The sequence below is a fragment of the Sturnira hondurensis genome, unplaced genomic scaffold (genome assembly GCF_014824575.4).
Source record: "Sturnira hondurensis isolate 20B ecotype Veracruz unplaced genomic scaffold, ASM1482457v3 Scaffold0001221, whole genome shotgun sequence".
Lineage (NCBI taxonomy): Eukaryota > Metazoa > Chordata > Mammalia > Chiroptera > Phyllostomidae > Sturnira > Sturnira hondurensis.
This window is the reverse complement of record NW_028073852.1, coordinates 3,336,955-3,447,758: the sequence shown is the minus strand read 5'-3', so window position 1 is coordinate 3,447,758 and position 110,804 is coordinate 3,336,955. Positions and strand designations below refer to the sequence as shown.

At 54.1% G+C, this 110,804-nt stretch overlaps 6 protein-coding genes across 19 annotated transcripts; 2 read left to right on the top strand and 4 right to left on the bottom strand.

Moving 5' to 3' along the window:
- Positions 1-10,674: 10,674 nt before the first annotated feature.
- Positions 10,675-25,763, bottom strand: ST6GALNAC1 (ST6 N-acetylgalactosaminide alpha-2,6-sialyltransferase 1). 2 transcript variants are annotated; one of them, XM_037064669.1, is made up of 10 exons: positions 25,328-25,763; positions 23,267-24,241; positions 13,525-14,155; positions 12,625-12,793; positions 12,298-12,469; positions 11,963-12,101; positions 11,693-11,796; positions 11,482-11,571; positions 11,302-11,401; positions 10,675-11,023 (listed from the first exon to the last, which is right to left on the bottom strand). In XM_037064669.1, the coding sequence occupies exons 2-10, from the start codon at positions 23,395-23,397 to the stop codon at positions 10,781-10,783; spliced, it is 1,779 nt and encodes a 592-aa protein (XP_036920564.1). In that variant the 5' UTR covers positions 23,398-24,241; positions 25,328-25,763; the 3' UTR covers positions 10,675-10,780. The 2 variants fall into 2 exon arrangements, with proteins under 2 accessions (XP_036920564.1, XP_036920569.1); XM_037064674.1 differs by having other exon boundaries at positions 10,675-10,996.
- A 6,756-nt stretch (positions 25,764-32,519) lies between these two features.
- On the bottom strand, positions 32,520-54,107 carry MXRA7 (matrix remodeling associated 7). 6 transcript variants are annotated; one of them, XM_037064810.1, is made up of 7 exons: positions 53,799-54,107; positions 52,786-52,791; positions 52,524-52,529; positions 45,445-45,493; positions 41,759-41,855; positions 40,635-40,715; positions 35,297-35,383 (listed from the first exon to the last, which is right to left on the bottom strand). In XM_037064810.1, the coding sequence occupies exons 1-6, from the start codon at positions 54,063-54,065 to the stop codon at positions 40,682-40,684; spliced, it is 459 nt and encodes a 152-aa protein (XP_036920705.1). In that variant the 5' UTR covers positions 54,066-54,107; the 3' UTR covers positions 35,297-35,383; positions 40,635-40,681. The 6 variants fall into 6 exon arrangements, with proteins under 6 accessions (XP_036920662.1, XP_036920673.1, XP_036920682.1 ...); XM_037064799.1 differs by lacking the exon at positions 35,297-35,383 and adding an exon at positions 36,578-37,705 and having other exon boundaries at positions 53,799-54,106; XM_037064767.1 differs by lacking the exon at positions 40,635-40,715 and having other exon boundaries at positions 32,520-35,383; positions 53,799-54,102.
- A 5,611-nt stretch (positions 54,108-59,718) lies between these two features.
- Positions 59,719-65,186, bottom strand: JMJD6 (jumonji domain containing 6, arginine demethylase and lysine hydroxylase). 5 transcript variants are annotated; one of them, XM_037064700.1, is made up of 7 exons: positions 64,553-65,186; positions 63,657-64,045; positions 63,096-63,382; positions 62,251-62,348; positions 61,658-61,746; positions 60,823-60,961; positions 59,719-60,119 (listed from the first exon to the last, which is right to left on the bottom strand). In XM_037064700.1, exons 1-7 carry the CDS (start codon positions 64,679-64,681, stop codon positions 59,988-59,990), a joined length of 1,263 nt encoding a protein of 420 aa, XP_036920595.1. In that variant the 5' UTR covers positions 64,682-65,186; the 3' UTR covers positions 59,719-59,987. The 5 variants fall into 5 exon arrangements, with proteins under 5 accessions (XP_036920595.1, XP_036920603.1, XP_036920613.1 ...); XM_037064708.1 differs by lacking the exon at positions 61,658-61,746 and having other exon boundaries at positions 62,213-62,348; XM_037064718.1 differs by lacking the exon at positions 59,719-60,119 and having other exon boundaries at positions 60,829-60,961; positions 61,658-61,751; positions 62,213-62,348.
- Positions 65,187-65,240: 54 nt separating this feature from the next.
- METTL23 (methyltransferase 23, arginine) lies at positions 65,241-70,198 on the top strand. 2 transcript variants are annotated; one of them, XM_037064823.1, is made up of 5 exons: positions 65,241-65,417; positions 67,310-67,414; positions 68,847-69,084; positions 69,166-69,250; positions 69,396-70,198. In XM_037064823.1, exons 2-5 carry the CDS (start codon positions 67,331-67,333, stop codon positions 69,559-69,561), a joined length of 573 nt encoding a protein of 190 aa, XP_036920718.1. In that variant the 5' UTR covers positions 65,241-65,417; positions 67,310-67,330; the 3' UTR covers positions 69,562-70,198. The 2 variants fall into 2 exon arrangements, with proteins under 2 accessions (XP_036920718.1, XP_036920720.1); XM_037064825.1 differs by lacking the exon at positions 65,241-65,417 and having other exon boundaries at positions 67,326-67,397.
- On the bottom strand, positions 70,008-73,533 carry SRSF2 (serine and arginine rich splicing factor 2). 3 transcript variants are annotated; one of them, XR_005069212.1, is made up of 3 exons: positions 72,655-73,530; positions 71,703-72,393; positions 70,008-71,059 (listed from the first exon to the last, which is right to left on the bottom strand). XR_005069212.1 is itself a non-coding variant. In XM_037064753.1 (3 exons), the coding sequence occupies exons 1-2, from the start codon at positions 73,014-73,016 to the stop codon at positions 72,090-72,092; spliced, it is 666 nt and encodes a 221-aa protein (XP_036920648.1). In that variant the 5' UTR covers positions 73,017-73,533; the 3' UTR covers positions 70,013-71,806; positions 72,083-72,089. The 3 variants fall into 3 exon arrangements, 2 of the variants coding, with proteins under 2 accessions (XP_036920648.1, XP_036920637.1); XM_037064753.1 differs by having other exon boundaries at positions 70,013-71,806; positions 72,083-72,393; positions 72,655-73,533; XM_037064742.1 differs by having other exon boundaries at positions 70,058-71,059; positions 72,083-72,393; positions 72,655-73,517.
- Positions 73,534-73,820: 287 nt separating this feature from the next.
- On the top strand, positions 73,821-91,868 carry MFSD11 (major facilitator superfamily domain containing 11). The gene is made up of 13 exons (XM_037064688.1): positions 73,821-74,313; positions 74,832-74,887; positions 76,419-76,526; positions 77,108-77,187; positions 77,309-77,405; positions 78,443-78,501; positions 79,023-79,167; positions 81,137-81,177; positions 84,235-84,300; positions 85,720-85,845; positions 89,068-89,242; positions 90,169-90,304; positions 90,799-91,868. Exons 1-13 carry the CDS (start codon positions 74,218-74,220, stop codon positions 90,961-90,963), a joined length of 1,350 nt encoding a protein of 449 aa, XP_036920583.1. The 5' UTR covers positions 73,821-74,217; the 3' UTR covers positions 90,964-91,868.
- The last annotated feature ends 18,936 nt before the right edge of the window (positions 91,869-110,804 follow it).

The window sequence follows — 110,804 nt, the reverse complement described above, 5'->3', positions numbered from 1 at the left end:
TGAGACTAGAAACGAAGAAAAAGAAGACACAGAGTCAATAAAGGAGACCCTCCATGGAAAAGGGTTGCCAGGACGATAGTGGAAACAAAGACCCTGTGAGGAGGACACCTGGGCCAGAACGAAGGGGGTCGGGAGCTCGGGGACAGATGTCCCCCGCAAAATAATGACACCGATAGAATCCCTGGAGGAAACCAGCAGCTTGAGTGGATAGTTAGGCAACTGGCAGAAGATCTGAGATAAACTTTGTGATAACCATGTAACATATATGACAAGGCAAACCCCCAAATATAACAAGGTCAATGCCAGGGCAAGGTGGGGGGATGCCGTGCAGGAAAAATAATTACAGCATACGACGCGGCCTAGCTGTGGCTGGCATCTACTACCTAAGGATGTGAACACTGAATTCTAAACCAAAGTAATAATTCGATCACGTCGGGAGGCCGGGAGCGTGCTCGCGTGCGGAGGAGCAGGAGATGGGCGGGCAGGCAGCCACATCCTGGGGTGAGCCAGAAATCTGCTGCAGTTGCCTCACTTCCACGCATGTGGGATGCCAGCAGGTAAGGCCTGAAATCAGAACCGTGAAGCGTTGCTGTGCCAGCGTGTCCCTTAGAAGTACGGAGGGAAATGGCGAAGGCTCGGCCGGAAGATTTGGAACAGTGGGCTCAGTACAGAAGGACAGTGGCTGGGGACCACTGACTTTGAAAGGCCGAAGACCCCCGGGGAATGTACAGGGGGCCTTGTGTCTTCAGGCCCAGGGCCTACAGGACAAGCCCAAGCTCTGGCGCTTCTCATTCCAGGCCATCCGCAGGCTAGGCCTTGCCTGCTGCCCTAGCGACCCTCATGCCGCCTGTTTCCTGTGCCAGCGCCACCTCCCTTCTTGGAGGTCTCACTGCACACACTGTTCTCCCGCTGGGGCCCTTGCCTCTGTGCTCATCTGTCTGGCTCATTGTTTCTTCTCCAGTCCCCCACCCCCAGCTGTCGCCTTTTTTTCTGCCTTCCTGTGCGTTATGTTAGTCTCAGCACTTCCTTTAGATTTATCTATAGTGTTTTGGAGTCCATGTCTTTGTATAGCTTTAAAAAAAGATTTTATTTATTTATTTTTAGAGAGAGGGGAAGAGAGGGAGAAGGAGAGGGAGAGCAACCTCAATCTGTGGTTGCCTCTCACATGCCCCCTACCCGGAGCCTGGCCCACAACCCAGGCATGTGCCCTGACTGGGAATTGAACCGGTGACCCTTTGGTTTGCAGGCTGGCGCTCAGTCCACTGAGCCACACCAGCCAGGGCTTTGTACAGCTTTTTAAGTGCCTGCTCCGGGCATTATGTTACAGATGGGTAACTCCTAACTCAATGTAGCCTATGCTTCCCACACTTCACTGATGGTACAAATGTACAAAGCTTACTTCTGTTTAGGTCCCTTTATTCTCCACCGTTTAATACGATTGTCTTAAATATTTCTCTCTTTTGGGGGGGAACTTTCATAAGAGTTTTTCTGAGCCCCGCGGGTGCCGTGTGGCTGGGAGCCAGATCCCAGACGCTTCCGGCTGTCTCACACATTTACTCTGTTCCCACTTAGAACCACAGCGGACAAGGTTACAACTTTTGTTCTGACCACCAAATGTAAAAAAAGGGGGGGACAACTGTAAGAGCATAATTAATAAAACATACTTAAAATAAAAGTAAAAGGCTCGCGAGAAGACGGGCGCCTCTTCTATTCGCCCGTATCTGGACTCTCTGCACGGGGTGACACGTGACCTCCCCCCCCCTTTCCTTCAGGGGGGAGAATCTCCTCCAGCCTCCTCCTCCAGGGTGGTTCTGCTGGCCGCGCATCCTGGTTTCTTCATCTCGTCTGGACTCCGTGGCTTTGGCCTGTGTCTTCCGGGCCAGTTCCACGTCGCCTTCATTAGCGCCGCTGTGCCAACGCCCGAGCATCTGGTCGGGCCGCCTTCCCTGCTGTTGTGTTTCTTCAGTATTGCCCTGGCTGCCCTCGGCCTTTTACACTTCCACATGCATTTAATTTAAGTTTTGTTTTGGTGTGTTTGTTTTGCTTCATTTTATTTTTTACTTTTGTTATTGAACTTATTGGGGTGATTGTGGGCATGGGCAGTCCATTCCCTTTTACTGCGAAGGGTTAATTTTATTAATCAATTACCCCTTATGGATTAATAAAATTATATAGGTTTCAGGGGTACAAGTCTATAATACATCAGCTATATAGTGTAGTGTGTGTTCACCAGCCAAATCTCCTTCCATCCCCGTTTACGCGCCGCCCCCGTATCCCCTTCTCCCTCCCCCTTTCCCCCTGGCAATCACCACACTGTTGTCTGCCACTTGCATTTTTAGGATCAGCTTGTTGATTTCTACAAAACCCTATTGGGGTGTGACTGGGGCCACGTTAAATCTGTAGGTTCATTTGGGTGTGATGGACGTGATGTCCTAACGATACAGAATCTTCCGATCTATTAACATTGTCTGAGGTTCCATTTACTCAGGTTCTTTAGTTTCTCGATGATGTTTCATAGTTTTCAGTGGGGAGATGCGGGCACATTTCTCCTTGGATTTGTTTCTGCTTGGTGCCCTTTGATGTTATCTGACAAACTTGTTTTGGAAAATAATGTTGTTTGAGAGTTTTCATTTCTTACTGGTGTGTTGCTGATGTCTAGAAGCACAATGGTCTGTTTACTTGACTTTGTGTCTGGGGATCTTGCTGAATTCCCTTATTAATTATAGCAGTCTAGAGATCACTTTGGATTCGTATGTGTATGATCTTGTCACTAGACAATAATGACTGTCCAATTGTCATGCATTTTGTGCCTGTTAACTGCCCTATTGAAGTGGCCTGGACACCCAGGTCCCTGTGGAGTAGGCCGGGGACAGCTTGCCCTCTACCTGCTCTCCAGTCCCGGCGGGTTTTCAGCAGCTTCTCCCACCTCCACCCACCCCGGGGGGAAAGTTTTTAATACTTTGCCGTTCAGACTGATACTTGTTGCTGACTTAATTTTTTTGGTATCTGTTCCTTATCAGATTAAAGAAGCTCCCCTCTCTTCCTGGTCGACTAGAACGGGAATGGACATTGAATTTTGTCAAATGCATTTCCTGTTTCAGTGGAGATAATCCTATTAATTTTGTTCTCGCGCATTACAGTGCCTGCTTTTTACCGTCCCTGGTTTTCAGGACCTGCATCTCAGTCTGTAGTTTAATGCGGTCTGGTGATCGCCTGTACCCACATGCACCCCATGCCCCAGCCAGACACAGACACGTCCATGGCTCCGAAGTGCTCCCTGACCGCCCTTCCGGCCAGTGAGCCATTCTGGAGAAAACCACTGCTCCGATTTCTTACACAAATTCAGTTCTGATTGTTCTCACACTTCACAAAGGTGTAATCATACACCTGTGATCGTGGGCGTTGGCAGCTCCTTCCCTTTCACGGCGAGTATTTATCATTCCACTGTGGGACCACAGGGCACGTTTTTCATCCATTCTCCTAGTGGTGGACATCTGGGTCGTTCCCAGTTTCTAGCGGTTACGAACGGATCTGTTATAAACATTTTGTACAGATCTTTTTGTAAATCCCCGGTGGCAGCAACACCAAGGTGTTTTCCCCAGTGGACAACCCCACTGGTAAGATCTTGGACACAGTCGGAGCTGCCTGATCACATGACCTCCTGGTTAACTCCCTACCTTGTAAGAGCACTGTGTGAGAGGTGGGTTCAGAAAAACAGACCGAAAAGAAAATGTGTGTGTGTGTGTGTGTGTGTGCGCGTGTGTACCCAGGGGGTGTGGTGAGGGCAATGCTAACAGAGTCTCCTGGAACTGGACGGACCTGCCCCGCCGTCCTGTCCACTCTGGCCAAGTCCCTGGGGCCCCTTGGGAGCCCCTGTGGGCTGCACTTTCCCCCTCCGTGCAGGATCAGGCACGCTCTCCTGTTTGCCGCTGGCCCCTGGTGGCCCCCCGGCCCCCACAGCCTCCACACCAAAACACATCGAGTCCTGACTTGCTTCCTTCCCCGGGGAACCTTGGAGCCAGATGTCCTTGCTGAGCCCGCCTGCTGGCTGCCCTTGCTGGCTCGTTACTTCAGAGAGGTGACTGGGGGCAGAGAGAGAGAGAGGCAACGGGCATGTGCTCCAGCTCCGGCCCTCCTCACCCCCAATCCCTGAGCATGGCCCCCTTGGATTAGACAAAGAAGGAGGGAGGAATGGCAAGGAGGAGGGTCCGAGGATCCTTCCGGATGTCTCTGAGGCTGACCTGCAAAAGGGGCGGAGCAGATGCTCAGGATGGCCGATTGCAGAGCCTGCACTCAGCTGCTCCCTGGCCCCCTGACAGTGGGCTGGGACGAGCTCCTCACTCTCTCTCTGTCTCAGTTTCCTCCATTGTTACATAGGAACAGCAATACTGCCCGCGTCATAACGATGGCCATGCTCATTCATTCAATGTGCCTGTAACCGTTCTGGGAATGTGGGAAGCCTGGTACCCGTGCTGCCTGCTGTGACCTATACGGACCAAAGAGTGATGGACCAGCTTTGAACGGCTTGAACGCACACACTTTCCGCAGGAGGTCAGCTCTGTTTCCCCACCTTTGACCCTGGACGGGCCTTGTGACTGTCTTTGGCCAATAGAACACGGTCAGAACGACTTGGGGGCCTCTGACGACTGGCCTCCAGTGGCTTTGTAGCTCCTGCTCTTGGAACCCTGTGCCACTGCACCCAGGAGCTCTGTCCAGCCCCCGTGGGGTGGTGGGAACCGAGGCACCTGGCTGAGAGCCCCATGCACTGCCAGACCGAGGAGTGAGGCCACCTCCAGCTCCAAGGCAGCCCCCGGGTGCCTGCCGCTGTGTGGGGGGCCCCGGCCTAGAGCAGGAGGGAGCGGATCCCAATGGCTGATCCATGAAATGGTGAGCAAGCACGTGGGCATTTTTGGAGGCCTCCGGATTTGGGGAGACCTGGAAGTCAGTTTCACGGGCACAGAGAGCTCCTGGTGGGCTCTCTGACCACCCCTCGCTCACCGTCGTGGAAGCCACCGTTTCTGCCACTATTTCTGCTCAGAGGCTGGATGCCGGCCTGGTCGCTGAGGAAATACCGGTTGGCCAAAAAGTTCATTTGGTTTTTTTTTTTTCATATGATGGCTCTAGTAGCGCTTAGTTGTCTTTAACTTTACTGGAAACAATTTTGTTAGATTGCAGTCTGACAGTTGTCCTATCAGCGTGCATTTAAAAAAGAAACTTGTCAAAATTGGTGAATTTTCATGAAGTTATTTTAGTATTGAAGATGGAAGAAAATAAGCAACATTTTTGGCATATTATGCTTTATTATTTTAAGAAAGGTTAAAGTGCAGCTGAAACACAAAAAAGCTTTGTGCAGTGTGTGGAGAAAGTGCTGTGATGAACTGAACGTGTCAAAAGTGGTTTGTGAAGTTTCTCGCTGGAGATTTCTCGTGGAGGACGCTCCATGGTCGGGTGGACTAGCTGAAGCTGATAGTGATCAAATCGAGACATTAATCGGGAACAATCAATGTTACACATGGGGGAGACAGCCGACCTACTCGAAATATCCAAATCAATAAGGTTATTGGTGAAAATGAAAAATGTGTCTTTTATTTTACAGAAGAAGCTAAAGGGACTTTTTGGCCAACCCAATACAAAGCTCTAAGCAGGCCAACAAGAGCTGCTACTTTAGGAGTATTGCAGGACAGAGGGAGGAAGGTCAAGTTCAACACCCAACTGTCATTCACTGACAGGGAAAGAGGGAAGGACCAGATGGGAACATTAACCAAGCAGTAGTTAGAGTCCTTTTAAGAAGATTCTATTAGAACATAAAAATAAAAAAGTTCTGGGACCAAAAAAACCCCAAAACCCCAAACTACCATGATTTTTAAGTTAAAAAATGTATTAGATAACTTGAAAAAAGAGGATAGTCTTTGTTGAAATCCAAGTAATTCATACACAGGGCAAAAAAGAAAAGTTAAAAAGATGTAAATTGCAAAGCCAAGGAGACTGGAGGACAGACCGCAGGGAGAAGGTGGGGAAAACACACAGTGATAGGCAAGCGATAAAGATGGCTCTGATTGGACGAAAGAGGCCGCAGAGCAGAGGGACTCCCAGACTCCCAGACGGGGTTGTCTCTGAGAGGACGGGCATCTAGACCCTTCCCCGCGAACCTCTGGAGTCCAAGGACAAAGAAGCCTTCAATGTCAGGTAACTTTAAAAGGAGCGAGAGTTAGCCCTGGCTGGTGTGGCTCAGTGGATTGAGCACAGGCTGTGAATCAAAGGGTCGAGGTTCAATTCCCAGTCAGGGCATATGCCTGGGTTGCGGGCTGGTTTCCTAGTAGGGGGCGTGTGAGAGGCAACCACACATTGATATTTCTCTCTCTTTCTCCTTCCCTCCCCCTTTCTCTAAAAATTAAAAAAAAAGAAATAAAATATTTTAAAAATAAAAATATTTATAAATTCACCAACTCCCCCAGCGAGAGGGGACGGGTCTCTGCACCCAGCCAACTCCCGTTGTCTAAATGGTGCCCATCGAAGTCAGACCTGCCTGTCCCCTCACCCCAAACCTCTCTCACCAAGCCAAGCCTCTCAGACTCACACCCTATCACCTGGATGTGTTTTTGGAACTTTTCTTTGGCCCCTACGCTGAGATTCTGACAGTTGTTGCAGTTTTGTGACACCCCCAAACGACAAGCAGCGGTGGGATCCACACGATGATGTACCTGGTGGGGAGGAAGTCTCCGTTTGTGGCAGGGCTTGCCTGGGCAGAGAGTCAGCCTGTCCTTTGGTGGAGGGTGGCGCCTGCGGGCAAACGAGAGCAGAGCGGACGCGGGGCCCCTTATTTCCCTGCACTCCAGCCTTGCACAGCTCACGGTGGAGACTCTGCGGCGTGCTGCGCCCGGTGTGCTATTTGCTTTCGGATCTTGCAGGGCTGGCGTGTGCACACGGGTCAGGGCAAGGCCTCTGCCGCCTGGTTCCCTGCTGCTGTGCGTGCGCGCCTGCGCAGAACGTGATGCTCGGTGCGGTCCGCGTTTTAGTATAATCCAGTTTGCAAACAATTTTGAGGATAAAGGATATACATCCTCAGGCCTGGTACGACTTATGCCTCTTCTAGCATCACTGGTGCTCGACTTTCACCTTTCCTTTACCTACCGAGGTGCAGGACGATAAGGACTTGGAGGGCAGCCCCCTCGGACCACCAATCTCCAGAGTCACCTCCAGGCCTCCGGCCCCTGGCACAGACTGGCTTGGGTCCTGCTTCTTAACGCTCCTCATTCCTGCACCGCACTGTCGACCCAGGGACTACTGTTCACTGTTACCTACTCTTGCTTTCATGAACTTCAAAAACCCCAGCATGCTTCCCCACTACAAAAAGAGCAAAACCAGAAACCACTGACCTGGAAGTACCGGCAGAACGGAGGCGGACCAGCGGGAAACTGCGGGCAGTGTCGGAGTTGAACTTTCCGAGAGAGTTGGTGCTGTCCATGTTTTGTGCCTGTTTTCGATTTGGGTTTTGGTCTCCTTTCCTTTCGCGTTGAGTTGTTTATATATTAAATATCTTAATTCTTAATCTGTGATATAGGTGGCAAATATTTTTTCCAGTTTTTAAAAACTTGTCTTTGGTCCTACGATGTTTTTTTTTTAATCAAACAAAATGTTATCATTTATAGGGAGGCAAATGTATCAATTTTTATTGCCTTTGAGTCCTATTTCAAAACCTTTTTCTCGCCCCCAGTCTAAGAAGTATTCACTCATGAGGTCCTAGTATGCTTGTCATTTCACTTTTTTCACTAAACCTCGGAGCCATCTGGAGTTCATTCTTGTGCCTGGTGCAGGTGCACCCCCAGTCTGATCTCTTCCCAGATGACCATCTGGTGGCCCAAGCACCATCCATCACAAAGTCTATCTGACCCAGTAATTTCCGCGTGTACCTGGGGTCTCTGGACTTTCTATCCCATTCTTCTGGTCATCTGTCTACTGAAGACACAAGTCTACCAAAATTTATTCTCGGTAGAGAACCCCAAACCTGCCTCCTCAAATTTAAACTCGGGCAACACTTATCTGGGGCCAAAGTGGAATAAAATGCTGAGTTAACTCACTCTAAAGGTATCAGTCAAAAGAATTAGATAAGCAGTCAGTTAGAGGCATAAGAATGAGAAATCTGCCCTGGCTGGTGTAGCTCAGTGGATTGAGCGTGGGCCTGTGAACCACACAATAGCGGTTCAATTCCCAGTCAGGGCACATGCCTGGGTTGCAGGCCAGTTCCCAGCAGGGGACACACCAGAGGCAACTATACATTGATATTTCTCTCCTTCTCTCCTTCCCTTCCCCTCTAAAGATAAATAAATAAAATCTTTTAAAATTTTTTTAAAAAATAAAAAAAGAATGAGAAATCTGCACGCAGCTGATATGACAGGATGCAACAGAATCCACTATGTGTTATTAATATAGCAAGGAAGGGGATGTAAAATCCATTCATAGAAAGCTGTAGCTTTCATAGACAATCTAGAGAAAGCCCATTGACAACAGCACCACAGAAGATAAATACTTAGCAAGAAATGTACCAAACTGTTCCAAGTCTATGCAAAGGAAAATCAAAACAGTCCCCAAGGCACAGAAGCAGGTTTGGACAAATGCGGAGTTCTTAGGAAAGATGACTCAATGTAATTAATTTGTCAGTTCGCCCCAAGTTCATCTATACATTTAATGCAATTTGAATAGAAATACCAAAAAAACCCCATTCTTCCAGGTCGTAAATGAATGCTAAAATTCACATGGCAGAATAAATATGTAAAAGGAGCTCTGGAAACAGAAAAAGAAATGCTGGGCCCTGAGGAGACTAGGGTGCCAAGATGCCGCCACCTGCCGCCCTGAGCTGGTACTGCAGCCCCTGAGCCCAGCAAATCCGGTCCTGGTGGTGGTGGTTACCTTTTGGACCCCGAGCGTCTTTTAAAAGGAAGGTTGCGGCTGCAGCTGCTTCTGCCTTTTTGTTTGCCTTTCACGCCCTCACCAAGGGCCCATATTCTGTGTAGCGTCTTTAGAGCTCTGGGCTACAGGATCCAAATCCTGGGGACAGAGCTCAAAGAAGTAAGATGGACGGAAATATCTGTGGTTTAGCCCTGATCCTTATCATGGGGTTTGATTGATGGGAAACTAGAAGAATGAAAGAAGGAAGAAAAACTAGTTCCTTGTTGCATCAGCCGCTTTACACACAGGATTTTTTTTAAATCCTCGTGAAATGGATACCCTAAAAGTCGTGTTACAGACTGGAAAACAGTAGTCTAAGCAAATGTACAGAGATGTTTTTAAAAGGGTAAAATTGTGACGCTCGTACAACTATAAAATGAGTACGTGTCAAAGATTTCATTTCGCTCACTAGTGAATGAAGGAACGAGTAAGATGTAAAAACGAGTAAGATGTAAAAATGAGTAAGAGAACCCGGAGTTACAGACACACGCGGGAGGGACGGTCAGGGACGCTAACAGGCGATCACTCCGCGATGCAGACGGGTCTCAGCCACAGGGGAACCAGGACTGCCTCTCCACTGTGCAAGATTCGTTTGCGTCTCTGTGCACCAGACGTTTTCGTTACTATCAGTTTTCTACCACGCTGACAGCTGTCAGACAGCTCAAAGATGAGGAACGCTGCAGGCCCTCTAGAACCCGGTAACCCGCCCCCCCCCCCCAGGGTCCTCTAGGCCAGAGATTTTCTTCAACCTTTCTCATGTCCCAGCACACAGAAATCAGTTACTAAAATTCTGTGTCACACCAGAAGATATGTTACATTTTTTGTCAGTATGACAAAAAAAAAGGTATAATTTTGATTCATTCACACCAGACAGCTGTTGTATTGGCTCTTGTCATTAAAAAAAAACAACGTTATTTATTTATTTTTAGAGAGAGGGGGAGGGAGGGAGAAAGACAGGAGGAAAACATCTTCCTCTCTTTTCTGCAAGAGAAACATTGATAGATCGCCTCTCACACATGCCCCAACCCAGGACCTGGCCTACAAACACAGACAGGTGCCCCGAATGGGTATTGATCCAGCGACTTAAGCTTTGCAGGATGGTACTGAACCAACTGAGGCATACCCGTCAGGGCCACTCTTGTCATTTTTTAAATTTGACAATCCAAGGGAAAATAGGTCAGTGACCCTGACTAAACAGTCAGGCACTGAGCATTTTAAAAATCCTTGCAGCAGACCCGTGTGCCTGCCGCGGCACATTGGCCGAAAATTGCTGCTCAGACGATGTAGAGTGATAAAAAATTAAGTAACCATCTTCCAGGTTTCATAGCTGCTAAGTATAAGATCCAAATCCCTATTTCCCTCAACTCGGGCTCTTTCCTCCACACCAAGTAGCTTTTGAATAGTGACGGGCGATGTTCAGCAGAGATCTGTACTGGACACTCATCGCCCCATTTAGTTAAAAATTTTTTTTTTTAAATCTTTTTTTTTTTTTTTAAAGATTTTATTTATTTATTTATCTTTAGAGGGTAAGGAGAGAGGGAGAGAAACATCAATGTATGGTTGCCTTTTGTGCGTCCCCTGCTGGGAGTTGGCCTGCAGGGAACTGGACTACAACCCAGGCATGTGCCCTGACTGGGAATCGAACCGTGATCCTCTGGTTCGCAGGCCTGTGCTCAATCCACTGAGCTACACCAGCCAGGTAGTTAAAAATTTTTGATCTCCGGAAAGAAGCCTTCCTTCCCCGTCTTGGGAACAGGACCTTCAGCCACTCTCCAAGGTCTCCAGAGCCTCAGCCACCTGGCACTCGAGGGCACCCCTCTGTACAAATGTTCCCTCAGTGGCCTGGAGAGACTGGGAGCCTGGTCCCCGCCTTGGAACGGTCCCGGTCAGGTCTTTGGTTGGAAGTTACAGGACGCTGGTACAGTCTGATTATGCCTTCATCATGTAGCCGCTTCCAGAGCGTTCTCTCTAAGTTGAAGTCATGGTTGATATAGAAGACTGTCTTTTTCCACATTGTATCATAGTAGTGATCCGAGAAGCGCTCGTGGCCCTTGGTGATGAAGCCATAGGCACTCACCTGCGGAAGGGTAGGAGGAGAAATAGGGCTCGCTGTGGCCCCTCCCATCCCCGTCCCGGCTGCCTCTCAGAGGCTAATTGTGTGTGTTGGGCACTGGTGCTCTTTCTGGGTTTCATCCCTCGGGGTCTGGGTGCAGGCTCCTGGGTGCACCCTCAGCCACTCCCACTCCACCCATGGGGACGTGCAGCCAGCCCAGCTGCTGTCCCACGCTGAACAGGCTGGGAACACGCAGAGCCGTTTCCCCAGGTCCCCCTGCTCCTGGGGCATAGCCTCCTCACCTGGTCACAGAGCTGGAGGGCAGTGAGTAGCAGGAGGGCCCCCGTAGTGGGGCGGTATATTCTCCAGTGGACAGTGTCCAGGGTCTTAGACCTCAAAAACCTGTAAAACGCACCCCCCCCAAACCGTCAGCAGGCTGCCAGGATGAGAGGGCCCCAGCCCCTCTGTGCCTCTGTCCCCACCTGTTCTTCATGTATCGCATGGCGTCTGGGTGCAGCAGCAGGTACCTGTCCAACTGCACTGTGTCCTGAAAAGCTTCCTGGGGCCTTCTCCTGTGGGCGGGCCACTGGTTCAGGCTCAGACCCCAACCTCATCTGGTAGGGGAACTGTCCCGCCCTTCCCAGCTGCTGGCTACACAGACCAGCCTGGGGGGAGGGGAGGCCCAGTCGGTACCTGAACCAGAAAAGGCTCCTTTTCACAAGGGTCTGGTTCAGGAGCAGAGCTTCCAGCCACTCGAAGTCCCGGGTGCCTTCCAGGAAGTGCAGGTAGCGTATGTCCTGGGGACCAAGGACAGCGAGTGGCCCAGGAGCCCTGCCTGCGGTCTGCCCTGCTGTTACCCCCCGCCTCGCCCTTCCCCAGAGCGCACAGCTGGTGTGGGCTTGTACCAGCTGTGTGCTCCCTTCCCCAGAATCTGTGTGGCCAGGCCTATTCCTCCTCGCTCACCTTCCCCACAGGCACGTGCTGGAAACCCCGACGGCCCAGTATGTAAAGTGACTGAGTCAGGGAGAAGGCAGTGAAGCCGTAGAAAGATGTCCGAGTACCCACATCTTGTTCATAGCCCTTGGTAACAGCTCCGCTCAAGCTGTGCAGAAAAACACTGATCAGACCGGATGCATGAGTACTGGAGGGGGTGACATGGAGGCCACCATCAGAAACGGAGGTTCTCGGGGAGCCCAGGAATTCCACCTTCCAGATACAGGCATGCGAGGCCCTGTCAGCTCCCAGAAGAGCCTGTCTCTGCAGGAAAGGCTGGGAGTGGGGGCCAAGGGACAGCTCACCGGAACACGTAGTCATGGCTGTCTATCTCTTGGCCCACGTGGGAGTTGTTCAGGATGCCCCCGTTACCCACCACGGCACAGCTGACGCACTGGGGGCTCCCAGCAGGCAGGGGGGCCAGGAGCAGCTGCTGCTGGGCCACCGGAGGGAAGTGTGTCACCACCTCCTGCACCACTGGAACAAGGGCGACCCTCCATTCAGAGCCCGGGGGTGGCCAGGGATCCCGGTGCATCATTCCTCCCAGGGCTGGTGGCCCCCTGGGAAGAGGTAGACTCAAGGCCCAGAGCCACGGCCGAGTGTACAGCTGGGTTCCTGGGGGTGGGACTCACAGGAGTAATTGAGCTCCATGAAGCCAAAGGGGGGTGGGAAATGCTCCAGGCGGTCCCACTCGCTCTGGCTGAAGTGTCTGGAGTCCAGGAAGAGGGTGAGGTTGGGCAGAAAGAGCTTCTGGAACCAGCGCGACTTGGAAGCTCTCACTTTCACAGAGTCGGGGCAGGTCTAAACACAGGAGGGCAGGTCAGGCAAGGTGGGGTTGGGAGGACCATGGCAGGGGTGGGGGTGTGGATGGGGGAGCGGGGCGGGGGAGGCTGGGCTGAGTGGTGTGGGGGCCCAAAGCTGGCCTGGGAGTCCGGAAGGCACCGCCTCTGCTGCCTTGGCCATGCCTTTGGCAGGCCGGCCATGGTCTGGAGGCTGCCCTTGGCCCTCAAGGCGAGCACACCCTTGTCAGTGTGAGAGAAATGCAACAGCCTGGATGCATTTTCCAGGCTGTTGGAAAGTGCATTTTTCAATGTCGTCTGCCTTTGGGTGTTTTTCTCAGGGATGGAAGAGGGGAGCTGGTGGGATTCTCTATGCAGAGGGCGAGGTGTTCCCGGGCGGTGCTGGCGCTGGGCACCGGGTTGGGTATTCTCGCCTGCTAGTTTCTGCCCCCTTGTCCATTTCCCTCCCAGAAGATGGGGATCAGGGGTCAAACCCCAGAACGGGCTGTACTCTGTCACCCGGATGGATGACCCTCCGGGCCTCCCAGGAGCTCTTTCTCACTCACACCTTCCCATGCTGCCTGGGCTTGGATTGGGGTTCGGGGGTCTGCCTTCTCCTCCCTCATTTCGGCCACTCTGGGAAGGAAGGATGAGGTGGAGCCTGGAAGGTGAGGGAGGGGGTGGGGGCAGGCTGAATGCCAGGAGGGGCGTCAGAGCAGGGAGGCTTAGGGCAGGGGCCGCGGGAGAACTCACCGTCTGTAGGCCCCCCACGTCGAAGCTGTAGTTTTCCTCGAACTCCCACTTGGGCTCAGACTTGAAGCTGGCGGCCTGCAGCCTGGGGCGCCTCCGTGTGGTGAGGCCGGGGGAGGGCGCAGAGCTCGGGGCAGACTGGGCTGGCTGCTTGGGTGGGGCCGTTGCTGTGGCCCCTCCTTTCGTTTTCCGCGGGGGCAGCCCTGCCGCCCTGGTGGTGAGCACCTCAGCCCGACGTTCTGGAACGGGTGGCCGAGGTTCCTCCGGCACTGTCCTCGCGGCTATCGGCCTTTCACTCTTGCCCCTCCTTCCTTCGGGTGTCCTCCTGTCTTGCCTCCTTGGTGAAAGTGCCTCTGTCCCATTGGAGGCCCTCCCCCTGTCCTGACTTCTCCAGGACAGCATGTCCACCGCGTTGTCCTTTCTCTCTGGACTCTCGACGGACGCCGTCCTTGCCGTGCCAGGCGCTCTGGCTTCCGTGTGGCCCGTGGCCCGCGGACGCTGCTGCGGCTGCATGCCGCTCCCCTGCGTGGACCCTCCACGGGCAGGGGTTTCCCTCTCCACGGTGGATGCTGGGGGCGTGGCCTTCTGTAGCAACTCTGCAGCCCGTTCTTTAACGTTCTCTGTATCCGGAGGCCTGCAGACAGAGACACTTCTGGTGAAGGGTGGGAATTACAGAAGCTGGTGGGAACGTGACTATTAGTCGTCCTCGGGTCTCAGGCAGACGGCACACCAGGCCTCTGTGCTGGCTCCTCCCGGGCTCCCCCAGGGCACTGGGTCCCGGACTGGGAATTCTAGACGGAGTGTGTGTCACCCGGGTCCTGTCGCCTCACAGCTGCCTGACTCAGTCGACCTTTTATCTTTTAAATGAAGCGCCGGGAACAGAGGGAACCTTGTCCAAAGAAAACGGGAAAGATGCATCTAGGTTGAGACTAGAGCTGCTGACCCTGACTTTGAAATTGAGATCTCTGAGAACGGTCTGCCGCGCAGATTGACTTCCCACGCTGCGTGAAGACCGACGGTTTCTCGCTGGCATCGCCCGGAAGCACTTTCGCACTCAGGAAGAGCCCCCTGCGCCTGCCACGCCCCGTGTTAGATGCTGGAGATGGTGAAAGGCGTGTTTCCCAGCCACAAGCAGGAGGAACTGCAGCGCGGGGCCTGTCGTGTCCTTAGGATGCGAAATACGTGTTGGACCCTGGCCGGTGTGGCTCAGCGGGTTGGGCGTCAACCCACAAAGCGAGAGCTCTCAGGTTCAGTTCCCTGTCAGGGCATAAACTGGGGCTTCGGGCTTGGTCCCCGGTCGGGGAGGCCTGCAAGAGGCCACCTGTTGGTGTTTCTCTCTCGCATCGATGTTTCCCTCCCTCTCTTTCTCCCTCCCTTTCCCTCTCTCTAAAATAACTAACTAAATAAATAAATAAAATCTTTAAAAAAAAAAAAAACAAAACAAAACCTGTCGCCTTGGAGTGGGGGATGCACATGTCAGCTCAGTGGGTGTGAAGGAAGGGATTCTGTCTGGGTACTGGGGACTGACGGGAGGCAGGCTTCCCGGAGGCGCTCCCCTCTAACGAAGGTGCGGGGTGCGGGGGAGGAAGTTTCGGTCCCAGAGCAAGAAAACACCCGGTGTGTCGGAGCTGCTGAGTATTGATGAGGCTCAGTGGGGCTGGGGCAGGGCTTGGTCCCCAGCCAGCAGGCAGGGCCAGGTCATTATTAACGTCCTGTGTCGGAGGGAGGACTTTACCCTCGAGCGTCTGTTCGTCCATCCAGGGGGAGCGATGGAAGGATTTCCCGAGGAAGGTTGGGGCCGGGGGAGGGGCTGAAGGACTGGCGCAGGGCACACGGAGATGCCCCCACCCAGACGCTTTCTCTAGCCCCCGTGGAAGAAGGATCTCGGTGGCTGGTCTGACTCCCAGCACTCAAGGTCCGGGGCTCCAGGGGCTGGATCCACTTTACTTTGTGCTTTATTGTGAGGCTGTCAAAGGTACCAGTGTGTGCAAGTTGGTGTCAGGTGTTCTGCAGAGGAAAGCATGGGGCCTCTGCTCTGCACAGTCCTTCAGCTGGACTTCCTGTGCGGGGTCCCTGTGCCACACAGGTTGTGGGGGACTCCCAGAGCCTTGGATAAAAGAATCTTCCTCTCTCGTGACCTAACCATGATGCAGATGAATTTCCAGGTGTCCTTAACTCTTACCTGGTGTCCGGGGCTCCCTCACTTGGCTTGGCCTCTCTTGTCCTGCGCTCCACTCATTCGCCTGTTTCCACCACTCTAGCTCTAAGCCACATAGAACAGCCTTACTGAGGATGTGCGAAGAGAGAGAGAGAGCATGCAGTGTGCTGCCAGGCAGACCGAGGGAGCACCCCTGCACCTCCATTTATGAGCTGCTGTGACCGGGAGAAACCTTCCTGACCTGCCCCGCCCTCGGGGTTCTTATTCTGTGTACAATGCGCTGCTGCCTTTGCTTCCGAGAGGAGTCTGCTGTGAGCATTAACGGGAAGCCGGTGCTACGCCCCTGGCACAAAATACGATCTCAACCAAGTAACTTCCCTCCCTCCTCTCCCCATCCCCCAGAGGTGCCTCGTTTCCTGTCGCCCCTGACTCTTCCTGGGCGAGCCGCAGATCTGTTTGGCCTGGTCTCCACCTCCTCTACTCCTGCCTGACTCAACAGGGAAGAACTCATTCTTTGGGACAGCCCATATTCACGGGGCACCTTCTGTGTACACTGGACTGGTCAGGGCAGGCACACCCCTCCCTGCGTGGAACTCCAAACACAAAGGGGCTGACAAGCCATCACATAAGGAAATGTCAAGCTGTCACTAGGAGCCGAGCAGGAAATGGGTGCGCAGGACAGGGCCATGAGAGGGAGCTCACCTCAAGCTCCAGCCCCCAGGCTGGTGTGGACCCCGAGACTCCACAAGCCATCAAATCTGTTCTGTTTTGGGGGGCTACCTGCTCAGCGGCAATGCCATCTCTTTCTTCAATCACAAACCCTGAGGAGGCAGCCCTATCCCAGTGCCATGTTATATCAGTGATTTATCTGTTTACTTATTTTAAGATTTTATGTGCCCTGAACAGGAAACCAGCAACCTTCCGCTTTGTGGGATGATGCCCAAGCCACTGAGCCACACTGACCAGGCCCTGGGATGTGGCGGGACCTGGAAGGTTAACAGCCTTCAAGCCTTCATTCTTTTTTTGTTTTTTACGTTTGACTAAGTTAAAAAAATAAAAGGCAATTTATTAGAAGGCTGGAAAGTATCTTGAGGAACCCAAGAACAAGAGGTTGTCGGTCAGGCCTCTTGGAGGGCCCAGAACCAGGGGTCTCTGGGACTTGCATTCTGCTTCCGGCCTCTGCTTCCTTCCTTCCTGCTCTCAGCCTGCAAGGTGGTGGAGGAGGGCCAGCCCATAATGCCTGTTCTGGGGACCGTTGACTCTCTATGCTCCCAATCTTTGATTTCACGGGGAGAGTTTCGAACCCACTGGGGTCCTCTCTCCACCCCTGGCCAGGGGTCTGGGTCGCGTGGTACGTGGTACATGCCTGGGGTCCGCTCTGAGTGTAGCAGGAGTACAGTCTCAAGAGGAACTGGGGGTTGTTGGCTCGAGAACTGTAAGATGCCCCCGAAGTACTTATTCTGAAAGAATGCCACCGGGTGCACCCTGAACGGCCAGAGTTAGTGCAGAACATTTGTGATTGGCTTGTGCTGCCTCTGAAGAGCTGAGCGCCATGAGCTGGGGGTGGGACTCGCTGTGAACGACCCTCTAAGCTGATAATCGAGCTTAGCTCCAAGGGCAACGCAAAAGCCTGGGTGTGACCTCCACTTAGCACACGCTCCTTACAGGGCTGGGACTCTCGGCAGGTCCGGCTCCACCTCCACCTCCCACCCCCAAAGCTCGGGGGTCCCCACGAGTTTTCCTTTCCATCTACAAGCCCCTGACGTGGCTGCGAGTGGGGAGACAATGAGGTGGGGTGGTCTGTTACATTCCACATGTCGCACAGGCAGCGTGGACGGCTGGCCCCCTGCCCCGCAGTCACCTGGGCCCTGGAGAGCTACAGCACATCTCTCTGCAGCCCCGTGTCAGGCAAGAGGACAGCGACTCCTGGCAGGTGGGTTCAGGCCGCAAACGCTTCAAGTTCTTGGGGGCTGCTTTACGATTTACAAAAAGTGCTAGCAATGACTCAGGTAGAGACAAAATTGTGCGTTACCTTTCACATCAGTTTCCTTTGATTGAATGCACCTGTGATTGCTAGGGATGCGGGCTTTGACATAGGCATTACCGATTCCCAGGTGTGCCAGTTACTNCCCTGCCCCGCAGTCACCTGGGCCCTGGAGAGCTACAGCACATCTCTCTGCAGCCCCGTGTCGGGCAAGAGGACAGCGACTCCTGGCAGGTGGGTTCAGGACGCAAACGCTTCAAGTTCTTGGGGGCTGCTTTACGATTTACAAAAAGTGCTAGCAATGACTCAGGTAGAGACAAAATTGTGCGTTACCTTTCACATCAGTTTCCTTTGATTGAACGCACCTGTGATTGCTAGGGATGCGGGCTTTGACATAGGCATTACCGATTCCCAGGTGTGCCAGTTACTGAATATTCTAATTGCCTCCACCCGCAGGTTGAGTGCCCTGCGTCTGTCTTGGCTGGAACTTATACCCCATGGGCTGGGTGAGGGTGGGGTGGGGTGGGGGGCATCTTTTTTCTATTAAGAGTCCCTGGTTCAGAGGGATGGACAAATCAATCGCAGATCACATCCAAGCCAAAAGCAATTTAATTTCACCATCTATTTGAGAAGTAAAAAATACAAGATGCTACACTTTGAAAAATAAATATGCCAGCCCTGGCTGGTGTGACTCAGCGGATTGAGTGCTGGCCTGTGAACTGATGGGTCACTGGTTCGATTCCCGGTTGGGGTACATGCCTGGGTAGTAGGCCAGGTTCCCAGTTGGGGGTGTGTGAGAGGCAACCAATTGATGTATCTCTCACATGTTTCTCTCCCTTTCTTTCTCCCTCCCTTCCCCTCTCTTTAAAAGTTAATAAATAAAATCTTTAAAAAATAAATAAATTGTAGAGGTGAGGCCAGGCAGGGGTGTCCAAAACTTTTGGCGTCTCTGGGCCACACTTGGAGAAGAGTTGTCTCGGGTCACACATTAAGTATATGAGCACTAACAAAAAGATCTCATAATGTTTGAAGTAAATTTACAATTTTCTGTCGGGCTGCATTGGTAGCCATCCTGGGCTGCAGGTGGCCTTCGGGCCGTGGGGCGGACACTCTTGGGTAGCTTCCTGCTATTTTCCAGTTTAGGACGTTTGGGCGAGGGCAGCAGGGCTGGTTAACGTTGAGTCTCAATGTTCTCTGCTGAAAACTAGACTAAATTGCCCATGTTCACTGTCTGACTTTGCCCAGCGGAGGACGTGCTTGTCACCACGGGAGACTTTGTTTTGTCCATTCCTACGGCCCCAGCACAGGCCTGGCACAGAGTGGGGACTCCATACATGTTTGTGAATAAATTAATATGAATATATATGTATATGTGTATATGAAAACCATCAGTCTATACAAAATTACAAGAATGGTTCCCCCCACCCCCAAATTCACTCTAATTCAGTTTAAACCTCCAGATGTCACGTCTGGTTCAAAGCTCTTGTCCTATCCCCCCACCCCTACCTCCACTCCACCCCCCTCACACACATATCTACCCCCAGCCAGGCCAGAACTCAGATCCTGGCTCCGGTGGGCGAGAGGCGGGGGAAGCTGGAAGGAGGGCCGGCAGGAATTGCGATCAGACCGTGAGAACACTGTTGCTTCCTTTTGAAAGCCTAGCTCTACCGGTGTGATCGCTTAACTGACCACCTGCCGGAGGGTGGGGGCAGCCGTCTCAGCTCCCGCTGAAGTTCATGGGCATCTGTCTGATCCTGATGTGGTGGACTCTGCAGGGTCAGTGAATGTGGTTTTCCTTGGGGCCGGTGCTCCTTCGTACTGAGGATTTCCTCACGAAGGTCCCTGCAGGACCATGCGTCCCTCCTCCCCGACAGCATCCAGTGTCCCCAAACACTTTTCTGGAGTGGACGTCCTATCCCTTGGTCCCAGGAGGCAACTGGGTGGTTCTGGGGCTCTGATTGCTCCATGGTACCACAGGACATGCTGAGTGGCCCTCCACGGCACCCTGGGCTTCAAGGACCCCAGGTGGGGCAGGATGACACAGGCCTTCTTCCCAGCTACACTGCACCATGGATGACTCCAGCCGCCTTCCAGCTCCAGAAATCTCTACACTGGAAACGGGCACCAGGCTACTTGCATCTACCTCCCTGTCACTCTGGGGCCTGAGGCATCGGCTGGGGAAGGAGACCAAGGTGTCCTGGTCGGATGAGTTGGTGTCCTGCAGCCCAGACCCCCCAAAGGGTCTCGCCAGAAATACTGGAATCCTCTGAGCTTCCCTCCCTCCCTCATCTTCTCATTTAAACTAGATTGAATTGGGTTTCTATCACTTGCAATCAGGAGATTTCCGAGATCTCAGAAAGATGGCGGCGTAGGCAGACACGGCTCGCCTCTTTGCACAACCACATCAGAATTACAACTGAAATACAGAACAACCATCACTCAGAAACATCAAAAATTGAGTTGAGTGGAACTCTGACAACTATAGAATTAAAGAAATCACATCCATCAAGGATGATAGAAGGGGTGCACATTCGAAATGTGGCGGTCTCTCACCCGCTCATGGTGGTTAAAAATTTGGGAGGGATATCTCAGGAGCGAGGAGCCCCAGCCCCACACCAGGCCCCCCAGCCCAGGGTTCCAGTGCCAGGAAGATAAGTCCCCACAACTTCTGGCTGTAAAAACCAATGAGTTGGTGGATTGAGTTGGTGGAAGAAACTGCCAGAGCCCTGATCAGTTCCTCTTAAAAAACCCACAGTCAGGCTCACCTACTCAGACTCACTCTCTCTGAGCTCCAACACCGGGGTGGCATTCAGGGAGAGGCTGAAGTGTCTGGCATCGAGGTGGGCAGAAGCCATTGTCCCTTTCTGAGCCCTCCCCTCTGCAAAGCCACAGAGCTGGCAGACCAGTGCCGTGTCTCAGACTCCATCAACCTGGCTAACACTGCTTGACTCACCTTGAAGATCCCCAGAGACTCTGCCCCACCCAGATTACACCCACCCACCCCCCACTGCCGGGCCCCAAGCTGCTTTTCCATTTGAATGGGTGGTCTCGGCTCTTGCTTGACAATTTCCTAAATCCTATCAAACAATCAGCAGCTGGCCTCCGTGAGCCCCAGGCCTGGCACCAGCAGCAGCCAGCCTAGAGTCACAGCTTGGCTTCCCCTGGGAATCTCCGGGCCCGGCTCAGTGGCAGCCATCTCAGATTGTTTTATAGCTCAGGAAGGGCGGCCCTGGGCAAAACACAGGTGCAGGCTGACCTTGGCCTGCTCCATCCAGGAAACCCCAGGGCCAGCGCACCCAGTGCACAACTACATTCCACTTTGGAACACCGCCACCCTGCCCCTGCAGAGCTGATCCTCCACGGAGGGTGGAAGCTGGTGGTCAGTGGTCACAGCCAGTCCTTGCCGCTGACTGGCCTGGGTAAATCCCTCCCACTGCCCCCCCAACAGCAACCGAGGCTCAACCACAAGAGGAGGGGGCAGTCAGCCCACAGGAAGGGCGCACTGTGAGTACCCAGAGCAGTACCCCTGGGTGATAGGGGAGGCTGTGCCACTGGACCCTACAGGACACCTCCCACATTAGGCCACACGACCAAGGCATAGCTGCTCTCTCTAATACACAGAAACAAGCACAGGGAGGCTGCCACACGAGGAGACAAAGAAACATGGCCAGAGTGAAAGAACAGACCAAAACTCCAGAAAAAGAGGTAAATGAAATGAAGACAAGCAACCTATCAGATGCAGAATTCAAAACCCTGGTTATAAGGATGCTCAAGAAACTTAGTGAGGACCTCAGCAGCATAAAAAAGACCCAGTCAAAATAAAGCATGCACTAATTGAAATACAGAACAATTTACAGGAAAAAATAGAGTGGATGAAGCCGAGAATCAAATCAATGACTAAGGAAGCAAAAACAACCACCAACCTACTAGTAAAGATATTAGGAGACAATAATAAAGCAAAAGATATGAACAGGTCGTTCATCACAAAATACAAATGATTAATAGACTTAAGAGGATCCTCAAATTCCCCAGAGGCCTGAGAAATGCAAATAAAAAGGGGAAACAGCCTTTCGCGTGTCAGAGGGTTGAATGTCAACATCGGTGATGCCCAGCGTCGCCACAGAGGACAGAGAGTTAATTCTCACGGGCTGAACCGAGGGTGTCACTGAGATGCAATGTGAACTTAGCCATGGTCTTGGCAATTCCACTTCTAGAAGCCTACCCAGAGAAATGCTTAGGTAAGTGCACAAAGGTACGTGAAAAATGAGTGGCCACCCCAGTGTCAATTGAGAGGAACTAGTTAAATAGATTGTATCCACTCTACAGAATACTACACATCCACGAAAAAGAAGGGAGGAGAGCTGCATGTACCAGGGGGACAGATATCCACGACACAGTGTCGATTTAAAAAGCTGACCCGTGGAACAGGGTGCATCCGTCGATCATCCACCTCTCTCCCTGTCAACCTACCCATTCACCCATGAAGTGCAGCATAAAGTAAAGAGCACAGGCTATGGAACCAAAATGCTGGGTTTGAATCCTGGTCCTGCAACTTACTAGCAGGGTGAACGGGGTGTGGGTGATTCACAGAGGTTCCGCGTTTCAGGATAGACATAATTGTCAGAATTAGTGAGTGAATGCACAGGAAGCATCTATGATCGTGCCTGGCATCTGGCGAATATTATCATCACATAATAACGATGCATCCACCCAGATGTGAAGAGTGGTCACCCCAGGGGAGTGGGTGGAGAGCTGGTGTATGTAACGGAGAGACCCCCACTTCTTGCTTCATCTTTCTGTATTTTTTTTAAACTTCACAAGAGCATGTATTACTTTCAAATTGTAAGAACTGTGAAACAAAATGTTTAAAAATTGAGTCTAGGGCCCTGGCTGGTGTGGCTCAGTGGATTGAGCGCCGGACTGTGAACCAGAGGGTCGCTGCTTTGATTCCCAGTTCAGGGCCCCTTCCTGGGTGAAGGCCAGGTCCCCAGTAGGGGATGCACAAGAGGCAACCACACAATGAGGTTTCTCTCCCTTTCCCTTCCCCTCTCTCTAAAAATAAATAAATAAAATCTTTAAGAAAATTGAGTCTGGAAAGAACAGGGTCCCTTGATGCTGAAGATGTTTATTCTATAAGAAAACTGGTCTAGAAGATCCTTTCGAAGGATTAACTTGGTGCCCAGAATGTAAGCAGCAGCCGGAAGTGACAGACTTCTGAAGGAAGGTGTGATCTGAAATGAATGGTGCGCACAGGATAACTTTCGTCCCAGGACACGGAGACTGGCGGGTAGGAATTAACCCCAAAGTCACTCAGCTAACTCACGGTCCCAGACGGGGAAGAACACTTGCTTGGAATCTCTGCCTTTTGGAGACAGCTTAGGAGTTTCAAACTCCTGCCTGCGTTTCCTCTGCACACAAGCCCCGTGGCCTCGGGGGCCACCTCCTCGTCCCCCAGGCTTTCCCTTGGATTGTCCTCGGCACTGGTTCTTGCTCCCGGACGCCCATGTGGACACAGCGATATCACGGAGTTCCCCAGGTCTCCCCACAGAGTTTCAATTTCCTCTCATAAGTGAGGGTGAGCCAGGGAAGGGTCAGGATCTTACCTGGTGTTAGGCTTTGTGTTAGGTTCCTTGATGAAGGAGGGCAGGATGAACAGGAAGAAAATCAACACGACTGCAGTCAAGAGCCAGAGAGCTTGGCGCAGGCACCTGAGTCTCTGCAGGTAGGACCTCATGGTGGTGGGCCGGGCCCTCAGGAAACTGCTGCCGGTCCTGCGGCTCTGACATGCAACAGCAGGGAGATCGGCCGCTGGGCTATCCTGGGTGAGCAGTACACACACCCTTTGTCCTCATAGGAGCCACTCTGATAAACACTGAGCCTCTACGCCTTTGCCAGAGGGAGGAGGAGCCGCTGTGGCTGCTTTCATGGAGGCTTACGGGCTGGCATGACCAGGGCAAACCCCTTTTGTTCCAACAGGTCCCCGTTCCTTTTCTGAGTCTCGGAAGCCAGTTTCTGAATGTGAAGCTTTGTGAGAAACAGACACACATGAGATGGAACCTCACATTCATTCCGTCCCCAATCCCGGGGCACCCCGGACAAGGGCACGGGCTGACAGAGCCTTGCACAGCCTCTGCACCCAACGTGAGTCTCAGGGGAAAGATAGGGGACCCTTTAGGGCTGAGACCCCCTCGTGATCACTGCCCTGAGAGACCATCCTTAGCATGTAGAGGAACAGCTGTCAATCTCGGGGTCACAGCAGAGTCGCCTGGAGGGCGTGGAGACGTCCTGACGCTCAGGCTGCACCCTAACCAATGAAACTGGAACCTTGGGGTTGCTGTCTTCCAGGTGTGGGTGCTTCTCAGTTCCCGGGCGACCTAGTTGTGTGACCTGGTTGAGAACCACTGATTCATTGGTCTTGGAGAACTGTCAGATGGGTCATCATAAATGAGCAAAGTTTGCTTTGCAGTTCGCTTATCAGGACCTGGTGCCAAGAAAGCGTGCCTGTGAACTTCCCAGTTGGGTGACCTGCCTCCTTCTTCCTGTAACCTTGGACGAGCTCCTTAAATTTCTGGCCTCACCTACAAATGGGGGAAGCGAGGCATCTACCTTGTGAGATTATGATGAAGGTGCTATCGAAGGGCAGCGCCCGCCCTTTGGTTCGGCCTTGTCACCTGCAGTCAGGAGCATGGCCATGACCCGTATGCCTGCGGCAGGTGCACCCAGACCAGGCACCGTGGCACCCATGCAGACCCCCAGCCTCTCCAGAGGCTGGGAACTGTCAGCAACCCCACTTCACAGTCAAGGGAATTGCCTCTGGGGACAAGCAGCTGGGCCCAGGTCGAGGAGTGAGCCTCCGGCCTGGGGACCAGATCCCGCTGACCTGGAGGCTCGTCCTACCCTGAAGCACAGCCCGCCTCTGAGAAACCATGTACTCCGCCTTGATATGAAAAGCAAAATACTTAACACTAGGGGCAAAGGGACAGCTCGGAGAAATGACGTCGAGATCAGCTGTAGAAAAGAGCACATTCAGGGAAGCAGCAGGTTATTCGGTTTGAAAATGTTGCTCACAGCGCGACCCACAGGTACTGGAAAGCAGGTGTTTTCAAGGAGGGATGGTGGCAGGTGTGGCCTGTGGGAGTGGGGCTCTGAAGGTTTGGGGAGCCAGCCTGCCGCTCACACAGGGGCTTTTTTGTTCCCCTGAACGCAGCTCTTGATGCTGGACCCAAAGTCCTTGGCCTTGCCGGGGGGGGGGTGGAGGGGTGGGGGTACACCAAGCAATGCTTACACAACCTTCCCCAAGGGGGACGAAAAGGTCAGAACGTGCTTCCAAGTGGCTGAGAGGAACCCAGAACACTGACAGGCGTCCTGTTCTCCACCCCGTTTGTTTGCTGTCCCCACGGCACCGCTGGGGGGCAGGGGGGCGGGGCGGGGCGGGGAGCCTCTGCCCAGGTGGACTCAGGTGCAGCGGCTCACCTGGCCTGTCAGCGCTCGCTCGCATGTTCCCTAAACACCTTCTCAGCAGACCTGAATCCAAGTCATTGCTCTGCCGTAATGGACCCTCCTCACCGGCTTGGCCTGCACGTTTGGCCAGGGCGACGACCCTCCGCCCTGGTGCCAGTGAGCACCACTACAACCAGGTGCACGGTGGGAAGGCGTTTTCTTACCTACAGCGTTGGTTCCGACTCAACCCAGCATCTCTCTCTCCTCACCGGTGTCTGGAAAGGACGCCGGCTCTCAGCATTCTGACCCCCAGAGAGCGTGGCGGTCTGTTGACCTCCGGGGTGCAAGCTGAGCAACTGAGCACAGCCTGTGCTTCTACACCCTGAGGGGAGTGTTGAACTTGGGTGTTCAGGAAGCCAGCTGGGGAAGGTGGAGTCATCTTGAGTTCTAGCTTCCCGGTTCTCAGGGTCCAGCCCGAAGCTTCATCTTGCGTAACTGAGCAGAAGGGGAGAGGCGAAGAAATACAGATTTTAGTGGAAACTGACTTTCCGATCGTTTTTTGAACATCACCCCAATTTGCATGTTTGATGAGGTCTGCTTTCCTTTTTAAGCTAAAGCTTCTGACTTCAGTCTTTTTCTGTTTTCTTTTTTTAATGCCAACAGGCTGTGTGAGAGCTTATATGCAGAGGCACGCCCTCAGAGGGTATTTGGAGAGAGGTCAGACAGCGACCCTTTGTCAGACGTGAAACGTGAAAATGTGCTAGTTTCTTCTACTCATGACAGAACCAGGCAGATGGAATAGCGGATGTAAAAGGGAGGTGCAGTGGCACCCATGAACAGAGAGGAAAGATTATTAAATCGAATCACCAGCTGGGGCAAAACTGGATTTTCTGCAGAGAAGAGGGAATTCGCAGGGCCCTCGGTAAAACAGCCTTGGAGGAAGGGAGGTTAAAATTGGCTCACCTGGAGGGCTGCTCTCCCACCGCGGACTCAGAGCAGGCTTGGGTGTAGCCTGGCGGCACCTGCGGGCAGGTGCCTTCCGGAGCCACAGGGATCAGTTGGACCCTGGGACGGGACTCTCTCTGATGGTCTCTTTGCTTGGTCTCTCTGGGACACTTACGGCTGGCTGGTCTGCTGTTTTGCTTATTTCTACTGGCATCATACTCAAAATGCGCTGGTCCCTGAAGAGCCCCCAACATCCACAGCAGCCAGACACTGTCGCTTCTGCCTTTGAAGTCACAGGGCACACGGTGAAGAACCCTTTCTCTGAGGCCCGAACAGTGTCATCCACGAAGGCCCGCGTGGACAGTTGAGGGTCACGCTGCCTCTGCCCTGAGCACGAGGTCCACACAATGCAGGCGCACTCCGCTCTTCAATACGTTTGTGTTTGTGTGTTTGTGATATGGGGACTTCTAAAGCACAAGGCCCAGCCCTGGCTGCTGTGGCTCAGCGGATTGAGCACTAGCCTGTGAACAAATAGGTCTCCGGTTCAATTCCCAGTCAGGGCACATGCCTGGGTTGTGGGCCAGGTCCCCAGTAGGGGGCGTGTGAGAGGTAACCACACATTGATCTTCCCCTCTCTTTCTCCCTCCCTACCCCTCTCTATGAAAAATAAATAAGTAATAAAATATTTTTAAAAATAAAAATAAAGCCCAAGGTGCAGAGAAGGGGCCCTTCTTGCCCGCATGTAAAGGGAATACCACCCTACACTCCCCTTTGGCCAGACCTTCTTCATTTTCCTAGCTAGAACGCCCTGGTTCCTGAAGACACAGTGGGTGACTTTGTAACAGGCTCCCTTGGCACAGCCATTTCATAGAAGTTTCTCAGAGTAATTCAAAGGTGAAGATAATGCTGTTTGGTGAAGAGGGAAACATAGGGCTGTGACTCATGGCCTTTGGGGCTGGAGGAGGCAGCAGAGGATGAAAGGCGCCCGGGGCAAGGACACCACGGTGACGGAGCTCTCTGGTCTCTCTAGGGTACAGGGTGCTCCGCCCCCTGGACCGTCCTGGCTGGCAGCGGTGCTCCTCCTGGAACCTTGAACCTGGGTTAGAGGCCTGCTGAGAGCCCCCAGGCTGCTGTGCACCCCTCTCCCAGGCACCGGGAAGGCCAGGCGGACCCTAACGAACTTGTCTGACACCATTGCTTCAGTCTCTGCAAGACACCAGTCTTGACAAAAGAGCCCTCGTTCATTTTCCGAGATCTTCTCTTTCCCTTCTCCGGCACGTGTCAGTCATCCAACCTCTCACATCCTCTCCTTTGGGGGGATCGGTCTGATGAGAGGAGGTGGACACCACAGCCCGGTGTTATGTAACAAGAGCTACCCAAAGGAACTATGACACGAAATCTAAGGTTTTGCTGGTGAATGCATTTATTTTTCATTTATTAACAGATTACTCTATACTGGACTCCTGGGGTAGGAGCGGTAAACTGGTGTGTGACTATGTGACGGAGGACATACTGGCTACTGAGACTTCCAGGAGGGGGACCTAACCAGTGTGGGTGCCAAAAGGTTCCCCGTGCTGCGTTCCCAGCATGGCCAGTAAAGCCCCCTGGGGAACATGGGACTGGCACACGGCCAGGCAGCCTTGGGAAGCCGGGGCTGAGATTCGAGCAGGAAAATCACCCTGGCCACTGGAGCCCTGCGGGGAAGGGCTGAGAATCCGTGGGCAAACTGCACTGTGTCCACCCTCAATGCTAACAATCGTGGGGAAGGTGCCTTTTGGAGAGGTTTCCCGGCTTGGCAGGAGACTTATTTTTAATGCTATTTCCCCGACCCCAGGCAGTGTCTGGGCTGCGGGCATAGTGTCAGGCAACACAGAGCAAGTCCTGACCCCCGGGGTCACCCTCCTAGAGCCGAGACAGAAGGAACCCCTTAATTCCGTAGTGATTGGCGCTCTGAGGGAAACGAAGGGGCCGAGCTGTGCCGGTGGCGTCCTCTCTGCGGTGTGACCGGGGAAAAGGAGGAAGCAAACTACGGGGAGTACTGGCAGGACCTGGGCCAAGCCACAGAAACCGGAAGTGCGCAGTCCCCAGGGAGGCGCCCCTTAGTGCCTGTTAAGTCCAGTACGAAGTGGAGCAAACCAAGGGGAGGAGGGCGGAGGGGTAGCTAGTGTCCAGTGGAATCAAAACCAATGACCCAGACAATCTCTCCACTGCGAGAGAGGCTGAAAGAGAAAGAAACAATTTTATTGTTAAGCATTTGACCAGGGTCCCAGGCGCGCTCCACAAGATGATCACGGGATGAAGACATCTCGACCTTTCACACTGGTGATCTGACATGGCCCTTCCCACACACACACCCCTGCCAACTGAACCACCCCTGGTCCTCAAGGGAAGAGACAGGACTACAAGGTTGGTCACAGGCAGAGTCCGTCCTAACTCCGCTGGGCAGTCGGGGTGCTAGCGTCTTTGGTCACGTTTCAAAGTGCTCTCGGTCCTTAAGGAAGGTGTCCCAGGGTCGGGCAAGAGGATATTCTAGCTTTAAAAAGATTCATATGCACTTCAAAGACACGGAAATAGCTTACAATTTTTCTGAAGCAAATGCTCTAATAAAAGTCTTCTGTGTCGGGATATATTCATTGCTTAATTTTAATCAGAGTTCAGGTTTTTTGTCACCTGTTTACACAGGTGTTCTGACACTCCCCCGACAACCTCCCAATGCTCTGTGTTTGCATTTCCTGTACGTGTTAATAACGTCAGATAAGAAAAAACAAATACAAATCTCCTAAGCCATTAAAAAAAACAAAATCTGTCCCCCCAAAATGAGTAAGAAAACTCATTTTAGGATAAACTGTTCTCAAAGTCACTCCAGTGGACAAAAGCCAAATATCCCCCAGATTTTCCTCATTGCAAAAACTAGTCCGCAAAGCCAGCTTGCTAGTCCCTCACACAGGGGGTGGGGTCACGGTCGGAGAGCAGGCCACCCTCCAGCCAGGGCCCAGCCACAGCTCTCACAGGCGCCCCCCCACCCCCAGCAGCAGCATCATTACAGTTCAGTTCTTGCCCCGGCTGGCGTGGCTCAGTGGATTGAGTGCTGATCTGCGGACCCAGAACAAAAGCAAAAACCATATATATTCAGCTTATTGAAGTGTAACTCCCATGCCATGCAATTCAACTCTTTAAAGCACACAATTTAACGGCTTCTAGTACAGAGCTGTGTGAACGTCACCACAACCAATTCCACAACATTTTCATCACTCCCCTGACACCCCCGTCCCCGTTAGCGGTCACCCCTCTTTCCCCCACCCTGCTCCCCGCCTTCTGCAGTCACTGGTCTGCCACTGGTCTGTTAGTGCGCCGACCTAGGGCAGGGCGTGTGAATGGAATGATGCAATGTGTGACCTTCTTTCACTCAGCGGGACGTGTTCAGGGTCCATCCATGCTGCTGCAGGTAGCCACTTCATTCCCTTTTACTGTTGAATAATAGTCCATTATAGGGACACACCACTTTTATTTATTTGTTCATCAGTTGACAGATGTTTGGGTGGGTTCCCCCTTTTGGCTATTATAAGCAATGCTGCTACAAACACTCATGCGTAACTTTGTTTTGGTGGACATACACAGTTTTTTAAAAAAACAGCTTTACTGAGATAAAATTGACATAATATTGTGTAATTGAAGGTGTACAGTGTGATGACTTAATACAGATCTATACCGTGACATGATTTCCGCTATGTTAGCTCACGCTTCCGTCTTGTCGAACAACTTTCTTTTTTTGTGATGAGTGTGGACACGTGTTTTCATTTCACGTGGGTATCTACCTGGGAGTGGAATTGTTGGATCGTGTGGCAATTCTTTGTTTAATCTTTGGTGGAACTGCCTCCATTTTCCAGAGCAGTGGCACCATTTCACACTCTCATCAGAGTGTGTGACGGTTCCAACTTTCCCATAGCCTCACCGATAATGTGTTTTTATCTTCTCCGTGTTTATTTATTATTACGGCCATCCTAGTGACTGCGGTGTCTCCCTGTGGTTTTTGACTTGCATTCCATTGGCATGGTGAACACCTTTTTCATGTGCTTATTGGCCATTTGTATATCTTCTTGGCAGAAATGATATTCAGATCTCTGCTCTGTTTTAAGTTGGGTTATCTTCAGTAACATATGAGTCTCCCCTTTTCTTCTGTGAAAGGAGAGCGTTACTTCCTTAATGAGATTGCAGTGATCAGGAGAGCAGCGACTGGCAAGGCTCCCAGCACTCTGTGTGCGCAAAGCCTGGGCTCTGAAAAGTTGGCGACCCTTCAGCTCACCTTGCCGGGAAAGCAGAAGCCAAGCTGAGCTCCTTTCGCATTTCACCATCTAGCACAGTGCTTTGCACAGAGACAGGCTCCATAAATGTCTGAGAAGTATAATGAGCCCATTCACACCCCTCAATATTCAAGTTTCAATCCCAGGGGCTCTGTGCCTTGCTCCCATTTCTTTCCTGGGACCTTTTCTTCCGGGAACAATTTCCTTAATTTTACTCCCCTTGCCAGCTGCCTCCTCTCCTGAAATCCGACTTGCGGTATCATTGAAGCTGATTGCGGGAGAACCAAAGGCACCCCCTAACATAGCTCTGAGATGAATGAGTAACCTTTGAAGGAGCTAAATGGCTGTCAAATGAACCTGTCCCCTTTCGGAGAGCCCGAAAAAAAGTCATTCAAGTTCTGAGCGCAGTGAGAGAAATGAGGTTTTGAAAAAGCCTGATTGCATATTGACAGGGCTCTTTAGCACAGTTCAGTAACCCCCATGACCTAGCTCCGAGACACGGCCCCCTTTCTCATTTGCAGAGGACCCGACCACTGTCAGGCCCCTAAATCGAGATGGGTGGCACCCCTCCCCAGGGGTGCAGAGCCCGCAGTGGGCTGGATTTGGGTGGCGGAACGGCAGCAATTTGCTCATTCAGCCGGGTGGAGAGTCCAACTTGTCTTGAGACTTACTCAGAGGTGCTCTGCCAACCCCAGCTTCAGTGCCCGGGGCATAACGAGAAAGGACATCGTAGGTGAACCTTAAGCAGCCCAGTACCAAAGACACTCCATGGGAAAATGGGTGTGTGCAGTCTGCCCAGTGGAAAGGATTTGCTGTATTTGGCCTTAAGCGCAGGGATAATGAGACTGTGAAAAACAAGGGGTGGAGGGACAGGAGACTCTGGATTCGGCTCCAGGACGGTGACCCCAGGTTACTCTCTTGAGCCTGCTCTAGAACAGGCCAGGGGAGTGTTGGTGGAAGGTGGAGATGGTGGGGTCCTGGGGTACACGGGCCGGCTTGGATTTATCTTCACACTGGGGATCCAGCATGGTGCTCTGGGGCTGACCTGGCCTCGGATGGGAACTCAGCCCTAGGCGGGGCAGACCGCCAAGTCTCGCATCCAGACGCGGTAGGGGACTCGGTGTAGGGTAGGGACATATCTCCAGACTTGCAAGAGATAGGGCGCCGCAGGCCCCAGCTCGAGCTCGGGGGCAAACCCGACACCGGCCACCTCCGGCCACGACGACAACAGCCCTCCGCAGGTTCGGCGGCAGCGGCGCGAGGAACCAGCCTCGCAGGGACCGTTTAAGCCACCCCGCGCTCCTCATTGGACAAAGGCCTTTGTCCATCACTGAGGGAGGGCTATTGGACGAGGCCGGACATCCGGGACGACGCGTCTCGGTACTAAGTGGGGAGGGGCGAAGATGCAGTACCCAATGGCAGTCAAGAGCTTTGCTTCCGCAGAAGATTGGCAGGTGCTCGAACCACTGAGGCTCCGCGGAGGGATATTGCCCGTGGAAAAGGATCCGGTCATTCTGCGGTACGGTCAGCGGTTTATTTCTGCGTGTTTTCTCTTGGTATATAAAGTGGGAAATTAATTAACTCGTAAATGAGGCTGTGCCGTGGGCTAGGGTGTTTCTTTCAACTGGTCTGTTGGTTTTCAGCTAAGTCTCCTGAGTTTGGTAGACTTTTCCTGGTATTACCTAGTGCTTCGGTACACCTTAGTAGACTCCCCCTTAGTAGACGCCCCCTTCCCTATGCGGGATCGGAGCTGGACTAACCTGCGCCGGAAATGGTGGCCTAAATAAAGGGCAGTGTGTGCTGTTAGGTAAATTAAAGCCAAGATTGAATGGATGGTCGCCAATAGGAAACGGACAGTTTACAGGGGAGGAAAAAATGTAAGGAGCACTTAAATATGTGAATGGATGCTCAACCTTTTTCATAGTAAGAAAAACGCAAATTAAAACCACCGAACTAACATTTCTGACCTGTCCGGTTGGTAAAAATCCAAAATTTAACAAGGTACTTAGTTAAAAATCAGCGTAGAAACTGGCTCCGGCTCATGTTGCTGGTGGAGTGCAAATTGGCATGGGGTGGGGCATGGGTACGTAATATCCCGAAATAACGTGAATTTAGCTTTGAATCAGCAGTCCGTTATCAGGAATCGACCCTGAGAACACGCTTCCACAGGTAGTCGCCCAAAGTTTTATTCATACGATATTTGAAGTAGCACAAGATTGGAACGACACAAATGTCCCTTAGTAGGGAAATGGCTGAACAAACCACAGGGCATCGGCCCAGCGCAGTGTTGTTATTGTACCGCAGACTTTGCAGCGTGGGAAAAGGTGAGGGAGCCGGTGGTATCTTCTACGGAGTGATTTCCAGAGACATTGTGAAACGGGCATTTTTACCTTTGACAATAAGCAGGGCAAAAAGGCCTGAACCAAACTAATAAAAATGGTTTACTTAGGAGTAGAGGCAGTGGTGCTGGAGAATCTGGTGGAAGCCTTTGCGGTGGTGTGGGGGAGAGGGGGAGGGCACTGGAATAAAATGATAGTAACAATAACTGTAAGAGAAAACCAAAGACCACAAAAATCTGTGACAATGGAAATTTGCTCAGCTTGGCCATTGCTCTCCAGGGACCCAGTACTAGACCCTGGAAGGACAGGGGTGCTTGGCTGAATGGGCCTCAGGTTACTTAAGATGGGACCTTGGTCCATGGGGCCAAGGGTATCTGGAGAAGAGGCAGAAAGGAAATGACTTTCACCAGCTTCAGGTTACTCTCCTCCCACAGTGCAGAGCAGGGCCTGGCTGGGGATCTCAGAGGGTGAGGTTGGGGAGGCCTATGGATGACTGTGGGTCTCAGCCACATCGGTGGCACCTGCAGCCCTGCAGTTGCGGCTTGGTGGAGGTAGAGCCTCTCACTGCTGTTCTTCAGTGCCAGATCCCGCATACGCCAAGCTGGGCCTTCAGAACAAGAGGCCCTGTCTTACGCTTGATGTCTTCCAGGCCCAGACAGCTGCCCAGAAGATAAATGGTCAAACTGTGAGTACAGGGAGGTCCTTTCAACAAGTGTATGTTCTAATCAAATTGGGAAGAACAAAACAACCTCAAAGTGATCTGTTCTTAGGAAAACTCTTTACATTTCCAGATTTAAAAAAAATTGAAAACAAGTAAAAATCAGCCAAAGCGTGGGTTGGAAAGCTGGGTGCGTGGAGCTCACAGAAGGCTTGCCCTTGGCTTTAGCCTGCTCTCAAGGCTGCTCGGGTTCCGTGTTATCCTCAGTATGAGCACCGGAGACGGCAGCCCCTTGGAGGACAGGAAGTGAGGGGACACTAATTTTGGTCTGGGTAAAGCAGTTACAGACACTTGGAGGGAAGAAGGAGGTCCTGAAAGATCTCTAGCAAGGAGAGTTTGGTAAACAGAAATGGACGGTCTGTGGCCATGGTTTGTGACCCACTGTAGGTGTGTGATGGGTGACAAGTCACTGCCATCTGTGTGGGCGCCTCTGGAGTAGGGCTCTCGGGTAGGCCGGTGACTGGCCTGTGGTGGGGGGGCGGGAGCAGGAACTAGGGGCCCGGAGATGGTTCTCAGTGCTGGTGGAGACTGAGCCCTGAAGTCTCTGAACCTACGGGCCTGGTGAGTTCATTCTGATTGACCTCTGTCAGCCCCTGTGGCTCTGGCCCTGCGTGGTAGGGCCACAGTGGTCCTGGCCTGCCGTGGCCTGCCTAGTGGAAGTCTTACCTCTCCTTCCTGTCCCCCTCCCACCTGCTCATTCTTTCTCCTGGACAGTTTGGATTTGGAGGCCCTAATGAGAGCAAAGTGTCTTCCTCTCACAGCTGTGAACAAATAGGCCTTGGTTTCGGATTGCAGCCTTGGAACAGCCTTGGGTTTGGCACTGGCAGCCTTTTGCTTTTCTGGACGATGCTCAGCCCACTGAGCCATGCCAGTCAGGGCTGGTTAGTTTTAGTCCAGCAGATAAAAAATATATAAGAACTTCATGGGTTCTCCCTAACTCATTGGCTATGAAATTTCCTGTCAGTGGGGTGACCGGAACCCAGGCCCGAGCAGCACGGAGCAGCCCCTGACAGCCGTCACCTCGTGCTCACCGACTCACAGAAACACGCTGCTCCCGTCCGTGTCCCAGACACTGTCCTGGGAGGTCATTTCCGCGTTCTCTGGACTGCCACCTAGCACGGTCCTCCTCCCCCGCACAAGCGCCCGCCTGCCCTAAAGGACTCGATCTCCGGAAAGGCAGGCACCGGGTCCCGTCGTCTAGTTCCTCCATCTGCAGCGTCAAGCATAGTTCCAGGTGCGTTACAGGCGCTCAAATAAGCTTTCATTACCTGCAGAGGAGTCTGTGCTTAAATGAGAGAAACTCTCAGGGGGCTTAACTCAGATACGGTTGTTTTGTTGCGGGATGGAAGGTGAGATTGAATTAGCCTTTCGGCTCACAGAGCGCTCCCCGGCTGCTTGCTTCCGCACAGTTACAGAGCCTTCGGGAAACCCTTCCAAGGCAGAACGAGAGTGTAGTGTTACCAGACGGACTTGCAGGCCCTGATGTTCACCTTCCCCGCTGCACTGAGTGTCCTTTCCGTGGCCCGTGCTGGGGCTGAGGCTACAAGCCGCCCTTCCCAGGCGGCCGCCCGCCCTGGGTCTGGGTGGGAGCTTTCACCAGGGTCAGGAGAGTCTCGGAGGGCAGCCCGTGGAACAGCTGGACCCTCCCCGCAGGCAGAAGCCAGAGGAGTCGGGGACTTTGTCCTCTGAAGACCGAAGTCCTAACACCTGGAACGTCATGTAGAAACTGCAAGAACCAAGCAAACCTGTGTGACGTACAGCTCTGTGTCTGTGAATGTAAGATCACAGGAAAGTAACAGGCTGGGGTCGTGGGTCAGGGCAGGGTCACAGCGCAGGTCACAGACGTCCCACTGGGCGGCGGCCTACATGTCGTACAGCCTGAGCTGCTCTTGCACGTCCCCGTCTGACATCTCGCCAAACGTCTCCTTGTTGTCCTCCATGAGCTTGAAGATGGCCGCCAGCTGCTCTTTCTGCACTCTGTGAAGAAGAAAGGGTACAGAGGAAAAAGCTGCTCCTGACCCAGGCCGCGAGAGACAGAGACAGAGACAGAGCCGCAGCGAGCCCCCAGGGCGGTCTCACAGCCTTAGCTTTCCAGAACAGGGAGAGAACCGAACTCAGACAAAACCCACTCGGAACACAGGAGCTGCTTCTAAACACTGGGGTTCTAAGTGTTGAGTTTACCCTGGAGATTTGGGGACCCCCAGTAATTGCTCAGGTTCTCAGTGTTCAGTTTCCCAATACCCCCTTTTACTGTTGACCGCACGTCTCACAGAGGTGAGGGGGAAGAAGGTGGACCCCACTGAGTGGCCAGGGATTCTGTGCGGAAACGTGTTAGGAACAGTCTTAGTTTAGAGAAATGAGCCAAAAGTAGAGGAAGAGAAAACATTGTGGGCTGGTAAATAGGGGTGCTTATAGATGTGCTTGGCCAAGGGGCAATGGTTGGGTGTGGGGTTCCACTGCCACATGAAGGGGCGCCTTTTCCTAATTTGCATAAAGACACCATGTGGCTGACGGGGCCCCTGCCTCTCTTCCAGGCGCCAGGCATGGCTGGAGACAAGCTGTATCCTTCTGAGGCTGTCACGGTGTCCAGCACAGGACAATGCCCCCAGTGCAGACACGAAGGGGTGGGGAGACTGCCGCGGACCCAGGGGACGGTTTGGTCCTGGCTTGTTCTGCCCAGTTTGCCAGGCTGCCACGTGGCTGGGCACTGCATGCTGGCCCCAGCTCACTGTTCTGGCTTCAGGCTTCTGCACCGGCCACTGTCAGGGGATGTCAGCCCGATAGCAGGGTGAGACCCCCCACACCCTTCCCTGCAGCCAGGCCAGCTGTGGTCACGGCACGCCTAGCAGAGTGCACAGCTTGGGCACAGCCTCCGGCCACATGGCCCTGACGCTGCCTGGGCAGGGGTGTCCACAATTGGGCATTGAAAGGGTGTCACTTAGCCCCTTAGACGGACTCACAGTCCAGAAGTACGTGTGGGCAGCCCCCGTGAGTGCAGATTCTCTCCTGTGTTTCTGGGCTGGGACACCTGCATATTTGTAACAGGGTGGACACAGGACTTGCCACTCTGCTGGAGAGTACCAGGCATCAAAATGAAAGGAAGCTCAAACTTCAAGGGGTTCACAGATTTTTTTAAAAAAACAAAGCAAAACTAAAAAAAGCACACAGTAATTAGGATCATCTACTCAGAGTTTATTGGACTGAACAAAGGCTGAAAACACAGACCCAAGCCATCAGCATACAGGAGGCTTGGCGCCTACGTTCAGGAAGTTTCCAGACAAGGACGCTGCTATTGCTGCGGGACATGTGTGCCCCCTGAGCACACCTCCGCACGTGGCTCTGCGTGGCCGCTGCCTCATCACCCGTTCTGCCCAAGGCCCCTGAACCTGAGGTATTAGGCCCAGAGGAGAAGGCCACATGCCCTATAGGTTAGCACTGGACATCTCCCAGCCTTCTATTAAATGGAAAATTTTTTTCTATAAACTTATTGCTTTAAAAATGTTTTAACAAACATATGTAAAAGTTGTGGACTAGTTTGGCATAGTATAAATATTGTCAAATATAAAATTCCAGGAAATGAATCTGGGGCTGATCTAATTATCTGCTGAAGGTCTAACTCATCTCTGAAAGTTTCTAGGAAAACACGTCATTGAGTCATTATTTTAAGCGAACACTGTTATTACTGCTCCGGGCAGTTTGGCTGAACAGGTCAGGACATCAGTGAAAAGGCCCGTGAGCAACCGGAGGGCTGCTTTACGCCTCCTCTGGAGGGAGAAAAGGGCATGTATTGGTAGCCGGCTCTGGATCTTTGCTGCTCGGTCATCAATAGCTGAGCCAGTTATGGCTGATCCAGAGAGAGCAAGAGGGATGTGGCCCTGCTCGGTCCCCTCTGTCCCCCACATCCCAGAGCCTTTCAGGGTTGGGCTTCAGCGAAGGAAAAAGCAAAGGGCTGAGCTAAAACTATCCCGATTTAAAAACGATGAAGTAGCGCACCCCATGGTGCTCGCAGGTGTGGAGGGCGTGTGGGGACAGGGAGCGAGACCAAAGGCCCAAAGCCCTTCAGCCTAACAGAGTAAGCCACCCCGAGACAAGGAGGAGCACCCCGACAGCAGGAGAGCAGGGGTGTCCCCTGGGCCCTGTCAGCCGAGGGGGACGTCCCGGCATTGCGTGGGCACAAGGTGCCTGGGAGCCTGCAAGGCTGCTTGCGGGGGGCGGGGGGGGGGGTCTCGTCTTATCTCAAGCCTTCAAGTGGAAAAGCCTTTAGGAGGGCGCTAAGGGCAACTTCGTTACTCTTCAGTTCTGTAGAGAGAAACAGGGAGAAAAGGTCATTGATCTGACTCGTTGCACCGTATGAGAGCCATGGAGAGGGGGCAACGGATGAGGAAGGAGAGAGGTTGGAATTGCAGAAGCCGGCTGGACACTGGCCTCCCAGACACTCGAGGGGCGCTTCACTTCTCATCACCTTCAGCAAGACGGTCTGTTCCACTAAGCGGTGGGCCCCCAGGGGACCCTGTGTGGAAGCTCAACAGCCTGAGACCCCCATCCCAAGTCTGCGTGGCGTTTGGGTAATGGACAGAGCCTGCATTTAGGTCACATGCTGGGCACTTCGGCCTTGTGGCTGTGCTGGGACGGTTTTTCCACCCTAGATTACTCCCTATTCCTACTGGCTGGGTTTTGCCCCCTTTGGGGACACTGGCAGCTTAGGACTCCGCTCCTCCAGTGGAGGGCAACAGTGACCCCGCTTGTTCTAAAGATAAACACACAAACCCAGAGAGAACGCAGGGATTCAATTTTGTCCCTCTGGCGCCCTCTTCTGGAAGTCAGAGTCAGCATCTTTTTAGAAATGGCCACTGGCGGATCCGTCCGGCAGCAGAAGTTAGGAGGCGATCCCACAGCCAAGGTTTCTCTGCCTCCTTTCACCCTTGCCCATTATGCCATATAAAACACTGTCCACTGGAATTGTGTCCGTCAGTCCTGCGGACCTTCAGAATGGAGCGGGTGCTGGGGTCCTGGATCCTCATCTATCTGAGCCAGCTTGGGGTACAGCCAAGGTTGCGTTTTTCCTCTGAACCAGAGTGGAGGAGAGCGGGTGGCGGACAGTGAGAGGAGTGGGTGGTGGTGCTTCATCTCTTTCCTGCCAAACTAGGAGCCAGCCAAACCTACCAGCTTCACTGGCTCTGGAGTGTGGGGGACATCTTGCTGGGGGCCAGGGCACAGTCACCAGCCTGCAAGCCCACTGTCCTAGCCATGCTCAGGCTGGGTGGGCCACCTCCCAGAAGAGCTGCGGTAGGAACCCAGGGATTCCCCCAGCCAGGCAGGGGCAATGCCAGGGATGCCTGTGAGCCCCACGCCCCAGAGAGCTAGGAGGAGGAGGGTGGACAGTGACACAGCAGGTCTTTCTTAAGCAGCCGCCGCCTCTGGATTTACAGACCTGCCCACTCTGCCCCTTGGGCAGAGGAGTTGGATCTGTGAGCAGTCCCTAGGGTGGGGATGCTGAATTAAACACACGGAGGAACAAATCTGAGGTCTCCTGCTTTCAGTCCTGCTTCTTAGGGCCGTTCCCCGAAAACTTGTCAACTGAGGCTTTGGGGGACTACTGGGTCACGCGGCCTCACACCAGTCAGGCTCCAGACACCGTGTTGGTGGGGTTAACGAGTTAAAGTTGAGGGCTCACCGTGTCTGTCTGGTTACTAGCTTGCAACTTGACTGGGGCCCTGAATGCCAGGAAAGGAACTGGAAACAGGCAGAGCCTGGCTGTGAGAATTTGTCCAGTGGAGGAGTGCACACTCTTCAATGGCTTGTGGTTTTAGTGCTTTGACAGTAATACGCATGTAGTTTTTCATGCTGACACTTTCAGGGCAGTTTTCTGGGCTGAGCTGGGAGCGCTGTCTTGTGCCTGCCAACAGTCCCAGGCCCCATCAGAGCTACTGTGCTGTAGATGCAAAGTCAAAGCCAGACTTGCCAGCCTCTGCAACCCAAGCATCGCCATGCCTGGAACAGGAGTGGTTGCGAGAGCGGGGGTGCAAGGGGGCCCCTCAGGGCCATGCGAGCTGACCACATGCAGGGGCAGGAGGAGCAAGCAGACATCACAGGCAGGCGTGTTGGACGCCACAGGGAGCATGCGTGGCTGGGCAGTGATGAAAATGAATGTGAACCCCAGCCCCACCCTGCAAGGAACTGTGTTCCAGGGCTGTAGAGTCCACCTGTCCCTCCTCCCCAGCTCAGGATGTACCAGTGACCACCGCAGCCTGTGGGCGTGGGGGTGAGAACCCCTTCACTCCAGCAGCAGTGCCTGGGCACAGTCCCCACCCACAGAGAGCGAAGTGGGACCGGTGACCTAGAGACTCTCAGAGACCCGGTGGCACAGACCCTCTTGGGCAACACAGGGTCTGCTATCTGAAAATTACAGAGAAGGGACTTGCCCTCCGCATGCCCGAGGTCCCAGCTCTGAACCCAGTTGACAGTGTAGCCTGATAGCCTGACCCCCCACCCCTGCCCGAGGCCTGGCGTCCAGTCCCCTGCCTCGCCTCTCCTGTTCTGACGGTCCCACCAGTGCACACAGTGCACACAGCCTCAGGGCTGCAGCCTCTATCCCCCCAGGGACCTTCGAGGGACCACAGGTGTGCCATCCCCTCTCTACCCTTTACCCAGGGGCTGCACACCTCCCCCGTAAAGAGCTGACTCTCTGAGGCTTTGTGGGCCATGGGGCCTCTGTTGCAGCTTATCAGCTCGGGCCACCACAGTGCGAAAGCCTCCGCAGTCTGTAGGGAAGGGAGCCTGGCCGTGTTCCACTGTCCCCAGACCCACAAGAACAGCGCTGAGGCCAGCCAGCCCTCGCTCTGGTCGTAAAAAACTTGCCTGTCCGGCACCCTAGGAGCACAGGGTTCTTTCTGCCTTGTACTGTTCTACAGCTGTGTCACCTTCTTAGGGTAGAACCAAAACTGGCGTGACACCTGCATGTCCTGCAGCCCTATGTGGTCCCCACAAGAGGGCGCTAGCCCCCCACCAGCTGGCCCACTAGGTCCATTTGCTTCCAAGAACCTGGTGGCACCAGGAAGGGGGCCTGTTCACCAGGCGATCCCTGCGCCCCAGAAGAATGTGGGGCTTGGTGCACAGCAGTGTGTGTGTTCACTGGTTGTGAAGGTGATGGAGGAGGGGAGGTCTGACCACGGCGGCCGTGTTGGGGACACACTCACAGACAGGATGAGGGAAGCACTAGTCTTCTTACCAAAAGGATTTGCAAGAATGTTTGTGGCTCAGGACCTAAGGAACTTGCTACAGGGAAGTGAGGTCAGAGGTCAGCTCAATCCTGAAATATAAAGGCAGCACACCAGGTCACACCGAGGCAGCGTCATCCCAGGGAGGAGTGGGTACTCCCCAAGCCACCTTCCCCTGAGCATGGCCTTCCTCGCTGGGACACGGCACTGCCACCCCTCCACCCCAGGTGAAGAGCCTGTGAGCCAAGTTTGGGAGAACGGGTGACCACTCCAGACGGGGACATAGGGGTTCTCGGGGACGGAGCAGCTCCTGACCTTTGGTGGATACTGGGTGGCTGGGGAGGGTACTGAGAGGTGGCTGAGCCTGAATAACACACTCTGCATTCTTCTGTGGGTGCCAGTTGCCCCAAGCCTCTGAGGGAGGCCAGATAGAAAATGCACAGCAGGCATTTAGACTCCTGCTGGAACCAAAGGACTCTGGGCTCTAGGCCACCCATGCACGTGGGGACTCTGGGCTCAGGTCAGACCTAGTCCCTCCCGTGGCCAGAGCTGTCTGGCTGCTTCCAGAGCTCCTCAGCCTCTGGCAGGATGGGATGGGTGGGAAATGTGGAGGGGTGTCCGTGGTGTGCAGTGGGTGCTGCCTGGGGTCGGGGAGCAGCCTGATCCTAAGAACGAGCAGCCATGCAGCTACGGCCGCCTCAGGGCTCCGCCAAGCAGAACAGACAGGACAGGACTGCAGGCTCTGGGCAGGAGGCGCAGGGCGGCCGCCACCCAGGGGAGCGTAAAGAATCACATTCTGCCCTGAGTGATATATTGGTTTTGTCATGAACTCAGCGTGTAAGCAAGCAGCCGGATCTGCTCCAGGCCTTCCCTGGCATCTTGCCTCGTTTCTCTTTCTGTGGGGGGCAGGGTGGGAGTGCAAGTCATGGGCTTGGCCCCATCTCCCCAAGTGCCCAGAGGGGACTGTCTCGGGGGAAATCGAGCCCGGATGAATCGTGCTGGGACAGGAATGAAGCCCTGGGGTGAACGTGGAAATGGTCAGGGCCTGTGCAGCCTGCAGGGGCGGGGCTCCCTGTCCGCTCCTGAGCCGGGCGCAGGGTGAGCTGAGCGGTCCCGAGGAATTGAGGGGGCCTACCTCTGTTCCTCCTCCAGTTCCTCTTTGGTCATCATCTTCTTGTACTGGTTTCCCCTCAGCTTCCCGGGGCTGTACTTGAAGGAGAAGGCCTCTCCTCCTGTGGAAACGGGGCCGGGTAAGAGCTGGCAGAGGTTTGGTGCTGGGCCCCTCCCACAGGTTGAGTCCCCTTCCCCTCTGTTAGTTTTGAAGAACCGTCTCGGCCAGAGAGCCCCCCTTCGAAGAGAGGCAGAGGGCCCCATCGGCCAGCGCCAGCCCAGGTTTAGCCTTGCCTAGGACAGGACTCGCACCCTCACCTGCACCTCGTGGGCCCTCCTCCCACACCCTCTCGGTGACGTCCTGCTGAGACAGCCAGAGAGAAACGAGCGCCCACTCCTAGAATAATGTGGCTCCTGCCACCACATGCTTCCCTCCCGGGCCAGGCTGAGCCATCCTGAGAGCTGGCTGGCTGCCCTTTCTCACCAAGTCGCTGTCTGCAAGGCCTGTCTCACCTCATCAGAAGGCCCCCTTCACTGCTGTGCTAATTACAGTCAGACTGAGGGGGCTCATTTCTGGGAAGCAGGCCGTGCTAACACGTTGGACTCCCTGCGTCTCCCAGGTCCCAGGTCCTGTGCAGGGACCCCTGCCTCTCCTGCTGAGGTCCTCCAGTCTCATGGACTTGGGGCCCTTGCCCAGCAGTCCAGGGGTGTCATGTCAGCCAGGGTCATTCTCTCCATGCCACAGCTGCCTTTGAAAGCACAGAAGGGCAGCTCTCGAGGTCTGAGAAGGGGGCAGCAGGGGGCTCGGACAGGGGAAAGCAGGGAGATGGGATGTGGAGCAAAGGCACGCGCTGGGCACACAGGCCAGACGCAGGCGGCACATGCAGCAAGGGCAGAGGCAGAGACCAAGAGTCCGTGTGGAGAGAAGCCCTTTGGGGAGCGTTGCCCGAAGGGGTCCCTCTGCCTGGCAGGTGCAGGGTGCACGGCCTCTGGCCAGCCCTGGGGCAGAGGCTGAATGGCTTGTCTCGCCTCATTTCCATTAAGGTAAAAAGAACAGAGTAAGGGAGACGCAGAGACCAGCAAATCGCCCTCCCATGCGGGTGCATTCTTTCTCAGTCCCATTCTAGAGGGTTCACCCCCTCTCACTCCAGTGTCCGGAATCTCAAACACCTCCACGTCCTGCCCGCTGGGGCCCCCGGGCCTTCAGCTGCTGCCAGTCCCGCGTGATCAGAGAGGCTGCTGGGGACCCAAGGGGAGGAAGAGGCCTCAGCCTCTCAGATTCTGGTTTTTCTCCCGGCCAAACCAAGGGGGTTCTGGGTGCACATCGAGAGCCCAGCCACTGTGCAGCGGGGGCTGGCTCGCCTCTTACCAGCACCTTGCCTTGGAGAAGGTGGTGCCGGCACACACATGGTCCACTGGCCCCTCGCCCCACCCACCCCCCACGGCCCAGGGGCCAGACTTCTCATTCCGGAGCAGTTACTGTTTCTGTGCCAGGGTTGACTTGCCCCCATCCGTCCACGGAGGTTTCTTGAGCACTGTTCGAGGTGCGGGGGCTACGGCAGTGAGCAGCACAGTGAACAGAGAGGCGCGATGGAAACGCCGAGTGCAGCTGCTCGTGTGTGCTTGTGGAAACGGTGGGGGGGCGGGTCGGGTTAGGGAGGCTTTATGGAGCCAGCACAGCATGGGGGCCTGGGTGGCGCAGAGCCAGGGACAGGAGGGCGCAGCCGTCCTCGAGGGAGATGGGACTCCACATAGAGGCAGGTGGTGACACCTCCCTCCTTGCTGGAGACCCCACTCCCTCTGGCCAGTTCCTCTTCCAGGCTGAGCTCTGGAGGGGGCCTGAGAGCGCCATTCCTCCTGGTCACTCAGAATCACAGAGCTTCTAGCAGCACAGAGTGTGGAGCGACGTGTCTGGGGTCTGGGAACCCTGCTGGGTGACTCAGGGCCACTGTTTGAGGGGCCTGGGCTCTGGAGTCACACTGAGCTGCAGACTCAGAAAGAGAGGCTGTGGTGCTCGCCCCTGACCTCAGCAAGAGGCAACAAAGAAAGCCAGTTCACCTCCATGTCAAGGTCAGTGTGTTGCTGTGTTAGAGAAATAAAACGTTAAAAATGCTGCAGCTGGGTTTCAGTTTATGGGGCATGTCTGATTAGTTTTACATTTTCCAAGCCAGGGAGACGTGAAAAGGCTTTCATGTGATCACATGAGGATACCAAGCGACACACAGCCATTTCCAGTTTTGTTAGACCAGGAAGGCTCTGCGTATAGCCCCTGGGGAGGGCAGGCTTCCTCCTGCCTCTTATGTGAATCCACTGTGTGCTTAGGGCACACGAACGAATTAGCCTGGGGGCTGAGCTGCTCACAGCCGAGGGCCTGGCTGTCCACATGCTTTCTTCTGCCAGCTGGGGCCTCAGACCTCTCCCCCGGCTCCTAGGCAGGCCCGCAGGTAGGTGGGGGATTCCAGGGCAGCAGTCAGGGTGGGGGGAGGCCCAGGGACTGGGCACAAGGCTGGGCTGGAGCTCTGGAGAGTGGTCTGCAGAACACTGGCCCAGGGCCTCCAGCAGCCTCAGCTTTTGCTGCCTGTGTCCCCAAGTCACTAACAGGACCCACTGACGTGGCAGAGACAGACCCTGGGGCACAGTTTCTGCAGACAGTCTGGGAGAACCGACAGCTTGGAGGGAGAGCCACCAGAAGGGGCTGATGTCCACCCACCCACACCCCCTGCAGCTGCCTGCCCCCCCCCCCCCAGTCTGTGTTGACAGAGCAGAGGGAGGGCCCAGCCCTGCTCCCCCACCCCCGCCCACACTGGCCTTGGTTGCTGCATTCCTGCAGCCCTTCTCTTTCCACGGCTCCTGCCAGCAGTCAACTTAAAGTCACAACAACAGCCTTGCTTTTTAAAAATTACAAAATATTTCAAACACACAAAAGTACTGTAGTAAGTCCTCCACATACTTGCCATATACGTATAACAAATGTTGACATTTTGCTGGTTTTGTTGAAGGTTTTTTTTTAAAAGAACTGAAGACGCCCCACCCGTGCTGGGTTCTCTCTGTCCAGGACTGGCCCCTGGTGGGTGCCCAGGGAGAGCGCCGCCGCCCACTGGGTCCAGTTTTGAACTGGTCAGTTTCCTCAATGCTCCTGGTCCCTCCCTTTCTTGTCTCCGGGCCGCCTGGAACCTGACGGCCAGGGAGGCCGGGCTCCTTAGTGGCAGCTGCTCAGAAACCAGGCTGTCTCCGCCCCGGGCCTTTCTTCTGCCGCAAGCACAGGCAGCGCCCTGGGAATGGCTTCGGTCTCCGGAACAGAGACGGGAAATGCCTGAGGCCAGGCCCAGGGGCGGGGTTAAGAGGCTCCTCAGGAAGCAGGTGGGGTACTCAGCTCATTCTCCAGATGGGCCTCTTGTATCTGGACCCAGGTCATATTTTATAGGCGGATAGGCGGAGGCTGAGTGAGCCAAGGAGGTGGATGGGGAGGTGGGTGAGAAGGCGGGATCGGCGAGCGGGCTCCACCTGGACGTCCTCGAGGCCGTGGGGGGCCTGATGCCTTAGCCCTTCTCCCTTATTCTCTCCCCACCCACCCACTGCCTTCCCACTGCCACTCAGATCCTCAACAGGGGACCAGCCCCAAAGGCCCACAGTGCAGCCCAGCCTTCATGGCTAGACAGAGGGGGCTCGGGAGGGGCAGAGGGGTGTAGCCTGGGGGCAGGGGTCACTCACCTTCTTCCTCGGGCTCTGCTGGGTCCTGCCTGCCCTCCAGCTCCTGCTCCTGCAAGACAAGGCGCACCAGGTCACCGCCTGGGGTGCAGGCCACTTTACTCCCCAACACCGGACCCCTGGGCCCACTCATGAGCGAGCTGTCCCACAGCACCACGGGGACCAGCAGTGAGTGAGCACCCTGGTGAGGTGGGGCAGTGGTGGGCAGAATGTCAGGGAGGGAGGAAAGGACCACCAGGGCCAGCCTGACTGTGAGCACATCCGAGAGGATGTGGGGGCCCCAGTCAGCTGCAGTGGAAACTGTGTGGTGTCAGTGCAGGTGCTGTGTGGCCCAGACGAGGGAGGGGTGACTCCAGGCCCAGGAACAGTGTTTGTCCTTGTGCCTCGGGCCCTTCCTTTCCTAGCTGGGTGCTGGTCAGAGTATTTGAATGTCATTCTGATAAGGGGACTGGGGACTCCCGCACCCTCACTACCATGTGATGAGCAGGTGGCTTCTCTGAGCCAACGCAGGCCAGGCCCCACAGAGAAGCTGCTTCCTCTGACGTTGTTCCTGTCCCTAACTGCGTTCCCATAACCGGAGCTCTGCCCGCTTCAGCCGGTTCTCCCCCACGAACGGACACAGTGAGCAGATGGCTGGGAGGGGCATCCCAGAATGGCCTTGGTGGCAGGAAGGAGTGACTTCAACTTGCAGGAATGTTGGAGGGTGAGAAGTGCCCCTTGCTCCCGCTAGGAAGGTGGGAGTGTGTGGTAAGGGGACCGACCACACACTGATAGGATTGCAGGGACCCGTGACCAGCCACCTGAGCTGCCCCCATGGTTAGTCTGGGGTGGTTTTAGAGGTGCACATCCCCACTCAGCAGGCAGAGCGGGAGGCCTGACTAACTCCATGGGAATGCCTGCCCTCCCTCCCCTGGCGCAGGCCAGGACAGGGGTGACTGGGAGCTCTTGAAGGGTCTACCCACAGTACCCACACTGCCCGGCAGCCTGGGAGGGGTCCAGTAGACCCCACCATCTCTGGAGGGTCCCAGATGGACACCGAGAACAGCGAGGGGCAGGGGCTCCAGGCTCCCACGGCAGGCCGACTGGCCTGAGAGTGCTCCCCCCTTCCAGAAGGATCCCATTAGGCAATCGGGTCTTTCATCTCTTGCATTCAGAGGGGAGCATTGGCTCGGCGCAGGGCTAGCAGAGAGGGTGCTGGCGCCAGCGCGGTGCTGGCGGAGGTCACAGCCGGTTCCCTGCACACAGACTGTCAACTCAGCTCAGCCCCCACAGGCTCTAAATGACAGCTCCAGGCTGAGGACACTCAGGCCAGCTCTCTAAATCCATATTGGCAGCTGGAAAGCACGTCCCTGGAGACAAAGGGACTGATGTCTTCACATCCCAGACTGGCTCTCTCTCACCTTGGCAGTTTTTCTGTGGTCACAGCATCTGGGACACTTTGTCACAGCCCAGGAAGGTGGACTGAAGCTCAACATTTCCTCTCCATTTCCACTGCTCCGCTCTCCCCTGCCTTTGGAAAGTCTCTGGGAGGTGCCCTCTCGTGCACACCCCGGCCACCAGCCACAGTCACTCAGTGCCTCCGCATGGCCCTGGGTCCTGCGCCCACTCTCCTCCAGTTCATCTCCTCGGGGGACGCCTTAAAGTGCCAACTTTCTGAGGCTTTTCCTGCTCGGAACCTCCTAGTGACAGCTGCCATGTTCAGTTCAAATACTCCCAGCTCTCCAAGTCCTCCCGCTTCCAGCCTCGGCAAAGTCAGTCCGTCTCTATCTGTGACTGGGTGTGCCATGAAGTGGGAAGGCAAGCTGGCACCTTGGTCAGTTCTAGGGACCAAAGCCTCCCTCCACACAGCATCTGTCCTTCCCATTGACCACTGGGCCCCCACCTGCCTGCACCTGGGCGGGGCCTCCGAGGTCACGGAGTCTGGCTTTCGCCTTCGCTCATCCTGAGCTCAGTTTTTATCCTGACCTCGGTGGGCAGAGCCCAGGAGCTCCCTGGGGTACTGTGCGGGGCGCAGCAAGGAGAGGGGGAAGGGACAGGGGCCCAGCCCTCTCGGAGCAGCTCCGTCTTTGTTTTGCATCCTGGCCTTCCATCTGAGATCGAAGAGAAGGTATCCAGTGCTTTTAAGAATGTCGATGAAACCTTTGATGAATTGCCAGTTATCCCATCTCTGTTTGAATACTTCTAGCCTCAGGGAGCTCACTACCTGTCAGAGCAGCCTGCCTCCTTGGGGCATAACACACAGCTCTACAGCAGCACTGGCCAGAGGCCTGGGGCACGCAGAGAAACAAGCAGCCGGGCGGGGGGCGCGGGGTGGGGCACACAGCCCTGCCTTTGACAGGGGCCAACAGTGCCTTCTTTCCTGTCTTTGGAGCTGGCTCACTAAGGAAGCTGAGGTGTGCCGCGCCCCTTGCAGGAGTTGAGATGGGACCTTACACAGGGCAGGCAAGGACCCCCGTTCTCATGAGCGGACTTGCTGCTGTGCCAACAACGCACACTCAAAAGATGACTTCAGTGCCAACACAGTGTGCCCACGCAGGTGGTCAAGGACACGGAGACCCGCAGGGCGAAGGGAGGTGATCGTGTGAGGACCGAGCAGGGAAGGGTCCACTGGGCAGAGCAAAGAGCAAATGCAGGGAAGGCCTGGAGGGAAGGCTCACACAGGCCCCGTGTGTCTGAGCACTGGGAAGGCCTTGGTGGCTGCGGCAGAGGGGCAGGGACAGCGAGGACAGGAGGCAGAGCCGTGGGGTCCCACCCGGGGAAGCGCCTGGAATTTACTTCGTGCTGTGGAAGCCACTGGAGGGCTTTAACAGGAGGACGTGAGATCCAGTTTCTGTGTAATGAAGGTCGTGCTGGCGGCTGGGTGTAGCATGGGTGAGGGCGGCAGGGAGGAGCGGGGAGCGAGGAGCGAGGGTCCGGGCCAGAAGTTCTCGGACAGCCCAGGTGAGTCGTGGAACAGGTAGCAGAGCCAGAAAGATAGAGAAGAGGACCCGCATTCAGGAGGTGTCCTTCCCACAGAGGTGCCAGGACCTGCCGAGGGAGAGGCGGCGGGCGGAGAGGGGAAGGAGACAGCAGGGAGACACGGGGCTCTGGGTCAGCCCAGGAGCTGGGAGGGAGTGAGGGTGGAGTTGGGGGGGCGCCCCTGGCCCTGGGCTGAGTGTCCTCAGCTACTGGCCAGGAGGATGAGGGCCGGTGTGCTCTGGAGGGCGGCAGCGGGCGGTGCAGGCCCCGAGCAAGGCCAGGACCTTTTCTAGGGGGGGACGAAAAGGGGAGAGCCTCAGGAGAGCCCTGACTACAGGGCGGGGCAGGGTGGGGCAGGCACAGGGCCCGGGGAGGGGGTGGGGGGTGGGGGTGGGAGGCTGAGACCTTGTGTTCACACCCAGTGCCCAGGGCAGCCAGGAGCCTGCCTGCAGGGACACGTGTACAGACTATAAGGACCGTCCTGGTCTCCAGCCTCATGTCCCCCTGGACACACTGTCTGTCTCTCAGGTGACCAAGCATGCCACATTCAATCCTGTGGATTAATGGGTTCTGACATGATTCCCACAAAGAGTGTTCAGAGAACATCGGAAGCTCCGTAAACAGCCTGGGGCCGTGGCCGCCCTCTCCCTGACCCTTATCAGTGGATGTTCTGTGGCAGAATGTTGGATAAGCAAGTTCCTTGGATTCTTGCGCTGGGCTTCCGCTGGGCTGTCTCATCTCATTAGGCGCTCCCGCCTCCCTGGCAGTGGGGCAGCGGGGCAGCGGGGCAGCGGGGCCTACGAGCATCTCCCACTTCCTCTCCAGCCCAGACTGAGCCCCAGGCCGCCCCAATGCCGGCAGCCAGCTCTGTCCCGTGATAGTGCCCTTCAGGGGAGGTGTCTGGGGCAGATCCGCGCCCTCTGTCCTCAGCAGTGACAACGAGACAATGAGCGTGGGCAGCCCCAGACTGCTCCAGAAATGCTCTGGACATCAGGGTGCGACAGCTCCCTGGAAGGAGGCCCACTAGTGGTCACGCTGGCCTCGCCCCTCCTCCACCACGCTTTGGGGGAGAAACAGAATCTGCGTAAAGGGACTAAGCGCCACATTTTATTTCTAACTCTCCAAAGCTGGGCAGCTTTTTTCCCCAAGATATGTTCTTTAAAAATTCTCTCTAAGTAGAAAATGCTGACTGCCAGCTACGTTTTCTCCCTGAAAAGAAAGAACAAAGCTTAGCCATTAGCAAAGCCCCCAGCCTTCTTCCCCCATGAAAACCGTTACATTCTGAGCTTGAACAACTTTACGAAAGACACACCTCCCCCCCCAACACCTTCTGTTCAGGACACATGCCATCAGAAGCACTGTGGTCGCACGGTGACTGTCCTGTGTGCTGTTTGTCCCCTCACTTATTTCTACTAACCTGCTAATTAATCCACTGTCTGAAATAACGGACCTGTGGACTGTTTCCAGTTTTCCTCCTGGAGAACCACAAGGCCTGTTACAGGCTGAATGTTTGTGTCGCCCAGGACTGACACGTTGAACTCCAAACCCCCGAAGCGGCGGTGTGTAGGTGTGTAGGGGTGTAGGGGTGTAGGGGTATGGGTGTGTAGGTGTGTAGGGGTAGGGCCTCGGGAGGACATCAGGGTTCAGCGAGTCCAGAGGTCGGGCCCCTGTGAGGGGTCAGGACCCGTAGAGAAGAGAGCAGAGCCCCGTCTCCGCTGCAGAAAGACACAGCACAGAGGCAGCTGTCTGGGAGCCAGGGGAAAGCTCCCACCAGAAGCCAAATCTGCCTGCGCTTCGACTTTGAACTTCCAGCACCCAGAATGAGAAATCATGCCTGCGGTTTCAGCCACCCAGTCTGTGACATGTTGTTAGAGCAGCGTAAGCTGACTAAGACGAGACTCCACGGTGGTATGAATGGCGGCGGGTGCCGACTGGGCCTCCACTCTCCAGCTTCCACTTTGTTAGGAGGACACAGAGTGGGGCCGTGCTGCCAGCACCAAGGTCAGGGCAGATGGCGGGCAGGCGAGGCACCTGCTCCTTGCTCATTCTGGGAAGGCTAGGGGCTCTGCACCTGGGGGGAGGGGCGCAGCACACCTGTGGCAAGAAGGCAGGTGAGGGTAGGGGGTGCAAGAGGGACCTCGCTGCAGGATGACTTGGCAAAGGCGAGCCAGGGCCTGCTGCAAGGCAGGGCCAGCGGGGCTGTGCGCCTGAGTGGACGAACAGCAGTGGCACTGGAGCATCCGAAAACTGAGCCCTTCCCTGGGAGACTCCCCGCGGGGCTCCTTTTGTCAAGGACGGTGTTGTGAAACTCCAAGCCTACAGGGAAGTTGGGAGGCAAGGATGATACAATGAGCACTCACACCCGTCACCTAGAGTCTTTGCGTCTTTGTGCTCTCTCTCCACGCACACCCGTACTCCTGTGGGACTGTTTGGACCAGGGCCTGTCACCCCTAACTGTCTCAGCGTGCATCTTCCTGAGAGAAAGGACATTTTCCTACGTAACCGCAACTCCAGAAACTGAGCACTGATACAATAAAATGACCTCACAGACCATTCATTTGAAAACGGTCCCATCATCTCCCAGATGTGCTCGGAGCTCCCCACCCCCACACTAATCCAGAAGCCAGTCCCTGCTCGGTGTTTGAGCAGAGCCAGGCCCCGAGGGTCACGGTGCCCGAGCTCTGGCACAGGCGCAGCGATTGACCTCCAGCACGATTCGGAAGCCGCTTGACCCTCCGCCCTGGCCACTGTTTGGGGATCCTCAAACTCAGCTGCTCTAGAACCCGCACCTCCACCAGGTAAGGAGCCCGGCAACCCTAAGATCCAACCTGTGTGTCAGCACGAAGAACGCTGCCTCCTGGCCTCGCAGGGGCCACCGTTCTCCGTGAGATTGGGGCGCACCTGCAGTGCTCGCTTCCTCTGGTGCCCACCCACACCAGCCCCGGGAGAGTGGACAGGGACAGGTTCCTGACTCTGCCCTCTGCTCGGCCTCCCTGCCCGGGACTGGCTCGTCGCCAGCATGGCTTCCGCCTGTGCTCAGTGTCCCAGCCCGCGGGAGCCCCAGCACCAAGGGGACACTTTCCAGTGACCCACAGCCATGTCAGAAGGCTGCTTCTTTGGGCTCCAGATCCTCCCCCATAATCAGCTTTATTGAGTCGTGGCAGCAGCTGCCCCAGGCTCCAGGCTGGCAGGGAAGGGAGCGACTGGGATTAGAAGAGATGCAGTTAATGGAAAAGCAGGGGGAGGGGAGAGGCGAGTTAAGTGCTGGAGTTAAGTGGGGCTCTCAGAGAACAGTGACTTCTCCCTCTCTGCTCCCCCTCCCCGCCGCTGCCCTGCTGGCCTCACCCCTGCTTCCCCTGACCTGAGCTGTTTCCCCCAGAGATGCTTCTCAGGGTGTTTGGAGATCAGAAGACCGCACTGGGACCTGATCTTGAAATGAGCAAGTGCATTTCCACACAATTTCTTGGCAGCTTCCTCCAGGGCCAGCTCCACCACGGGAGGGCAGGGGGCAGGGAAACAGTGGCCGTGCCCCCAGCACCTGAGTCCAGGCCCTTGTGCTCAGCAGTGACTTGGTGCTGCCAGTTAGATTCCAGGTGCTGGACAGCTCTGGAGGGGCTGGGGGCCTGATCCCAGAAGGGAAGGGCAAGCCCTCTGAGCAAGGAAATGGCCCCTGACCTTGGTAAGATGCCCCCCCACCCCCTCCCCAGGACCAGGCCCCGCATCCTCCACAGAGGCAGGCTACTGAAACAGCATCGTGGACCTGCCGTGGTGGGAGGTGGAGCCATCTTGACTCCATTAGGAGTCACACTGCCAAGAGCCAGGGCCTTGTGGGATGTCCTCTCGGAAGTACTGTGATCTGGAGGATCCAGACAGGGCTGGGCGCCACTAACACGCATTCTGAACTTCAGTCTAGAAGCTGCCACTGGACGACGAAGGGCGGCTGTGTGACCCGCAGGAGCAGGGCTGACGGACAGCAAGCTGCAGCTAGAGAGCAGCCTACCCTCCCCGTTCCCAAGGGGCCGGAGCACAGGCAGGGATCCTGAACACGGGTGCAGAACCCACCTGCCACCGCCACCTGTGGCATCAGCAAGAACAGCAGGGCCTCGGTTTCCCCTGGAGAGCGCCAGCTCCTGGCAAGCCGGAACCACTGTCTGCCCTGGGCTGAGCACAGCAGCCCCTCTCTAGCTGGTTAGAACCGGCTCCACTGACGCAATTAGTCACCCACTTGTCAAGCAAAGCGCCTGCTCTGAGGGCGTCTGGTACACTTACTGTGCAAAGTGGGGAGTTTCTGCCCAGCCTGGCCACCGCCTCCTCCCACCACGGGCTCTCCTCCGTGTAAGCCATTGTATCCAGCAAAATTCAGTGCCGGCAACGCACCAAAGCCGCCTGCTCCTGGTTTCTGCACCCCTGACCATCCTCCCAAGAGCAGGAGCTCAGGAGAGAGAACCAGGCGCACTGATCAAACCTGGGACCTAGCATGGTGGCCTGGGGGCCCATGGTGCCAAGATGCTGGCACAGTGCCTGGGCTGCAGCCTGGTGAGCAGGTTCCCAATCTAAAGAGGGGCTTGGGCAAGTGTGTGGGGCTGGCGGGGTGATGAATGTAGGCGAGTTACCAGACACCTCTCTGCCCGAAGCAAAACAGGCAGCTCGCGGATGGACAGAGCTGACGGGTGTGGATGTGGCCAGAGTGGCTTGGGCAGCCCCAGGAGGGAGTGGCTGCGGGAGCTTCATCTGGCTTCTGTGCTCCACCCTGGCCGGGCGGATCTGCCTCCGAGGGATGGGGGGTCGCGGGGAGGGCGGACCTGCCAGGGTGCAGGTGCGGTTTGGAAAGCACAATAAGAATGGCTGCGACTGTCCGGTGCCTTGTCTCTCAGTCCCACCCCCACGCAACGTGACATCACTGACTCGAATCTGGCATTCAAATTGGCCCACAAAGAAAAAGGCAGGTTTGCTTTCCTTTTCTAAGTATTATTATTCACAAGCAAGATAACTCTATGCGTGCCTCGAAATAAGCCACTTGCACGTGGATTGGGAACCCGTGGGCGGGAGGGTGGGGCGTGCGTCCCGCGAGTGAAGCTGCGGCAGAGCAGAACCGTGCCGGGATGCCGGGGAGCTGGGAGCTGGCCTCTGGGCTCCGAGATGCCGCAAAGAGGAAAAGGAGCAGAACAACGAAAAACTCCGACAGGCTCATCCCTGGGCGACACTTTTCTGGGGCAGGACGGTGAGTTTGCTCGCGGACCCTCCCTTCCTACCAGACACGGGCTCTGTCCTCCCTGGGGTCGCCCCGCCCGAGGGTGGGGGCCTGGTTCCCAGCTCCGTGAGGGGCAGCGGAGGTGGCGGGAGCCAGGGAAAGAACCAGGCCGGGGTGAGGAGGGGTGCCTGGGGGGCCAGGTTCGTACCTGCTTCTCCTCGGCGGCCTGTTCCTCTGCCTCTTCGGGCCTCGCAGGCTCCCCCTGCTCTTCGGGCGCGGCCGCTGGCTCCGGGGCCCCCGGGCTGCGCAGCGCGGAGGTCCCGCTGGCCTCGGCCGGGGGAGCAGGCTCTGGGGACGCGCCGGCGGGGTCCGAGCTCGCGGCCTGTGCGCGCCGCACCAGCAGCCAGGCGAGCAGCAGCGCCAGCGCGGTGGCCAGCGCAGGTAGCGCGGCCAGCAGCTCCGCCGGCGCCTCCATCGCGCCGCGGCGGCTGGAGTGCGCGCCCACGGGAACCCCGAGGGAGCCTCCGTGCCCCGCCCCGCCCCTCCGGGGCGGAGCCCCACGTTGCCCGGCCCCTGCCCCGGATTTCTCCGCCCCCTGGTGTGACAGATCCTGAGGACAGGAGCCCCGACCCCTAGGGAAGCGCTTCTGAGGCCAGAGGAAAGCCAACCCTCCTTTACCCCGGGGGGCAGGCCTGGGGCTTGGAAAACCGGTCAGAGCTCATTACTCAGGGACCCTCATTGTCATCTTCGGGAATCATTTTAGCCCCGCGGAGGTTATCTTTGAGCATTTTGGAAATGTAAGTGCTAGTCTGGGCCAAGTACAGCCAGGAAGGCTTCTGTAAACTGGCTCTGGACTTCCTGTAGAACAGTGAAAACCGCACACGCACCCCGCTTACTTTAGCCGCTTCTCAGCCACGTAGACGCCGCGTTATTCCACAGGGCTGCCCGCGGACACTTTCACAGAGACCGTTTCCGTCCACCGGGGCCGCCCCTGCAGCCTTCCACGTGCTCAGCCTCCTAGTAATGTAGCTGGGCACCCCCACCCCGAGGGCAGGTTTCTGGAATTCAGCTCCAGTTCCTGGGGGTCAACTCTGTTCCCCGTTTCGAACCCTCTGTGCAGAATTCTGGATGTCTGGAAGGGTGGAATGAGGTAAAGGGAATCTACCATTTTTCTTTCTGCAGATCCTTCCGGGATCTGTGGCTGAAGAGTGTATATTTGAGATAAATATGTTGTTACCCAAAACATTGTTTCTTTACCACTCCCAGCCCCCACTGTAGTTATTTTAAACAAACAGGGGGCTGGCCAGGTTTGTCGGTCCGTGGGAAACATAAGGCCTCCTGTTGAGAAAAGGAAGTGCTCAGTGCTGAGGATGCATTCAGTGCTCTTTGGGGAAACCTGCCTGCCCGAGCTGACATCTGATGTCAGCTCAGATGCAGCACGGAGGGATTCCTTTCCCATGGAAGGTGCGAGTGTGCCCTCGGGCTTCTTCCAGTCCAAACAGGGCTCCACAACAGGATGAGAGCACAGTCCTGCTGCATCATGGAAGTATGAGGGGAACAGGCAAAATGAAATAAAATACAATCTCAGTGCTGGTTGATGAAAATGGCCCCGAACGGTAACGTGGAATGGGGCTCATCTATTGGCTGCTGGATTTTGGCCATGGGGGGACTTTCAGCCAAAGTGCTTAGGCCTCATTTTTGCCCCCGTCCCTATTGTTTTAAAATACATATGTAAACGGTCCTAATGTGGAGGCAAAAACTCAGTTACCTTGAAAAGGAACAAGGATGAAACAATGCAAAAAACCCAACTCCAAGTCAAGTGGCTTTATTTACAGCGATGAACAAGTTTCCACCCAGCGAACGCTGCTGGGCCCATCCAGTGGCGGGTCCACCGCGTTCTGTGCTGGGCCCTGCTGCGAGAGGAAGCGTGGCCGAGGGCAGGAGGCCCCACACTCAGCAGGCAGTCCCAGTTCTTCTGTGGCGCCCAGGCACCCTCGAGACAGCCTGGGGGAGGTTCTCCTGGGCACGTCAAGGGGATGGACAGCTGTTCCCAGGTTTTGAATTAACAATGAGACAGAGTTGAGGGCCACTCACTGCCTGAGTGCACGGGACCCATGTGACAAGCAGCTTATTTGGGGAAGGGCTACAGTCAAGTCAAGGAACATGAGTGGGATGCTTATTTGCCTGCGTCCTAGACAGCACTTCTTACAACACGTATGCAGCACACCTGCTCCAGCCCGCACGCTCATCTGACGTCCTAAATCACACCCGCGCTGACCCTCAAGTAGGTTTCTAAAGCAATTCTACCAGCAACTTGCTTGCTGTGCTTCCAGCGAATGTGCAAAGAAGCCCCCACTGTCAGGAAGATAGCTATGATGACAATCAGGCCCTTTCATGAAGATCTCACACTCATGCGTGTAGTAAGGGCTTCTGTGCACACCCCAGCCCACCCTGACCAGCAGCCCTGTAAACAGTGCGCTGCAGCCTGTGGGGGTCCGCCAGGTCAGGAGCCCCAGTTTGGAATGGCAGCGTCTCCAGCACCCAGGACAGTGCCGGCAGGCAAACGTGTTGAATGCTTGATGTGTAATGAATGGGCATGTGCAGCCCTGGCTGGTATAGCTCAGTGGGTTGAGCGCGGGCCTGCGAACCACACGATCGCCGATTCCCAGTCAGGGCACATGCCTGGGTTGCAGGCCAGTTCCCAACAGAGGACTCACAAGAAGCAACCATACATTGATATTTCTCTCCCTCTCTCCTTCCCTTTCCCTCTAAATAAATAAAATCTTTAAAAAACATTAAAAAAATAAATGGGCACGTGCAAACATGAACAAAGTGTGAGGGACGTTCCTGTTCTGGGTGGCTGTCTCCTCCAAGGTGTCACCTTGGACATCACAGTGCTCCTGAAGACCCGGAGGCCCCTGTGTGCGGCCCTCGAGGCTTCCAGCCAATGGAAGTATCTCGGCGCCTCTCCCGTTCCCAAAGAGCAGGGCCCCTTGGTGCCCCAGGTGTCCAGGCCCCCACTCTCGCCATGCCCCACTGCCCCTCCCCATCAGCCATGTGGTCGCAGGTCCTTCCTCTCAGGACCCGGCTTGTTGGTGTTAAAATTAGCTGGAGAATGCGCCCTAAAAATGGTTTGACGTCACACCCTCAACTTCACTATTGTCGATTGTACTCGAGGGAGCAGCTCAAGCCAGGGGTGTAGCGGGTTAACTGGACCCCTTGCTCCCGGGCCTCCCTGGTCCTGATGGCCCAGCCCCCACTCCACGCCTTTATCGCAATCTCCCCACCTCATCCCTGACCCCTTACTCCTGGGTGTCCTTTATCAAACAGGGGTCACTTTTGGTATCTGGGGAAACAAAACGGAGTGGCTAATCTTTTTTTTAAAGATTTTACTTATTTATTTTTAGAGAGAAAGGAGAGGAGAGAGGGAGAGAAACTTTAATGTGTGGTTGCCTCTTGCACACCCCCCACTGGGGACCTGGCCCACAACCCAGGCGTGTGCCCTAACTGAGAATTTAATAGGGACCCTTTGGTTCGCAGGATGGCACTCAATTCACGGAGCCACACCAGCCAGGGCTGGGTGCAGCTATTTATTGTACGTAAGTGGCCAAGTCAGGAAACATCACTGGGCAGACCATCCATCTCAGTTTGAGTTTTGAAAAATAGAGTCTGTGTCAGACTCTAAAAACAAAAACCCAGGCAGACCAGAGACCATCACTCAGGCTCTGAGAGGGGACTGTCAGCCTCAGCTTTGCGGATTACTGAGGACCTGCCACTCGGGCTGGGGGAGGGGCTGCTTGTGGAAGGGGCCGCTTGTAGAAGGGGCCAGCTAAGCGCAAGTTGCCACTAGACCGTCCCAGCCACTGATACGGATCACTACGCCCCCTGGCGGCAAACAGCCTTTGGTTTGGGTATTTTTCTTTAAACTAATTCAGAGAGGAGCCCTTGGTATGAGTTTGAGAAGTGAGTGGGAGAGCCTGATAGCAACCCTGGGGGAAAGATAAAAGCATTTTCAGGACGGTAAGAAAAGTTCTTTGAAAAGGAGGAGGAACACCACTCAGATATTAATACAAAGAGATGACGGCTTCAGGGTTTGACCTCACTCTCCCCCAAACACAGGCGGGGCCACTCTGGCACCAGGGGCCCTGCTGCTTGGCAGGGCAGGTAGAGAGACTGGTGCCCACGACACACGGTAGCAGCATCCCATCCAACCGGCCACATATTTAGGTTGGCATTTTAGGACACAGAAAACTGGACCAGGGCACAACAGGGGCAGGCCTCCTACAGAAAGTCACACGAACAGCCCAGTGGCAGGAATCCTACCCGATTTGTTAAAAACCAAACGCTTAGCAAAGAAGCCTAGATTCGCCTGATTATACCTATTTTTAGGAAGGAATTTGGGAGGTGCTGGCACAGGATACCTGTCTGGCACACGGCCCCCACCAGTGCCCATAACCTGGCACACACGCTCCTGTCCCCTGGGACACCACAGACAGTGCCTCACTTGCGTTCCAACCCACGCGGTACTTTTCCCGGGGCATGTCCTTGACAACCCCCACCTTTTTATTTAGGTGAGGGACAGATTAAGGCAAGCAGATGGTTAAGGAGGGCAAGAGACAGAGCCTGCTGGTTGACCCCCAGGTTTTTGTAGCAGAACTGGCTAGAAGCCTCAACAGCACCCCATGAGGAGGCGCAGCATCTCTGAATTTGTCTCTCAGGCGACACCAGCCGTCCACCAGACGCTGTGCATGTCTGACCAACGGGAGCGACGACTGTGAACTCTTACAGCCTCGGGGGCATCGCTGGGCAAACGGGGACGTCGGGGGGCAGCACACTCACAGTGCTGCTCACGTGTCACCGACCCCACCCACAAATCCAGCCCACCCACTCGTCAGTGTGTCTGCATCCACACAGCTGGCTCTGGGGATGGTGCAGATTCGCAACCCACCAGCCTTGTGGTCGACCAGCGTGGTCTTGCAGGAGACACACAGAACCCTCTCACCCGACCTTCAGGTGTTCCACTGAGCTGGCCGAGTTGGGACACTTAGCAGTAGAGACAGCATTTAACCAAAGACAGCCTTGGGCCCGAGAAGGATGATCTCAGTTCCAAGAAGATGAGAGAGGAGGGGGAGCCAACGTGGAAACCGAGCCGGGTGGCCACCAATAGCTAACACAAGAGCCAGCTCAGGGAGCCTCTCTCTACGACGAGCTGGGGGGGAGGCGGTGAGCAGGGCCTCAACCAGGGTCCCTAACCCGGCCAGGGAGAGTGCACCTGCCTGTGGTCAGCACGTGGACAGCACAGCTGTGTGCAAAGCGGGAGGACGATGCTGCCACAGGCCCCCCAGGCCCCTGTGTTGAAGCGATGGCAAGGCTTTCTCTAGAAATTGTTTTTACAAAAGACAGAGTCACACCTCACGGGCAGACACAGGTCTACAATGACGGAAGCCCAGCGATGGCTGTGCAGAGGACATCTCAGGCGGAGACACATTCTCTAGTCCCGTCAGTTCACGTGAGCAAGACACCTGCTCTTCCCCGTGGAATTCCAGAAGGAAAACACAACAGAAGAAAACACTCAGCTGCCCACAGATACAGAGCAGCGAACAGGAGCGCTGCCTAGTAAGCAGTTAAGGACTCTGGACACTTGAACGCCCATGAACTCCACCCTTTCACTGTCTTCCTAGAACCTCACCCCTTATGCTCACACATGGAATGCAGGGCTCCGCAGCCCAGAGACCCTGGGTGCCTGAGCCACCAGGCTTCACTGTGGCCAGCACCAGGGCAGGTGCTGCAGCCTCGCCTTCACTGATGTCACTGTAAGTTTTCACTTCAAATCAATTCTGGTTTTTTAATATTGGAGACCTGATTGAGATTTTATTCAGAAAGTCTGAGTTTTCTGCCTCTGTCCAGCTTCGCCCACCCGACCGTCAAAGCAGCCAGACACCGTGGGAAGAGAGGAACCACACCTCGGGCCGATGCACTTGGGAGGGCCCGGCCCCTCCCCTCCCCGCTGTGGTGACGCCCCATCGAAGGCACACAGCTGTGCGTCCGCTCCTCTCCCCCAGGGCCACGGCAGGAGGAGCGACACGGGAAGGTCCTGGTATTCTCAGAGAGAAGGGAATTCCAAGGTGTAAAATGCATTTCATTTTTATTAAATAACGTAAAGGGTTTCCTCGGCACCGTCCACACAGACCCTCGCCTTTGCGCATGAAACGAGCCCGCGAATCCGCAGCGGCAGCGGACAGGACAGCCGCCGCAGCAAACGCCAGGAGAGCGGGCTCATCCGGGAGCGGCCGTCCTCGCGGCCCTCGCCGCGTCTGCAGGAGCCTGCAGGCCGCCCTCCCTGGGCCCTGCCCCTGGCCGAGGCACGTCCTCCGACACAGACCAGGGCCGAGCTTGGTCACCTGGAGGAGCTGCGCTCTTTGCTCACGCAGTCGTCCTGGGAGGCGGTGTCCCCGTTGCCCACCATGCTGCAGGTCCTCCGCTTCTTCCTGCGGTGCGCTGTGCCGTCACCTTCCGAGCCCGACTCACACTGGACATGGGGCAAACACAGGAACTCAACCCGGTGGAACCTCAGGAGACAGCCCGCACATCGTCCCCTTCCCCCCGACGGAGAGCAGCTGCCTGTGACCGCCCCACAATCCAGCCTGGGCAGCCACTGGCCCGAAGACTCCCGGCTCCTAAAGAATGCGAGTCTTCGGCAGGCGGCCGGCGCCCCCGTGCTGGCTAGTGGCAGGGCCCTCTGACACCGGAACAGCCGCCCTGAGGGCTGCGCTCGGCCCACACTGCCTGGGACAGGAAGGCGAGCACTGCACTTACCACTCACAACACATGCCCCGAGGAAGACAGAATCAGCGGACAAGCACTTAGGGAACAGAAATTGCACCTGCAAAGGGCGCAGGACGTGCTTGCCCAGCGTTAAGGAAGCTTTCAGAAGTCCCTGGATTTGCTGGCTTTATAGGCTCACAATTTACCCTCACAGGGCAAATTCCTGACCTGGACTTTGTGCTCAGAATGCCCGTAGTTTGGGTTTTCGACACTGCTGTTTGCTGGCTGTGTGGTCCCAGGCCACTCACTCACTGAAACCCTCAACTACTGTTTTGACCTCCTGAGGCCACTGTAACGATTCACAGACCCATAGCTACAAAGTGGGCAAAAGTCCCTCCACAGCAGGAGTGGTGGCAGTGGGGTTCGCCTCTTCCCCCGCACGGATGGGAGGAGGGGGCGGGCCTCACCTCTGAGTCCGAGTCGGACGAGCTGGAGCTGGAGGAGCTGGACGAGTCGCTGGAGCTGTCCGAGGCGATTCCCGTGGATTCCTGAAGGTCAACAGAGTCCGCCAGGACGGCCAGCTCGGGGCGCTCCTGCTTCAGGATCCTGAGGCACAAGAAACCTCGTTCTCAGTGCCGGGCCGGCAGCGACGCCTGCACACAGTCCAGACTGGGCTGGAGACCGTCTCTCTCCGAGGCGCCCAGGACTGCCGGGTGCGAGTCCGGAAAGAGGGCTGCGGAGGAACGAAAGCCCTAACCTGCTGCTCAGTCGGGCTTTTCCCAAAGCAAACTACCTCCACGTGACTTCCCGCCGCTGCGCGTGGGCTGGGGTGCGCCTGCCGTGAGGCAGCGTTGCTGTGACTCAGTCTCAGTGTTTTCCCCTTGGGGGAAAGCCTGCAGTCCTCACTTTTTCCCTGAACTTCTCCTAGCTGACTTTTTAAACCTCCCTATCCACAGCTCAGCGCTTAGTGGCTGGAGTCGGGCCGGTGAGGCTCTGTCTGTGGGAGGAAACGACTAGGGCTGCAAGAAATGAGAAGTGTCAAGTACAGAGAGGGCCCCTCATCAGGGACAAAACGGAACTGGACCACAGGAGGCCGCAGCCCCCCCCCAGGAAGTACGTGGCGTCCGCTGGGACTAAGGACAAAGACCCTGCCGCAGGCCAGGCCGATGGAGCACGCAGCAGCCTGCAGGAGGGAGAAGTGGACGTCAGGTGCCTGCGAGTCTGGGGAGGGTGAGCCGCCACCCCTGCTGGCCCTCTCAGCAGGGGGGCTGAGCACTGAACCAGCCGGCATCCCTCTCTTACCCCGAGAGCTGGTCCCTCCAGGTCAGGGTTGGGACACAGAGGCACGGGGTGGCTGGGGGTGGCGTGCACTGCCGCTGCCCGTGCTGTATCTGTTCTGTGGATAAACAAAGGAGCTAAGTCTCCAGGGCGGTGACCTCACTCACAAGAACTGAAGGTAGTAATAAGTTCAAATGGGAATAAAGCTTCTGGGTAAGAAAAAGAAACACCCAAAATAAAACCCAAACAAAATGGCTTCCTCTGCTAGTGCTAGCTCTGGGAGGGGGGAGGATCGAAAGCAAACAACCCTCCCCCCCAAAACGAGAAACAACCCCAGTCACAACCATGTTTTGACGGACTGTCTTTGGTCAGCATGCAGCGCCTCCGCCTGTCACACGCTGACGGGCACCCGGAGCCCGCGCCCTGCTTGGGCTCACTCTCCTGCGCCCACGCGCTCGCAGCCCCGCTGCGGCCAGGCCTGCCTGGGCTCGGCGGGCTATCACAGCAGCAGGCCCCTTCTGTTTTATCTCTGAGGCGGACACTGGAGCAAAGCAGAAGAAAGAAGAAAATGTCTCTCACCTGTACCATTTCCTGGACAACTTTGGTCTCCCTCTTACCGTCTTGTGCCACACAACAGGGAAGTTGGTGCTGCTGGCAAAATTCTGGGTGATGGCGATGGTGGTGTCAAGGTTGAGGACGACGTGCCACCAGCCTCCTGAAATCCAACAAGCGAACAGTTCAGTGGGTCGGGCTCTGGACACAGCCATTGTAATACCAACTCCACGCAACATCTAACGGGAACGTCGGAAGCAGGGGGTTCCCAGCCCGAGGGGGCGCCCCGGGGACAGGCTGCTCCTGATCCCAGCGACACCAGGGACCTGTCCCTGTCGCTGGAGTAGGGCTGTGCCTGCTCGGTTTGGGATTGTCTGCAGCTGCTGTCCTGCTACAGGGGCAGAAAACGTGTGTCCTCTCCTGCTCGTCCAAATCAGTGACCCAAACCGTGGAGGCAGCAAGTTCTTTGGCCTCTCGTAGGGGAAGGCCTGACCGAAATCCCTTTATTTGGCACATGTGACCTCTTAGAGGCATGGAGTGTGGGACTGATTCCCTGCCACTAAGCTCCAAGTCACTATTTCCTGACCCAACCCACCCAATACCACATTGTATCAAAACCCCAATTTACAGAAATTACAGAAAACATTAGGTCAACACTAAGGATAAAAGTGAGTAGAACTTTACACGCAGAAAGTTTACCGACAGTCATTATGTACTCAGGTGATAAGAAAGGTGGCAGTGGCCCCCTCAAAACTGGCCAGCAGTGACCTGTCACTGTCAGAGGTGGGCGCGGGCCAGTTCATTCAGTCCCTGTCCAGAGGGATTTCTTGGACTCGCTTTACAGGTAGTTCTGCTTCAAAGTGACAAATCACTAAATTCAAGGAAAGACCCCGTTTCAGCTCTTCTATACCTGGCACAAACACAGTCTCTCCTGGTTTTTGCAAGATTTCCAGGGGTTTGAATTCAGGTGGCCAGGTGGGAAGCTGTGTCCGGGGATAAATGACGTTGAACCAGGTAATAGCTTCATCTTGCTGGTTGCCTCCTTCTTCGCGGGTCACCTTGATGAGCTCCCTGGGCGTGCTGGTGGGGAAAAGGCACCAGCGCTTGTGGCCCTGAACTAAGGCATTCCAGGCACTGGTGCCCAGGGGGTCAATGTGAATTCCGGTTCCAGAGCGTGGTGGCCCCATCACAAACCACCTAAAGGATGGACAGATCCAAGACGGGAAGAGAAATTAAACCACACACACACACACAGAGCACAAAATAAGTATGCAACTTTCTATATTGCACTGTTATCTGTTTCAAAGACCACACAGACTTTGGGACTCAGAAACGCGGAGTGAGCTGCACATGGACTGACCCCTAACGGAGAGAAAGCGGGGTCACCGGTGTGCCAGTGCTGGACTCAGAAAGGGTGGCCACCGAGTGGCCCACAGGGGCTGCTGCAGAGGACGCTGAGACAGCACCTCACCTGTAAGGGGGCCGGCGTTTCTCCCCTGCGTACTGGAAAAGATCGTCAGTGAAGAACTTGGGCACCTTGTAGTCTTCCAAGAGTTTCCTTCTTTTGGGATGTTCACCGTAGCTGCTGTCAAAAATGTACAGGGGGCTGTCATCTCGAGTGCTCTCCATGTACTCGATGTAGTATTTCATCTTCATCTTCACGGAGTAGCCGTCGTTATCCTCTCCACACTTGAACTTCTGGTTCCGATACTTCCTTTTTAGGCGTTCCAGAGTCCATTTCTCCTGCGCAGACCAGCCCTCTTGGGCGCTGAGCAGAACCACGGGCTTGTAAGGTCTTTCGAATCGCTCCACAAATTCTTCCACCGACAGCTGTAGTGCGTCTGCTCTCTCCACATTATCCTGAGGGAATCAGAAAAGACCTATCCAGTAAAAAAAAAAAAATCAAGCAAATAAGGGTGTCCCCAGGGCCAACTTACAATGACATATCTAAAGAGAGAGATTTTTGTTCTGGCTCCTGTGGGTTTGGGTGGGGGGAAGGGGAAGGACCTGCGTGAGTGCGAGCACGTTGTAGCCTGAGCCTCCGCACCATGGGCGGTTTCGAATCTCCCAGTTTTGTGGCCTTTGACAGCCAGGTCCCCAAGGGCCTCGCCGTCCAAGGAGAGAGATCAAGGGGCGACAAGAGTTCTCTTTGAGGGCACCAAACGCGTGAGAGTCCAGTTGCCCGGACAAGGGAAAAAGGAGACACTCCCTGGAACCATGGCCCCGATGACCCCGACCTCTGCCAGGGGCGGGTGAGCCCATCGGCACCCCGGGGTGCCGCGCTCAGGGCCAGTGGACTGTGCCCCGGCAGAGGGGCGCGACCGCCCGGGGACGCAGATGCGCGGCCCACGGTCCCCGCACGCTCACCACCACGGCTGCCGGGTTCAGCGAGAAGCTCTCGTAGTAGTTGTGCCGGGTCCAGTCCAGAGAGTCCTTCAGCTCCGGTCGCGCACTCCGCTTGGCCTCGCGGATCCGCTTCTTGCTCTTGTGGTTCATCCTGCGAGGGTCACCAGCTGGTTCCGCGACGACCTCGGTGCAGCTCGCTTCCGGCCACCAACGCGTCCCTTCCCGGCTCAGGCGGCGGCCTCACTTAAACGCCCTACGCCTTTAAAGCCTCCTTCCAGAATATTCACTCCTCAACCACCTCCCGGGCTTCGGGTTGGGCTTGCGGCTGCCGTCTTCCCCGCCCCCCGATCTCTCCTGGCCGGCCATTGGCCTCGGCACCTCCAGGGCCCGCCTTCCCAGACGCCGGGATTCTGCCATGTTGGGAAGGTCCGGCCTGCCCAGACGCCGTCTCACTGCGGCCGTCTCTCACTCCTGCTTCCGGCCACGTCACCTCCGGCCGCGTGCAGCACTGCCGCAGCCAACTTCCGCTGGCGCGCCGCGCGGCCACCTGTTCACCTTGTCTACTCTGGCTTCGGCTCTGTTCTCCCTGTGCTGTCACTCCGTCGCACGAGGGGTGCTTTCCCTCACTCTTGCCGTAGGGCTTTAGGGGCCCGGCGGGCCCCGCGCAGGGCCACGTGGTGCCGGGGAGGCGGCCCTGTGGGCCCAGGGGCCCCGCGCGGGCAGCCTGGCCGCGCTGCGCCGTCCGCTGGTGCCGGCCCTCCCGGGGGCCGCCGATTCTCCTCTGGGCGGCCGAGGTCTCCGAGGTCACGTGGTCCTCGCCCAGCGCTTTCGGTTCTCGGAAGAGCCGGGAGCGGAGGGGGCGGTGCTGGAGGTCTGCGTCCCGCAGGTGCGTGCAGGTGCATCCGCCAGGAAGGGTCTCCAGTCGTGCACGCCCTACCTGCCTCAGGAGCAGTTCCAGGCTATCTGGGTGGTGGGGGGCGGGGGGGGGGCGGCAGTTCGAGGCTTCCTGCCTTAGCGGGGACCGAGCGAGAAAGCCTTGGTATGAGGCCTTTGGAGTATTACATGTCTTTCAGTAAGGAATATGGGGACCTCGCCAGGAAGGGAGCCTCTCCACCCGAATATTCCTGCCAGAAAAGAGGAATTCTTGAGACCTAATATTGCCGTTGGTCTTTTTGAAGGACTGCTTAATCTTTACCTGAGACCGGAGCTTCTAACCCTTTCTGCCCAAGTAAAGTTTTGGGGTTGGTACTCATGTCTTCCTTTCAGCTCACGGTTGCCCCCAAACTCATAATTGTGCTTTATATGCGTCCAGTTCTCAAAGCACTTTCACGTTGTAGTGTTTCATTTGGTTTTAACAGCAGCCTGTGACGTAGGTATTAGTAGTAACAGTTTAAAGGTGAAAAATAGCTCCAGTGGGACCCATTTCTGATAGTTTCTAATGCCTTCGCCTTGAAATACCCGTTTGGATTTCTTCCCAAATTCAGGATGTGAAGACCTTTTCCTGTGAGAATTCTATTCTTTTATCTGCACAGCTTGCTATGGTCAGAAATCCTTCACTGCCCTCCTGGGTAAAATCTACCAGGGCAGGCATTTTTGTCTCTTACTCGTGCCGCACTGCTTACGGTTAGAACAGTACCTCACATATTTTAGGCACTAATACTCTTGTTGATTGGGTTAATCCTTCACCTTTGATATTTTATTAACTTCAGCCCCCTTCCTACCACCCCACTAGGGGCACCCTTTGAGAAAACAAAGACTTCTGGTTTAATAATTGCTAACTGTATTCTTACTGTGTGCTTGGTACTGTATTAAGTAGTGTGCACTGAATTTTTCTACCCACCCTATGGGATGGTATTTTGCAGTTGAGGAAACTAAAGCACAGACTTAAGTAACTCGAGTGAGGTCACACAACTAGTAAATTGCGGGTGTGGAATTTGAGCTCCAGCCGGCTCATTACAGAGTTGTGAGCTGTGTTGTTCTGCCTCGCTAAATACACCTTCACAACTCCGTGCCTTTTCAAAGGTTTTGTGAACTTGTCTGCTTTCTTAAACCCTTCAGGACGTGGGTCCACTCAGACCTTTTCTAGGAGGTCTTCCTAGGACTGTAGTGGTTTCATTTGCATACCAAGTTATGCTTCTGCTTAAAATCTTCCAGTGTCATCTTGCATTTAAAATAAAAGCTAAAAAATACAGCAAAATAAAGTATTAAAAATAATGAAGACTAAATTTCCTGGGCCTTAAGACCCCCAGGTCTGGGACCTGCCTTCCCTGTGATCTTTGCGTGCACTGCAAAGGCCTGCCTCCAACCCCTAGGCCGGGCTTTCTGTTATCCAGCAAGAGGCTTCTGTCTGAATCATCCTTTCTCCCTATCTAGGGCAGCCACCCTGTGGCTGCTGTACCCCGCACCCCGTGCCACCCCCCACTACTCTTGACATCACCGTTTTATTGTGTTGATTGCATTCTCACAAAACAAAAATACCTATATTTGTTTACTCGTTGCCTGTATCTCCCTAGAAGGACACATAGGCTCCATGAGAGTTACATCCTCAGCCTCGAATAGCTATTATCCACTAAATAAATGCTTATTGAATAAAGAAATGAATGAATGGTATTACCCTTATTACCACAGGGTATTGCAGTTTTCTACCCTGGGAGGGCACAGGGTGTGAATTGGGGAGTCTTTTTGTAATGGGTGTCAGTGCCAGGCACCCGGCCATTATGTAAACAAGCATTCAGAGCCCAGCATGACTTACTGACAATACACAAAAATTCTTTCCAGGTCCTGCACCTCCAGTATGGCATGTATGTTTGGCCCTGTGCTGTGGTCCTGGCCCAGTACCTGTGGTTTCACAGAAGATCTTTACCAGGCAAGGCTATCTTAGAGGTAAACATGCCCTCAAAGTTTCAAAAAACTACTCAGGTTTAAGTTTACATGCTGTTCGCTTTTGTGAAGTACAGGGTGAGGCAAAGGTTAGGTTTACAGTTCTGTGCAGTTTATTATTGTCTTATTTTCCATGCAAACAACTGAACCTTCGTTTTCCCCACACTGTATTATTTTTAAAAAATTTGGTTGACACTACTACAGATGTCCATTTTCTTCCTTTCTCCCACTTTGCCCCCGTCCACTCAGCCCCCAGCCCCCACTTTTCAAAATCAGGAGTAACTTGGCTAGCTTGTAAGGCATGTGAGCGGAGAACAAATTTTACATTTGTAAAGTGCTAAAAAAAAAAAAAAGAATGGCCCAAGACAAACTTACTGTCTGGCCATTTACAGTTGCTAAGCCTTAATTCTGAGTGGAGCCCATTGGCTGATTTGGCAGGAGAGCAGTCAAGGCCATCTTCCCACGGTGTGCCGGAAGGGCCAAGGGGCTCCAGCACTGCGCTCCCCTCCCAGAACAGCTTTCCCATTGCGCACATCTTGAGATCAGATTTAAAATGCATGTCAGGCTTTTTCTCAACCATGAGGAGAAAGTCTCTATGTGACTTGAGATGCTGGAGGCTTGGAGAAATAACCTTTTGTTGTTTGCAGAGGTGGTAACTGCTTAAATCTAATGCTTACACACAAACCAGAAGCTTAAGAACACCTGATTTTCACTAAACCTATAAATGAAGGGTAGAGAAGGCATTTGGCCTTCTGACCCCAATCTGGCACTTGTTAGGCGTTCAGAAAAATTGAGTCTATGCCCTCAAACTGGAAAATGGGAAGCTCGTTTCAATGTTAATTCAAAGGCAGCCCTTGGTATTGTTGCCCCAGATGGAAAATCCTTTTGTAGCAAGCTACATCGTAGACCTGTCAGGCTTTTATTCACCATAACCGGTTAAAATCAGTACTGCCCTAACGACTGGTGTGGCTCAGCGGGATGGGCAGTGTTCTTTGGACCAAAAGCTCCTGTTTGATTCCAGGTCAGGGCACCAGACATGTTTGCCTGTCTTCCTCTTTCTGTCTCTTCCCTTCTAAAAATGAAAGATCTTAAAAATATAGTACCAACTGGCTGTGCATGTTAAGTCACTCAGAGCTTCTGGAGACCCAGTGTCCTATGAAAATGACAGAGCCAAATGTCCCAGACTACTTTCCTGGGCTTGTCAGCAATGACGGGGCCGTGGAACTTGGAAGCACGATCAGTTGTGGAATACAGGGCCGTGCATGGGACTACAGATGCCCTTTGACCCCATTGAGTAGTCGTAACTCTTGCCTTCAATGCAGAGCCCAAGCATCCTACAGTTTAAAACATTTTTAAAATGGGGAGCTATCTGCTGAGATGCAAACTCTTTGCGTTCCTAGGCCAACGTTGCAAGGTCATCTTTTAACCTTTCTAGATTGGAGCTGGAGTGAGCCTTCCAGGAATTACAGCTGCGAAATGCGGTGCGGAAGTAACACTGTCAGACAGTTCAGAGCTGCCTCACTGTCTGGAAATCTGTCGGCAAAGCCGCCAAATGAATAACCTGCCCCAGGTGCAAGTTGTAGGACTAACGTGGGGTCACCTGTCGCAGGACCTCCTGGCTTTGCCACCTCAAGATATTATTCTTGCATCTGACGTGTTCTTTGAGCCAGAAGGTAAACCTTTTTTGCTCAACAGTAAATGTTACCAGAGTTGCAGTGTAAATGGAAATCTACTAATAAGCCCTTTCTTCCCAGATTTTGAAGACATTTTAACTACAGTTTACTTTTTGATGCAGAAGAACCCCAGGGTCCAATTGTGGTCTACTTACCAGGTGAGAAGGTAAGCCCTGTGTCAGTCCTGGTAAACTCAGTGTTTATTCAGTTGAATCAAACCTCACTAATACAATGTCAAAGGATAAAATGGAAAACACAGCTGAAGCAACACAGGAAAACCCTAGTTTTAAAAAACAATTTATTTCTCTCAGTGCTGACTGGTCACTCGAAGCTTTGCTGTACAAGTGGGATATGAAATGCGTCCACGTCCCTCTGGCGTCTTTTGACGCAGACCGAGACAACATAGCAGAATCTGCCCTCCCAGGGAGACACACTGTTGAAATGCTGGTCATCTCCTTTGCCAAGGATGGTCTCTGAACTCCACCGACAAACTGTTTTGGGACAGTGTCAACGCCAATTGGCAACCTGGCTTGCCAACTGGGACCCAGACCACTTCAGGCTCTTGGACAGTGCAAGCAGCAAACTGAAGATGGACCAAACCTTTGGCCTTACATTGGGGTGGGTGACCTAGACAACATTCACAGGCTATGTAGCCATTAAACAAAGTAAAACACCTATTAAGAAAAGGACTCATTGTTCCTGAATTATTAAAACGGGGCATAACTTAGGTGATGAGAAAGGAGTACCCCTGAACTCAAAAAGTGCTACCTTAAGACACCCGTTTCAGCGATGACAGGTTCTGAACTGGCATTTCCACTTTTAAAAAGTCAGCTAAACATTTTATTCTCATACAATAACAGTAACAGTCACAGAAAATTGCACAGGTTTTTCAAATAAAGGGAGGAAAAAAGGCAGACATATTCTGAAAAAGCTAACACCAAGAAAATGTTTAATTAAACTATAGAAACAATGGTTATAGTACAGAATATTTATGAGCAAAAAAGATACACCATGTTTTAAGTACTTACAAAGTTACAAACCAATTGCTTCCTTAACATTTTTCGTATTTTAAGTTCATACATGAAGATGATCATTTTTACCATTGGGTGGAGTGGGGGTAGGAAAAAAAAGGTGTATTTATCACCAGCTAGATGTGCTCACTGTATGCTCCGTAATTTATATGCAAGGCCCGGGTGACTGGAAGTGCAGTTGTCAGGCATTTTAATAAACTGGACAGCCATTTGTTTCTGCACGACAAGGCATCTTTACACAGGAGCAACCGGGAGAAAACAGGAAACAGCCAAGCACTCTGCACTGCAACACGCCACCTTAACAGCTAACCAGCATTACTCAACTGCTACACAACTGCGCCTAGTGCACAAAAATACACAAGAGAAGAGATTAGAATTGTGTTTGGTAAACAATCCTTAAAAAAAAAAATAATCAAGTCTTTTCACCTGAAGTCTTTATACAAATTTGGGTTCAGATTACCATTTAGGTCTGTAGGTAAGTAACATAAACAAACAAATTTACACCAACGTTTGTAGTTTTTAATTCTAAGGAATGAAGGCAATGCTGAGTCAATCTCTTGACAGCTTTAGGCTGTGCGTAATGGCTGCATGTTTCCTTAAAAGTCAGGAGGCCACAAATTTGGTTTACCAATCTGTTTAATTTCAAACAAAAAAAGTCAGCACTATATAAACAAAAAAGAAATTTTACCTCAAATATCCAAGCCAATAATGAAATCTGAAGTTCGTTCACCTCACTAAATTACAAGAAATTTGAATAACAGCAACAAAATGGCACATAAAATGAAGCTTGCCACCTGAGACAAAGCTTGAAACAAGTAAAAAGTTAGACAAAATGTTACAAAATAACCTTTTCAATAGCCAGTTGCTTGTTCCAAGGACTCTGTGATGGACTGAGCATGTGGTCCTTCTCCCCAAGGTGTCTGTCACGTTGCTTGTCGCCACATCTAGGTTTGAAAAGAAGCAAGTTCAGTTTGCCCCCCAGCATGGCCGCGCACACAGTGCATAGGGCTTCAACCTCGGGCTGGTACTTACTAAGTAAGGCTCCGGTGAAACAAGGCTGTTACAGAAAGGTTCCACCCAGCCATCCTCACAATTTTTTAAAGGCCCAAATTAGGAAATGTTCACAAAGGGTACCATCAGCATTTACAAGTTTGTGCTTTCTTGGCCAAATAACCAAGATGAAAAATATTAAGGGGGGGTAAAGAAAAAAAAAAGAAAAAGAAAAAAAAAGGGCTGTGTCCAAATATCCAAACAAAACAACGTGAAATCAGAAAAACCAGTCTATGTTTCGAGATAAATTTAGTTTTCAAACAAAACTTTTGGCAATTGAGAACAATGCTTTAACATCTGAGCTATCAGGGCCCTTCCTTGTAAAAAATAGGACCAAACAATTTGAGTTAAAGACACACTATCCTTTCCCCACCCGGTGCAATACCTGCAAATTTTTTTGGGTTCCAAAGTTCATTGCTTCTTTTTGCGATTCGTTTGCCACATCCGTTAGAATAGTTTATCCCGGTCAGTACAACAATAGTTGAACTGACAGTTTTCTCTAAGAGGATAGTGCATCTTTAACATTTAAAGACAAACCTGCTCCAATACACGCCCACAGAAACTGGTCCCTGGAGGATCAGCCAAATCAGTTAAAATCTGCAATACTGGCCAATATTCTTTTATCAAACAGGAGACCGCAGCTTTAAAGGGGAAAATGCAGACGTTGGATAAAAACAGCAAGAAATAGTCATTTTCATCAATAGGTCTCAAACAGTTTACGAAACAGCCATAAATATCTAAGCTTCACACACATCCTTTCTGCAGACCCCTCTCCTCAGTATCACTCCCAAAGCGAGTTAGCGCAGAGCAGCACTCCCAACGGCGGGAGTCGTCTTCTACCAACACGGACCAGAGAAGCTACCCCAAACCCCATCTCTCAGTTCGGGTCATGTGTCTCGGATCCCCGCGGACATTACCGTTTGCTTAAGAGGACACCGCTCCTTCCTCCTCCGGAGACTTGGGGGGACTCTTGGAGCGCGACCTGGACTTGGATTCCCTCTTGGACACGGGTGGAGGACTCCTGGACCTAGACCTGGATCTGGACCGCGAGCGAGATCTGGAAACCGAGGAGGACTTGGACTTGGATCTCCGCGCCGACCTGGACTTGGAGGTTGACCGCGATCTTGAGCGAGTGCGAGACCGAGACTTGGAGCGGCTGTAGCGAGATCGACTCCGGGACCTGGACCGGCTCCGACTCCGGGATCGGCTGCGGCGACGCCGCCTCGGGCTGCGGGCGGAAACAGCAGGCGTCAGGGCTCCGCGATGGGCCGCGCCCCGCCCGCCCGCCATTATCTCGCCGCCAGGCGCCATTTCCCTGGCCGCGCGCCGGGGTCGCTCAGGCCTGGGGAGGCCCGCCCGCCGCCGCAGCGGGGGCGCCGCGGGGTGGTCGGGCGGGTCGCAGGCTCGCGGCGAGCGACCGCGGACTCGGCCCGCCACCACGTGTCTCCGAGAACCTTTGTGAGCCAGCTCAGGGCCCCTCCCCATTTACCTGCGGCTCCGACGTCCGTAGCCGCCACCCCCGTACCTGCGGGGTGGCGGTCCCCGGCGGCTGTGGTGCGAGTCTGGGGGACGGCCGTAGCGCGCCATCTGCACCCGCAGCTCGCGGCCATCTAGGACGGCCCCGTCCATGGCGTCCATGGCGTCCTCGGCGTCGCGCTTGTCGTGGAAGCGGACGAAGGCGAAGCCGCGGGACTCCTTGGTGTAGCGGTCCCGCGGGATGTACACGTCTCCGACGCGCCCGTACTTCTCGAAGACGCGCCTCAGAGTGTCGGGCGAGGTGCGGTAGGTCAGGTTGTCCACCTTGAGGGAGGTCATGCCCTCCACATCGGGAGGTGGACGGCCGTAACTCATGGCTCGAGCGAGTCGGCCGGGCCCTGCGACTGCGTGCCTAAAAACCGACGCCCTGGGCGCGCTCGCGCGTTCGGCCGAGGCGGCGGCGGCTTCCCCACACTAGCTCGGCTCGACGCCGCGCCTCCCCCCGGCGGTTGGCTTCCTCGTGGAAACGTTTCTTAAAGTCCAACAGACAACGAGAACGGCCCACTACCGCAGCACAGGAGCAACTGGGCAGGTGGCCAACCCCCGCGCATATTTATAGTCCTCCCCACAAAATGGCGCCCGCGCCACCCACAAATGAATCCTCAGATTGGCTGGACCCGCAACGTCCCTGCTGCGTGCCCCGCCTCTCTCAGGCGCGCCTGCGCAGAGCCGGGAAAAGCGCGGAGTCACTGCTGCGGGGAGGGGGGAGCCGCGCTTGCTGGCAGTTGGAAAGCCCGCGAAACGCTCCTTCCGGCTGGGTGCTCTGGGGCTGGAGGAAGAGGAGGTGTTCCCCTTTTGGGCTCCGCCTTCTTCTCCATGCCGGTGTCCGAGTTCCGCGCAGCTTTTTCGGCTTGGGCCTCAGCCCCGCCTGTTAGAGGGCATACTGCTTCCCCTGCCTGCGTCTCGGTGCCCCATCGCCTCAGACCCCGCCATGTGGTCTCCAGGTCCCCTCTCGCACTCCCCTCCTCTTTCGCTAGGTTCCGCTTTCAGCCCCTGCTTCGCCACCCTAAGCAGGCTTGACTCCGCTCTCCTCGGGCCAGCGAGCTCTCGCGACGTTCCTGCCATTCTCGGGCCACGCAGAACTGCATTTCCCAGGGCGCCGAGCGGGCGGTGCCCGGGCTGCGGTCAGGTGACCGGGTCCTCTGACCTGCGTCGCTTCGGGGCTGGTGCGCGCGGGCGGGGCCGCGCCGGCCTCTGCAGCTCGCCCTTGGCCCCTCATTCCCCCTCGCCGGCCCCTCAATCTGGGGCGACGACGGTCTTGGCGCGTCTCCGGGTGTCGGACTCTTCGCTGCTCGGGTCGGATCTTAGGAATGTCTTAATCGTGCGGGTGGGAGAGCTGCACCCTGCGCCCGGGATTCTGATCCGAGAACTGGAAGTCGACAGCCTGGACACTTGGCTCCTGGATCCGCCTGCCTCCTCTCACCGTCTGTTCAGTTCCCCGGGACTGGCAGTGGGTTCTCCCGAGCAAAGCTGACTGCCCTGGCCTGCTGCTGACCTCCGGCCGAGTTGAGCCACAATGTCCCCGGAATCGAAAAAGCTTTTCAACATCATCATTTTAGGGATTGCCTTTATGTTTATGTTCACCGCCTTTCAAACTTGTGGAAATGTGGCGGTGAGTTGGGATCTGCTGTTTCTCCTTTGAAGTGCTTCTCAGAATGCATTCCGAAAAGGCTAATGAACAGCAGTTAGCCCCACCAGCGCGCTTCAGTCGCGCCTTTTATTTTCACAGCTTTCTTCGTTTTTGTTTTTGTTTTTATGATTTGGTTTGATTTCATGTATCAGACGTTTCTCTTTACTGTATGGAGATGTGAAACATTGCCGTTTATTCCTCAGATTTGACTTTGGGTTTGTATGTTGACCTATTTCTTTTCTTTTCCTGCACTGAGGTCTGCACTGAACTTGGCGAGCTCAGGCAGCAAACCCCAAGGCGCAGTTTAAGTCCCCTCCCCACTGACCCTCATTGGTTTGTCTTCTATTCTGTAGGCCTTTTCTTCTCTCGTAGGTGCTTCAGTATTAGGTATTGAGCATCTTCAGTTTCTACTTCATTCTCAGTATTTGGAGACTTACCAGGGGGAGGGAGGTTGCAAAACCGTTTCCTTTGGTTGTTGATTAGTTTTCTCTTCCACACAGCAAACTGTCATCAGGAGCTTAAATAGCACCGATTTCCATGGCAGTGGATATACCAGGTATCGTATTGTATAATGGGTTTTCCTTTTTATATTACAGTGGTTGCTTAAATCCCATCAAAATCACGGGCAGTAAAAATACTGTGAATGAATGAGTAGCGACTGCTCTTCTCTATTTAGATTATTTGGGAGAACATAATAGAATGAAGGTGACGAGTGTTGGTTTCATGTAGACACCAGGTTTGAAATCCTGGCTTCGCAGCTGAACTGCTGCGTTATCACCGGCGAGTTGCTTTGATGAGCCGAGTTTCCTTGCTCAGCTAATGCCCATGAAGCGCCTGGCACAGCACCCGGCATCTAATAAGCACTCAAGTGTTGTCACATTATAGCTTCCCAGTCTGCAACAGTGGAGGTCTTACGTGACTCTTGAAACACTTGGTCTTTCTGTTTTTGTAATGTCGTGATTCATACGCTGTCACCAGGAGCTCTGGGGTTTTTATTAAGGGGACTAGTCCCCATTTTGCACATTCAGCAAATGAAGTGAAAAGACAGTTGTAAGTCACTGGTGCTCGGTGACAGGACCTGGGAGTGTCATATGTGCCACCTGGGTCCCTTAATTTCTCTGTACTGAGAGAGTGGGTTGTGGCCAATGCCCTCCCACGTGTGGTCCCCCGCACCCCAGCCCTGTCCAAGTCAAACTCAATTACCCATCCTAAGCCTGACCTCGAATGTGGTATTTTAGAGCAAAGGGATGCGAATGTTCACTTTCTAAGGGATTAATAATACCCCAACTTTCTGTAGTGCTTTGTATTTTGCATAATCTAAAGAGCAAATGAAAGAACATTTGAGAGATTCATAAACATTAAAGGATAATTTCCTTTGGATTTATAAGTGGTAGTTGAATTCAGGACCTTCTAAGTGGTTTTAGTCACACTTTGTCCCAAGACAGGGACTGGGTCTGTAGTAGCTAGACAATATTCTGTGAGACCATTAGGTTGAACTAAATAAACTCTGGCTTAAGCAAGTTTTCACTCTGTGCCTGTTATTTTTAGCAATGAAATGGCATGCCGTTGCCATTGCCGGAGTTGTAAGCCAAGTTTGTAGAACAGACTGGTGGACTAGGGCCTTGGGAGTCAGATTACCAGGGGACCCTGGCCCCCCTCCCCCTGTCACCAGGTGTCCAGGTGAGCTTTGGGCAGGTTAGTTAGCCCCTCCGTGTCAGTTATCTTTTCCTTAAAATGAGGACAACAACTATACCTTCTTCGAAGAGGCAGGATTAAAGGCAAAAATGTGTATAAAGTACAGTGCCTGGTATGTATTATGTGTTAGCTGTTAGGATAATTTACCAGTACATCAAAACCATGTCATCCAAGGCAGGCTCGTTCAAAGAAACATTTGGTGAGCCGCCAATGTTTTGTACAAGTGAGAACTTTTAATATGGCATTCGGTGTAAGGGTACGCTTGTCACGGATGCTGGCTAGGAAGTGAATGCTCACTGCAGACCGCCTGTAGGCTAAGCACACTGGGGAAAGCGAACTTTGGAGACAGCGCCCCAGGAGCTCGGCTTTGTTTTTGCGTGTTGTGTCTGCAGCATGGCGATTATTTACGGAGTGTTCTCTGCGTCGAATCTGATCACGCCCTCGGTGGTCGCCGTCGTAGGACCTCAGCTCTCCATGTTCGCCAGCGGTTTATTTTACAGGTGAGTAGCGTGACTCTTTCACGCATCTTCCTTAGGACACCTTCAGCCCCTTTCAGGCACATAGTAAGCCTCTGACAGGGACTTGCGGACTCGCATCAAAGAGAACAGCCACTAATTTAGGGAGTTGGTGCTCTTCTCGATGCCCGGGATAACAGAGTTGGAATGTGGCTGGGCGCGTGTGTGTTTGCGATTGTTTTACTGTTAACAGAAATAGTATCCAAAAGTCTCTTTCCACGAGAGTTGGAAAGAACTTCCCGTGAAATAACATAACATTTTATACCAAGTTGACTAACAGGAATTCAAGTGACATACTTAAGCTTTTCTTTTGGCCTGTAGAACTCCAGGCCCATCGTGGGCTAAGCTCTTGGCAAAAGCCAACTGCAAACCTTTTTGAGTGCGCGCTTTTACAAATTTGAGCTAGTAAACTAAGGAATGAGTAAGTAGGTCACACCTGTCCTTTTTTATCTGGCTTTGTTTTCAACCCCGGAGGAGTCCTGTGCGTTGATCCCTGGAAGGCTTGCGTGGCGTGCTGTTTCGGGTGTTGTTTGACTGTAATGCGTTGTTGACCTGTTACGTTTTAGCATGTACATTGCCGTTTTTATCCAGCCTTTCACGTGGTCCTTCTACACAGCCTCTGTTTTCATCGGAATTGCGGCTGCCGGTGAGCATTCTGATGTTTATTTTCTCTGGTTTCTGGGGCTTCACTAAGAGTCACATTTGTGCATTTCGCATGTAAAGCTAAAGGATTTCATTCCCCTGATAACCTTTGGTTTGGATTTTAGTACTTTGGACGGCGCAAGGAAACTGCCTGACCATAAATTCAGATGAGCATACCATTGGGAGAAACAGTGGGATTTTCTGGGCACTCCTACAGTCTAGGTAGGATTTAAATAATTCTTTTGCAGCTCAATCTTTCCTGTAATTTTTTTTTTTTTTTTGGTCACATCACAGTTTTGGATCTTCGTTATGTTGAAAACCCAGATCTGTGTTATATGACTTCACTTCCTGGCTGCATACAGATTAAAAGTCGTATGGAATTACTTGTAATGCACAGATTAACCTCAAATGCATGGGAACTTATATAGTAACCATAATACATTTAGCATTGGCTATATTTCAGGGACTGTTGGGTCCATTACTTCATTTCAGTTATCTTTACAATTTCATGAGACGAGAAGACACAGAGGAGAAAAGAGAGGCTTAAAAGTTAAGTAACTGATCTGATTTAAACCATCATTATCTGCGTTCCAGAGGACTCAACCTTCTGACCAAGCTGGTGGCCTGATAGCTGTTAACAAATACCTATCTAAATCTGCATTGAACTATGTGGGTTAGATGTTTCCTAAAATCAGCCACAGTCATTATGCCTCCGAGTCTGTCCTGAGGATTGACCCTCCTGGATCCCGCCTAAAATTTTGGCTTGAATAAGACTTAACAAATGCAAATGTTTAGTTTTAAGGGATTGGATATTAAGGGAGTGCAGTGTGAGTGATTTCTTCTCTAGGAAGTTGGCAAAAGAACTATCTGATTAGATGCAGATAACTAAGTCACAGAACTTTGTCATAGAGTCTTTGAAATAGAAGATTTTAGAAGTAGCATGCACTTGTTTCCAGGGAGTCACTGCCAGTGTTCCAGTAATAAGTCACGAGTGTCAGTGTGAGTCAGGACGCCTTCGAAGGGCAGTTCCACGTCAGGCCACTGTCCCTCGAGCGAGGCTGCACTCCGTCTGGGTCAGTTAGGGGTTCCAGGGGTGGAGCTGGCACTTGGACGTGATCCAGGGCAGGTGGAGGGATGCTTCTAGAAGGATGTGATGCCTCCAGCTTTCTCTCTCTTTTTTACAAATATTGGAAAGATTCTTAGAAAACTAGAAATATGAAAGTAATTTCCCAACATTCTTGTCTTCCTTTTTCCCTCAGCTTGTTCTTTGGAAATCTCTACATATATTTTGCTTGGCAAGGGAAAACTCAAATATCAGGTTTGTTTTACGCAGATATTCATAAAGTATAATAATAGTTTCACAAAAATACCTGTTGTTGCTTTGTTCCAAATTGTTCTGATGAACCTTGGTGCCTTAAGTCTTCTCAGATTTTAGCTTTTAGTAACTTTTTCCTTGGATTGTATTATGTCGCTGGGATTGTAGCTAATGACTTCCAGTGGTATCTCAGGGTGTGGGAGGGCTATGCTGTGTGTGAGTATCTGAGTCAGTTGTCAGACTTTTGGATTCTTAATTGTTTTGTCTGTATACTTCTTTGATGGAAAGAATATGATTAAGTTATTGTGCTTTTTTTTGTTTTATTTTTGCTTAGTAGCAGTTCACTAAAAGAAAAGTGAACTCTCATTTCTCTTCTTGCCCTAGGTTTTTACTGATGCAATAAAGTAAAAAAATTTTTTATATATTTTAAAAAATATTTACACAGTAGCTCTGAACATCATGCCAACCCTGCAGTTGTTTGTGTGCTCACCTCTGTCTGCTTTCTCCCCACCCCCCGCCCCCAGAGAGTGACCGGAGAACAGTGTTCATTGCCCTGACAGTGATTAGCCTCGTGGGGACTGTGCTTTTCTTTCTCATTCGGAAACCAGATTCTGAAAACATCCTGGGAGAGGATGAATCTTCCGATGACCAGGACCTGGAAGTCAATGAGTAAGAAGTTGGAAACATTCCTTTTCATTGTTTTGAAAATATACTTTGAGTAGATCTAGACTAGAGGTTACCAGCCTTTTATAGCCCGAGTGATATTTGATACTGGGCCGACAGGAGGGAAAAGTTTTCAAGCAAATCAGGGAAAGAAGATAAAAGGGAAGAAAAAGGAAGAGGAACGGAGGTAGCCACGCCCTGCCCCACACCTACGGGACCTGGGGGCTTACTTCAGAACTCCTGTCCTAGAGGTGGCTTCCTTTGCCGCCTTCCTGACCTGAGCTGGCAGTGAGTGGTGTGCACCCGCGTGCCCGCTGCACTGACGTGTGTCAGTGGTCTACAGAGGGTATCGGTTTGCCTTGTGTGAGGCCTGAGTGGAAGATGTTTGGGTTCGCGTCTGATGCTGGCCCACTGCAAGATGAGAGTGCTATTTACGAAATTGAGTCCGAGTGGTTACTTGCTTTCAGGGAAGGCATGAGTTTTTAAGGTGAGGAAAAAAGTTTTCCTGTTGCTTTAGAACATACTACCTTTTTTGTATCAGTCATTTATTTATTTAAATCAACTAGCTCTCCACTAGGTTTCTTTATTTGGTTTTTGTTTTGTTTTGTAATCAGTATCATTTAAAGATACAAGAGAAGTAGGTATTGCCCTTTTGACTGGTGGACTAAGAAATGTAATCTTCAAAAAATTTTTTTAAATATTTTATTTATTTATTTTTGGAGAGATGGGAAAGGGGAGAGAAAGAGGTGGCCATCAACATGTGGCCGACTCCCAGGTATCCCCAACTGGGGACCCGGCCCACAACCCGGGCATGTGCACTGACTGGGAATTGAACTGGCTACCCCCTGGCTTGCAGGCCAGCACTCAATCCATTCCACTGAGCCACACCAGCCAGGGCTAAAAATAAAATTTTTAAAAAAGATTTTATTTATTTATCTTTTTTTAAATTTATTTATCTTTAGAGGGGAAGGGAAGGAGAGAAGGAGAGAAACATCAATGTGTGGTTGCCTCTTGTGAGTCCCCCACTGGGACCTGGCCTGCAACCCAGGCATGTGCCCTGACTGGGAATCGAACCCTGATCGTGTGGTTCGCAGGCCCGCGCTCAACCCACTGAGCTACACCAGCCAAGGCTAAAAATAAAATTTTTAAAAAATTGTATTTATCAATTTTGAGAGAGAGAAAGAGAGCGAGAGAAACATCGATTTGTTGTTCCACTTATTGATGCATTCATTGGTTGCTGCTTGTACGTGCCCTGACCGGGGATTGAACTTGGCAACCTTGAGCTGCCCGATGATGCTCTAACTAAGCTACCCAGCCAGGGCAGGAAGTGCAGTCTTAGTTAAAATCTTACCATAATCGTAACAAAAAACTACACTTAAATTACATTAGCTTGTTTAATTCTCACAGGGAGTGGTAGTGTCCCTGTTGTTTAAGTGAGGAAGTGAAACACTGGAGTGAAGCGCTTGTTCAAACCCCTGCAGTTAAGAAACGACAGAGCGGTGCTCGAGCCTCCGAAGCCCTTGTGTTTAACCGACAGGTCCCACTGCACAGTCGTGAGCCGCAGGCGGTAGTGCGGCTTTGAAGAGTTTTAAAGCTGAAGAACTTATTTTTACAGAGCAGGCGTGGCAGAAAATTGAATTCCCACAGGTTGTTTTTAAGGGTGAAGCTAGTCAGCAGAGCAGGTTTCTGTGCACACCGCATGCGTGGACATGGGCAGTAAATTGAGTGTGAAAGAATTGTGTCCCGTTGTTAATGAGGAGCCACCCAGGTGGCACTTTGACCACGTGCTCTGAGGCAGGGACGTGGGTCGCGAGGGGACTCGGAGCCCAGAGCACCAAGGGTTACTAGAAGGGTTTGCTGGGCCACGCAGACGACGGGACTTTCACAAACTTCAGTACAAATGTGAGAGGGGTTTTTTGTTCTCTTTTCAATTTCCTGGGGATAAAAACTTATGTTTTTTCTTTCCTGTTGCCAGGTCTGCCCAGAACAATATGACAAAGGCAGCAGATGCGTTTAGTAAGTGTTTTCTGAGTACTTCTGCATTGAAATTCGAGAACCGACAGTTCGGGAACAACGTCGGCATTGGCCCGTCCCTTTTCCCTGCTCACTTCGGGTTGATGGTACCCCGGTATTTTCGTTTTTCCGGGTATGCATCGTATCTGGAAAAGTGAAATACCTCCATAGCGTGGGGACGGGAGGGGTAGAGATGACGTCCTGAGCCTGCCCACGCTGGGTGAGGGCGGCGGGGCTGCGGAGAACTCCGGAGTTGGGCAGTCACGTGCAGAGGTGAGGACGCAGACCGTGTGATCAGGCACCTTCTCCCTGCTCAGGAGGGAGCGGCACTCTGGCGACCCAGGAGTGGCGGGGACAGCTGTGCTGTCTGAGGAGGGTCCTTTCAGGCTGACCCTCTGGGTGTTTCATTCTCACGACAAGTCCGAGTGCCGTGTAGCGTGCACTGTACAAGCTGTGGACACAGCCTATCCTTGTCTCCATTTTGGAGAAGAGAAACTGAGGGGCAGAGAATTACCTATCCAAGGTCAGACAGCCATCGTGGGACTGAGCTGGGATTTGAGCCCAAACTGTCTGACAGGCAGAGCTGGCCATCCTCGTCCCGTGGCCTCTTCAGAGTCGGGCAGCCACGGCTCCTGAGTGTGAGGAGGCCTGGCGTGGGTCGCTGCTTTGCTGCGCCTGAGGCTCCACCGCTTTGTCTCTGGAGGAGGGAGAATCTGACCGTGGTGGCTCTTCTCTGGGAGGGAGTGGCCTTTTGGGGCCACCTGCTCTTCGTAAGCCCCTCGTTGGCCCCTGGCCACATGCTCCTGTCTGACTGTGGCAGGCCCATCAGTTGCCTGAGGCCAGGGTGCAAATTCTCCATCTCCCCTGCCGTGGGCAGACGACACAAAGCATGCCAGCTTTTGGCCGGGCATTCCTGCAGCCTGTTTTCAGAAAGGCCCGTGGTGTGGGAGTCCGCCCGTGCCTGGCACACGCATGTGCCATTGTTAGGGCTGTTTCGTCTGGCTTTCCTTGTTTCAGAAACGCCCTCATGATGATCCGTTAGGCTACGAGTTGTAATGAAAAGGGATGTGGCCTGACTGTCCCCCAGCAAGATGAGAGGTCTCCAGTCAGAGGTCTGGCTTTCAGCTTTGCAGGTCTAGAAGCTTGCTCGTCAGAATCCCCAGCAGGGCCCTGGCTGGGTAGCTCAGCTGGTTAGAGCGTCATCTGACACCCCAAGGTCGAGGGTCCGATCCCCAGTCATGGGTATGTACCAGGAGCAACCAGTGAATGCATCGATAATTGGAACAATGAAAGTTAGTGCTTCACTCTCTCTTTAAAAACATTTCTAAAAATTGTGTGTGTGTGTGTTTTAAATAGCCTTCATTGTTTAGAGCAGTTTTAGGCTCACAGCAAAATTGAAAGGAAGGTGCAGAGATTTCCCATGTTCCCCACGTCCTCACACGTGCACAGCCTGGTTCATTGTCAGTGTCATCCCCAGGAGAGAGGGGTACCATTGTCACAGTTGACAACCCTGCATTGATACGTCACTGCCACTTGGCATCTGTAGTTTCCACTAGGGTTCACTCTTGATATACGTTTTATGGGTTTGGGCACATGTGTGATTGACGTGTAACTGCCCTATTGTAGTATACTAGATTATGTTTAAAAAATTTTAGTCCTGGCTGGTGTAGCTCAGTGGATTGAGTGAGGGCCTGCGAACCCACACGATCGCGGTTCGATTCCCAGTCAGGGCACATGCCTGGGTTGCAGGCCAGTTCCCAGCAGGGAACTCACGAGAGGCAACCATACATTGATGTTTCTTTCCTTCTCTTCTTCACTTCCCCTCTGAAGATAAATAAATAAAATCTTTAAAAAAATTTTTTTGTTAGCTAAGTCTTCTGATTATTCAAAAACAAACCTGCCCTGTTGATATAATTTTTTTAATTAAAATTTTGTTTTAGCCCTGCCCAGTATGGCTCAGTCGGTTGCCTGCTGGCCTGAGAACCAAAGGGTCATTGGCCAGGTTCCCAGTCAGGGCACAGGCCTGTGTTTTGGGCCAGGTCCCCAGAAGGGGGCGCTCAAGAGGCAACCACACATTGATGTTTCTCTCCCTCTCTCCTTCCTTTCCCCTATCTTAAAGAAAATTGTTTCAAACTTTTAATTGATTATGTATTTTTTTCTGGAAAAGCATGAAAGTGATCTATAGAAATACTGCATTTAGTCTGGCTATATTTCAGTGAAATTAGAAAAGTATCGTCTTTGTCCGTGGAGAAATTCAGGACAGAGTGTTTGTGACTTAAGTCAGTTTCATAGCCAGCAGTTGAGTAAGAACTAAAACCTGCATCCACTGTCAGTTTAGGGCACTAGAGGGGTGGCCTTAAATTATGAAATGTGAGCCAGTTTAGAAGACGGTTAAAATACAGTTTTTAGGAACTCATTTTCCATGGCAGATCTCCACTAAATTGGGCAGCATGAAAACAAACAGCAATGCGGTCATAACCAAGTTGAAGAACTAGAGTTTCATCCTCAGGCCCGAGTGCGAATCGCGGGAAGTGTGTTCCAGCTGCTGTGTGGTCAGGAAGCTTCGGCAGTTCTGACCTGAGTCCAGCCTCAAAACTGCTCCGTGGCGATAGTTCCTCCCGGAAGCTAGCAGCTGGCCAACCCTCGGTTCCCGGAATAGCCTGGCCTGTGATCGGGGCTGTTAGAATATTCTGGTGTTTGGTTTGGGTCTATTTCTTTTCTCCATTTGGTGTTTGGTTTTGTGTGGTGTTTTTTGTTTTGTTTTGTTTTGTTTTGTTTTTAGAGCTGGAGACTGTGTTGGAGAAAACATGACTCTAGAATATATTTGAACGGTTGAAATAAGCAGGTTATTTATAGAGCAGATTTAGTTTGTACCTTAAGCATTTTAATCTGAATCCCTAACCTCTGTCCCAGTGTTTGTTTACTTGCATTATTTTTTTCGACTTACATTATTGACCAAGGGGTGTTTTGGTTGAATAAAGGTTTTAGAATTTTTGTTTGATTAGTTGAAATTGAGGCAAGTACTCCCCGAAATGTTTTTTTCTTTTCTTTTTTTTACAGAAAGGTCTCTTAAATTATGTGTCACCAAGGAGATGCTCCTTCTTAGCATTACAACTGCTTATACAGGTAAGCACTTGTAAGTTACTAAGCTTCGTTTTGTTTTCTGTTGCTGAATAGTGACAGTAAGGGCTAAAAACGACCACCGCGCTGCTCTTTCTCACCGTTGTGTGCATTGCCCGGGCTCGGCGGAGGCTGCTCGGGAGGCCCCAGTGGCGGTCTCCTGGGGAGCAGCCTGGTCCAGAGAGTCCCCTTTGCTTGTCCGAAGGGGTCAAATCGCAGGCCGGGTCTGTCTGTCTCCAGGTGTCCCTGGCCAGCTGCGGGGCCCTGTCGCACATGATCCCCTCCAAAAAGGCAGAAGGAGAAACCACCAGGTTCTAAGCTTGCCTGGCACCTGCCCAGTGTCACCTCCACTGCAAGGCACGGGGCCACCCACACTCCGTGGGCACGCTCCCACGCGCAGGCTTGAAAGCTGGGCGTGGTTCGTCCCAACCCGTGATTTTAGGGCAGAGCGGAGCTCCACAGAAAATCACGAGTGAATCCTTGTCGTTTTGTGTGGTCCAAGGGAATTCCCAATGAGGAGGAATGGGCTCTGTGGCTCACTACTAGGTGGAGTGTTCTTAGGTCTTAAGAATAACGAGAAAATCTGTTTTGTCTTAAAAAGCGCTGTAATGCCCTGGCTGATGTAGCTCAGTGGATTGAGTGCCACTGGCCTGTGAACCAAAGGGTCGCTAGTTTGATTCCCAGTCAGGGCACATGCCTGGGTTGGGGGCCAGGTCCCCAGTGGGGGGCATGCAAGGGGCAACCACACATTGATGTTTCTCTCCGTCTCTTTCCCTCTCCCCCGTCTCTAAAAAGAAATATAAAAAATCTTTTAAAATTGTATCTTTGAAATAAGTACTGTAACGGGCCAATTACTATTTTTGTCCTTTTCTGCCTCATAGGCATAAAACATTTTTTTAGGAGAAATCGAGTAAATATTAAACATCTTTAAAATTCAGAAAAGGTTTGTAACTTTTAGGAATCAGGTCTTCTACTGATCCACCCTAATTTTTTGAAATGTTTCCTGGGAAAAAGGGTTTAATTAAAAGATTGTTATGTCTTTAAGCAATAGTGGGTAGTACACACTGGTTTTCCAAGTGGACCTTCCCGGGCCCTGAGAAAGCTGTCACGGGTTTAGGTCAGCCGTGGCCTTGGCTCATGTCCATCCACACACACAGTGACGGCTTCTAACACAGGGATGTCTTTGCCTCTCCGAGTTCAGACATGTTCGTCTGAAACGTGTGACACCTGCCACCTGGTGGCTCACTCCACGTCACCCGCTCCGCGGCACAAACACCTGCTGTGCTCGGGCCACGTTTCACCCTGAGCGAGTTTGTATGTTTACGTTGGTTCAGTGTGTGCAGAGCTCAGGTACTACAGGGAGTGGGGCAGGAATGGGAACGGGAGGAAGCAAACATGTCATTTAAATCTGATTTTTTTCTAAAGGTCTGGAGTTGACTTTCTTCTCTGGCGTGTACGGAACCTGCATCGGTGCCGTGAATAGATTCGGAACAGAAGAGAAGAGCCTCATTGGACTTTCTGGCATTTTCATCGGCATCGGAGAGATTTTAGGTTAGTTTGAAAAAAAAGTTTTGCATTAAATCACTTCAAGTTATAATAGAAGTTTTAAGTGTACTTCACCTCTCTGTTCTCGAATTTCTATTTCCCTTCTTATTTTTACTCAGATGGGTATGTCTTTGTTTTTTTATTGTTACTATTTTAAGAGAACTGAATTACAAGACATTTGCCAAACACTTCACAGGCAAAATCATACATAGGAAAACACATGGTCTCTCCCAGCTTTTCCTCTTAAAAGGACAGTGTCTTGGGACCCCTGACTTGCTTGCTCTCTGACTGTCTGACACCAGCTGGGCGCTCAGCAGTCCGGTCCAGTTCTGACTGCCTACCGGGTTGGCGTCACACTGCATAGATTCAAGGGCATCTGCCCGCTCTTCAGTAGTAAGTTCTGGGTCCCCAGACTACCCACACTTCTGTCCAACTGGGCTGTGAACTTGGGGGTTCCCACAGCCCCCAGAAAAATGGTATACTTGATATGTAAGTTACTCTAAGGAACAGAAACGCACAGCCTGCTGACGCACACAGGACAAAGTCCTGAAGGGTCCCGGGCGCAGGAACCTCTGTCCCCATGGAGTGGGGTGTGGCACCCTCCCCGCATTTGGAAGCTCTCCCAAAACTGTCATTTCGGGGCTTTGGCAGAGGTCCCCTCCTGCAGGCACAGTTGAATAAATCATTGGCCATTGGCAGTGAGCTCCGTCCCTGGCCCTCCTCCCCTCCCCCAGATCATGGAGCGGAGAGTGCCAGCTCTCTGATCAACCCTGTGTCCTTCTGGCCACCAGCCCCCGTCCTAAAAGCTTCCTAGGGCCACCGCAGCCGTCCTTGTGGTGGCCTCATTTACATAAACTCTGCTCCTGTGGACAGCAAAGACACCCCACTGCTGAGGGAATCCCTGGGCTTTGGGGACTGTGCCAGGAAGGGAGGGGCCGAGGGTTTACTGCAGCCCACCGCGTCTCCCGGTTGAACAGGGGTTTCTTCAGCACAGTGTACTGGATGTTGGGTCAGCTACGAGGAACTCGCCCACAAATCCTCGTTGCGTATCCATTGTGTGAACCAAGCGGACTCCCCTCCTGCACGGAGCCCGCGTCCTCGGGGAAGAACACAGTCAGCAAACACAGGAAACTTAGACTGTCGGGCCACGAGGAGCCCTGCGGAGACAGCGGGCTGCTGGTTTCTGTTCCCCACTTTACCGCCCATGCCCAGGGCTGTGCCAAGCACATCAGTGTCTAGATGCGTGGGGTACGGTTGGAGAATTGTTTGCGTCTGTGCCCATCCTGACTTCTGCAACAGCCCTGGGGCGGGCCTGCTCATTTATTTATTTCTTCCGACTGTATTGAGACGCACCGGTACTTCACGTGCCCTGTAAGTCACCTGTTCGAAGCGCTCAGGTCGGCGTTTTTCGGTGTTTTCACATGGCTGTGCGCCTGTCACTGCAGGCTGCGTTCAGAATGCTTACCACCCTTCCCCGGGCAGCTGCAGGCAGCCCGCCTTCCGTCCCTGTAGATCTGCGTGCCCTGGGCACTTCCCGAAACACCGTCATGCAGTAGGTGGCCTCTGTGTCTGGCTGCTTCTACTCAGCACAGTGTTTTCGGGGTTTTTCCGTGTTACAGCACGTATTCGTTCCTCCTTCTTGCCAAGAACGTTCAGTTGCATGGACATACACCCCATTTTAGTCATTCATCATTGGATGGACGTTGGGTTTGGGGCCGTGACGAATAATGCTGCTGTGAACATCTCAATTATTTATTTCCCATTTTTAGAGCGAAAGGGGCGGAGAAGGGGAGAGAGAAAGAAACATCAGTTAGTTGCCTCTCTCATGCCCCCAGTTAAGGACCTGGCCCGAAACCCAGGCATGTGCCCTGACTGGGAATAGAACCAGCGACCTTTTGGTCCCCAGGCCGGCACTCAGTCCACTGAGCCGCACCAGCCAGGGCGGAATGAGTTTCGTGTGAACACCTGTTTTCACTTCCCTTGGGTGGATGCCTAGCCAGGACTGGAATCGCTAGGTCCTGTGATGACTCTGCATTTGGCTGACTTTTCTCCTCAAGATGGGTCCTGTTCCCTCCTCCCCTGCATGCCCGGCACTAGTGCGGATACCAGACATCGTGACTTTCACCTTTGGGGGGTGCTGGGTGTTTTTACGGTCCTCTGAGTACCCCTGAGCTGTGTTCTTGGATTCCGTTCATTTGCTTGGAAAGGGACAGTGTGATTCTTTCCGGTCCTGCTTTGTAAATGCGCTGGGTGGGCCCGGAGCAGTGCTCAGTCTGGGGCTGGGCCATGTACACCCCGTGCAGGAGGGCGCACGCACCCTCAGTGTGGGAATGCCCTGCTCTGTACGCCAGCTTGTGAATGAGAAGATTTCCCATCTGGTGGGTGGGACCTGGCACTGCTCCCAGCCCGGCGAGGGGCACTACTGCCTCTGACCCTGGTGGGCGCTTCTTCCCCGGTTCTCTGCTAATTTACTCACATTCCGTGCTGGTAAGCACTCGGTAGAGACCAAGGGCACCTCTGCAGGTCTCCGGGGTCGTCTCTGAGTGGCTGTCCGTCTGACACCCTGTCCTGGGAACTCCAGGTCCCTCGGGACCCCAGACTCTGAGCTCTGCCTCCTCAGCCCAGGGAGCGGTGTCCTCACCTGCCTTCCCGCCGGCAGCCAGCTGGTCATCACAGGGCTCACCCCTTTGTTCCCTGTCTCCCAGGGGCAGGGGACAGAGACACCCCTGCCCTTTGGTGTCTGACATCCGTCCCATCTTCAAGTCCACTGCCACTTATTTTCTGTATATTTTTAAGGCAGCGGGTAGATTCAATCCTTGCTTTTCCATCTCACCTGGAAGCCTGTTCTGATTTTTAAAACAACTTCTGTTTCAATAGTTATTCCTTATTTTATATGTTTTTCTTGATTAAATTAGCTATTGGTTTGTCCATTTTATTTCTTTTTTCAAATCGAGATTTTGATATATTGCCCTGGCTGGTATAGCTCAGTGGATTGAGCACAGGCCTGTGAACCGGAGGATCAAGGTTCAATTCCCAGTCAGGGCACATGCCTGGGTTTCGGGCCGGTTTCCAGCAGGGGACCCACGAGAGGCAACCATACATTGGTGTTTCTCTCCTCTCCTTCCCTTCCCCTCTAAAGATAAATAAATAAAATCTTTAAGAAAAAAAGATTTTGATGTATTAACTTGCTCACAGGTTGTTCTGTTCTCTACTCCGTTGATTTCACAGGTGGAAGCCTCTTTGGCTTGCTGAGCAAGAACAACCGTTTCGGGAGAAACCCAGTTGTGCTGCTGGGCATCCTGGTGCATTTTATAGCTTTTTATCTGATATTTCTCAACATGCCTGGGGACGCCCCCATCGCCCCCCTGGAGGGGACAGACAGCCCTGCTTACATCACATCCAGGTACAGGGGCCTCTCTTCCTAGCAGTCTGGGGAGGGGTGGGAGTAGTGGACCCAGATCTTCAAAGAGGGGCAGCTCATCCTCTTCTGGGAAGTCTGTTATCTCTATAAGGCCACTTGTCAAGTGTAGCAGAGCCAAAAAGAGTTGAGAGCTCGTTCCGATCCGTACTTTGCCTCTGCCTTAGAGCAGTGGGCCCTAGGAGTCAGGGTCTCCAGGAAGAACAGCCAGGATCAAGGGGCGGCCCGCCCGCCGGGCAGGGCAGCTGGACTCTCACAGCTGATGCTGAATGTTTTAGGGGTGTTTTACTTAACTCGAAAAGTTGTCATGGACACGTTTGTGACCAGATCCACAGTGTATAGGCAACCCTGCCCAAAACAGTGTTTGCTTCCCAAACCCTTAATAGACTAGGGTTTGCTAGACTGTGCACGTGAGTGCATTTTTAAAAAACTTCCTTTATTTTTAGAGAGGGGAAGGGAGGGAGAAAGAGGGAGAGAAACATCGATGTGCAAGAGATACATTGATCATGCCCTGGCCGGTGTGGATCAGTGGATTGAGCGCCTGCCTGGGAACCAAGGGATCGCAGTTTGATTCCCAGTCAGGTCACATGCCTGGGTTGCGGACCAGGTCCCCAGTGGGGGGCAGTGTGAGAGGCAACCACACACCGATGTTTCTCTTTCTCTCTTTCTCCTGGCTGGGAATCAAACCAACGACCTTTTGGTTCACAGGCCGACACTTAGTCCACTGAGCCACACCAGCCAGGGTGTTTGAACATAAGTTCTTCCTTTGAAAATCCCAGTGTTTATTCTTGTTTCAAGGTGTTTAAAACTTGGAGGGTAAAAGGCTTTTGTGGGCAAGTTGCTTTTATATTGTAAATGGCTCTGACAAATACTGTTGATACTCACCCTAAATTAATTTTTATTTTGCTCAGCAAAGAAGTGGCCATCTTCTGCAGTTTCCTGTTGGGTCTTGGAGACAGCTGCTTCAATACCCAGCTGCTCAGTATTTTGGGTTTTCTCTACTCAGAAGACAGTGCCCCCGCCTTTGCCGTCTTTAAGTTCGTCCAGGTAAGCCCGTGGCAGATTGCGGGCCCTTTGTTTCAGTGCTTTGGGTTTGTTTCCTTATTGTCTCCCAGACGGGAGCAGGGCAGCCTCTCCAGGGCTTTGCAGTGAGTGCGGTGCGGGCCTCTCCCGTGTGTGTGCGATTGTGTGCGATTGTGTGCGATTGTGTGCTCTGGTCTCTCCAATGCAGAGGGGCCGCTTCCTTTCTCAGATCCCTGAGTTTGTCCACAGTGTGGACGCTCCTCGCTGAGTCTGCACGGCCCTTTATTATTCCAGCTCTTCATAAGCCACTGTTTTAAATAGCAGATTGTAGCTTGCTTGACGGTTACCAGCTTGGGAAGGGAGTTTGTGGAGCGTGGGTGCAAGCCGGTGGCATGTGGCGTGCTCTCTAGATGCAGAGAGACCGCCAGTCAGAGAAGGGGCGGGCCGGAGCCAGACGGGGTGCATCATGCAGCCTGGGTTGCCGTGTGCGCGCCGTGACCTATTTCCTTTGTTCTCAGTCCATTTGCGCAGCCGTGGCGTTCTTCTACAGTAACTACCTTCTCCTTCCCTGGCAACTCCTGGTCATGGTGATCTTCGGGTTTTGTGGAACCGTGTCGTTCTTCGCTGTGGAGTGGGAAGCTGCCGCCACTGTCGCCCGGGGTTCCGACTACCGAAGTATCTGACCCAGGGAGCCAGCGACCCGAGGGAGGCCGGGCCTCTGCAGACTGCAGCCGCAGCAGCCAGAGTGCGGGAGGGGCTGCGGCCTTTCGCTTGCACTTGGCAGCGGAGGACGCTCAGTGCGGCAGAATCGAAGAGGTGGGACGGCTCGGTCTGCGGAGTTGGCGTTCAGGTTACAGATGTTCGCTCTTTAAAACCAGTGGAATAAGGGAGATTTGCTCTGTCAGTTGTGGTTGTTCAGAGATGTTGTGTTTTCATTCATCTGTCCCAGGTTCCTTATAATCACGTTACCGAATGTAAATGTTTTCCTCCCCCTCCTGTTTCCTTGAATGATTTTGCCTCGATTCAGAATCCTCAGCCGTGTGTCATGTAGAGACTCTTGCTGGGTATCAAGTTATGTTATCAAGTTATTATTCTACGTAATAATAGGGAACAGATGCCACCCCACACGTGTGTGTGTGGGTGCCGCTGAAATAAACTGGAGATGCTGAAATGGAATCTTCTCCGTAAAAGGATTTGCACTTTCTTCCTCTTTAAATGTTTTGTTTGATAAGTTTTCTGACCCCATAGTTCATAGGAAGGAGTGGCTAGTTAACTATTGAAAAGTGAGGCAAAAATTGTATTCAGTCTTAACAACAGGAATCTAACATTGGTGAATGAACAAAAACACTAAAACGCGCGCGCGCGCACACACATGCACGCACACACACGCACGAGGAGGCTTTTGCCGGCAGTTTTCCTAGAAGACACAAGGCAGGGAAAAGGGAGCGCTGAGCAGGGCCGGCCGGTCTGCGCCCACCCGCGCCCACCCGTGTCCACCTGGAGGTGCCGCGCCGCTCTCTGGGCAGGTGTTCGGGTGGAGACAATACCTTCCCTCTGTAAGAGCTTGCTGAAAACTTTCTTAATTTACGTGCAATTCAGAAACCATAAAATTCACCATTTTAAAGTATACAGTCCAGCGTTATTTTTTTAATAGTATATTCACAGGGTTGGTTCAACTACCACCACCATCTCATTCCAGAACATTTTCGTTCATGACCCCAGAAAGAGCCACACGCCTGTCAGCAGTTAGTCCCCAGCCTCCGGCCTGGCGCTGGCAACCCCTCACCCACTTCCTTTTCTGAGTGGGTTTGCCGGTGCTGACATTGTACGTGGACGGGAGAGCTCACCTCTAAATGCGATTGCTTTGCTGTGCGAGTGAAGAAACTTACAGCAAAGTGCATTAAGCCAGGAGGACCGACAATACCTTGTTTCCCCTTTTTTCAGTCCACTAGAAGCTTAGAAGTTTTCTGGCTGGCCCAGACATCTGAGGAAACCCCAGAGGGTGGTTGCAGACTTGCGGGCGAAGTGCAGGAGGCAGGCAGCCCTGGGTGAGCCAGGGCCCCGGGGGCTCCACTCCTGTTGCTCGAGCTGAGTTCGGGTTTTCTTCCCTGGGGTGGAGAGAAGCCCAGTTGGTGTAGTCGGCCCTTTGGAAACAATTTGTGAATGTTATTTTAGAAAGAATTGAGTGCTTTTATTATTTTATTATCTAAACCCATTATTGTTTACCCGCATGTGTTAGTTCTAATCACCACACAACAAAGTCACCTAAAACTTAGCTCGGGACGCAGCACACACTTGGCATCTCGGACTTTCCGTGGGTCAGGAATCTGGGTGTGCCCAAGCTAGGTCTGTCACAGGTCTGTGGTCAGCATTGTCTGGGGTCCCCCTGGGCGGCCCCGCTTGTCAGCCCACTCACGTGGTGGTTGGCAGTGGGCGGTTCCTCACCTGCCCTTAGACCGAGAGTCTTCGTTCCCCGGGGCTGCAGGTTGCAGGCCACCCTCCGTTCCTCGATGCCTGGAGCCGTTTGTCCTCAGGGCAGCTGCCCACATGGCAACTGACTTCACCAAAGAAAGCAAGCAAGGGAAGAGAGTGCTACCGAGCCGTAAGTCACCGTCTCAAAAGTGACATCCCACACTCATGGGACAGGACTGCAGGAGGAGGTGAGTGCCAGGAGCCGGGGATCCTCGGGACCATCTTACCGGGCTGCCTGGTTCCCATTTGGGCCCAGAGCTGGGGCCTCCGCGCCCACATTGCTCGTTCTCCCGGGCTCTCGGCTAGGCTGTCAGGAAGGGGCTGGCAGCCCATCACTGACCCTGAATGCTCGGGCCCAGGAAGCCCCTCCGGTGACTGGTAACATGAAGCTACTCTGAAATTTCTATTATTATTTGAGTTAAAAGTGAAAAGTGGCCGTGAAATAAAGAGTTTAATGTTTATGCTGATATCTTATGTACTCTGTCAAATAATTTCGCCTTCACATCGCTGGGTAGGTGAAAGGCTCCGCCTGGCCCCTCTCGGTGTGGGTGTGCGGCTTTCCTTGGAAGTGTCGTGGGCGTGGATTGAGTTAGGCCTGGCCCTCCAGCAGCCTCTGTTGACTCACAGGTTCTCTGTGAGTGTGAGGAGCACCCCCCACCCACGGGCACACACAAACGCTTGAAACCCTTCCAACCTGGGCTTTGGCTGTGCACACTGACGATTTCTTTCCTTCAGGAATTTTGGTTGGTTGGTTGGCTGTTGATTTGCATCTGAAATACATCACTGCCTATGAATAGTTTAAATGTCCTAGATCCTCATACCCATTTGGATGGCTGCTTTTCAAAAACCAAAATAAGTTTCGGTGAGATGTGGGGACCCTTGTGCACGACTGGTGAGAATGTGACATGGCGCAACCTCTCTGGGAAACAGTGCAAAAGTTTCTCAGAAAATGACGACTAGGGTTCCTGGATGATCCAGCAATTCCGTTCCTGAGTATACACCCCCAAAGGCTCGGAAGCAGGGACTTGGAGAGGTGTTTGCACAAGCATATTGGGAGCGGCGCTGTGCAAAGTAGCCAAACGGTGGAAAGAGCCGGAACGTCTGTCAGCGGACGGATGCTTGAACGAGCCGTGGTCTCTCTGTTCAGTGGAATCTCGCTTAGAAACCCTTCTTTCTTTCCTCTGCTCTGACGTCGTCCGGGAAAGAGAGCACCGCCCACCGTCCACATCTCCCGGGACACGGCTAACGAAGGCCAACCTCTGGAGTGTAGGACAATGGGCCGTGGCTGATTCTTGTGCGTGTCCTGTTCAGGGAATGGAACCCACAACCCTGGTGTATCTGACGCCCTAACCAACTCAGCTACCCGGCCAGGACCACAGGACCACCTTTTATTTCTGCTAGGACAAAACCTGGCTGACCCCTGGCTTGGAAGGGCACCTGTGCCCAGACGGGATTCAGGTCCGGAGCAGTGCCCTCTCCATGGGTCTGCGAGCGCCTCTGCTGGTGCCCAGCGGGGCAGTGCTCTGTGGGGGTCCAACCATGCCCCCACCTGTTCCTGAGGTGCCTGCCGGGAGGCGTCCTGTGATCAGGGATTGCCTTCTTTGGCAGGGCCCCGCTTCCCGGGGCGGGGTACATTTTAGTGGGAATCACCTTCCCTTGGCTCTTGGAGAACTTGAAGAGCCCCTGACTGTCCTTCGGCCAGACATGGAGGTCTCTGCGCGGACTAGTACTGCCCATTATCCTACAGGGGCGAACGCTGCTGGGGGGGTTGCCGCTCGGTGACAAAACCCACCCGTAGGGCACGATGTGGCCAAAAGGGTGATGCTTCAATGGGGTCTTTCTCTGACTATCGGTCCTCGGGGACTGTGCCTACAAAATGCTCTCCAAACGCCGGGAGTGGTCTCCTGCTGGTGGTTCCGGTGTGGGCAAAACAGCGGGCCCCACTCCAGCCCCGACAGGCCCGGGGAGGCCTGCACGGCAGCCTTCCAAACTCGGGGGGGTGGGGGGGAGAGGAACAGACGGGTGGTCTGGAGGGAAGAATCCCTAACCAAGAGCAGGTCACGGCAGGGAGTCCCGTCCAGGGCCTGTGGCTTTCTTGACAAAGGTCACCCTTTACCTTTGACGTTGTCTATCTTTGTGCGTCTAAGACAGAATACCTTGGAAATGTCAGCGTCATCCTCGTTCCCAGACCCCTGGGAGGCACAGCCTGGGCGCTGGAGCAGAAGCTGGAGCGAGAGCCCGGGCCACGGTGTTAGCTTGTGGCCCACATGCCACCTCTGTGCGCCGTGAGTGGTCACTGCTACCTCTCCGTCCCCGCCGACGTAGAGGAAAGCCAGTGTCTCTGCGTTTTACTCTGTCTCCCATCCCAGAGGTTTCCTGCTCTGCTTTCTCTCACCCCCTGATCTCCCCACCCCGCCCCCCGTGGATTTCACGTCACCCCCGTGTGCCCCCCTCTGGTTCCCACGTGTAAAATAAGCCGCACAACTGCCGGTCTCCAGAGCACTCGCTCAGCTCATTGCGGTTTTGCTTCCCTGCAGTTGTCAGTTTGGCTCCCATCCACTCGGGAAAACCCTCCCCAGGTCTGCACGGTTCTTCCGTCCGCAGGGTCACGCCCCTGCCTTGGTAGTCAGTCTCTCAGAGGCGCTGCATCCACCGGTGCAGCGGCTCCCCGCCCAGCAAAGGGCCTTGCTGAGACTGGAAAGGGAAAATAGGCAACAGGGAGAATGACTGGCTTTAAGGATTAGGGACCTGGAACCGTGACCTGTGAAGGTTGCAGAGATGAAGCAAAAATAAGGATCCACTGGGCTGCCCGGGAAGCTGGGAGTGACACTGGCCCTTAATTTGAGCTCACATCTCAGGAAAGCTGAGAGGAGGCTCAGGGTGGGGGGGTGGTTAAAGAGAAAACGCCAGGCCCCAAGTGCCTCACTCAGGCTGACGGCCCAAGATCCCAAACCGAGACTTAGTACGTGACCCGGCTGCGAGGTCACGGATTCAGCCTCTCCCAGAAACACCGTCTCAACCAGCCTGGAGTTTTCTGGGCGACACCAGGGAGGTCATCTGTCACGTGGGTCTCGGTCCCCCCACCTACAAGGGGCAGTCTGCCTGATAAACCTGCCCCCCCCCACCCCACAAAGATGTCCTGCTCTAAAAATAATGCTTTCTTTTCTTTGTCAGTAGCTCCCTTGCCCCACCCTTCCCCCTGCAAAACCTTCTGTTCCGAAGTCCCCCTCGGAGCTGCCCCTGTGATTAGGTGGATGCTGGCCGGTCGTGAATCACGTAAAATAAAGCCAATCAGACTTCTGAATTCACACCGCTGGATTTTGTGTTTTAGCAGCCCTAATTCCGTGTGAACTGAGAGAATTTTTCTTAAAAAAGCGGATTGCTGTTTTAGAGACACCAGATCCAAAAAAAAAGCCTCATTTGCACATTTCTTTTTTCCACTTCAATTCAGTTCCTCTTTTTTCCCTTTCTTCCTTAAGATGTTGTCAAGATAGTCCCGATTCTTCAATCTTCTTTGTTTATGTTCCAAGCCTGTTTGACTTTTCTTTCTAAATTGGTTTAGTGCTCTCCATTTTACATTTTAAAGGGATCTTTTGGGGTAATTGCCACAGGAACTGAAAGCAAAGTCTCCATGACTCATCCTGTAGACACCGCCAGCCAGTGAGGAAAGAGCAGACTTCTCTTTCTCGCCTTCTTTTGTGTGGTTGGAAGCATTTACATGAATAAGGAGCACAGAGAATGTTTTCATTTGGCGTGTTGGGGAGTGGTCTGTCCCGTGGACGATGCTGTCACAGGGAGCCGCGTGGGGTGGTGGGGCTGGCTCCAGGTGGACGACCGCCTGGAGAAATTTCAGAGTAGCTTCATGTTACCAGTCACCGGAGGGGCTTCCTGGGCCCGAGCATTCAGGGTCAGTGACAGGCTGCCAGCCCCTTCCTGACAGCCTAGCCGAGAGCCCGGGAGAATGAGCAATGTGAGCGCGGAGGCCCCAGCTCTGGGCCCAAATGGGAACCAGGCAGCCCGGTAAGATGGTCCCGAGGATCCCCGGCTCCTGGCACTCACCTCCTCCTGCAGTCCTGTCCCATGAGTGTGGGATGTCACTTTTGAGACGGTGACTTACGGCTCGGTAGCACTCTCTTCCCTTGCTTGCTTTCTTTGGTGAAGTCAGTTGCCATGTGGGCAGCTGCCCTGAGGACAAACGGCTCCAGGCATCGAGGAACGGAGGGTGGCCTGCAACCTGCAGCCCCGGGGAACGAAGACTCTCGGTCTAAGGGCAGGTGAGGAACCGCCCACTGCCAACCACCACGTGAGTGGGCTGACAAGCGGGGCCGCCCAGGGGGACCCCAGACAATGCTGACCACAGACCTGTGACAGACCTAGCTTGGGCACACCCAGATTCCTGACCCACAGAAAGTCCGAGATGCCAAGTGTGTGCTGCGTCCCGAGCTAAGTTTTAGGTGACTTAGTTGTGTGGTGATTAGAACTAACACATGCGGGTAAACAATAATGGCTCCGCGTGCAGGTGGCCGGACCCACAGCTGCCCTGTGCTCCATTCTGCGGAGAAGGGGTCTGTTCTGTGGCCGGCATTTGCTGGAGACCCTAGGTCGTCACCTTGGCGGCAGCAGCCCCTTGGACCAAGGAACCATTTTGGCCTGTCCCATTATTTTGCAGGTTCAAGTGCATCGTGCTTGCCACACAGTCGGTTTTCTTTCCTGAGAGATCAGCTCCTTGCTTGCGTCCCTGCTCGGATCCTGAAGCTCACACGGATGAGAAAGGGGCTCGGCCTAAATCCGCCAGGGCCAGTGACTGAGCGCCACCTCACAGGGCGACCGCGTTGTGAATCCCTCATCAGGCAGGTCACAGTGAGTTGTCAGGCCCCAGGCCTTGAACTTTAGGAAAAGTTTCCTCAGACCCCTGGGAGTGGAGCCGCCCTCAAGGAGGCACGTAACCTTGGGAACTGTCCTGCACCCAGTCCCTGCCCTGCCCGCTGCCACCTTCATGGAACCGTCCTTACTTCCCTCCCTAACGCCAAATAAATGTATAGGGGAGCAAGCATCCTGCTGTCTCCCGAAAGACGTGGCTTCCAGGCCTGTGCTCTGCTTGGCTCCGATGAACTCCAGTAACCTCTCCGGGAAGTTGGCACGGGTTTGGGCGGTTCTACGCGGGCAGCAGTGAGAGGCGAAGAGCCAGCGCAGGACACGGTTATTTGTGTCTCTTCCTGTCTGGTACTTACTCTGTGCCAACCCCACGCCTGCCAGGGCTGGGGGCTCCGGTGCTGGCTTTCTCTGTTTATAGAGTCCAGCCGTCTGTGTTGGGCGCTCCACTGCACCCGGCCCTATTCTAAGCATGTTACGAGTGGATTATCCAGGTATCCCTCGAAACCGGAAAAGCTGGCGTTCGTGCTGCCTGTCACCCACCAATGAGAGAGACAGGGACTGAATCTCTGTGGGTGCTGCATTCAGATGGCTGGCGATCTGAGAACATGGCGGGTTTGTGTCCTAACAGACCATCCAAAACTCCGTTTTAAACCGACCCTTCTTATAAGGAGTAGAAAAGTGTAGGTAAGGGGATGTGTAGGTAAAGTTACTCCTTCCCCCCAGGGAGGGCTGCCTCCTGTCGTGGCCGATGAGGAAGAGTGACAACCTGGAAACCGGTTCTGGCCCCTACTGGGCTCTTTAGCAGGCCACAGACTCTCTCCACGGAATTTCCTCCACCGAAAAGGAGGGTTTGGATGTGATGGCCTCTAGGATGTCGACTGGCCAGGAAAGGCTCTGGCTCTTACCCAGGGAAAGGCTTTGATGGACCGGACCGCTCTTCTCTGTTCCCACAGCGCTGGCCCACCGAGCAGCCGCCCCCTGTAGCTCCAGGTTAGTGCCCAGTGCCTGGGGGTGAGGTTCAGGCCTGTCCCTCTAGTCCTGTGGGCTGGTGCTGCTCACAGCACCACTTGTCGCTTCCCGGTGCAGGAGTGGCCCTGCTGACTCTGGGTTCTCTGGGGGGCGGGGGGGGGGGGGGGAGGCGGGGTGGGGGGCGGGGGGGCGGGGGGGCGGGTAAGAATCCCGGGAATGCAGAAATCGGCCCTTGTCCTTCTTTGCCCTGCAGAGGGCGCCCTGCTCCTGCAATTGGTTTGTGTGCATCTGGAGCCGGTTGCTAAACTATCTGTTGTCTTCTCCTCTTCTCCGTGCTGAATCACGCCTATTTTCGTCCACCACGTGTCTCTGAGCCTGGGGAGGAGACGAGAGCAGGAGTGGGAAGCCCACGTGCCCCCGCGGTGCCGCAGAGCGGGCGCTGTCTCTGTGCGAGCGCAACATCGGCAGCCTGGGCTTTGAAAGCTTGTCTGAAACCGGCCGCTCCTCGGCCGGCTCGGCGCCTTGCTCTCGGCTTTTCCCGGACTTGAACGGGGAGGGGCGTGGAGGGGGCGCTTGCTGAACTGACGGATGCTTTTAGCAAACCCACGTTTGCTCTTTTGGTCAGTTCTGTCCACTCTCATCACCACCTTCCAACCTGTTGCCCCCAATCTCAGTAATTCCCATGGGGCTCTGGCTACCTGGCACAGGCCACCCCGTGCTGCCAAAGTCCCAACAGCCAGCACAGCCCCGACAGTGGCCCTGGGGGACCCCACCCAGGGCACCGTCCAGCTCTGTTCATGGTGAAGGGACACACATGTACACGGAGCCTGTGCATCCGAGACGGTGCCCGGGGCTCCCTGTAAGGCCGCAGGGCTCCGCACAGGGCCCCACGAGTGTCCGGCCGTCACCCACTGCAATGAAAACGACCGATGCAGACACACACAGGAGGCTCCAGCTGGCGTTGTGCCAGCCAGCCAGGAGTTACACGTGCCTGCCGTCTCATGCTGGTGTCTCGTCTGCGGAGGCCGAGTCCCCCTCTCTGTCTGTGGTTCTGCTCTCGTTCGTTGTCCCTGACAGTTCCCTTTGTCTGCCCTGGTTCCCATCTTTTGGGTGAACGGTAGAAGGAAGGTGGAAACCGGAATTCCTGAGCCGGCCTCACATCATGGGGTCCCAGCTGAGGTCGGGTCTGGGTGCCCATGCTGAGTCCTGTGGGGGGTAGAGTCCCCATCTCGGCTCCCTTACCTGGCCTGCCTCGCCGCACCCCCCAAACCAGAGGCATCCTCAGGAATATTTCTTGTTGGGCCCAGCAGGTCCAGGGTGCCTGGATGGGTCCTTTGGTGACTTTAGGTTTCAAACCAGCACCCACTCTTGAAGCTCAGGGAGCAAACTAAGTTGTTCCTGGAGAGAGGGGCCAACTGTCCTCACTGGGTGGGAGCCGGCAGCCCCCTCCCCTTGGTTAGAGGGTGTGCTGAAACCAGGGTCCCCCCAGGGGCTTCAGGGCTGTCCCACCTTGAGCCAGGTGTGTCCTGAGCCAACTGGAGGACCTTGGCTGTACTCACCTCCTTCCTCGGCCCCTCCCTTATCGCGGAGCAGCTGCAGGGAAGGCGAACCTGGGCCAGCAGAGCACAGCCCTGACCTCCGTTTCTCTAAGGACAGCCCAGGCGCCAGCAGTTCCTTCCCCCTTAACCTGCGTAAGGCAAAGGCAGACACACACTCCCCCACTCCCCTGGCTTCTAACTTTAACCCCTTTGCTTCTGAGGGAGGGGTCAGTTCCCTGTTATGGGCTGAATGGGCCCCCTCCCCAGGGTCACAAGTTCAAGCCCCAAGCCCAGGACCTCAGAATGTGGTAATTAAGGAAAAATGAGGTCATCAGGGCGGGCCCTGATCCGGTGTGACTGGTGTCCCTATAAGAAGAGGGAGCTAGGACGCAGGCAGGCACAGAGGGACTACCACGTGAAGGCCCCACAAACCAAGGACGAGGTTTCAGAAGGCACTGACCCCGCCTACACCTGCCTCTCGGACGCCCAGCCTCCAGACTGTGAGAAAGCAGCTTTCTGCCGCCCAGCCTGCGCCCAGCCTGGGGCACTTGGCTACAGCAGCCTTGACCGCGAGCAGCGTGGGCCGTCGCCTGGCAGCCAGGCGAGTCTGCCTGCCCTCCCAGCAGTCAGTCGGTCAGGTGCAGCTGGGCCTTGTCCTTTGGCTTCAAAGGAGAGGGACCTCGGGCACCATCACAGGCGGGGCTCAGCATGCAGCGGCAGGTCTGTGTGTGCAGGCGTGTCTCCCGTGTAGACAGGGAAGACCTGAGCACTAAGCTCGGCTTCCTTCCACCCCCCAGAGCATGCAGCATGCCCTTCTTAAAAAAAAAACAAACCATACTGAAGTGTAGCTTTCGGGATTAAAACACACCTTTTAAGTGTATCAGCCCATGTAATCACCCATCATCAGCTCCAGAATCAAAATGAAGTACTTTTTCTAGCCTTCTGGGGTCTGACTGGCCAGTTATAAAACTGTCATACTTTCAAGCGCACGTCACGGTGATTTTATGTGCGTATCCCTGGGAGAGGCTTCCCAGCGTCGTAGTGCTTGTCCGCTCACAGGCGCCTCCTTGTGGGAGGGCACGGAACCTCCACTCCAGCAAATTAAGTTTCAACTCTGCGGTACAGTGTCATCGGTACAGTCACCACAAATGACCTTCTTCAGTACGTAACCGGGCCCTGTACCCTGCTTTCCCCGCCCCCAGCCCCTGGTGGCCACCATTCTACTGTGTCTATGAGTTTAGTTTATTTAAATTTTTACTTATTGATACTTTTTAGAGAGAGAGAGAGACATCAGTTTGTTGTTCAACTCACCGATGCACTCACTGGTTGATTCTCGTATGTGCCCTGACTGGGGATAGAACATGCAACCTTGGCGTATCAGGACGATGCCGTAACCAATTGAGCCACCGGCCAGGGCGAGTTTGACGTTTTTTTTAGATTCTATACAGAAGTGATACTGTGTAGTATTTGTATTTTTCTAACCGGCTTACTTTACTTGGCATAACGTCCTCCAGTTTCATCCATGTTGTTTCGAATGGCAGGATTTTCTCTTTTTTAAAAGGCGGAATGCTGTTCCACGGTGTGTGTGTGTGTGTGTGTGTGTGTGTGTATGTGCGCGCGCCACATTCTCTGTTCACTCGTTCCTGGACACTCGGGTTGTTTCCATGCCTTGGCTACTGTGATTAACGTTGCAACGAACGTGGGAATGCAGGTATCCCTCCGAGAAACTTTGTTTTTTTCGGATGCACCCGGAGTTGGGATTGCTGGATGACGTGGCGGTTCTGTCATTAATGTTCTGAGGAGCCTCCCTACTATGTCCCCGGTAGTGACTGTAGCAACTTGCGTCCCCACCCACGGTGCACCTCCTCATCAGCTCACTTATCTCTCGTCTTTTTGTTAACCCAGCTCGACCGGATGGGGGGCAGCACACCCCTGTGGCTTTGATCTGCATTTCCCTGGTGGCCAGTGGTGCTCAGTGCCTTTTATGCCCTGTTGGCCGTGTGTATGTCTTCTTTGGAAAATTATCTACTCAGGCCTTTGGCTCATTTTTTAAAAAAGATTTTATTTATTTACTTTTAGATAGAGGGGAAGGGAGGGAGAAAGAGAGGGAGAGAAACATCGATGTGTAAGAGAAACACTGATTGCTTGCCTCTTGCATCCCCCCAACTGGAGACCCAGCCCGCAGCTCAGGCACGTGCCCCGACTGGGAATCGAACCGAGCCACACCAGCCAGGGCCTTTTGCTCATTTTAAAAATTTTATTTATTTGTTTGTTTTTAGAGAGGGGAAGGGAGAGAAACACCAGTGTGTGGTTGCCTCTTGCACACCCCCTACTGGGGACCTGGCCCACACACAGCCCAGGCGTGTGCCCTGACTGGGAATCGAACTAGTGACCCTTTGATTCACAGGCCAGCGCTCAATCCACCGAGCCACACCAGCTAGGGCCTTTTGCTCATTTTTAAATTGGGTTACTCGTGTGGGTTTTGCTGTTGCTGTTATGGAGCTCTACGAATTCCTTTTGCATTTTGGATATTAACCTCTTGTCGGATGTGTGGTGTGCAAATTCCTTCTCCCACTCCGCAGGCGGCCTTTTCATCTCGTGCGTGGTTGTCTTTGCCGTGCAGGAGCTTTTTAGAACACTGTGGTCCCCTTGTTTACTCTTGCTTTGGTCGCCTGTGCTTTCACAGTGTGCCGTTTCTACGCGGATGTTAGAAAAGCGATCTGTGTCTGCTCCTGCCAGCGGCTGCTGTTTGCTGGAGGGTGACGGTTCCAGTAATCTGCCCTGTGCTGAGAGCTGGGGGGGGGGGGAGGGGGGAGGCAGAGCTTGTTTGAGCTGCAGAGAACTCCCAGCCCTGGGCAGGCTGGCCACCGCGGACTGTGACCACTCCCCACAGCCACAGTCAGGCCTGCTGGGCACGCTTGTTGTTGGAGACCTTCTGGCGGTCACAGAGGAATCGCAGTACCCTCAAGGCACTGGGGGTCAAGGTGAGTCTTCCCTTGACTCGAGAAATCCCAGGTGGGAGCCAGAGCGTATTCCATGGAGGAGGCGACAGTCACATCAGGCCTCTCAGGGGCAGCCAGAATCTGCAGCCTTAGAACAAGGTGTTGGTGGGAGCAGGGCAGGCCAGAGGTGGGGAGTGGCCAGCCTGCGAGGCCTAGAGCCACCCATGGTGACGACAGTGACCACAGGTGAGAAGGGGCTTCCGCCCTGGGTGCTCCTCTCCTCACGGCAGCAAACAGCCGGGTGGCCCGCTCCCAGCAGACTGCCCACCGCAGGCCTGACGTGTAGCTGGGCGTGGGGCAGTTCTGTGGGCCGGACCCCACGCAGTGGCTCACTGGGACCCCACTCTGCATTCCTCCATGGCAGCCCTCACCGGGCAGCCCCTTCCGGTCCCCATGGCCACTCTGCGGAAGGAGACCGAAGTCTTCAGCCTATTGTAGCCAAGACAAGCACAGGCACAGCTCGCAGCTGATTCTGTTTTGGAGGGAGACAGTTTTTATTACGTTTCCACTTGGTGCCCACCTTCCTCCTGGGTTCCCATCTTCCTACTTGGCTGTCCTGGGTTTGGGGGTCCCTGAGCCGGCCCCCACGTTTGGTGAGTCACTGGAGAGGCTCGTAGGACTCAGCACGCAGCTTGTCCTCATGCCCGAGGTTTATTGCCGCAAAGGACCCGCAATTGTGGCAGCAGGGGGCAGAGCCACAGGTGGGCCTGGGGGTCTCTGCGGGCTTCTGACACGGCGCCAACCCCGCGGCCGTCAGAGGGGCCTTGAAAAACACAGCGACACGAGTGATGTCTGCCCACAGATGCTCACTGGAGACTCAGCTCCGCAGGTGTTTACTGGGTGCTGGTCACACACCTGAGCAACTCTCGAAATTCCAGGCTCTCGACAGCTCTTCAGTAGTGCAGTGGTTAGTATCCCCCCCTGGCAAAGCCCCTGACTCCTTTGGGCAGAGCAGGTGATTGTCAACAACCACGTCCTTGGCGCAGACCGTGCAGCGCTGGGCATCCTCCCGGTCAGTTAGGGACGGGAGGGAGCATGCAGGGGTGGCTCAGAACCGGCTTGGCCCTCGGGGCACCTGACGGCAGCAGCCAGGCCCTGGCCAGGCCCTCTCACCAGCTGTGTCCTGCTGCCCCGATCCTCCCCCTAGAAACAAACAACCAAACCACACACAATAGGTCTTTGCTTCGGAGGCTTGGGGTTCTCCTTGAGAGAACCTCAAGAGCTGGCTGAGGACCAGATGGGTGGTTCCCTCCACCTGAAGGGAAGACTCAACTTCCCTCACCTCTTTCTTCAAGAGCAGCCTTGAAGGACAGAACCAGAAACCCCACCCTTGAGTTCATTGGGCTCCTGCGGTCAAGGCCCAGGCTGGACTGGCCACACCTGTGGGCCAGCTGCCCCTGGGGGCGCTGAGCCCAGCCTGGGAGCAGGACCAGGATTCTCTGAGATGCCCCAGAGCGCTTCCGGAAAGTCACACGAGACACTTCCTACTCACATGCCGTGGGGTTACAAATGGGGGTGCCGTTCCGGATACCCCCAGGAGGTGGGAGACAAACAGGTGGGGTCCTGGGAGAATTCGTGCCGAGGTGACGCATCCCTGGAGATGTCTCTGTTCCCTCCGTGTCACCTGGAGCTGCCTCTGGTGCTGATATTCCTGAATCAGACCCAACCCATTATCATCCTAAAATGGATTTAAAAGAAGAGACCTCAGCTGAGGAACTGCTGAGATCCGGACTGACGGACAGCTTTATCAGCATGCCTCAATTTTACACGGATCAAATTAAACAGTAGCCATGGGGTGCTTAATGAGGATTCTTTCACATCACTCAGCGGAGCAAGGACAGACAGAGAGAGGGCTGGCGACTTGGTTCTCGGGGGAACCCTGGGACAAAGGTCCTGGGCTCACACTGGGACCCAGTGGGCTGGGTCCTGGTCCCGTGCTCCCTGGACTCGGAGCGTTTTCCAGTTGGAAAGGCACCATTAACTCAGAACCTGGCCCAGGCCCTGAGGACTGTGGATCAACAGTGAAAAAAAAAAAAGACATGAATATTGAAGGGAAGCTGGGCCCAGGGAGTGGGGATTTGCACAAAGGAACCAGGTTTTTAGGGGCCCAAATTCCCCAGGGGGTGCCTGCTCAAGTCTGCCCTTCTGCTCATGGACCAGGGTTTTGGGCCCAATGAGTGACAGCTGGTGGCGGCATGGGCTCAGGTCTGCGTGGTCCTGAGCGCGGCCCGGATCCGCAGTGAGCCCCTGCGTAAGACGCTCAGCTGCCGGAACGCCGGCCTCCTCCTCTGTGAAGGGGAGAGTGTGCCCCCCACGGGGAGTTGCGAGTGTCCAGTAGCGGCAGTCCAGAAAGATGGGATGTGAGTTTTCTGTGACAAGTAATGGCATGCTTAGTGGCTGAAAATGACAGAAATGTATCATTTTACACATCAGGAGACTGGAAGTCCAAAGTGTGTCTCCTGGAGCTGAAACCGAGGTGTCGGGGCCGGGCTCCTTCCGGAGGGTCAGGCCAGCGTGGGTGGCGGAGAAACCGGCTCCTTGGCTTTCCAGCTTCTAGCGTCCCTCTACATTCCTTGGCTTCTGGCCTCTTCCCCCATTGTTTATTTATTTATGTATTTATTTTTAGAGAAAGAGGAAAGGGAGGAGAGAGACACATCAATTTGTTGTTCCAGTTATTTATGCATTAATCAGTTTCTTCTCATAGGTGCCCTGACCAGGAACTGAACCCGCAACCTTGGTGTATTGGGACTACACTCTGACCAACTGAGCTGCCGGGCCAGGGCCTCTTCTTCAAAGCCGGCAGTGGCTGGCTGAGTGTCCTCATGTCGTGTCACGCTAACGCTGCTCACTTCCCTTCTGCCCCCCTCCGCGCCCATCCCAGTTTGAGGATGTCATTGCATGAGACCCACCCGGACTGTCTGGAATGATCTCCCTCTCTGAAGGTGGGCTGGTTCCCCACCTAATGTCCTCTACAACCTTGACCTTGTTTGCCATGTAATGCAACATGTTCACCGGTTCTGAGGACCAGGGTGTGGTCACCTCTGGGAGCCCACGAGTGTGTCGCCCCCAGGAGGCTCCTGCCGCATACCTGCAGTGTGGCCTGTGATGCATTCAGGGAACTGTTCAGAAAGAAAGGGGGTCACTTTCTATTTTTATTTTTTTTCTATAACCTTGGAAGATATATTTTTTAAAGATTTTATTTATTTATTTTTAGACAGAGGGGAAGGGAGGGAGAGAAGGAGAGAAACATCAATGTGTGGTTGCCTCTCACACAGCCACCCTACAGGGGACCTGGCCTGCAACCCAGCCATGTGCCCCGATCGGGAATCGAACTGACAGCCCTGTGGTCCATTGAGCCACACCAGCCAGAGCAGAAAGGGGGTCACTTTTTAAAAAGCTGCCCCCCTGAAGCTAATTTAAATAAAACAGCAGCGTAAACATGGTAACGTATTGTGAGTCCTGGGTCATTTCCTGGAGCGTAGTGGGGGCTCCACAAATGGAACCTCACAGTCTCGTTAAAGGAAGAGCTTACCGGTGTGTCAGCACTGGGATGGGGGCCACATGGAGGCCCCCTGTCCGCTCTGTCCCTTGCTCCCCTGCCCGCTGCAGGAGCACACACTCACACTCATGCACACGCATGCACACGCACGCCCAGGCACAGACACAGCAGCCGGCTCCCCTGCGGAACCGGGAAAGTGCAGCGGCGGCGGTGTTTGCGGCGCCCACACGCTGTGTGGCAGAATGGCCTTCTGGCACCAATAAAAATAAACCCAGACGCCGCCTTCCCATCGGCGGATTAGCCTAAATGTGGGGAAACAGGAAGCGTGAAACATGCCTCGGAGAAGCAGCGCTCCCCGCCTCCCGGCCTCCCTGCACAGCTCCAGGCTGCTGGCGCTCATCTGTCCCCGCGGGCCGCTTGTTGCCGCCCCGCGAGGCCGTGGGTGATTTGTGCACAGTGTCAGTAAACGCTGTTATGACATTATTAATGCTCCGCTCCCCAGCAAAGGACAGTGGTCTGCTGCCCAACGCAGAGCACATTACGTGGGGATTTCAAACACCACACGCTGCTTTTTCTTTCTTGCCCCCCCCCCCCACTTGCCAGGCCTCCTCTGTGGGCCTCAGAAGCAACCTTGCCGCCTTGAGAAGGTAGGGGCGGCCCAGACCCCCGCACCCAGGGAGGCTGGGGGTGGGGGCGGGGCGCCAAGAGTCAAGGAAGCCCCCAGGGAGCGTTGAGCTCTCCCCTGGGGCGGGGGGGGGGGGGGGGGGGGGGGGGGNGCTCTCCCCTGGGGCGGGGGGGGGGGGGGAGGGAGGGGGGCGTGTCTTTGCAGTGAAAGGGTCCAGGGTGGGCTTTAGGAAAGCCGGACTAGCTGGATGGGCAGGGCTGGCCGTCTCCCTGCTTTGCCTTCTGATGACATCTGCAGGGGACCCAGATGGCTGACTTGCCAATGGGTTTTATGATCTCGCACAGTGCTTCAAAAGAATTGAGTCTGCGTTTTAAAATTCCATGACTTCCCATGAGAAGCCTGGATTTCCGCCTCTCTTGAAATGACCAGGCTCACATTCGCTCAAAGCGTGGGGACCTACATCCAGTCCTCACCCGTCGCTCGCCGCTCCGGCCCCTTCCATAGGTCCCCCCACCCCACACTGGAGCTGCCTGGAGCTTCAGAATGGGATCCTACTTGGAAATAGGGTCTTTGTAGATGGGTTAGTTAAGATGAGGTCATTCTAGATTAGGGTGGACCTAATCCTACGGCTGGTGGCCTTATAAGGAGAGGAGAGGACACACGGGGGAGAAGAGCATGGGACCCAAGCCAGCGATGTCCAGGACCACCGGCCCCCCGAACCCAGGAGGAGATGGGGCGGCTCTCAGGGAGCCTCCAGGCAGAACCGCTGCTGCGGCCCCCTCCCCTTCTCTGTCTGGCCCACCCTCTGGACATTTGGGGTGTGAAAACCCTGAATAGTGTGTTTCACTTTCTCCAGAACCTTCCCCGGGACCCTGCCCTCCCCTTTTGGACAGAGGGCCTGCGTCGCCTGGCAAGGGCCTCTCCCCATCCTTCCAGCTGGGAGTCGGCAGAGAGAGCCAGAAAGTGCTGCAACCAGAGCCCCCCGGCTGGTGCGGTCTGGGTCCCGAACCCCCATGTCGGGCTGGCCTGTGGTCCAAAGAGGAAAGACACGCAGAGGGGAGGGCTCTGGAACCTCGCATGACCCGACGTCATCAGTCCTTGCATGTGCCCTCCGACAGGAGTGGCCCCCGACTGCTGCCCCCCTTGCTTGCCGGAAGGCAATAGCTGTTCACCCTGAACAGCGGGTCTCCACTCGGCCCAGCTGTGTTGGCGTAACCCGTGGCAGTGGAAACCACATGTGCCCAGGCCTCCCTGGAGGTACAGATTCAGGGGAGGATTCCGTTTTGTTATGTTGTGTAAGCGACTCCACTGCGAGCCTGGGCTGAGAGCCCCTGGCCTGTAGCGTAGGGTTCTCCAGGAGCAGACTCTGAGATGAGGATTCCCATGCCAGGAGTTTATTTGGGAGATCACCCCCGGCATTCGGACAGCAGAAGGGGAAGGAGGTGGGGAAGGAAAAGAAGCCTATGTGGGGTGCGTGATGGCGTTGGTCGTCAGAGCAGGCAGCTGAGCGCTGTCTTACTGAGGAACGGTGGGACACAGCGTGGGACACGCCCGGGTATCCCGCCCGAGGGAGAGGGGGATGTGCATTTACTCATTCCTTGAGGGCTGCTTCCAGGCCATTCATTTCTTGGCACTTCTGCCTTGCCCCTGTGTGTGGGAGCATATTCCTGCCTTCAAAAACAGAAGCCTCAGGCATTATCTGTCCCCTGTGTTCCCAGTCACCTGCCTGGCATGTAGGGGTGAGTGTCCAGGGGACAGGGCGGGCACCTACAGCGTCCGCTGCAAGTAGACAAAACCAAGGCAGACCTCCAGCGCCACACGGTAAGGGCTCTGAGGTGCCACACGCATCCCCAGGCTCAGTTCTCTGAGAGGCCCTGTGAGGCAGACTGCAACCAGCCTGCTTTACAGCGGAGGACAACGGAGGACACCGAGATCATGTCCAAGGCTGTGTGACACGGGGTCCACGGCTTTGCTCCCACTGTCTACCGCGCATTGGTGATTGAGCAGATGGGCTGAGCCCTGTAGCTGACAAGAGGCTGAGGAAAGGAATCGGCCCCGGGAAGGAAGAGGCTGTGGGGGCTGGTGTGGGCGGTCGGCGTTTCTGGCTCAGAAAGTGGCTTCCCTGTCCTCTGGGGCCTTCTTCCTGGCCCGTGCATACGGTCTGAAGGCAGCCCGAGCTCCCCCTTCCAAGGGGGGAGTGACCACTTTCAAGACTGCAAAGCCCTGAGGGTGTGGGTGGGGCACCCTCTCCCACCTTCCGAATTATGGCTTTGGCCATCTCCCCCGATGAGTCACACCAGACATGGCCATACGCTGGGTGGGGAGAGATCCTTCTCCCCAACCCTTTGGCCTGACATGCCAGCCAGCCAGGTGCAAGTGCAACAGCCAGGGGTATCGTCACCAAGTGCGGCAGGTGTGGGCGCCCAGACACCAGGTGTGTGCGATTCCGAGCCCAGCAGAGGCCCCCCCCCCTTGCTCTGGCAGCTCCTCCGCCAGCCTGCCTGAGGCTGTTTTCCCACGGCCACTCTCCACTCTCCTGCATAGAGGTATGGTCAGCACCCCCTTGTTTAATGCAAATGTGTTACCTCGCTGGAGCCCCACATTAGCCGGCCAGCACCCATTTATCATCCACTTTCCCATTTGCAGGGAGCAAGGCGATGAGATAATGGGACACCGGACAGGAGGATTTTGATGAAGAATAAGCAGGAAGAGCTGGAGCGTGAGTCACCGCTGGTGGGAAATGGCTCAGAAGGGGGCTGGGAGGTGGGCTAGGCCAGCCACGAAGGGGCTGCTCAAGGGGCCTGCACCAGGCCCCGAGGTCAGAGAACAAAGGCTTTCTTCCCACCGAAGCCGGACTGTAGAATCATTGCCTGGGTCACCCACGTCATTTCTCACCGGCTGGGGGCCTTGGGCTCTTCCCAGCCTGGGGCTTCCCAGTCTCCAAAACTGAGCAAGTGGAGGGGTGGGTGGGAGGAGGGCACCGGCGCACGGAGGGGGCTTTAGCGAGCTTCCGGTCACTCTCATTTCTTAGTGGAGAAACCGAGGCGCGGGAGTCCCCAGGACGTGCACCAGTCCCTCTCCTCCCCCGGTTATGGGAGGGTCCGAGACCAGAACTCAGGTCCACACCGTTCGAACTCAGATCAGTGAGCAAAGGGGGGCCGGGGCAGTTTCTGACCAGAGAGAGCCAGAGGGTGGGGGAGGGTTGCACAGCGGAGTCAGGGCGGGTGTGCGGGGCCGGTGCAGAAGCCCACAGGGGCGACACCGGCAGAGGTGGGCGGCAAGGCCCTGGCCCCGGGCAGGTTTCCGAAAGCGCGGCCCGGTGAAGTGACCCCCGCCCGCCGGTCCCCAGCTCCCCGACCCCGGCCGGGAGAGTGCGCTGCTGGGCCTCTGCCACCAGGGGGCGCCGACGCGCCAAGGAAGCACGGCAGCGGCTCCGCGCCTCCTCGGAGGAAACAATGCGGCGCCTCCCCGCGTAGCGCGGCGCGGCGCGGGCCGGACGCCGCACACCCGGGCGAACGGGAGGCGGGCGGGCGCAGGGCGCCTT

Excerpts from the sequence above, each read along its gene's own strand:
- ST6GALNAC1 (XM_037064669.1), bottom strand. The coding sequence starts at position 23,397 with ATGAGGTCCTACCTGCAGAGACTCAGGTGCCTGCGCCAAGCTCTCTGG. Across the intron at positions 11,797-11,962 it reads AGCACGTGCCTGTGGGGAAG|GACATACGCTACCTGCACTT; the intron begins GTGAGCGAGGAG and ends CTTGGTCCCCAG. Across the intron at positions 11,572-11,692 it reads AGGAGCCTTTTCTGGTTCAG|GAGAAGGCCCCAGGAAGCTT; the intron begins GTACCGACTGGG and ends GCCCGCCCACAG.
- MXRA7 (XM_037064778.1), bottom strand. The coding sequence starts at position 54,065 with ATGGAGGCGCCGGCGGAGCTGCTGGCCGCGCTACCTGCGCTGGCCACC. Across the intron at positions 41,856-45,444 it reads AGCAGAGCCCGAGGAAGAAG|GAGGAGAGGCCTTCTCCTTC; the intron begins GTGAGTGACCCC and ends CCGTTTCCACAG. Across the intron at positions 35,384-41,758 it reads GAACTGGAGGAGGAACAGAG|AGTGCAGAAAGAGCAGCTGG; the intron begins GTAGGCCCCCTC and ends TCTTCTTCACAG.
- JMJD6 (XM_037064700.1), bottom strand. The coding sequence starts at position 64,681 with ATGAACCACAAGAGCAAGAAGCGGATCCGCGAGGCCAAGCGGAGTGCG. Across the intron at positions 61,747-62,250 it reads CTGTTGTGTGGCACAAGACG|ATACAGCACGGGCAGCGGCA; the intron begins GTAAGAGGGAGA and ends TCCACAGAACAG. Across the intron at positions 60,120-60,822 it reads CGTCCGACTCGGACTCAGAG|TGTGAGTCGGGCTCGGAAGG; the intron begins GTGAGGCCCGCC and ends CCCCATGTCCAG.
- METTL23 (XM_037064823.1), top strand. The coding sequence starts at position 67,331 with ATGTATGTTTGGCCCTGTGCTGTGGTCCTGGCCCAGTACCTGTGGTTT. Across the intron at positions 69,085-69,165 it reads CGTGTTCTTTGAGCCAGAAG|ATTTTGAAGACATTTTAACT; the intron begins GTAAACCTTTTT and ends CTTTCTTCCCAG. Across the intron at positions 69,251-69,395 it reads TCTACTTACCAGGTGAGAAG|TGCTGACTGGTCACTCGAAG; the intron begins GTAAGCCCTGTG and ends TATTTCTCTCAG.
- SRSF2 (XM_037064753.1), bottom strand. The coding sequence starts at position 73,016 with ATGAGTTACGGCCGTCCACCTCCCGATGTGGAGGGCATGACCTCCCTC. Across the intron at positions 72,394-72,654 it reads TACGGACGTCGGAGCCGCAG|CCCGAGGCGGCGTCGCCGCA; the intron begins GTAAATGGGGAG and ends TTCCGCCCGCAG.
- MFSD11 (XM_037064688.1), top strand. The coding sequence starts at position 74,218 with ATGTCCCCGGAATCGAAAAAGCTTTTCAACATCATCATTTTAGGGATT. Across the intron at positions 78,502-79,022 it reads AGGGAAAACTCAAATATCAG|AGAGTGACCGGAGAACAGTG; the intron begins GTTTGTTTTACG and ends CCCCGCCCCCAG. Across the intron at positions 90,305-90,798 it reads CCGTCTTTAAGTTCGTCCAG|TCCATTTGCGCAGCCGTGGC; the intron begins GTAAGCCCGTGG and ends CTTTGTTCTCAG.